Raw genomic sequence first — 124568 nt, 5'->3', positions numbered from 1 at the left:
TCCAGATATCTCCAAATGAGGATATCTCCTCACTGTTGTTATGACTCAGCCAAAGCTCTGACTACATGGCTGCATAAACAATCTCAGTTAAACTGATCTTGTGTCTTAAACTCATCTCATGATGCCAGAAACAGATTTCCTTGCCTTTGTGAAAATAATTTCCTGTTTCCTCAAAGAAAACAAATTTTGTAGGCAAAATAAACTCAGTTTTTTTAAAAAAAAAAGACTTTAATTTGGATTTTGGTTTCAGTTTGGTTTGGTTGGTTTTTATTTTCTTTTTTAAAGCAGTTACAGCTTTTGTACTTAAAAAAAAAATCACAGCTTGGAAATTTACTGTGGATAATGCCTTGAACATGGTGAGTGCTTAAAAATATGGATGGAATTGAATTGAACTGAATACTAGCCAATAATAGATTCCAAAAATAGCCATCTCAGAGGCTGTTTTCAAATAAAACTAATGATGACTAATCCTGATTACCTGGTTTCAGAAGAGGTAATTAGTTTGTTATATGATTTACTTCTTTGCAGATCTGATTTTACTTCAGGATATCGTATCATCCCACAGTTCTTACATTTTAAAGAGAAAGAATCAATTTCCTTTGGGAGGAGAGCAGGGATGTTGTCTATGGAATGTCCTAAACAGGGTTTATGAGGCAAAACTAGATACAAAGTGAACAAAATTCTAAACTGAAATCATGCTTGTCTGGTTGGAACTGTTGATTTTGACAAAACAAACTGGAAATACAATCAAAAGTGGGGACGTTGGGTTTATGTGTCTGGTGTTAAAGAAGCAGGAAATATTTAGTTGAATTTATGACCCAAGTTTTCAGATCACATTAATCACGAGTGGTTTCTAGGTTCCGTTTTTCAATCTTATTTCCTCCTATTATTACTTTACAATGGCTACTTATAAACTTACTATACTAATTAGGGGAGGGGGGAAAGGGTTGATCAGGGAGACCAGAACAGGACAGAATTTTAAGACACTTGGACACATACTACCTCTATGACCACAGGCAAGATATTTACCCTCTTAGTGTCCCAGGCAACTCTATGACTATAAAGGAATTGTAATTTAAGTTGGTTAACCATCTATTGAAGGGAATTTCCATACTGGACCTTAAAATCATGGGTGTACTAGTGCCCTGAGCCTTCTATCTCTGGTTCAGCATAGCCTGTCCACTGAGAAAAGGCTCCTGAGGTCCAGGCTTACCATCTTACATATGTCCAGGGAGTTTACTACTTTCTGATGCTGCCTCAGTTAACCCACCTCCTCAGGTAAGAAGGCTGCAGACTGTGGGTGTGCTCGTACCTTGAGACTTTCATCTCCTGTTGAGTATAGCATGTTCCCTAGAAAAAATATGACTTGGGGCCAGGCTAACTATTTTCCCTCAGCCCCAAAGCAGCTACTTCTGTCTGTACCAGCCATCCCAAGGCATCTTTCACCTCCTACTGCCAGCCCCATCTCTCAACTGGAATGTAGAGAATCTCCAATGCAATGAGCAGCAGCCATCCTTTTGACTTCAGGCCTCTCATCTCAGAAAAATGCCATCCTCCACTCAATGAAAATTCCCACATGTGATGATATTCTTCACATCCCAGTGACTCTGAACACCTATAGATCATTATATAAACCCCATTTCACACCCCTTTTTACCCAGTTCCTCATTTCCATCCCTTTCAATCCTCCCAGGCCAAACTTTCATCCTAACTCCACCTAGTCCTTCCATTCTGTCCTCTGGTATGCCTATTCCATAGGCAACATATTTCCCTTAATCTTAAGTCTATTCCTCTTCTGATCCTTCTATCTACTAACTCTTACTGAAACCTGGATTCCCCAAAACAACCTCGCTGACCATCCTTCCCACTAGTGGCAGCATCTTCACTCATTCTCTTCTGTGGCTGAGGAGAGGAAGTGGGAATAAATCCTTGCTCCTTATCACCACTTAAAGGTTCTCTCTTTTCCTTCTTCATTCAGTAGCCTCTCTTCCTCTGAGATTCATGCTATTCATATCTTTTATCCCATCAAAATCCTAGTAGCAGTTGTCTACCTACACCCCCCTTCCATCACTCCCCTTCCTTCCTCGAGTTAACATTTTTTTTCTCTCCTCCCCAGCTCCTGCCCTTACACTAGGAGACCCAAGTCTCCTACATACATATTGATTCTCTCAAATACCCTAACCACTCACTTCCTCAAACTTCTCCTCACTTGAGGTACTCTTCCACCCCACACCAAGAAGGTCATACCCTCAAACTTGTCCATAAATGTTCCTCTTCCATGTTCAAGAATTCCAAAATCATGTTATCCAACCAGAAACGACTGATTTTTTTTTTTACCTCTCCTTCTCTCTTCCACCATATAACCCATTCTTTTTCTTTATCATGAACTCTAAACCTTTGATCCCTCAATTCTCTCTTAGGCCATCTGCCTAGGACTAGCCACTCTCCTCCTCTCCCCATCTTGACTCCTTGGTGAGCCAATTCAACTCTATTGTCCTCTTTCTGTCATCCCCACTTAATTCACTCTCTTCAACTGGTTCACTTCCTACTACCTAAAAACATGTCCATGTCTCTTCTTTTCTGAAAAATTCCTCACTTGACCCTTCCATCCATGCTAGCCATCATCCTATATCTTTTCTGTCCTCTGTAACTGAACTTCTCAAAAAGAACATCTACAACAGATGCCTCCAGCTCTCTCTCCTGTTATTCTCTTCTTAATTCTCTAAATTCTGTATTCTGACTGTATCTTTCCACCAGAACTGCTCTGCTCAAAGTTACTTGTCAAGTTCAATGGCCTTTTCTCAATCCCCATTCTTCTTGTGCCTTCTGCAACCTTTGACACTATTGATCACTCTCTCTGCCTTGATATTCTCTTCTTTCTGGGGTTTTTAGGATATCACTCTCACTTGGCTTTCCTCCTCCATCTCTGAATACTTCTTCTCTGTCTTATTTGCTGGCCCTTGCTCCAAAATGTACCCTCTAACCATAGGAGTCCCTCACAGTTCTATCCTGGGCCCTCTTCTCTTCTCCCTCTAAAACTACTTCCCTTGATAATCTCATTGGTTTCTATGAATTTGATTACCATCTTTATGCTGATGACTCTCAAGTCTATCTTTCCTGTCCCAAACTCTCTGCCAAACTCCAATCTCACATCTCCAGTGGCCTAGCAGATGTCTTGAAATGGATTCCAGTAGATATCTTTAATTCAATATGTTCAAGAAAGAAGTCATTATATTTTCCCCAAACCCTCCCCCCTACCTTCCCTATTACTGTAGTGGTTCTAGCAGCCTCTACATTAAGGGAATCAGAGGGCCTGGAATATTATATTCCCGAAGTTAAAGGAGCTAGGAATAAAACCAAGAGTCACCTACCCAGAAAAATAGTATAATACTTGAGTAGAAAAATTGGTCATTCAATAAAATAGGGGACTTTCAAGCATTTTTGATGAAAAAACAAGAGCTGAATAGAAAATATGAGTTTCAAACACAAGAAGCAAGAGAAGCATGAAAAGGTTAACAAGAAAGAGACATCATAAGGCACTTCCCTAGTGTTGAACAGTTTACATTCCTATATGAAAAGATAGTATTTGCAACTCTTGAGACTTTTTCAATGGAGGGAAAGAGGGGGAAAGTGAGAGGGAAAGAGAGAATTTTGACTTAAGGAGGAAATAACATGCACACTCAATTTGGTATGAAAATCCATCTTACAGGATTTTAAGGAAAGTAAGGTGGAAGGGAATAAGAGGGGTTGGGGTGAATCATACTAGGAAAGGAAAATGGGAGGACTGGGTAATTAGAAGTAAACACTTCTGAGAAGGGATAGGGTCAAAAGAAAATAGGATAAATGGGAGACAGGATAGGATGAAGGGAAATATAATCTTTCACAGCATGACTGTTATGGAAGTCCATGACTACACATGTATAACCTATATCTAACTGTTTGCCTTCTCAGTGAAGGTGGGTGGGGAGAGAGGAAGGGAAAGAAATTGGAACTCAAAGTTTTAAAAACAAATGTTAAAAATTGTTTTTATGTGAAACTTGGAAATTGGGGAAGGGGTAATCAGAATGTACACTGTATTGGGGTGGGGGGAGAGGAGAGATGGGGAGAAAATTTGGAGCTCAAAATCTTGTGGAAGTGTTTGTTGAAAACTAAAAATAAATTAATAAATATTTGAAAAAAGAAAACCAAAGAGAATAGGGGCCAAAACTCTGGCCTCTGAAGTAAAGAAAAGGTTGAAACTAGAAAAAAAATAAATCTTTTCAAAAAGAGTTCTTCCCTATAAACTGTCTTTAATGATTGCTGCCTGAATGGTAAAATAGCCGGCCTTTTATAAGGGCAGGCATCTTGGAGGTTGTCCAGGGTTATGCTAGAACCAGGTCAAACCACCTAGCAAAAGCTGATTGTAAAATTGTCAGTGTGAGCATTTACTCCTCAGAAATCAGCAAATACTGCAAATCAGGGCTTGATTTGATGATTTATTTCCAGGGTGAGGAACCTGTTGGGTGCAGCCTTTTGACTGAGGCCAAATTTTTACAGAACAAATTCTTTTATTAAGGGAGATTTGTTCTGTGAAATTTGGATTCAGTCAAAGGGCTGCCCTTGAAGATCTAAAGAGCCACAGGTGGCCTCAAGGCCACAGCTACCCCACCCCTGGTTAGAATTCAAAAAATAATGGAGAAAATATTAAAGATGTAGATTCAATTTGCCCATTTTTATCTTCTGTGATCTTGTCCATCCTTTGGGCGTAAGCTCTTCTCTTATCCGTTGGTTCTGACAAGTAATTTCTTCCTTGTTTCTCTCATTTGTTTATGATGTTATCTTTATCCTGCCCATACTTTAAGGCCATAAGATTCATCCTGGGTCATCTCCAGTCATCCTGATGAATATGTGGTCACTGGATCCAGATGGCTCTGGAGGAGAAGTGAGGCTGGTGACCTGCACAGCCCTCCCTCACTCAAAACAAAGTCGAGTGCAAGTCATGTCATTATTTCTCTGATGGCGTGGTCTTCTTCTGCAATGAAAGATGAACACACACACACACGCACTTTAAGGCCCAATTCAAATATCACTTTCTCTAAAAAGCCTTCCCTATTCCCTCTAGTTGGTAAGAACTTCTTCCCTTAGCCTTTGTGATTCATTAATGCCCTTAAGATCATAGGGTCATGGAGCTAGAGCTAGAAAGGGCCTCAGAAGTCATCCAGTCAAACTCCCACATTTTACAGATGAGAAAACTGAGGCATAGGAAGGTTGTGATTTACCCAAGGTCACATAAGTAGTAAACATCACAGCTAAGACTTATATCTAGGTCCTCTGAGTCCAGAGTCAGTATTTTTTCCCCTGTGCCATGTAATATTATGCCTTCTAACTATCTGTCTTGGTATGTTACCTTCATAACAGTATTCTAGGTGGTGCAGGGGATTGATTACTTAACCTTTGTAATTTTCTCAGTGCTTTACTCAGTGTATATCAAAGATGTCAAGGATTTTAAGCACAAGTAAAACTTCTGAGTGCTCAGCTGAACCAGATTAAAGCATAATTGGGGAATGTTTAACAAAATAAATAAAAATACAGTACAACCTTAATAATGTTAGTTTGTGGTTTTCTAGGTTAATATGTGGCCCATAGGAATCATTTTGTATTTGAGTTTTACAGAATTGCTGTTCATCATAGGTATTTAACAAACTGTTTTTGTTGCTATTTTCCTGAAATTTATGAAGTCCCCCTCTCTTCCCCTGTCCTTCCATCTTGGGCACAGGAATTTGCTCACTTTTCTCAATTTGATCATTAGAAAGAGTTTTCGTTTTGATTTTGGCAACAAATATTAAAGTTTCAACAACAACAAAAAGTTGGAATGCGCTGGAATTTGTGATGGGTTCTAAGCTATACACACCAACATCTGTCAGGATTGCGTGTGCTGGAAGATTCTTAGCCCTCCTCTACAGCAGATCCTGCCAAATGTGTCTCCCTCTGCACCCTTGGCCGGGCAGCTATGCTTGCATATGCCTGAAGCTCTCATTTTACCTGGGATAGGGAATGTAAAAGCTTGAACTTTGAGGCTTTTTCTGCCCTTTTTTAAAAAAAAGTTATTTTAAGTTTATGGAATAAAACAATCATTTCCATAACACAGTACAATAAAAAGAAGATTGCACATGAGACTGCAAATCTGCTATGCACAACTTGGTATTCCTTTCAAATATACAACAAAATGATCATGTATTTTTTCCCTTTTTTCACCCCTGTACTCCCCTTACCCTAGAGTTGGCTACCATCAGACATGATTAAGTACACACATGTAAGATTATTATAGCTTCCTTCTATCATTTCTTTCTCTGATGCAGATAGTGTCTTTCTTCATACATCTTTTATAGTTAATTTAGGTATTTACAATATCCAAAACAAGTTATTCACTCAAAGTCATTCTTAAAACAATATTGTTGTCATAAAATACAGTGTTCTCTTGATTCTGCTCATTTCACTCTTCATTATTTTGGGCAAATTTTTCTAATATTGAACTTATCATTTCTCATAGCACAGCAGTATTCAATCACAATCATATACCACAACTTGTTCAGCCATTCCCCAGTTGATGGGCATCCCTACAATGTCCAGTACTTTGCCACCTCAAAGAGGGCTTCTACAAACATTTTTAGAACATATCGATTCTTTTCCTTTTTCCCTAATCATGTTTGGGAACATACCTAGTAGTGGTATCGCTAGGTTAAAGGGTACAGGTAGTTTAATAACTCTTTGGGCATAATTTCATATTGCTCTCCAAAAAGTCTGGATGAGTTCATAATTCCACCAACAATGAATTAGTTTCTCAATTTTTCCACATCCTCTCCAACATTTGTCTTTTCCTTTCACTTATTTTAGCCAATCTAGTTTGTGTAAAATAATTTCTCAATGTTGTTTTAATTTGCATTTCTCTAATCAAAAATGATTTAGATTGTTTTTTTATATGACTATAAATGGTTTGATTTCTTCTTCAGAAAACTGCTTGTTCATATCCTTTGACCATTTATCAATTCTGTCCTTTGTTACAGCATCATAAAACAAAATAGAGTGCCTCCTAAGGCATTCTCTAGCCTATGTGACTTAGAAGCAAAAGAAGAACCTGGGACCACAGAGAACATAAAAGGAGAAAAGAAATGGATCAACAATCTGGAGAACCCCTAGAGGTTCCTGTTATCATTTTTTTAATCTTTTCATTTTTTAAATAATTATTTATCATAAACTTAAATAGAGAATGAGAAAAGGAAAAAAAGCATTACCTTCTACACAACAGAACATGAGGGGATTCATATAAAACAATACATTCCCATTACAAAAAAACTTATATAGTAAATACTTTACATTGTTTTCACAGCTGCCCAGCTTTTCTTTGTAAGTTTTCTTTTGTTTTCTGCTGTGCACTTTTTATCTTATTTTTCCCTTTCCCTCCCCCCACTCTACCCTAGAGAAGGCTATAATTAAGTGTGTGTGTGTGTGTGTGTGTGTGTGTACATATATATTACATAGTATATACACATAGATATGGATAAACATACATACAGACATACACACACACACATATATACTCATACATATATATGTAAGACTGTACCATGCTTATTTGCACTTGTCATCTGTTTCTCTGAAGGTGATCGCACCTTCCTTCATAAGTCCAAGTCTATTCATGTTTTTCTAAGTCAACCAGCTCATCATTTTCTGCACCACAGCAATCTTCCAACCCTATCACATCCTGTCTGAGAGTTGGTCTATGAAAGTGTTTTCTCAGTTTTTGGCATTCTTTCTATTCTTGACTGCTTAGCCTATATTTATACTAGGAAATTCTGATTTTATATAAATCAAAATTATCTTTTTTGTGTTCAACATGTGAGAGACAACAAAAGTCAAGTTTCCACAGAAGTTATTATTAGTTGAGGAAGTCATTGAGAATAAGGCTGAATATAAGAAGGCCAGCAAACTGCAGGTGGACTCAGCCAATTGGGAGACAGACAGTGACCTTCAGAAAATTACAAAGTTTTGATAAAGGGACCAGATCGACAGCTAGCTGGAACTAGCCAAGAAAATGACCTAGAGTTACCTGGATAAGGCTTTTCTTCACTGTGCTTGCTTAATGAACCTCATGCATATAAGCAGACACACTCCACATAAAATTATCCCTCCATCTTCTGGTCTTGGGTCCTATATTCAAGTGTGTTTTGGAGGGGAGATCATACCAAAGGTAGTTACCTAATGGGCATATGGAGAAGATGGTGACCTACTGGAGAATGGACCAATCCATCTTCTGGTGGGATGATCTGTCTTGAACTAATGGTATATACTCATATTTGTTCTGTATTTAGTGCTCTTCCTTCCTAAGTGGGGGGAATGGAAGGGAGGGATAGAGCCTGTTTTTGACCAAAGATGTTTAATTCCTCTGAACTCTCCTGTAATAAATTATCCTTGATACCTTCTCAGTGTAAAGAGTGTCTCTAACAGCTAGTACTCTCATCTTACTCTCACCTAGTTGGTCTATACCACTTTAAATGCTTCATTTACATCTTTTGTCCTTGTTTCTTTGAAGTTCCTGAACTTCTGTTCTTCCAAATAAACTTTGTTATAATTTTTCTAGCTCAGCCAGATGTTTATTAGTTATTTAATTAGGATGCCATTAAATAAATAGATGAAATTCTCTTTTTTATTATATTGACTTTATCTACTCATGAACAATAAATATTACTTCACCTATTTAGATCTGACTTCATTTGTATGGAAAATATTTTGTGTTTATGTTCATATAGTTCCTGGGTCTATTTTAGCAGGTGTACTCTCAGGTATTTTACACTGTCCAGTTATTTTAAAGAATCTAAAACAATATTGGATAATTATTTGGGGCTATGCTTGGTCATTATAATTTCACATTCAATTCAGATTATTTTGTGATTGCACATGTGTTCTTCACAGGACCATTCTTTTTTCTCCAAGTAGTCAAACTCCCCCAGCAGAGTGGCAGACAGGAAAAAAAAGGTTTGCTAAGGTCTTTGTGATAAGAGTGCTCGACTTGGATTCAGGTGCACCTCTTATCTTTACTAGCTATATGACCTTGGGCAAATAACAATCTCTTGCAGTGTATGAAATTACAAGAGACAGAGTTCTGAGTATGAAATTATATGTAATATACATATATATATTTATAAACACACACTATATACATATTTTTTTAATTAGACCAGCAAAAAATCAATAAGTGAGGTCAATGATCTGTCTTGGTAGTCAAAGATGAAAAGGGAGTCTCTGAGTTACTTTAAATCTGGTGTCTTCCTTCTGACAGAGACCTTCCCCAATTAGCAAAAGACAACCCTGATTGTTTTTCAGTCACATTCAATCCCCTTTTTGAGGTTTTCTTGGCAAAGATACTGGAGTGGTTTACTATTTCCTGCTCTAGCTCATTTTGTAGATGAAGAAGCTGAGGCAAATAGGATTAAGTGATTTATTCAGGGCCTTATAGCTAAGTAAGTGTCGGAGACTGGATTTGAACTCAGGTCTTCTGACTCCAGTCTAAGCACTCTCTCTACTACACTACCTAGCTGCCATTCTGATTAGGTAACATTTAATGAGGAGGTGGGCTAAGAGTTCTTAACTCCTCCTGTTGTGCAGAAGGAGTGAAAGCTGAGAATGTGGATTAATCATGAGATTTGGCATCCTATAGCGGTAGTCTGAGCAAGGGGATCCATCGGGATCAGGATCTACCTGGTTAAGTTTACCCTTTGGTGAGCCAGGTTGCCCTAAAATTTTGGTGGTTGGTTGTTGTTCTTCATTTTTGAGGAGGACCAAAATGATATCACCATGATAAAGTGAAGTTCCAGTGTGTCCAACTGTGACTGATCAGACCAATACAAGCTCAGAATGTTCTACCACAGGCTAGGCACAGATAGTCCATATGAATTTTGGGGGTGGATACTCCAAATTTGCACATTCTACATTTATTTTGTGCTGTCTCAATTCTGCTTTGCTCATAGAGCACAGCACCCTTTCTGATGTGAGCATATCATGCTGAGTGGTCCTATGCCAGTGTCTCCCATGTTGCACAATCAAATCCAAAATTCTTGAGAGAGACCATGAGAGTGTCCTTGTATCGCTTCTTTTGGCCACCATGTGATCACCTACCCTATGTGAGTTCTCCATAAAATAGTCTTTTTGGCAAGTGTACATTTTGCATTCAAACAACTTGGTCAGCCCATCAGTGTTGTGCTCTCTGAAGCATAGCTTGAATGCTTGGTAGTTCAGCTTGAGCAAGGACTTCAGGGTCTGGTACCTTATCCTACCAGGTGATCCCCAGAATCTCCCTAAGGTAGTTCAAATGGAAGCAATTCAGTTTGCTGGCATCGTGCTGGTAGACTGTCCATGTTTCACAGGCATACAACAGTGAGGTTAACACTGCAGCTCTGTAGACCTTCAGTTTAGTAGTCAATCTAATAGCTCTTCTCTACCAAACTTTTCTTCAGAGCCTCCCCAAAACTGAACTAGCTTGGGCGATGTGTGCATCAACCTCATTGTCAATGTGAACATCCCTGGAAAGTATACTACCAAGGTAAATGAAGTTATCCACAGCATTCAAAATTTCTCCATTTGTTGTAATCAATGGTTGCACATATGGATGGTGTGGTAGTGGCTGATAGAGCACCTGTGTTTTCTTGATGTTAATTATCAGGCCAAAATTAGCACAGGCAGCAGAGAATTGATCCATACTTTGTTGCATCTCAGCTTCAGAGACTGCATTGAGTGCACAATCATCTGCAAACAGAAAATCATGCACCAACACTCCCTCCGCTTTGGTCTTGGCTTGTAGCCTTTTCAAATTGAAGAACTTGACCTTGATGCCGTGTTCATCCTCATGGAAAGCATTTGTCAACATGACTGAAAACATCATGCTAAAAATCATGGGAGCAAGCACACAGCCCTGTTTCACTCCATTGGTGACTGGGAAGGCACAAGAGCATTGTCCATTATCTAGAACCCGAGCAAACATGCCATCATGAAACTGATGCACAGTACTGATGAACTTCTCTGGGCAAGCAAATTTTGTCATAATTTTCCATAAGCCTTCATGTCTAACAGTGTCAAAGGCCTTGTTCAGATCTACAAACGTTGTATAAAGACCTCTGTTCTGCCCCTGGCATTTCTCGTGGAGTTTGCTGGGCAGCAAACAGCATACTGACTGTTCCTCAGCGTGAAGCCACACTGGCTCTTAGGCATATGACTTTTAATGAAAGGAACAAGGACACAAGAACCACTTTTGGTGAAGGAGACTAGCTCTGGTTGATTTCTGCTTACACAGTAAACTTTTCTTTTTACAGAGTAAACAAAAAGGACCAGCCCAAGCCTTAGACAAGAATGTGATCATATTCCTTTTCTAGAAAGAGAGGTCTCTCTAAATCTAGACTGAAAGGCATGGGTGGGTGCATGTGGTGGGCAGAGGAGAAAGAAAGGAATATGATATTTTAATGTTAATAAAATTATACAGTTATTAAGATTAATCTTTCTCACTGTTAAGCCTCAAATAGTTCTCTAATGCTAGAAGCCATAGATGGGCTGTATTAAGGAAATTATTTATCATAATAATGCTATATGCTATCTAAAACAAAATAATTTTGCTTCTTGGAATGTGTAGATTTTTTTAGACATATATCCAGTTCTCTACCACAGTTGGTGCCAGATGCTTGTCCTGTCAAGCCCCATTTCTTATTAGTCAAAATGCTTCTTGGGGGAATGGGGATGGGGAAGAAAATAAACTCAATAGATATGATGTTGCGCTATCCTTTTTCCAGTTGGACACTCCTTCAGAAGTCGGAACCAAATGTAGAGGAGAAGATGGATCTAACAGAGGCAGAGTAGGAGGCAGCTAGATTTGGCAGGTGTGGGAAAACTTTATTGTATTTTAATCTGACTCTGCATGGTTGAGAAACTAGATCTGTTGTTTAGAGACCAGATGACCTAGGGTATGATGACTAAAAGCCCAGTTAGATTCAAAGACTGAAACATGAGGGGTTTCCTCCCATTATACACCTTAAGCCACTCATACTTGTATCTCATCTGGAGACTGCCTCTGTGATGGCTAGTTACCTGTTTATTTGTTCCTTTTTGTGAATTTTATGTTATGTGTAACTTACAGACACTCAGGGCAGGGAGGAGCTGGTTCCTCCCTTTTTACCCCCTACCCTTCTTTCAGAAGACATAATAAACTTCTTTCCAAATTTTTTCAGTTCTGGGTTTTGTTATTTGCTACATAGTGGGCAATTCTGAAAAAATAAAAAGCCTCTGACTTCTTGTTTTAATTAGAAGGATACTTTATTCTCCACACGTCTGTCACAGAGCCCCAGATCTCCACCATTAAGCTCATCTCTTCAAGTCAAAACCTGTTCCCAGGATTTGCTTTTTCAAATGCAGCTGCTTTCATGAGAAGAAGAATCATACATTGATGGAGTAAGAAAGAAGCATGGAAATCATCTGTTCCACCCTCTTCATTTCACAGGCAGTTGTTTATCCCACTGTGCTGATCTAATCATCACTAGACTAATTAAATCCTTATCTAGCTCTCTCTGGAACTCCCAACCAGAATTTCTTTTGGAACTTCATCTTTGGCTCTGTGATCCAGGGCTGTAGTTCAGTAGTTTCAATCATGTCCCAACTCTTTGTGAACTCATCTGGGTTTTTGTTTTTTTTTGGCAGAGATCCTAGAGTGGTTTGCCATTTACTTCTCCAGTTCGTTTTATAGATGAAGAAATTGAAGCCAACAGGATTGTGGCTTCCCTGGGATTGCGCAGCTAGTAAGTGTCTGAAGTCCATATTTGAATTCAGGTCTTCCTAACTCCAATCCAGGCACTCTAGCCACTGCACCACCTAGCTGCCCACTATTATTCAATACAAATGATTATTTTGGTCATATCATATCTTCCAAATATTTGTGCTGGAATTACTTCATTTAATTCTTACAACAGCCCTGTGAGACACATAGAGTGATTTCTATCCCCATTTTACAGATGAACAAATTAATGCAAAAACAAGTTAAATGGCATGTCCAAAGTCCCATAATAAACTAGTGGTGGAGCCAGAACAAGAAAATAATTCTCTTAACTGAGTCTGTTTCTCTTTTCACGAAGTCTGGATGTATACACATCTGGCACATGTTTCTGCTGCTCCATTTCCGAAGAGAAAAGTTGTGTCATCTGCCTTTTCCTGCTTTTATCTGAATGATCTTGAACTTTTGAAGCCATTTTCTTTTGGGGCCTGTTTCCTGGTCTGTAAAGTAACCATAGCCTCATAGATAAAAGTCTAGAGCTAGACAGGATCTCAGAGACCATTTTATACATTGAGGATGCTGGGGGTGTACGACTAAGCCTTCATACACAGTAGCTTTGTTACCCCAAACACACAGAGCCTCAATTGTATGCAGAAACAATTTGCATTTATGTTCTCTGCCATGATTATGGATGCTGCAGTGGAATAAAAGGACATAGTCATCTTCCACTGAAAGTACTTTACAAAGGATACTCCTCTTCCCAGAGCTGGGAGATTCCAAGAGAAAGAGTGTATTCATTCCAACAGGGCACCCACAAACAGGGCACCCACAAACACTAACACAACTACACATTCCCTGTCTCTGTCTCTGTATCTCTCTCTCTCTCTCTCTCTCTCTCGCTCTCTCTCGCTCTCTTACAGGCTCTCATTCATTTTCTCTGTCTTGCTCTCTCTTTTTCTCTGTCTCTGTCTCTATCTGTCTCTGTGTCTTTTCTCTCTGTCTCTCTGTCTCTGTCTCTCTGTCTCTTTCTGTCTCTGTCTCCTCTCTCTGTCTCTCTCTCTCTGTCTCTCTCTGTCTCTATGTCTCCTCTCTCTGTCTCTCTGTCTTTCTCTCCCTCTTGCTGTCTTACAGGTTCTCATTCATTTTCTCTATATTGTTCTCTCTCTTTTTCTCTGCCTCTTTCTGTCTCTATTTATCTGTCTTCCTCCCTCATTCTCACTCTTGGTCTTCCACTCTCCACCTTCTCTTGGGATGCTGACACAACTCATAGAATCCCAGGATCATTGTCAATCTGTTCTTGGGTAGGCTGTGGGCTCTCCTATCCTTCCTAACTCTCCCTTCCTTCTCATCACACAGTTCCTCCCTTGACGTTTGTTTAGTGCTAAGTGAGGTTTTCTTTTAGAGAAATAATCCTTTATTTTCAACTCAAGATTACCAGGCAACTTTGAGTGTCCTTATTTCTTCCACACCGAATGCACTCCTAGAATCATACATACATAAAGTCCTCTGTCTGAAAGAGAGTTATTTAGTCCACCCATGAAGCATAAATTACCATTACAACATACTTGGCAAGTGGTTATCCAGCATCAGACTAAGCAATCCCATTACTGAGAAATTCCACTTCTCCCACGTCATCTCATTACATTTTTAGAAGATTCCAATTGTTATAAAGTTCTTTCACACCAAGTTGAAATATGCAGTCCTATAACTTCTAACTGTGCACAATTAGATTAAATTTAATACTTCTTTTATATACCTCTCTTTGAAGATCCAGATTCTGGTGCTTCCCTCTCTGGTAATTATGGTCAGACAGTTGGACACGTCTGTTGATTTGTGATATGTGCATTGATTATGGTCAGATAGAGGAAGCTTTGTCTATTGATCTTTGTTTTCTCTACATTTTCTCTGAAGTTCAGGGTGCTGACTTTTTCCCCTAAACTAACTGAATGATACCTGTGCTTGATTAAAGTGATTGTTAACCCTTCAAAGGTTGCCTTTCCTTTTAGAGAAACAGATCAAAGAACCTGTGACAGCAGGCCTCCCTGTGTATGTTGGGGTGCTTGCTGATGCAGTTGTTCTGCCTATATCTAAGGTGACCAACTTTGTGAATCTCTAAGATTATCCCTTTACATGGGCGCTTTTGTGTTGCTCTGTAAATGACTCCTTGTTAAATAATTGTAACTCAGAGTGCTAAGAGACCTTGGAATCACTTTGGAGATCACCTGTTCTAAATCCTCTCATTTTACAGATGATGAAACTGAGTAACCTTGAGGTTACTCAAGGTTCAAAACTAGTGTGTGGTTGGGCCAGTTAAAAGTTCTCTTGAGCACAAGTCTAGTGCTCTTTCTGTAAACATCTGAGTGGCACCATGGTTACAGTGTTGGATCTGGAGTCAGGAATACCTGAGCCATATCTAGCCTCAAACACTGGGCAAATCACTTAATCTCTATTTGCCTCAGTTTCCTCAACTGTGAAACAGAGATAATGACAAGAACCTACCTTGTACGGTTTTTGTGAGGATCAAATAAGATAATGACAAAAGCTCCTAGCAGAGTGCCTAACACATAGTAGGCACCATATTAATCCCTTTCATTTTCCTTTCTCCTCTTCCCACTTACCTGCAGTACCTGACATGTATGGACAGGATAGTTTTTCCTCCAGCGGTCAAGACAGCTAACTGGGCTGCACAATTTTTCATGTTTCCTTGCTAATGATATCAGGGTCACCCCAGTGAGAAATGTGTGCCTGTATGTGTGTTTGGAGATGGATTTAGGGGTGTGCCAAAAGTAATGTGAGAATTATTACACAGTAAAGACTCTGCAGCTGAGTTGTTGCTTCAGTAAAGGCACCTTAGGGGCAAGAGATGAGATGAGAAGCACCAGGTTGTGGGAGAATTCAGGTCTTTCCTCAACTGGAGGAATAATCAAAAGGAACAAAAACTAAGGAATTATTTTTAAAAAATCTATGAAAGTTCTCAAAATTTTCCTTCACCAAAGAGATAAAATAAAACAAATAAGGGGCGGAAATCCCCTTTTGGGACAAACAGAAAAGACCCTAAGACAAAAATCCCAGACTGAGTTTTGATGCCTGTGATGATAAATATTTCCTGGCTAGGTTCTGCTTAAACAGCAAGTAGCAAGCCCATGGGCTGTCTGGTTTGGGAGGCTGCCTCCTCCCCAGCCGCAGGAACTTTAACTTCCTCCCCTTCCCCAGGCCCCCCCATAGTGAGGGGAGTTGGGTGTCTGACCTGGGAAAGTCCAACAGAAGCTCTGCTGGCAAAGAACTCAAGACCCTGCTGCAAAGAGCAGCAGGGGTGAGAAGGAACACAGGCCTGGTGAGACAAAAGCCGTGGGGCAGGAACTCCAATGACTTCGGGCACTCACAGGAAGTTGGAGATCTTGTTTTGAGGTCAAGGTCACAGGGGAGAACTGAAGAGGATCAGAGGCCAGAGGCACCATTCCCCATACCCCAGGACTAGAAATAATTATAAAAACTGAATTATCACAACTAAATTAGCAACAACAACAACCACAAAATGCACTGGCAAGAGAGGAAGAATCCAATCACAGAGAGCTACTATGGGAATAGAGAAGACCAAGGTTCATGCCATTCTCATGAAAAGAACTCAAAAACAGAGTGGGCAGAGGAAATTGATTTATTTGGTTGGTTGTTTTGTCCTTCGTCTTCAAAGAGGGCCAAAATGACATCACCATCATGAAGTGAAGCTTCAGTGTGTCCGACTACGGCTGATCAGACCAATATGAGCTTGGAATGCTCTACCACAGGTTGGGCACAGATAGTCCATGTGAATATTTGGGGTGAACGTACCAAATTTGGACATCCTGTGTTTACTTTGTGCTCCTCTCAATTCTGCTTTGCTCAAAGAGCGCAACACCCTTTCTGATGTGGGCACACCATGCTGAGTGTGTGCCAGTGTCTCCCATGTTGCACAATCAAATCCAAAGCTCTTGAGAGACACCTTGAGAGTGTTCTTGTATCGCTTCTTCTGGCCAGCACGTGATCACCTGCCCCATGTGAGTTCTCCATAAAATAGTCTTTTTGGCAAGCATACATTTTGCATTTGAACACCATGACCAACCCATCGGAGTTGTGCTCTCTGAAGCATAGTTTGAATACTTGGCAGTTCAGCTCAAGCAAGGACTTCAGTGTCTGGTACCTTATCCTGCCAGGTGATCCTCAGAATCTTACTGAGACAGTTCAAATGGAAGCGATTCAGTTTCCTGGCATGACACTGGTAGATTGTCCATGTTTCACAAGCACAGAGCAATGAGGTCAGCACAATGACTCTGTAGACCTTCAGTTTGGTAGTCAGTCCAATACCTCTTCTCTCCCAAACTTTTCTTCAGAGCCACCCAAACACTGAGCTAGCTCTGGCAATGTGTGCATCAATCTCATTGTCAATGTGTACATTCCTGGAAAGTACACTACCAAGGTAAGTGAACTTATCCACAGCATTCAAAACTTCTCCATTTGTTGTAATTGATGGTTCCACATATGGATGGTGTGGTGGTGGCTGAGGGAGCACCTGTGTTTTCTTGGTATTAATTATTAGGCCAAAATTAGCACAGGCAGCAGAGAATTGATCCATACTTTGTTGCATCTCAGCTTCAGAGATTGCATTGAGTGCACAATCATCTGCAAACACGTCCCAGGATGACAGTGGTGCTGTTTTCAAAGAAAATTCACACAGTACGGAAGCAAGAACGGGCCCAAATATTCTCAGGGTGGTGAGACCTCCCCTCAGAGTCATGATTGGTCCAGACTCCTCAGGGTTACAGCCTTTCTGATACTCTCATTACATGTATGTTTCCTCTCCCAGATCATGGAGCCCATGTTCAGAAAATGGAGGGATAAGTTTATGTGGAGTGTGTCAGTTAGCATTAACATGGCTCATTAAGCAAGCACACTTTGATCCTGGTGACTCTTGCTTTAAATGTCCTTTTGTTAACCCCTCAGTTCTTAAGCTTCCTTCCTTCAGGTCAGAGTCCATAACTAAAGTACATAGTCCAAACTCCCTCATTGGATGGTTGGTCGTTAAGCAGATATTGGTGGGTCAGCTCCCACATGGGAGTTTCTTTAAAATTTGCTATGGAAGCAGAACAATGAAATTCCTTTCTCACATTCATCTTCAGAAAAGGATACTTCTATCCCCAAGAATAATGTCAAATAGTCACCTGCCCAAAAAGTATTCATTGAAGAACTTAAAAAAAATTTAAAAATAAAATAAGAGAGATTGAGGAAAAATTAAAAAAAAAAAAACCAAGAATAATACAAGAAAAATAAGACGATTGTGACAAGAAAGTCAATCAATTAGAAAAGGAAATCCAGAATCTTAAGGAAGAATATGACTCCTTGAAAATCAGAATTGGGCAAGGGGAAGCCAGTGAAGTTATAAGAAAGAAAATACAAGAAAGCAAAATATAAAGACTGGAAAAATAGAAGTGTGAAACATCTCATAAGAAAAGCAATGGATCTAGAGAAAAGATCAAGAAGAGAAAACATAAGAATATTTAGACTACCTAAAGGTTCTGATCAGAAAAAGAATCTTGATACAATAATAGAAGAGATAATTAAAGTAAATTGCCCTGAAACATTAGAACAAGAGGGGAAAAGTAGAAACTAAAAAAAAAAAAAAATCTACCCATCACCATCTGAATTAACCTGAAAGAGATTCTACAAAGAAAACTAACAGAAATATTATAGTTAAATTCTGAAACCCCCAGATCAAGGACAAAATTTTATAAGCAACAAGAAAAAAACAATTTATGTATGATGGTACCACAATTAGAATCACACACAAGACCTAGTGTTGGCAACACTAAAAGACTGTAAGTCTTGGAACACTATATATTGGAGTAAAAAAACTCAGCCTCCAGTTAAAAATATCATGCCCAGAAAAGCTAAACAATTTTGAATGGGGAAAAAAATGGACATTTGATCAATTGTCAGACTTTCAGGACTCTGTTAAAAAAAAAAAACAACCCTGAACTCAATAGAGGATCTGACACATAAGAGCCAAGAGAAATATAAGGCACATTTCAATGACCAATTACAAGGGACTAAATAAGGATAGAATGCTTACCTTTTACGTACAGAAAATGTAAAACCTACGTCTGGGTTCTAAGATAGCTTCTAAGAATGGTTGGCACAGACTTGAGTATGACAGGACTTTAAAAAGTAAAACTATGCAAGAACAGCTAAAAGAGTAACTATCAATAGGAAAGTATATGTAGATCCTATATAGAATTGTATGCTGTCTTGGGAAGGGAGGGGGGTGGTGGGGCCTAGGCATGGGGGGGGGGGCGTAAAAAATCTAAGTTTTAGGGTAGTGGTTGTAGAACATTAAAACAAAATAAATAAAAAAATAATAAAAAAATAAAAATAGAAAACGTTAAACACTGAAAAATAAATAAATAAATTGTTAATTACTTTATAAGAAGGACTTTAAGTGCCAAACAGAGAAATCAGTCAAGGAAACCTTTTAAAATCTTTAGATCCCTTTTTTAAGCATTTATTTGTATTTATATACTTACATTTTTTTAAACTTTAGTTCCAAATTATCTCTCCCGTCAGTCCTTCCCCCACCCATTGAAAAGTTAAGTGATATGATACCAATATATACGTGAAGTCAGGTAAAAATATTTCCTTATTATCCATGTTGGGAAAAAAGCACAAGAAAAATAAAGGAAGTAAATAAAGAATGTTTCAATATTCACTGTGAATTCATCAGTTTTCTCTCTGCAAGTGTATAGTATTTTGCATCATGAGTCCTTTAGAATTGTCATAGATTATTTTATAGATCAGAGCAGCTACTCTTTCATGGCTGATAATTGTTACAGTATTGCTGTTACTGTGAATGATGTTCTGGTTCTGTTGAGTATAGTTTGTATTAGTTCATGTGCATTTTCATCCTGCTCATCATTTCTTATAGCACAATAGTATTCCAATAAAATCTTGGAAACCAAAAAAAAAGAGTAACTATCATACAGATAAGCTGCAAAATAAAGAACCAATACAGAGAATTTAGATGGGGTAAGAGGGCTGTTAGTTCTGGAAACCTACTTTCATTGGAAATGGGTTTCCAATATTTAATTTTATGATCTGTTTTTGTTTCTTTTCTCTATTCCATATTTGTGTTCTGGTGTTTGAGTCTAAAATAAAGTTTTTAAAAACTCTGTATCACTTAGTTGAATTTCCAAGGAAATAACATGAATAGTATGACTGCTATTTATAGTTTTGTTGTTAGAGCTATTTTTTTTTTTAAATGACCCCAGAGACTAGAGACAACTCTGCAGGGAAGCACAATCTGAAAAGATTAGAGGACTAATGATTTCATCAAAACAGACTTCTGGAGTCTGTTCTTCTTCACTCATCACTTAAAGCTATGCTGCTCTTTCACAGGAGGCAACAGGTCACAAGGGAGATGTTTGCATAGAACTTGTAGCTTCCAGAAAGTCAGCAAATGTCTTGGCAAGAAAAGCTTGAATCACATTAGGTCAAAAAGAAAGAAATAACTGAGGAAGTAGTACAGCATAAGAAGAATGGTGGAGGGACCAGTCTTCATGACCAATATAAGGGGTACCAATCATAGTATCAGGCAGGCACCATGACCCAATGGGACAGGTGACAGACTGAGTTCAGCCTAGTCTCAGACTAATTTGCTTAAAGTACCAGATCAAACCCATTGTTTTTGTCATCATTTGGATTTCCCATTCTATAAAGTCACCAGATATAGAGTCAGAGTACCTAGGTTTAAATGTACTCTCTGCTATCAATTAATCTATGTAATGATGGACAAATCATTTTATCTCTCTGGGCCTTGGTTTTTTCATCTGTAAAATGAAAGGATTGGGCTATATGATCTCTAAAGTTCCTTCCAATTCTAAATCATATTAGTCCATGAAATGAATGTAATGATATTATGAAAGATAATATCTTTTTAAAAAATCCTAATTTTATCAACGTGAGCACTCCTTTTACTGATAGAGACTACAACTACTCCATACCTTAATCGATGGTTACATGAGTTATTGTGACCACAATAATTCACCGTCAGGATATATCTTTTGGTGATGAGTTACTAAGTTGATCCTCAGATAATAGGTACACAATCCATTCCTGCTGGGCCCATATCTAGCTTGGTAGGACCTGCCAGGCTTGCACTGTCATACTGTTGATATGATAAGATTGCCTCCATACCATGTAAAACAACAATGTATACTTCAAAAGAATGGTCAAATGAATCTTTGATTTCATCCATATGGGCATTCCCATCAACAACACAAATTATAATATATCTATGCCTGACTATCCTCTGCAACTCATTCATGGCTTCCCATAGATTCACCACATCGAATCTGTTAAACATATTAGGGACTATCCTCATGTTCTCCTGAGATCACATGGTAAACAGTGTATGGAGTGCATGAAAGTCTATCAGTTATTCTTCACTTTAGCAACTTGATAGGGTCAACTTCTGTCATGGTCAAGTATTTCTTTAATTACAATCTTTGTGTTTCTCCTGTATAATCTTTAAAATTCCTTTTGGGTGATTCTCAACTTCAGTTCTTTGGAAGCTGTAGTTTTCTATGGCTTGAAACTATTTATAACTTGAAACATATTAGTGTTAAAAAAAAATGGGGCTTTGTTTTGGGGAGAATCTTGGGATCGTTAAAAGAATGTTGAAGCTTCCAAAAATCAATCTGGTCCACTCTCCTCCTTCTGTTAAGTTCTAAGTCCAACTTGTTTCCATTTGCAATGTCTGCCTAAGTGATGGACAAACTTTGTAATTTGTCCATAAGACTGTATATCGTGGTCAGGATATTAGAGATCCTTCATTCATTTCATTCTTCCTGTGTGGATAGTGAAACTAAATTCCCTCTAGTTTAGGCCCTTATCTAGAGAAGAGTAAATTGCTTCCTAATTGGCCTTTGTGTCTCTGGTGTCTTCCTTTGACACAGCTACCAAATTAATATTCTTAAAGCTATGTAGTGCCTAGGTCTGACCACATCACTCTACATCTGAAGAAGTTGTAATGGTTCCCTGTTGCTTTCAAAACTCTTCATAATCTGATTCCAGTTGATCTATTCAGACATTTCACATTACTCCTCATCATGCACTCTATATTCCAGTCATACTGTCCTATTTGCTATTGTTTGCACATAACAATCCATCTTCTGCCTCAGTGACATTCTATGAGCAATTCTCCAGGTGTAGAATGTTCTCCCTATCCATCTCTGCCTCTTATCATCTCTACTTCCATTAAAGATTTAGCTCAGATATTATCTCCTAGTGCCCCCAGTTATTAGCAATCCCTTTCCTTAAAGTGATTTGTTTTCGTTTGTATATATTTTGAATGTATATGTCTGTGTGCATGTTGTTTTTATTCATTTTCTAAAATTTTTGTTTACTTTATTCTCGACTTAAGAAATAAAACAACCATTTCCATGACATAGTAGAATAGGGAAAAAAAGATGATTTTACATGAAACTGCAAATATATTATGTATTGCTTGCTATTCCTTTTAAATACATAATAAAATTATCATGTAACTTTCTTCTTTTCATTAATTAAGTCTTCATCTAAAAAATTGATTAGGACTTTGATTTAGTCAATATGGCTGGTAAAACATGAAATTACTGAGGAAACAAGGGTTTGATCTTTTGGGTATATCAGTTTGTTAAGAAATGCTTAGCAACAGATCAACAAACCAGCACCAGACCAGGCCAGGACTCTAAACATAGGGGGAGGTGACAGATTTTTATGCTTTAAAAACAATTAATTAAAAACAACTAATTAATTAAAAAGAAATAAGACAATACTAGGTAGTCTGATTTCTAGGTCCAAGAGACCACATGTGACCTCAAGACTTCAGGTTACCCACCCCTCACTTAGTGAGAACCACATTATCCATATTAAATGTCACTGGCCAGTTAAGATGGCAATCCCCCTGACACATTTTCAGGTTTGGATATTTTTGCCACCTGTCCTCAGAGGTCAGTGGGGTAGGTCCATATTATTTTTTTCTGGGACAAGCAGGATTCAATAAGGCTTGAAGCTCCCTCTAGGATACAGTTTCCCATTCTAAACCTGGTTCAGAGGGTTTTGAGAACAATAGGTCATTTCAGAGGACTGCTTCCATGTGGTTAGGTTCTCAGAGTGGCAATAAGTTCCAGCTGACCTTAGCTGAGGAATTGAGTGTAATCCCAGGAATCCTTTAGACCAGGGATGATTCTCTTGGGGGACTTTTAGACCTGACCAAATCACCCTGGGCATGATTATGGCTAGAATTTTACCTCTAGGATACCACTATAACTCATCATCCTCTACAAATGAGAATCTTAGACACCTTGTGGTCTGGTGTATCTTCACACCAGAGCATGTAATCACTCCAAAGTTGTCTGGTGTATACCACCATTCATTTCCAGTAGTGCACTCCCCAACACAGAAGATGAGAACAAGGTGATGGAACCTATGGACCCCAGTGTAGGTGAGGAATGAAAGGAAACATCTAGAAGAAGTGAGGGCTTCCCAGAGCACTTGATAGTGTTTTCTCAAGCCCTCCTCTTGGTGCTGTGCTTACCTTTGAGTCTTTGGATTATTACTATTTATTGTTACTTTTATGTTGATGGTAACAATCCAAAGTGCTTTTATGATTCCCTGAAAGCTATTTATGGACCAAAAACCTATGGTGCATCACAACTACTCATTGCTGATGGAGCCATATTGATTAGTGATAAAGACATGATCCTAGAGAGATGGACTGAACACTTCCATAGTGTTCTCAACAGATAATCATCAGTCAATGTTGAGGCTATTGACCATTTACCTCAAGTTGAAGTCAATCCCTACTTAGCTGAACTTCCAACTAAAGGAGAGGTTTTGAGGGCCATTAGGCTCCTTTCATGTGGCAAAGCACCTGGTGCTGATTCTATTCCAGCTGAGATTTTCAAGATAGGGTGACCATTGCTCATACAAAAACTGACTGAAATTTTCCAGGGTATATGGCAACAGGAGGTTATCCCCCAGGAGTTCAAAGTTGCCTCCATTGTCTATTTCTATAAGGGTAAAGGGAATAGATTGTCCTGTTACAATCATAGGGGAATCTCTCTCCTAGTCATCACTGGCAAAATTCTTGCTGAAGTCCTCCTTAATAGGCTGATCCTTTACCTGGAAGATGGTTACATAACTGAGAGCCAGTGTGGCTTCAGAAAGGGCCGAGGAACAGTTGATATGGTGTTTTCTGCCCAACAACTCCAGGAGAAATGCCAGGAGCAGAACAGAGGTCTGTATACAATGTTTATAGATCTAACCAAGACACTGTTAGTCGTGAGGGCTTATGGAAAATTATGACAAAATTTGGTTGTCCAGAGAAGTTCATCAGTATTGTACGTCAATTTCATCATGGCATATTTGCCTGGGTTTTGGATAGTGGACAATGCTCTCGTGCCTTTCCAGTCACCAGTGGAGTAAAACAGGGCTGTGTGCTTGCTCCCATGCTTTTTAGCATGATGTTTTCAGCCATGTTGACAAATGCTTTCAATGAGGATGAACACAGCATCAAGATCGACTACCATACTGATGGCAAGTTCTTCAATTTGGAAAGGCTACAAGCCAAGACCAAAGTAGAGGGAGTGTTGATGCATGATTTTCTGTTTGGAGATGAGTGTATGCTCAATGCAGCCTCTGACGTTGAGATGCAACAAAGTATGGATCAATTCTCCACTACCTGTGCTAATTTTGGCCTAATAATTAACACCAAGAAAACACAGGCGCTCCATCAGCCACCATCACACCATTCATATGTGGAATAAGCTTACACCCAAATATTTTTCATACCAGGGAGGACTCTTGACTTACAAAAAGTATGAATAATCTCTACTTGAAACAGTCTGAGAATCCAGCTATTTTAAAAGATGCCTTTTATTGTCCTTTATACTTAACATAGTGTTTTTCACAGTGGTTGGGGAACAGAAATTAGTGGATCAGCATCAAAATCATACAGTAGCTAGTGCAGTAGATAGAGCTCCAGGCCTGGAGTCAGGAAGACTCATCATCCTCAGTTCAAATCTGGCCTCAGATACTTACTAGCTGTGTGACCCTGGGCAAGTCACTTAACCCTGTTTGCCTCAGTTTCCTCATCTGTAAAATAAGCTGGAGAAAGAAATGGCAAATAATTCCAGTATCTTTGCCACGAAAACCCCAAATGGGGTCATGAAACATCAAACACAACTGAACCAACTGAACAATAGCAAAATCATTGAATCATAGTTAAGTTTCCTGGAGTTACTCCCTAACTCATAGGTAGGTCCCCAGGTGATAACGACCTCAAATTCAAGGTAGATTTCTGTAAATTCACCCTCTTCAAAGTGTAGTTCACAAGTCCCCACTTTACTAGTCAGCCAAGAGATACAATTAGATGAAAACAAAAGCATTTCCTGAAATTGCATAGGAAGGAAAGCAGCAATAAAATATAGCACCCATTGACCTAGGGCTTATTCATCGATAAGTACTCCTACCATAAACAGTAAGAGAAGAGTAGACACACATAGAAGTCAGTGTGGCTAAGGCCTATGCAAGGAGAGACTAATCCTGTGTCCAGTGCTGTGGGGTGGTCACTCTTTGTGACACTTAGAGTGTCAGTTTTTGGATTCCCTGGAATCCTTAGTGCATTTGTAGTCTCAATAAAGCACTAATCACAAACAGCATGTATGGCCTTCGTACTTCTCCATTTAGCAAGAAGAATCAGGAAATTTTTTCTCTTTAGAAAATCCTGACCTGAAACACTCTAAATCGGGAACTCAATCTTGTAATTCTGCCAAATTTTTTTCCACAAAAAGGCTAGATTTTGGGAAGACATGAGTTGGCATTTGGCGTCAAACACTTAAGAGCTGTGATCCTGGGCAAGACATTTAGCATTTTGCCTCAGTTTCTTCAACTGTAAAATGAGGATAATAATAGCAATTATTTTCCAGAGATTTTGTGAAGGTCAAATGAAATAGTAATTGTAAAATACTGTGCACATTACCTGTGTGGGAGACAGATGATCAACCCAAATAATGCTGGAGTCAGGGTTCGAGTACAGAAAAGGTTTTTTATTCTTTTTTGCAGAAAAAGGGTACAGTCCCCAGGTACTCAAGTAGCACTAGTCTGGGGAAGTATGCTTGCTGGTCATGAGAAGCAGATTTTTATAGCCCCAAGCAAGTCCCCTACCTCCCCTCCTTATCCACATCCTCACTGGCTGAGTACTCAGACTTACAATCTCAACAACTCACCAGGACAGCTACTTTCCAATAGCACCACCCAGGCTGATGTGGATTTTGAGAAATGGAAACTTACCAGGGGTTACTGAGATTTAACATGGCCTATAGAAACTTAACAAAAAGGGGGAAAGACTTTCTAGTCTTCAACTGAGGAAACTATACCATAGGCCATCTCCCATACCTGGCACATAGTAAGCACTATATAAATATTATCTATTATTATTATGACTATTTTGGAATGATGATCTTTAAGGAATTCAGACTTCCCTCCCCCCATTCCTCTGTGCAGAAAGTTGGGGTTCGAGAAGTCATATTCTTGAATTTCCCTTCAAGGTTACATGCAAGCACATTTCTCCGATAGCCATGTATTTATCCTGCAAGTCATCACCTCTTAGGTGGAGGTGGGAGGGAGAAGGTGGGAAGGAGAGAGAAATTACTTTTCCCCAACCTTGTTCTACTGTGAATAAAATGAAAAGAAAGTCTAGGATATAGTGCCCTGGAGACACCCCTAAACTGGACAATACATTCCCCCACCAGAGAGGGATCCCAGGTTCAAAGTATTCCAAGGATCAAGACTCCTAAAACTATACCTTACAAGCTCATACTGATTGCATCAATTATGTCAGCTAAAAGACACAATTTGCTCAAATCAAAGACAGTCACTAAAAAGGTATGGTAAATGAAGTAGCAACACTGGGATTAGCTACTGCAAGTTCAAGGTAGATCTCTGCAGGTTCACCCTCCTAGAAGTGTAGTTCATAGGTCCCCACCAATGTATTCATCTTTACTAGTTAACCAAGAGATACATTAGACAAGAACAAAAGCATTTACTAAAATTCCATAGTAAAGAAAATGTCAATAAAACATATCCCCCATTAATCTGAGGCTTATTCTTCTATAACTACTCTTACCATGTGCAACAAGAGCAGATCTAATAAAATAAAATTCAATCGATAAAATTGGGACACGCTCTTCCACAAATACTCTGATATTGCTAAGTGGAATAGACACATAAAGGTCATAAAAAGAGAGGTACACTCATAGGACATACATGTGGTCAAAATGCACATGTGAAGGTGTAGCCAACATATATCTGAAGAGAAACAACTCAAACCTAGGCCTGCAGGGCTAGAGATATCTTTGCTATTGATTTTCATCTTCCAGTCTGCCAGACACTGTCCCACTTCACATTACTGGATACTGAATGCTCCTCAGCTGTAATGTCCACTGCCTCACCTAAAATCCTTGACTAGAATATTGCTAAGATATTTCAGCTATCACCTTTAGAATGAGCAACTCCCTTTAGCAGTATAACAAAAGTCCCATGTGTAGAGAGGCCCATGTAAAGCATGAAACCTAGGCATGGCAAGAGCTGTCCCCCTACTTGTAGCATCAGGGGTATCATTGTGTGATTTGAAGGGAGGCAGAATAAGCATCTCTAGAGTTTTCTCCCCACACTTTTCTTCAAGATAGACTTTAATTCCTACCTGGAGGGGAAGCAGGAAGTTGGGGCTGGAGGCTGCCATTCTGTTGTCCTCAGAGAAAAGGGGTATTAGACTAGAATTATATCTACCTGGTCCCTTAAATATTATCAGTCTAGGAGATACGATTAGGTTCAATCTAATTTCTGACCTCTGTGCCACTATTAGTGGAAAGCAGGACCCCATGTTCTATAACTAAGGCTTGATCCCTTTCCCACTTAATGCCGATTTTTACAGAGAACACCCATAGTAAATAACAAAGAAATCCATTTATGGGAATTAGAGTCAAAGAAAAGCCAGAGAAGTTATATAGAGGAGAATATGTGCTAGACAACACAGAAGGAAGGAGCTCTCCCATTGGGAGTGAGATAACTCAGCTCAACTGAGGATGTCTTAGATCTCACCCAATGGGAAATGGCAGAATCTGGGCATAAACCAATATCTTACATCCTTTGCCAAGATAAGTCAAAATGGATATATGCCAAAGAGAGATATTGCAGGAAAGTTTGAAGAATGTGGAACATATTACTTAGGAGACTTACGTACAGGTGAATAATTTGTGAATAAACAGAAAGCAGTATGAGGTATAAAATGGATAATTTTAACTATATTAAATTAAAATAATTTTGAACAAATAAAACAAAATTACCCAAATGCAAAAGGAAAGCAGAAAATGGGGGTGGGGTGGGGATGTTGCAGATATTCTCAGATAAAGACACCATCTCAAATAGAAAGTACTTTGCTAAATCTATAAGAATATGAATTCTTGATAAATGATCAAAGGATACAAATAGGCAAGTTTTTCAGAAGAAATTTCAATAATTTATAGCTATATGAAAAAAATGCCCTAAATCATTATTAGTTATTAGTTATTAGTTATTAGTTATTATTATTAGTTAGAGAACACACCTAATAGACTGGTTAAAATGATTGAAGTCACAAATGCTGGAGGGAATGTGGAAAAATTGAGACACTAATTCATTATTGGTAGACTTGTGAACTGATCCAACCTTTTTAGAGAGCAATCTGGTTATTAAACTGCCTGTACCTTTTGATCCAGAAAACCACTACTATGTCTATTTCCCAAAAGGATTGGGGAAAAAAGAAAAGAACCTATGCAATCTAAAATATTTATAGTACCTCTCTTTATGGTGACAAAGAACTAGAAATTGCAGGGATTCCTATCAATTGGGAAATGGCTGAACAAGTTGTGGTATATGATTGTGATGGCATACTACTGTGCTGTAAGAAATGTTGAGGTTGAGGTTGGTGATCTTAGAAAAACATGGATAGACATTGCATAAAATAATGAATGAAATGAGCAGAACCGAGAGAATATTGTACATTATGCCAGCAATATTGTTTTAAGAACAACTTTCAGTGACTAAGTCCTTTTGAATATTATAAGTACCCAAATAAATTATAGAGGACATATGAAGGAAGACGTTATCTGCATTCACAGAAAGAACTCAGAAGTGTGTATACTATGATTTTACATATCTGTGTAAACAGCAGTCATCTGGGAAGGCAAGAAGAAAAGAATTTTACATGAGTATTATAAATTTAAAAGGAATAGTAAGTTGTACATACTAGATTTGCAGTTTTGTGTGTGATCATCTTTATTTTTGTTATAGTATGCTATGGAAATGCTTGCTTTATTTCATAAATTAATTTTTTAAAAATGCATCAGTTTACCTGCCCTCCCACAACCCCTTCAGCAATTTCCATCTTTCTTTTCTTTTGACTGATTCATTATTCAGAAGCAGCCCTGCTAATGCAGGTGTGAAAGACAGCAGTAAAATGCCAGTCTACAAGAATAGATGGTATATCCTGCAACGATGCTAAAGCTGCTAAATGTTTTGACTGGTGTTTTAGTTAATTCTCCAAAGTTCCGTAAGTAAGCCATCATATCATCTGCAAAAAGTAATAGCTTTGTTTCCTCACTGCCTTGACTTATTCCCTCAATTTCTTTGTCTTGGCTTATTGTTGTAGCTAGCATTTCTAGTACCATGTCTTATAATAATGTGATAACGGACAGCTTTGCTTCATCTCTGATTTTATTTGTAAGGCTTCTAGCCAGGACCATTACAGGTTTGTTGCGTTCTAGCTCAATCCAGTCATCAGCCTCTCTCTGGAAGTCACAAGGTTTGATTGTGTTTTTGTTTTTGTTTTTTTAATTTTCTCGCTCCCTGTAAGCCGGAGATTGCTCCCCCGAGCTCCTTAGTCTGGAAGTCCCCGGAGCCACCGAGACTGGAGGGTAGGGGTCTTCCCTCCTCTGGCTGATGGAGCAGCGGGTAAGACCATTCTTACCCTAGGGCTGGGTTGGGGACCTTGGAGAGGGGAGTGGAGGCAGAGATGGTTGTAAAGCAGAGCTCAGACAAATTGGCTTCTGTTTTTGCTGTGTGTGGTGGAGAAGGGGGGACGACTAATTAGCTCCGGGGAGAGAGGATTGAAGATGGCCCCGCCGAGCAGCATAAACCCAGTGTTAGAGCTGGGGGAGAAAACCGAATTCATATAATTTACATATCAGAAAGGGTGAGTGGCTTTCCCAGATTCCCATAGCTGTCTCTGTTATTGAGCCGAGAGGGCCAATTCTATGGAAAGTAATCTCTTGATTTGAAATATTTTTTTTGATGAAATCAATATTTAGTAAAAATTTTAGTAAAAAATGGAAACTTGTAAATGAGGAACAAATTTACATTGACTTCATGAACACCAACCTAAACCATTATGGTCCTTTAAAATAATTGATTTGCAAGAGAATTCAATAACTTAATCCAGGAAAATAAAGAAAACATGATCAGTAGTTACTGAATATATCTCTCTATATTTTCTCTTTTTAAAAAATTTCATTCATTTTATTCTGAAATAAAACAAGCATTTCTATAACACAGAAGAGAAAAAAAGATGATACATGAAACTTCAAAACTATTATGTATAATTTGCTTTTCCTTTTAAATATATAATATTATCATGTAAAAGCCTTATTAGTGAAAATAACTATGTATAAGTATTTTTGTATACTGATCGATCTACAATCTGGAGAGTAGGGAAGGATACTATGTCTAGTAACAAAATCCTAAAAGGAAAATCATAATCTTACACATTAAAGGAGGGATCATAGACCCCAAAAATCAGGCATTATGAACAAATCAGGGCAGTTACAGTATAATCGACCCTGAAACTGTATCTTAGAGGCTATCTAATTCATTACTCTCAGTTTTACATGAGGGAATTGCAGTCTCCGGAGGTTAAATGATGGATAGTAAGTAGCAGGGATCTGAATCCATGTCTTCTAAGTCCAAATCTGGTGCTCTTTGCATTACACCATGAACACAGTGTGTGCCTAATAAATATTTGTTTAATTGAATCATTGAACTGAAGTGATAAAGTCTTGATCTTGATAGTGGTAATAGAGATATAAGGAATCACTAGGACTTTGTGATGGCGTTTAGTCATTTTAGTGATGTCCAACTCTTCATGAACCCCTTTAAGGTCTTCTTGGCAGAGGCCCATTTAGGGTCTTCTTGTCAGAGGTATTGGAGTGTTTTACTAGTTCCTTCTCCAGATCATTTTACACATGAGGAAACTGAGGCAAACAAGGTTAAGTAACTTGTCCAGGGTGACACAACTAGATTTGAAGTCAGGAAAATGAGTCTTTCCTAGACCTGGGGTTCTATCCACTGTACCACCTAGCTGCCCTGGACTTGGTTACTGACTAGGTATCAAATACAGGAAGAAAAGTCAAGGATGACACTAAGTTTTAGTGTCTAGGTGATTAGGAGAATGACACAAGTATGGAAATATAGAAAGAACTGATTTGGAATGAAAAGATATTCTTCAATTTAAATATGTTCAAGTTGAAATGATTTGGTTTTCTGTCCTCCTATTTTAAAATCATATTTGCTGAAGATTAATAAATTTTGTTAGTTTTTTTAAAAAATAGATTTTAGTTTTGTTTATTCTTTCTCTGTTCTTATGTTTCCAACTTACCTGTTTTCTCCATGTCTCCTTTTCTGTGCTTATATTGGGATATTTATTGTATTTTTAATTTTTAAATTGAATGTTCATATCATTAATTCTTTCCTTTTCAGTTTTGATAAAGTGTATTACTAGGGATCTAATTCACCACCCGCCTAGAAATTTAAGATTTTGTTTCATCATTATAATTTTCTTTCATATAACCCTTGTCCATACCCATGCTGTTTGTAAAACATAGTGTTTGGCTTGCATAGAGATCAGGTGCATTTTTTAAAGGATTATTGTTTTTCTGCTTCTCTGCTTCAAGATTGTTTTTCACTTCTGTATATTTGTATTCCTGATCCATCCTTTTCTTTGGAAAGCCTCATTTCTGTTCATTCAAGGTGGGTTTTTAATATCTTTTTTCCCTCTGTAATCCATTAAATCTGCTTCCACATTTCTTATTCCTCTCTTGAACCATTTGTTGTAATACTGCTATGCTACCATGCTTTTTGGGAAGCCGTAGGTTCCAGTTTCTCATCAGATATTGATTCCTCTCCATGTGTCTTTAAATATTTATTCAGAGATGTTTGCATTCATTTAGATATCCTGGAGGCTATCTTTGCTTCCATTTTAATATCTTCCCTGATGAATTATCTCCTTGTGCTCACAGTTTTGAACTGAGTTTCCTTCCTCCTGAGATCTTCATTGATTTGTCTTCTTCCCTTTTTGTATTTGTACATTTCTTATTTATTTTCTGACTTCTTCTTCAGTGCTTGGTACCCTGAAGACTGGACCTCAGAGTTGTCTGTCTTCTAAACTACAGGTTCATATCATCAAATGCCTTTTAGACATTTTAAACTCAGTGTCTTGTCGATCTTTCAAACTCAACATGTCTAAAACAGAACTCATTCAATTGGCCTTCCTCTCTTCTGTATACATATGTCTTGATTGTTCTCCATTCACCCATGTTCATTACCTCATTGGCATCCCTGACTTCTCACTTTCACTCATCCCACATATTCAGTCTTGCCTTTTCTCACTTCACAACTGCTCTCGTACCCTTCTCCTTCTCTCTGCTCCCAAGCTACTACCCTGGATCAGACCCTCCACACATCTTTCTGGATTAATGAAAATGTCTTCTAATTGGTCGCCCTTCCTTAAGTCTCTTTCCAATCCAATCCGTCTTCTGCTAAGCTGCCATAGTGATTTTCCTGAGTTCTACCCATGGCTCCTCTCAACCCCCTTCCCTACCCACCCCACTCAAGCACTCAGTAAACTACAATATCTCCCTATTCCCCAAGGATCAAATATATACCTCTTTGTTTGAGATTTAAAGGTCTTTACAATTCAGCCCTTTTCTATCTTTATAGTGTTTCCACTGTACAATTCAGCTACAATGATCTACTTGCTATTTTGCACTCCCAGCACTCCATCTCCCATCTCTGTGCCTCTTTACTTGGGTCTTTTAGTTTCCCTAACTTCCTTTAAGTCTCTAATCCCATTTCTTCAGGAATATTTTCCAAGTTCTTTCAGCTGCCAGAGTGTTTCCATCAAAGATTATGTTCCATATACAATCTGTATTTCGTATATTATCCAATTATTTACATATTGCCTCCTTCATTGGAATCTGAACTTCTTGATAATAGGGATTTTAGAAAAAAAATATCGAGTAAAACTTATTTTAAAAGGTACTTTGTTTCAATCCTTCATTTATTCATTTCTGGGACTTAGGGTAATTTATACACACACTGGAATTTTCCAGCTCTGTTTTATACCCAAAATGCCTATTAAGTCTAAGTCAGAAAAAAATTATCCCTTCAGTTCAGAGTTTAATCCTTACTTTAGGTCAACAGTAGTTGCTAAGCAGTGAGAAACCTAGGTTTAGCTGTTAGCTCTGACATAGCTCTGAGCGTTTCAGAAGAAGTAATAGATGGTCTGGTCTGTTGCTAAGCAGAGAAGATAGTCGCTAGGAAACTCTGGGGATTAGGAGGGAAGCAATCATTCCAGGTTTGAATAGCATTTATATCCTAGCTGTCCTTGTAGGTTAAAACTACAGAATGCCACTCAGTCATCAAATACCAAACCAGTCATTAATTAATTAGTCAACTGACCTAGTTCATCAGCTTAGTATGACCCCCTCCTCTTGACCTGATGTAGGAGGAAGGTACCCTTGAAGGGCTTTTCATTGCTTGAGTCCACTATTGTCTTTCTGTGCTGATGTTTTTCTTGTTCCCTTCCCTTCCCTTCCCTTCCCTTCCCTTCCCTTCCCTTCCCTTCCCTTCCCTTCCCTTCCCTTCCCTTCCCTTCCCTTCCCTTCCCTTCCCTTCCCTTCCCTTTCCTTTCCTTTCCTCCATCTCTCACTCATTGAGCTGCTTTGTCACAATGTGAGTTGCTTGAATTTGAACCTTCTATTCTATTTGCCCTGCCACCAACACTGCCCAGGAGGCTAGATGGCATGGTGCACATGGAGGCTGGACTTGGAGCCAGGAGGATGGCAGTTAAATCCTACCTCAGACACTTACTAGCTTTGTGACCCTGGGCAAGTCTCTTAATCCCTTTGATTCAATTTTACCACCCACAAAATGAAAATAATAATGACAGCATTTATGTAGTGCCTACTACATGCCACCTCTGCTAAGCAATTTGGGGTTATTATCCCATTTTATCCTCACCACACCCTGGAAGATAGGTGCTATTATTATCCTACCTTATAAATGAGGAAATTGACGAAGATTGAGATCAAGTGACTCAACCAGAGTCACCAGATTTGAGTTTAGGTCTCTGGGATTATAATGCCATCTCTCTCACAAGGCTGTGGTCAAACTCAAATGAGGTACACTATGTAAAGTGCTTTGAAAACTTTAAAGCACTCTATACATATTAACGTTATCGTTACAATCTTAAGCCATATCCTCATCACGTCAGACCTGGCCCACCATGATGGAATGTTCCCTCTCATCCCTGTTTCCAGGCTTTTGCTATGTTGGGGATTCATTCTTGATTTTCTAGTATTGTCTCGGTAAAGGACAGAATTATGGGTGTTTGACCTGGCAACAGTCAGTAACTTTGGGTCCAGGGTCACCAGTACTCAAAGCAAGACAAAATGAGGGCAAGCGCATCTTTACTCTAGGATGAGGAATAGCATGCTTTTCACTATTTATGTATATATAATATACACATACATGCATATGTATACATATATGTATGTAATATGTGCCTATATGTAACACATGTGTGTATGTGGGAGTATATGTGTATGGTGTGTGTGTGTGTATGTGTGTGTGTCTGCGGGCATACCATCTCCTGGGTGCTGCCTGCTTATCTGTCTAAAACATTCAGTGGCTTGTTCTTCTCTGCATTAGCTGACATTGCCAGACCTCACCCATTACTTATCTAAGCCTGTGATATTTGCCAGGCCCCTTTTGCTAAGCTGGATTCTCAGTCTGGGTCCCTGTTGACCAGCTCTCTCTTATTGCCTGGAAATCAATGCATCTAGCTTTTTGGTTTCTTGATAGATCTCAATAAAATACCACTTTCAACATCCATTACCCAGAATTGTGCAGTGGTTTCCTAATGTATCACACCTCAATTTTTAAATGATTTTTAAGTTATCCATAATCTAACCTTGTCCTATCCACTCAGCATTATTCCCCACTATTCTTCAACATATATACCTTCCATTCTAATTATTCCCAACTTCATCATTGTCCGACCCCCCAAACACAAATTCATCACACCACCATGTTCATTCCTGCCTTTTGAATCCCTTCTCTAGAATCCCTTATATTCCTATTTCTTAATTTCTACCTATCTAGATCCTCACCATATTTCAGGGCTGTTGTGATAACTCACACAAGATCAGTATAAAATCTTCATTTTGGCCTTTAGAACACTTTGCATCCTGGCCCCTTCCTACACTTCCCTATCCTCCATGACCTTCCTACACTTCTGTTCTTATTCCTCATACGTGACACTGCATGACCTTGTCTTCCATGCCTAGGATCTTTCCCTCTTTGCCTCAACTTCTTTCTTTTTCCTGGTTTCTTTCCACATTCCCCTTAAATCTTCCCTTTTGTAAGAGGCCTCCATTGGTCTCAGTATAGCCCCTTTTAGTCCCCCACACTTAGCATAGTGCCTGGCACGTGGCAAATACTTAATAAATGATTCTGGACTGAACGATACTTGGCAAATCTTACAAAAAGCAATATAAATGTTAGCCCTAGTTATATATAAGGAGCCCCACCTCCACCATGAGACATTCACCCACCTCCAGCCCACAATAATCTATCTTGTCTCTGAATCCCACCACTTTAAACCTGTCATTGTTCACTAAGTCTTATACACATGATAGTTTTGTTTCCCCAGTTAAGCTCAATTCCTTAATGTAGCAGTGTGGTATAGTGGCAGCATTGCTAAATTAGCAGACAGAGGATATGAGCTGAAGTACATTAGACACCGACAAACTGGGCGACAACTTCTGTAGGCCCTGATTTCCTCATTTGGAAAATTAAAAAATAAATAATGGAATTAATAAATAAAAATTATGGAAAATTAAAACCTAAGGTCCCTTCTAGCTATAAGGTAGTAATGGCTTCTCCCTTACAAGGTTGTGAATCAGGCAAGAGGTGCCGAGAAGCACTGAGAGCATCACTCATCCAAATGGTACCATATCGGTCACTAGCATCCTCCACATCAAAGACTCTGAGAACCATGTGGGGAGAAGGATATTCTGTAATGTGGAGCACTTGGACACTAGGATGGAATACAGTGTGGTCCCAACCAGAGATGGCTCCGGTAAAGATGCCCTTTCTGGTGTTTGTGAGGCCCTTAACCAGTCAGTGTCATTCTTTGTCTCTGTATCCCTCAGAAAAGTAGCAAATGGATCCCCCAGGAAAACCAAGAGGTAGGTAACAAGATGAGGGGGCATGGCAGGATACTTTGCAGACACTTTAATCATGTGTGAGCATTGTGCCAGACACTACCAACAACCTTTTGGTGTTGTTTTTCAGTCCTGTCCAAGTCTTCCTGATCCAATTTGGAGTTTTCATGGCAAAGATACTGGAGCAGTTTGCCATTTCCTTATCCAATTCATTTTACAGATGTAGAAACTGAGGCAAACAGGGAGAAGTAACTTGTCCGGGATCACAAACGTAGTAAATGTCTGAGGCTGGATTTGAACTCATATCTTTCTGACTCTAGACCCAGCACTCTGTCCACTGAACCATCTTTGGTTCCAAAAAGAAAAAAGGGGTTCATATTACTTATGTAATAGTTTCTTCAGGAGAGATATGATGGGCATTTACAAGTATATACAAATTATATGCAAATTAAATGCAAAGTCATTTGAGTGGGAAGGCTCTAGCAGCTCATGAAAGCAGATCACAAAAACTCACACAGACAATGAATGGTCACTGAGCTGGTCTTTGAAGGAAATTTGAGGTTCTAAGAGGGAAGGAAGAAGTTTCTGTGATGTGGCAGCCCAATGGCAGTTTCCCCACATATATCCCTGGTTCTCCTGAGCTGACACTAGGAGTGTTGAAGGGGAGGGCCTTTATTTTGACCTGTTTCACTCCATCTTGCACCCTAGTTGGCCAAATAGACCTTGTAGCTAGACCCCAGTACTAAAGATGTACCCTGGAAGGAGATGTAGGCCTCCCTCCACAGAAAATAGCACTAGCTCTTGACTCTGAATCCTCTTCCAAAATCAAACACTGCTGATTACTCCTCCAAGGGACAGAGGGGACTCAACCCAAAGCTAAGTGTTGGAGGAACCAATATTAGATGTTCAGACTGTCTCCCTTATAGAGTCTATAAGTGATTCTCCTCCCTCTTGGTCCCTGGGAAGTCCCTACAGCTAAAACACAGGACTTCTAGCATTTAGATCTAATCCCCAGAGATCCTCTGCTCATTCTGTATCTTTATGTTACTTCAGAGCTTTCTGTTTTGTTTCAAATTATAAAATTTGAAACAAGGTTCCCATGGAGCTTCTGTTCATTGGCATGCATAGTACTGGAATAGATTGTCCCTCCACCTCCATTTTACAGATAAGGAAACAGTCCTAGAGGAGATAAATGATTTGTCCAAGGTCACATAACTAGCAAGTGATGGAGGCATGATATGACCCTTTTCTAGTTTTCATGGAAAGAGCAGTTAGGTGGTGCAGTGGATAGAGAACCAGTGTAGGATTCAGGAAGACCTGAGTTCAAATCTCACCTCAGACACTTGACACTCACTAGCTGTGTAACCTTGGGCAAGTCACTTAAACCTAATTGCCGCATCCTGGGTCATCTCTAGTCATCCTGATGAATATCCGGTCATTGGATTCAGATAGTTCTGGAGGAGACGTGAGGCTGGTGATCTGCATGGCCCTCCCTCACCCAAAACAAAGTCAAGTGCAAGTCATGTCATTATTTCTCTGATGGCGTGGTCTTCTTCAGCATTGAAGGATGAAGACACACACAGTTTTCATGGTGAGTGACCTTGACATCCTGGAATATCACTCAGGAAATCCTTGAGCTTCACATAGTTGAAAATGGTTAAGTAAAAAAAAATTGCCACAATTCAGTCAGGTTCAAAACAGAGCATTAAAGCTGGGCAGCATAGAGTGACTACTTAAGTCTCCCCAGTCAAATAGCTTTGGAGTAAGGCCATGGATATTTATTGTTACATACCAGAGTCCTAGAATTGTATCTTATTCTCAAGAAATTTAAAATTTGAAATAGAAATGGACCTCCAATATATGTAGGTATATATTTATGCATCTATCTCTATATATACATATACATGCATATGTATGGGTGTATGTGTATATATACACATACATACATACATGTATGTATACACATGTATATATGTGCATACATGCAACTAACATATATCCATATACACCCATATATTCAGTTAGAGAACAGAGCATATGGTGAGGAAGGAAATGTTTCCAATAAAGTTAAAACCATTCATGCATTCATGTGTACCTTTCTCCAAGTATTTTTGAACATCTGTCTCTTATTTATTTTCTTCTCCCTCCATCCCTCCCTGCTTCCCCACAGGCCATAGCTTTTCAGTAGCTTTATTTGTGGGTATTCTTGTGCCCATAATGATCTTGCTCGTCCTGATTCTTATCTTACTCTACTGGAAATATCACCACCAGAAGAGAGGTGAGTTGTGGAGGGAGGGGCTGTAGGAAAGAAAACAGTTGAGTCCTGAGATCCCTTCTCCATCTAAAAATCAATGATTCTACCAAGAAATGGCTTCAACAAGAATGAATGAATGAAAAAAATATGATTAGAAAATAGATAGGAGTTGATGACTGTATCTAAGTTCAGATTCTGACTTTACTCCTTGCTCCCTGTGTGACCATGGGCAATTCTAAGGGGAATTCAAGACTAACTCTCTGAGATCCATTCCAACTCTAACAATCAATGATTCTGCAAAGAAGTGGCTTCAAGAAACAATCGAAAGCAAATAATAGACCTTGAAGAAAAGTGAAAAGTGATGTATTTTTTCTTGCGTTTCCTTATTGAAAAGATTTCCAGCTTGTTGAATTTTAGTTACTCAACCTCACTGAGTCCACATACCACTGAAAAAATGTTCATTTTCTGCAGATTTCACATAGGAAAGTCAGATAATGTGGTATTTTTCCCAGTGTTTGTTTGGTTTTGGTTATTATATGTATTGCTCTTGGAGTCATAAAACCTGAGTCCAAATCTTGGCTCTGCTCTTACCCCCACAGGTCCCTTTAGCCCCTTTGGATCTCAGTTTCTTCACATAAAACAAGTTGGGTAGAGTCCTTTCTCAATTTTTGAGAATAATTTGTATAATGTAGAACACATACTCTTTTTTTTCAAAATTCAATAGAATTATCCTGTACATTTATCTAGACAAGACCTCTATTTTTTATAGTTCCTTTACAGCTAGTTCAAATTTCTCTTCTGAGATTAAATTAAGAACCCTATTCATACTTTATTAATTTGTCCATTTTGTGTTTGTGAATGTATGTTTTAGGGATATAACCTTTCCCCCGGCACTGCTTTAGATGTTCCCCAGAAATTAAGGTCATCATGATTATCATTGTATTTCATATAGCCTTTAATTTTTATTTTTTTTTTCGACTCATTGTTTAGGCCAGAGATAGGGAATCTGGGGCCTCAAAATTTTGAGGCCCCAGATTCCCCACCCACCCCTTGTTTAGGTTTTCATTATTAAATTTCAATGGCAATGTCTTTGCTTGTGTATTCTGTATTAATTGCTATTTTCATTTCACTTTGCTCTGTAAAAAAAATTATATTTATTGTTTAACCATTCTGACGTTTATTTTCAACTTTTCTATGCTTTCAGTATATGGTATATATTTGTAATGGTGCCATGTGATACTGAAGAATATATTTGTATATATATACATATATATGTATCTTTCTATATATAGATAGCTATATGTATCTGGGAAAGTTAGGGAGTGAAGTTACACAATAGAAAGCACTCTGTTTATAACTCACCAAAGTCACTTCATTTAATTCACTATGTATATGTATATGTGTATGTGCATGTGTGTGTATGTGTATGTGTGTGTGCATGTATATGTATATGTATGTGTTTGTATGTGTATATATGCATATGTGTATGTGTGTATGTATATGTGTATGTATATATGTGTGTGTGTATATGTGTGTGTGTATGTGTATGTGTATATGTATGTGTATGTGTATATTTAATGGTCCTTGTCAAAAGATGCCATACATCTTTTAGCTCTAATTTCTCCAACAAGTCAGTCAGTTCTCTATTTTTCTTTCTGTTTATTTTTCTGCTACATTTGTCTTCCTTTGAGGGAATAAAAGTAGGGTCTACTATTATTCTTGTGTTGCTACATATGTCTTTTTTTTGCACTTCAGTTGAACTGTTCTTTATTAATAGAGATATTATGCCATTTAGTGCTTCCATGATATTGATACTAACTCATTGCTCATGGTTTCTTTAAGCATGCTGTGAACTACTTGTGAATTTTTATTTTTGCCTTGTCTGACGGCATGATTGGAATTCTTGTTTTCTGGATTTATCTGTTGAACAGTAAATTATGTTCCTGTGACATCCCTCCTTTCTTTTCTTCCTTCCTTCCTTCCCTCCTTCTTTCCTTCCTTCCTTTGTTCTTTTCTTCCTTTCCCTCTTTTCCCCCTTTATTGTCTCTTTCAGTTAAGTGATATTTCAAAATCTCCTTGTGTTTCTTCACTTCAATTTCTTATGTTGATTAATATTTTTCTGCACCTTTTCCTAACTTTTTTTGCTTTGTTCTCTTCATGCTTTCTCCATCTGTTAAAAAGAAAAAAAAAAGAAATTAAACAATAATGGGATAACTGAAGCACTTAAAAATACACAGGATAAGATAGAAAGGAAGGCCTGAAAAAATCCCAGACAAAGAAGTTTTGACAGTTGCATGTTGAATTTATTACATATTTAAAAAAACAAGGTCTATGTAATGGAGCTTCCCAAATTCATGCATAGTCCTCTTTTTAGTTCTTTTATAGGTATGGGAATGAAATTTTCATTTTTTTCCCTTTATTTATATGTTACGCAAATTTAACAAAGCAACAAGTAACTTAAGCATGAAATGGTATGATCATTTCCATACAAGTGCAGAAGATGAATGGATTGCTTATGAAACTGCAAACCTTTATGTTCATCTTGTTTATGAGGAGTTTTTAATGTCAAAGAGAAATTTCTACTTGATTCTGTAAGTAATAGGCTGCCAGTGGAGTTGACTGAGCAGTGAAGTGACATGTTGAGCCAAACCTGTGCTTTAAGAAGATCCCTTTGGCTCTTTTGTGGAGAGTGCTGTGGCCTGCAATGAGGTTTGAAAAGTTGTCTTCATTTCCTCTATTTTTATTCACAGTAACAATACAGGGAGCATTGTGGATAGAGCAATGGAGTTTTCCTAGAGTCAGGAAGACGTATTCAAATTTGGCTTCAGACATTCACTGGTTATTTGACCCTGGGCAAGTGAATTAATTTCCGTTTGCCTCAGTTCCCTCATCTGTAAATATGGTGGGTGATTAATAGTACCTTCCTCCCAGGTTTGCTCTGAGGATCCAATGAAGTAGTGTATATAAAGCGCTTTGTAAACCTGAAAGCATTACAGAAACGCTAGCTGTTATCATCATTATTATCATTAACCACAGTTTACTTTCTGGCAAAAAGTCCCTTCCGCAAAAAGAAGAAATCATTCTTTTGAGTTGGCTTCAGTTCTCCAATGGTTAAGGGAAGAGCTGGCTTTTATCTACTTCACAGTTCAGGAATGTGAGGGAGGGACCTGGGAAGTCTGCTCTGTTGTTTCTCGAAAATCACATAGCAAGTCAGGGATCTGTAGACCTTTGCCTTACATACTTACATTTTCTGTGTATTGATCAAATTAAATGACAAAACCTGATAGTTGCATTTAAGAAGTGTAGAAAAACTGAATAATTTACATAAGGTGCAGAAAAGAGTTCTGACACACAGTATGTTCATTAGGACATATTGTCTGGATAGGACTCCTTATTCAACTACATATTTCTTAGATATTCTCATAAACTCTTTAAAAAAATTCCCACTTTCAGAGACCCAAATTAAACCAAATAGACTTTGTTTTTTGGTTCTGTGTGTGTGTGTGTGCTTGTACACACACTTTAATGCTTCAAAACCTCAATGATCTGTGAGGTTCTACCATCAACATAAATCAAACCCCTTTGATTTACACAAAGGACAAAGGCTCTGGGTTCCAATCTTACATCTGGTGCTTGAACTTAAATAAGTCACTTAACTTCCTTGGGTCTCAGTTTCCTTACCTGTAAAATGAGAGAGTTGAACTAGATGACCTCTGAGATTCTTTCCTGCTTTAGATCTGGGATTTTAATACTTCATAGATGGTCTTTGAGACGATCTAATAATGAATCTCTCTGAATTAAGCTTGTCTGGAGACAACAGGCATGGAGTCTTTTACAGGTCCTGTAATTGAAATCTTTCGATCTTCTTAAGATCTTGAATGGATCATAGGATCATAAACTTAAAGTGAGATGGGACCAGGGATCTTTTCTGATCCCTGTTGAGTGTAGGGTCTGCTATCAGGTGAACAATTCCTCTGCAATGTGCTGTGTCAGATGGGAGTGGTGGTAAGGAGAGAAATCCTTTCCCTCCTCCCCCCGCCCCCACCCTAACACACACACACACACACACACACACACACACACACACACACACACATACACACACCACACCACACCACATCACACCACACCAGAGCACACCACTCTACCCTTTAGTTGAATATGAAAGAAAACACAAGGATAGATCCCCCTTTCAAGTTGAGTTCATCCTCCATCATAGCTACCTTGTCTGAGGGCAGACAACCTATGCCTCAGCTTTCCTCCCTTAATAGATTCCAGAGCTAGCAAGCTTTTTAAAAGTCTTTTAAGGGAGGCAGAAACAGAATTTGGAAGTTAAAACTTTAAAAAAAATGTTTTAACATGTTATTAAGGGGAAATTATATCTATAGATATACCTATATATCTATATATCTATCCATCTAGATGGGGGGAGAGAGAGAGTCATTTGGGTATGACCTCTAATTCAATCAGATAGAAGTTCACGTCTTTTAAAGGCATAGCAGTAAAAAGATTCATGGCCATATGTGGGAATGTTGCAGTCTTGGATTCCAGAAGTTACTAAGGAACACACAAAAACGTAAGTGGAGAGAGGGGAAGGGCAGAGGAGAAGGCTCTTACCTGGGATCCTCCATATCTCCAAAAGAATATGCCTTATTGTGGTTATAACCCAACTAAAGCTCTGACTAAAATGTCTGCATAAACAGTCTGTGTGTTGTTTTCCTTGTGTGCTGAACTGATCATTTACTTGCACATGAAAAATAAGACTTTAGTGCCAGATATTCAGAGAGTTGGAAAAGCCATTTGGCTGAAATTTAAAAAATGGGGAAGCCAAATTTTTGGACATTTCAACAAAGGTGAATTAGCAAGTGAAAGTCACTTGTTTTCCTGAAATCTGAGAAGTTGATAATGGATGGAAGAAGACTTCTTTTTATCCCAATACTCAGGGAAAGAGTGATTTTTTATGAATATACTAGAATCCCATGATTATTGAATTGCAGAAGGGATCAGGCCCATCTGCAAACATTCTCCATACATTAGAGACAATTCTTAATGCTCTTCAATCACATCCCTTTTCTGCCATGTCTTGTAGAGAGTCTCCAAGAAGTCTTGCATCCAGCAGCCAATTTCAGAACATCAGCTCTGCCCCTAGAATGTATTTAACCTCTTTTTCCCTTTGCCTAATACTAATAATTATAACTTCCATTTATAGAGAGTTTTGAGATTTGCAAAGCACTTAACGACTTTATCTCACTGGAATCTCACAAAGAATCTTGCCTTTGAGGTAACTGCTATTATCACCCCACTTTACAAATGAAGAAACTGAGCAAAAGAGGAGCTAAGTGAGACTAGTGAGTGTGTGAGGCAGGATCTGAGCTCAACTCTTCATGACTCCAAATCCAGTAGTAAATTCCCTACTCTGTCAAACTACCAGTCTGTCTCATAGAGAGGCAACAAGAAACTGGTGATGCATCCACATTAATATCTCTCCACCTCCCAAAGTACTGTTTAAAATCTTGTCTTTGTTTCAAAAAAGTAGGGTCAAATGAATAGTCACGGGCCCTCCCCTGCTCTCTTGAAATCTGTAACTTGAGCAACCGAGGGAAAATCAAAAAAGGAAAAGCAATTGAATTAATACAGACCAAGAACATGTCCTAAATGAGCTCAGTCAGAAAAAGGAGAAGTAGGTAAGTAGAGGGGGAACTATTAGAACACATCAACTTAGAAAACATCAGGCTTCCAGGAGCTCCTGAAATGATCATAGGCTCATAGTTTTAGAGGTGAAAAGGACCAGAGGCTATAGGATCTGATCCCCTCATTCCACAGATGAAAAAACCGAGTGACTTACCCCAAGTCGCTGAGCTAGGAAGTGTGCCAGAAACAGATTTCCTGACCTTTGTGAAAGTAACTTCATGTTTCCTCAAAGAAAACAAATTTTGTAGGCAAAATAAACACAGTTTTTTAAAAAGAGACATAAATATGGATTTTGGTTTTGGTTTGGTTTGGTTGGTTTTTATTTTCTTTTTTACGGCAGAGTTATAGCTTCCTTGCTTAAAAAAAAATGACAGCTTGGAAATTTACTTTGAATAATGCCTTGTACATGGTGGGTACTTGAAAATGTGGATAGAATTGAATTGAAGTGAATACTAGCCAATAATAGACTCCAAAAATTAGCCATCTCAGAGGGTGCTGTCAAATAAAACTAAAAATGACTGTAAACTCCTGATTAACTAGTTTCAGAAGAGGTGATTAGTTTGTTATATGATTTGCTTCTTTGCTGCTCTGGTTTTACATCAGAATAACATACCATTCTACAGTCCTTACATTTTAATGGGAAAGATTCAATTCCCTTTGGGAGGAAAGCAGGGATTTTGTTTATGGAATATCCTAAACAGGACTTATGAGGCAAAACTAGACACAAAGCGAACAAAATATTAAACTGAAGTCATGTTTGTCTGGTTGGAACTGTTGATTTTGACAAAATAAACTGGAAATACAATCAAATCAAAAGTGGGTACATTGGGTTTATGTGTCTGATGTTAAAGAAGCAGGAAATATTTAGTTGAATTTTTGACCCGTTTTCAGTATTCATAATCATTTTTTAAAATTTATTTATTTAACTTTTAACAGTCATTTTCACAAAATTTTGGGTTCCAAATTTTCTCCCCCCTTGTCCCCTCCCGTCACCCCAAAACACTGAGCATTCTAACTGCCCCTATCACCAATCTGCCCTCTCTTCTATCATTCCTCCCTTCCCTTGTCCCCATCTTTTCTTTTGTCCTGTAGGGCCAGATAAATTTCTATACCTGTATTTCTTATTTCCTAGTAGCAAGAACAGTACTTGACAGTTGTTCCTAAAACTTTGAATTCCAACTTCTCTTTATGCCTTCCTCCCTACCCATTCCCTTTGGGAAGGCAAACAATTCAATGTAGGCCATATCTGTGTAATTTTGCAAATGACTTCCATAATAGTCATGTTGTGTAAGACTAACTATATTTCCCTCCATCCTATCCTGCCCTCCATTGCTTCTATTCTTTCTTTTGATTCTGTCCCTCCGCAAGAGTGCTGACTTCCAATTGCTTCCTCTTCCCATTGCCCTCCTTTCCATCATCCCTCTCACCCTGTTTATCCCCTTCTCCCTCACTTTCCTGTATTGTAAGACAGGTTTTCATACCAAAATGAGTGTGCATTTTATTCCTTCCATTAGTGGAATGTGATGAGAGTAAACTTTATGTTTTTCTCTCACCTCCCCTCTTTTTCCTCCACTAAAATGTCTTTTGCTTGCCTCTTTTATGAGAGATCATTTGTCCCATTCCATTTCTCCCTTTCTCCTCCCAATATATTTCTCTCTCACTGCTTAATTTCATTTTTTTTAAGATATGATTCCATCCTATTCAATTCACTCTGTGCTCTGTGTGTGTGTGTGTGTGTATGTGTGTGTGTGTGTAATCCCACCAACTACCCAGATACTGAAAAGTTTCAAGAGTTACAAATATTGTCTTTCCATGTAGGAATATAAACAGTTCAACTTTAGTAAGTCCCTTATGACTTCTCTTTGCTGTTAACCTTTTCATGCTTCTCTTCATTCTTGTGTTTGAAAGTCAAATTTTCTTTTCACCTCTGGTTTTTTCATCAAGAATGCTTGGAAGTCCTAGATTTCATTGAAAGACCATTTTTTTCCCCTGAAGTATTATATTCAGTTTTGCTGGGTAGGTCATTCTTGGTTTTAGTCCTAGTTCCTTTGACTTCTGAAATATCATATTCCACTCCCTTTGATCCCTTAATGTAGAAGCTGCTAGATTTTGTGTTATCCTGATTATATTTCCACAATACTTGAATTGTTTCTTTCTAGCTGCTTGCAACATTTTTTCCTTGACCAGGGAACTCTGGAATTTGGCCACAGTGTTCCTAGGAGTTTCTCTTTTTGTATCTCTTTCAAGGGATGATCAGTGGATTCCTTGAACACTTATTTTGCCCTCTGGTTCTAGAATGTCAGGGCAGTTTTCCTTGATAATTTCATGAAAGATGATGTCTAGGCTCTTTTTTTAATCATGTCTTTCAGATAGTCCTATAATTTTTAAATTGTCTCTCCTGGATCTGTTTTCCAGGTCAGTTGTTTTTCCAATGAGATATTTCACATTATCTTCCATTTTTTCATTCTTTGGGTTTTGTTTTGTGATTTCTTGGTTTCTCATAAAGTCATTAGCCTCCATCTGTTCCATTCTAATTTTGAAAGATCTATTTTCTTCAGTGAGCTTTTGAACCTCTTTTCCATTTGGCTAATTTTGCTTTTGAAAGCATTCTTCTCATTGGCTCTTTGACCCTCTTTTGCCAATTGAGTTAGCCTATTTTTCAGGGTGTTATTTTCTTCAGCATTTTTTTTGGGTCTCCTTTACCTGCTTTTCATGCTTCTCTTTCATCCCTCTCATTTCTCTTCCCAGTTTTTCCTCCACCTCTCTAACTTCATTTTCAAAACCTTTTTTGAGCTCTTCCGTGGCCTGAGCCCACTGAATATTTATTTTGAATGTTTGGGATACAGAAGCCTTGACTTTTGTGTCTTTCCCTGATGGTAAGCATTGTTCTTCCTCATCTGAAAGGATGGGAGGAGGTATCTGTTCACCAAGAAAGTAACCTGCTATGGTCTTATTTTTTTTTCCCCCTTTTCTGGGCATTTTCCCAGCCAGTTACTTGACTTCTGAGGTTCCTCTCCACACCCACCTTGCCTCCAGATCTGCCCAGCCACAGCTTGGGGTTTGAGATTCAAATGCTGCTCCCTAGCCTCAAGGGCTTTCAGTGGGGGCAGGGCTGCTATTCAGTGTGAGATTAAGTTCAGGTGCTCGGGTTGGGGGCAGGGCCACCACATGGGGCTTAGTTCCCTCAGGGGGTTTATGTGGAGACCTTCAACCATGGATCTGAGCTCCTGCCTGCTTTGGGAGCCCCTGTCTACTGCTGCCTCTGCTGCTACTTTCCCAGGGGGCCTGGGTTATAGAGACACCCAGCTCACCTCTTGGCGAGCCAAAAAGACTCTCTCACTGACCTTTGGCTCCTGTGGGTGGGGGTACCTGTGTGGCTGCTGCAGATTCCATCCCTGAAGCCCTCTCAGATCTGCTCCTCTCAGGTGCTGCGTGGCTGAGGCAGGGCTGGGCTCTATTCTGGGTCCGGAGCATGACGGACCTTTCGTGTCAGTTTTTCAGGTCTCTCTAGAAGAGAAATCTCCTCTACTCCATTGTTCTGTAGCTTCTGCTGCTCCAGAATTTGTTGGGAGTTCTTCTTTACAGATATTTTATGGGTTGTGGGTTAGGAACTAGCATATGTGTATCTTTCTACTCTGCCATCTTGGCTCCTTCCCCCAGTATTCATAATCATAATACCTAGCATTTGTATAATATTTGTAGGTTTGCTTCTGGCAACTGGTTGTAAAACACAAATTCTATTCCTAGAGTAAGGTGCTTAAACTCCTTGTTCTGCCTAATAATGAAAATGCAATAATAGGTGATATTTATAGAGTTGTTTATTTTTAAAAATAAAGATCGTATTGTTATCTTTTGTTTTTACATTGTCTAAATCTTTCCCAGTATAACACTACCTCCTACCACCCAAGAGATTTCCTATATCATAAAAAATATTTGTTGAAAAAAATCAACCAATATATTGAAAAAATCTGAAAACAAACAACATTCTACATATGTGAACCTTCCATCTCTGCAAAGGAGTGGGGTAGAGAATTTCTTCTCATGTCTCATCTTTGGAGCCAGCCTTATTCTTTACAATTATGTAAGATAACTTTCTTGTATAGCCCAGGCTAGAAAATGGCCAAAGTAATGCTATCTATACCCCTTCTAATTGTTTGCATTTGTACTCGTGGGGAATTTCCATGATGGCAGTGGAGAGTAATGCTTCAGTCACACTTTAATAAGGCATAAAAAGTACAGAGACAAATGGTACAGGGTGGATGCAGGATATAGAGGCAGATAGCATGGGGATGGGGTGGTGCTGAAGGCAGGAAGTGATGGGGAAAAGGATGGGGAGGAGGAGAGTCAATTAATTCTAGATCAGAGTTGGAAACACTTGGTAGAAGTACCTTAAAAGATGTAAGATTCCTCAGGGGCAGGAATTGGGAGTGTCATTTTTATAGAGTTTTGGTGGTTAACAGACTAACTTTTCTCCATGACATCTTGGGATTAGTTCATTAATATATCTTCCTCATCTGAAAATTACCAGCAACATTTGGTGTCCTACTGGTCTGAAGTATATCTCAGGCTTACAGACCATGGCAGTTTGAAGGACCACAAGGCCCTGACAGAAAGGCCTAGCTGGCTTCCCCTGATTTAGTTCATAGTCACATGATGCAATGTTTAGTAAATTTATGATACAATCTGCAAGTAACTATTGTGTTCTTTTGATCTAAGTATTAATTACATTAATTATGAAAATGGTTTCTAGGTTCCAATTTTAATCTTATTTCCTCCTATTATTACTTTATACTGGCTACTTATAAACTTACTATACTAATTATTGGAGGGGGAGAAGGGTTGATCAAGAAGACCAGAACAAAATAGGATTTTAAGACACTTGGATGCATACTACTTCTATGACCACAGGCAAGATACTTACCCTGTTAGTGTCCCAGGCAACTCTATGACTGTAAAGGAATTGTAATTTAAGTTAGTTGACCATTTATTGAAAGGACTTTCCATACTGGATCCTAAAATCATGGGTGTACTAGTGCCCTGAGCCTTCTATCTCTGGTTTAGCATGGCCTGTGCCCTGAGAAAAGACTCCTAAGATCCAGACATAGCATTTTACATCTACCCAGGGAGTTTACCACTTCCTGATGCTGCCTCATAACCCACCTCCTCAAGTAAGAAAGCCTCAGACTGTGGGTGTGCTCATACCCTGAGACTTTCATCTCCTGTTGAGTGTAGTATGTTCCCTAGAAAAAAATATGACTTGGGGCCAAGCTTACTATTTTCCCTCAGCCCCAAAGCAACTACTTCTGTCTGTACCAGCCATCCCAAGGCATTTTCCACCTCCTGCTGCCAGCCCCATCTCTCAGCTGGGATGTAGAGAATTTTCAGTGCAATGAATAGCAGCCATCCTTTTGACTTCAGGCCTCTCACCTCAGAAAAATGCCATCCTGCACTCAATGAACACTCCCACACATGATGATATTCTTCACATCTCAGTGACTCTAAACACCTATAGATCATCATCTAAACCCCACTTCACACCCCTTACTACCCAATTTACTACCCATTTCCATCCCTTTCAAAGTTTCATCCTCACTCCACCTAGCCTTTCCATTCTGTCCTCTGGTATGCCTATTCCATAGACAACAAACTTTCCTTAATCTTAAGTCTATTCCTCTTCTAATCCTTCTGTCTACTAACTCTTACTAAAACCTGGATTCCCCAAAACAACCTTGCTGACCATCCTTCCTACTAGTGGCTGCATCTTCATCCATTCTCTTCTTTGGTTGAGGAGAGGAAGTGGGAATAAATCCTTGCTCTTTATCACCACTTAAAGGTTCTCTCCTTTCCTTCTTCATTCAGTAGCCTCTCTTCCTCTGAGATTCATGCTATTCATATCTTCTATCCAATCAAAATCCTGGTAGCAGTTGTCTACCTACAACCCCCCTCCATCACTCCCCTTCTTTCTTCAATGAGTTAACATTTTTTTCTCTCCTCCCCAGCTCCTGCCCTTACACTAGGAGACCCAACTCTCCTATATACATACATATCGATTCTTTCTCAAATACCCTAACCACTCACTTTCTTAAACTGCTCTTCTCACATGAGACACTCTTCCACTCCTCATGAAGAGGGTTATACATTCAAACTTGTCTGCAAATGTACCACTTCTATGTTCGAGAATTCCAAAATTATGTTATCCAAACAGAATCTATTGATTTTTTACCTTTCCTTCTCTCTTCTACTACATAATCCATTCTTTTTCTTCATCATGAAATCTAAACCTTTGATCCCTCAATTCTCTCTCAGGCCTTTTCCCTGGGACTGGCCACTCTCCTCCTCTCCCCATCTTGACTCCTTGGTGAGCCAATCCAACTCTATTGTCCTCTTTCTGTCATCCCCACTTAATTCACTCTCTTCAAGTGGCTCATTTCCTACTACTTAAAAAAACATGTCCATGTCTCTTTTGTCCTGAAAAAACTCTCACTTGACCCTTCCATCCATGCTAACCATCATCCTATATCTTTTCTTTCCTCTGTAGCTGAAGTTCTCAAAAAGGACATCTACAACAGATGCCTCCAGCTCTCTCTCCTCTTATTCTCTTCTTAATTCTCTAAATTCTGTATTCTGACTGTATCATTCCACCAGAACTGCTCTTTTCAAAGTTACTTGCCAAGTTCAATGGCCTTTTCTCAATCCCCATTCTTCTTGTGCCCTCTGCAACCTTTGACACTATTGATCACTCCACCTTGATACTCTCTTCTTTCTGGGATTTTTAGGACACCACTCTTACTTGGCTTTCTTCCTCCATCTCTGACTACTTCTTCTCTGTCTTATTTGCTGCCCCTTTCTCCAAAATGTACCCTCTAACCATAGGTGTCCCTCACAATTCTGTCCTGGGCCCTCTTCTCTTCTACCTGTATTACTACATCACTTGATAATCTCATTGGTTCCTGTAGATTTGATTACCATCTTTATGCTGATGATTCTCAAGTCTACCTTTCCTGCCCCAAACTCTCTGCCAGACTCCAATCTCGCATCTACAACTGCTTTGCAAATGTCTTGAAATGGATTCCAGTAGATATCTTTAACTCAATATATTCAAGAAAGAAGTCATTATATTTTCCCCAAACCCTCTCCCCTACCTTCCCTACTACTGTAGTGGTTCTAGCAGCCTGTACATTAAGAGAATCAAAGGGCCTGGAATATGATATTCCAGAAGTCAAAGAAGCTAGGATTAAAATCAAGAATCACCTACCCAGCAAAAATGAGTATAATACTTCAGGGGAAAAATTGGTCATTCAATAAAATAGAGGACTTTTAAGCATTTTTGATGAAAAAACAAGAGTTGAATAGAAAATTTGATTTTCAAATACAAGAATCAAGAGAAGCATAAAAAGGTAAACAGGAAAGAGAAATCTTAAGGCACTTAACTAACATTGAACAGTTTACATTCCTACATGGAAAGATAATATTTACAACTCTTGAGACTTTTTCAGTGGAGGGAAAGAGGGGGAAGGTGAGAGGGAAAGAGTAAACCTTACTCTTTTCAGATTTGACTTAAGGAGGAAATAACATGCGAACTCAGTTTGGTATGAAAATCCATCTTATACTACAGGAAAGTAAGGTGGAAGGAAATAAGCTGGGGCACGGGATGATACCAGGTTGGTCAAATGGGAAGAGGGGGTAATTAGATGTAAACACTTCTGAGGAGGGATAAAGAGACTAGAACAAATAAGAGGCAGGATGGACTGGAGGGAAATATAGTTAATCTTTCACAGCATGACTGTTATGGAAGTGTTTTCCATGACTACACATATATAACCTATATGGAATTGCTTGCCTTCTCAATGGGTGTGGGTAGGGAGAGAGGATTGGAGAGAAACTGGAACTCGGTGTTTTCAAAACAAATGTTAAAAATTGTTTTAACATTCAATTGGGAAATAAGACACATAGGCAATGGGGTATAGAAATCTATCTTGCCTTACAAGGAAATAGAGTGTATGGGGATAAGAGAAGGGAGGGTGTGATAGAAGGGAGGGCAGACTGGGGGAAGGGATAATCAGAATGCACACTGTGTTGGAGTGGGGTGAGAGGAGAGATGGGGAGAAAATTTGGAGCTCAAAGTCTTATGGAAGTATCTGTCAAAAACTAAAAATAAATAAATATTTGAAGAAAGAAAGGAAAAAGAGAACAGAGGCCAGAAGTCTGGCCTCTGAAGTAAATAAAAGGTTGAAACTAGAAAAAAGATTAATTTTTTTAAAAAAAGAGTTCTTCCCTATAAACTGTCTTTAATTACTGCTGCCTGGATGGTAAAATAACTGGCCTTTTATTAGGGCAGGCATTTTGGAGGTGGTCCAGGGATGTGCTGGAGCCAGGTCAAACCACCTAGCAAAAACTGATTGTAAAATTATCAGTGTGAGCAGAAATCAGCAAATGCTACAAATCAGGGCTTGATTTGTTATTTCTTTCCAGAGTGAGGAACTTGCTGGGTGCAGTCTTTTGACTGAGCCCAAGTTTTTATAGAACAAATTCTTTTACTAAGTGGGATTTCTTCTGTGAAATTTGGATTCAGTCAAAGGTCTTGAGGACGTAAAGAGCCAAAGGTGGAGGTTCCCTACCCCTGGTTAGACTTTAAAAAATAATGGAGAAAATATTAATGATGCAAATTAAATTTGCCCGTTTAATCTTCTGTGATCCTGGCCATGCTTTGGGCATAAGCTCTTCTCTTATTCGTGATTCTGACAAGTAATTTCTTCCTTGCTTCTCTCATTTGTTTATGTTATCTTTATTCTGCCCATATTTTAAGGACCAATTCAAATATCATTTTCTCCAAAAAGCCTTCCCTATTCCCTCTAGTTGGCAATAACTTCTCCCCTTAACCTTTATGATTCATTAATGCCCTTAAGATCATAGGGTCATGGAGCTAGAGCTAGAAGGGATCTCAGAAGTCATCCAGTCAAACTCCCACATTTTGCAGATGAGAAAACTGAGGCATAGGAAGGTTGTGAGTTAGCCAAGGTCACATAAGTAGTAAAAATCACAGCTAAGACTTATATCTAGGTCCTCTGAGCCCAGAGTCAATATTTTTTTCCCTTGTATCATGTAATAAAATGCCTTCTAACTATCTGTCTTGGTGGGTTACCCTCATAACAATATTCTAGGTAGTGCGGGGGATTGATTACTTAACCTTTGAAATTTTCTCAGTGCTTTACCCAGTGTATATCAAAGATGTCAAGGTTTTTAAGCACAAGCAAAACTCCTGAGTGTTCACCTGAACCATATTAAAATATAATTGGGGAATGTTTAACAAAATAAATAAAAATACAGTACAACCTTAATAATGTTAGTTTGTGGTTTTCTAGGTTAATATGTGGCCCATAGGAATCCTTTTCTATTTGAGTTTTACAGAATTGCTGTTCATCATAGGTATTTAACAAACTGTTTTTGTTGCTATTTTCCTGAAATTTATGAAGTCCCCTTCTCTTCCCCTGTCCTTCCATCTTGGGCACAGGAATTTGCTCACTTTTCTCAACTTGATCATTAGAAAGAGTTTTCGTTTTGATTTTGGCAACAAATATTAAAGTTTCAACAACAACAAAAAGTTGGAATGCGCTGGAATTTGTGATGGGTTCTAAGCTATACACACCAACATCTGTCAGGATTGCGTGTGCTGGAAGATTCTTAGCCCTCCTCTACAGCAGATCCTGCCAAATGTGTCTCCCTCTGCACCCTTGGCCGGGCAGCTATGCTTGCATATGCCTGAAGCTCTCATTTTACCTGGGATAGGGAATGTAAAAGCTTGAACTTTGAGGCTTTTTCTGCCCTTTTTTAAAAAAAGTTATTTTATGTTTATGGAATAAAATAATCATTTCCATAACACAGTACAATAAAAAGAAGATTGCACGAGACTGCAAATCTGCTATGCACGACTTGGTATTCCTTTCAAATATACAACAAAATGATCATGTATTTTTTTCCCTTTTTTCACCCCTGTACTCCCCCTACCCTAGAGTTGGCTACCATCAGACATGATTAAGTACACACATGTAAGATTATTATAGCTTCCTTCTATCATTTCTTTCTCTGATGCAGATAGTGTCTTTCTTCATACATCTTTTATAGTTCATTTAGGTATTTACAATAGCCAAAACAAGTTATTCACTCAAAGTCATTCTTAAAACAGTATTGTTTCATAAAATACAGTGTTCTCTTGGTTCTGCCCATTTCACCTTTGTTATGTTGGGCAAGTTTTTCAACTCATCATTTCTTATAACGCAGCAGTATTCCATCACAATCATACACCACAACTTGTTTGGTCATTCTAGAGTTGATGGGCATCCCTATAATTTCCAGTTCTTTGCCACAACAAAGAGAGCTTCTATAAACATTTTTAGAACATATTGGTTCTTTTCCTTTTTCCCTAATCATGTTTGGAAACATACCTAGTAGTGATATTGCTAGGTCAAAGGAAATAGGTAGTTTAATAACTCTTCAGGCATAATTCCATGTTGTTCTCCAGAAAGGCTGGATCAGTTCACAATTCCACCAACAATGAATTAATTTCTCAATTTTTCCACATCTCCTCCAACATCTGTCTTTTCCTTTCAATTATTTTAGCCAATCTGATTTATGTAAAATAATTTCTCAAGGTTGTTTTAATTTGCTTTTCTCTAATCAAAAATGATTTAGATCATTTTTTATGACTATAAATGGTTTTGATTTCTTCATCAGAAAACTGCTTGTTCATATCCTTTGATCACTGATCAATTCTGTTCTTTGTTACAGCGTTATAAAACATATCACAAAACAATCATAAAACAGCATCATAGTGTACCTCCCAAGTCATTCTCTGGCCTATGTGACTTAGAAGCAAAAGAAGAACCTGGGATCACAGAGAACTTAAAAGAAGAATAGAAATGGAGAACCCCCAGAAGTTCCTGTTATCAATTTTCTTAATCTTTCCATTTTAAAATAATTATTTATTATAAACTTAAATGGAAAATGAGAAAAGGAAAAGAAGCATTGCCTTGTACACAGCAGAACATGAGGGGATTAATATAAAACAATACATTTCCACTTCAAAAAGGATTGTATAGTAAATACTATACATTGTTTTCAAAGCTGCCCTGCTTTGCTTTGCTTCTTTGCAGGTTTTTCTTTTGTTCTCTGCTGTGCATTTTTTACTTTATTTCTCCCTTTCCCTACCCCCACTCACCCTAAAGAAAGCTACAGGTAAGTGTGTGTGTGTGTATATATGTGTGTATATGTAGATATATATATATATATATATATATATATATTACACAGTACATACACATAGATACCTATAAGCAAACACTCATAGATATGGATAAACATGCACACACACATATATATACACATATATACTCATACACACATATGTAAGACTGTACCATGCTTATTTGCACTTGTCATCTGTTTCTCTGAAGGTGATCGCATCTTCCTTCATAAGCACAAGTCTATTCATGTTTTTCTAAGTCAACCAGCTCATCATTTTCTGCACCACCGCAATCTTCCAACCCTATCACACCCTGTCTGAGAGTTGGTCTATGAAAGTGTTTTCCCAATTTTCAGTGTTCCTTCTATTCTTGACTGCCTACTTTTATTTATACAAGTAAATTTTAATTTCATATAAATCACAATCATTCATTTTGTGCTTCAACATGTGAGAGACAACAAAAGTTAAGTTTCCACAGAAGTTATTATTAGTTGATGAAGTCATTGAGAATAAGGCCGAATATAAGAAGGCCAGCAAACTGCAAATGGACTCAGCCAATTGGGAGACAGACAGTGGCCTTCGGAAAATTACAAAGTTTTTGATAAAGGGACCAAATCTACAGCTAGCTGGAACTAGCAAAGGAAAATGACCTAGAATAACCTGAAGAAAACTTTTCTTCACTGTGCTTGCTTAATGAACCTCATGCATATAAGCAGACACACTCCACATAAAATTATCCCTCCATTTTCTGATCATGGGGCCTATATTAAAGTGTGTTTTGGAGGGGAGATCACACCACGCTTTTCAACAAATACTCTGATATTGCTAAGTGGAATAGACACATAAAGGTTATAAGAAGAGAGGCACATACATAGGACATACATGTGGTCAAAATGCACATGTGAAAGTGCAGCCAACATATATCTGAGGAGAAGCAACTCAAACCTAGGCCTGCAGGGCTAGAGATATCTTTGCTATTGATTTTCATCTTCCAGTCTGCCAGACACTGTCCCACTTCACATTACTGGATACTGAATGTTCCTCAGCTGTAATGTCCACTGCCTCACCTAAAATCCTTGACTAGAATATTGCTAAGATATTTCAGCTAGCACCTTTAGAATGAGCAACTCCCTTTAGCAGTACAACAAAAGTCCCATGTGTAGAGAGGCCCATGTATAGCATGGGACCTAGGCATGGCAAGAGCTGTCCCTCTACCTGTAGCATCAGGGGTGTCACTGTGTGACTTGAAGGGAGGCAGAATAAGCATCTCTAGAGTTTTCTTCCCACACCTTTCTTCAAGATAGACTTTAATTCCTACCTGGAGGGGAAGCAGGAAGTTGGGGCGATTCTGCTGTCCTCAGAGAAAAGGAGTATTAGACTAGAATTATATCTGCTTGGTCCCTTAAATATTATTAGTCTAGGAGATATGATCTAATTTCTGAACTCTGTACCATTATTAGTGGAAACCAGGATCCCACGTTCTATAACTAAGGCTTGATCCCTTTCCCACTTATTGTCAATTTTCACAGAGAATACCACAGTAAATAATAAAGAAATCCATTTGTGGGAATCAGAGTTAAATAAAAGCCAGAGAAGGTATATAGAGGGGAATATGTGCCAGACAACACAGAAGGAAGGAGCTCTCCCATTGGGAGTGAGATAACTCAGCTCAACTGAGAATGACTTAGATCTCACCCAATGGGAAACTCGCCAATGTCTCTATTATAGCTAGCTAGAGAGACAGACATATGGAGACTGCTGGGTCCCCTTATGTCTTCCCAGTGTTTTCCTTCAGCAACATGAAGCGGGATTGTTTTTTTTTCATCAGTAGGCTTTGGGAAAGGGGTTAAGCCAGTAGAACATTTCCTCAGTTGGGCTGCTTGGAAGTCTTAGCTTTGAGATCTCCCATCAGGAAAGTAGGAAACTCAATTCCAATTACCAGGCTTTCTCTAAAATGTCACTACTTTATTCAATCAACTCCAGTGGCTCCTTATTACCTTTTGGATCGAATATAAAATTATTTTTCTTGTTTTTTAAAGCCTTTCATTGATTGATCTTTCACCATAACTCCCTCCATGTTCTTATTCTCTGCTCGACCCACCATTTGTCTCTTCTCTTACGTTACTAGCAACTTGAGAGCATGTCTTTGTAGGGTTTAGCGCAGTGCTTCACAGACACACACACACATACACACACGCACACACATACACATTAACCAGGGGTGGGGAACCTGTGGCCTTAAGGCCACATGTGGCCTTCAAGACCTTTAAGTATGACCTTTTGTCCGAATCCAAATTTTACAGAACAGATTTGTTCTGGACTTGACTTTATTAGACTTGAATAAAAGGGTAGAATTGTAACTATAAACTAAGCTTTTAGAGGGATCTTATCTTCCAGTCATTCTTCCAAATTTGGACTGAGTTCCCTCTGCATGAAAAAGTTACAGAATCTTTGGCCTTTCCTTATTTTTTCTACTAATTGATCAGTCAAATTCCTAGTCTTTTCCATGCAAACAAGGTCCCTCGAAGTTCAAAAAGACTTTTTGTCCCACAACCTAACAAACTGGAAATTTAGCCACTGAAAGTCTGAAAAAGGCACACCTACACATCTTATTTCAATTCAGTATTCATTTATTGGGTAGGGAGCAGAAGGCCAGTCTCAGAACCAGAAAGTTTCAAGTCCTGCCCCGGACCTATTGTGTTACCCTAGGCAAGTAGCTGGGGGAGGGGGGTGCAGTGGATAGAGCATGGGGATCAAGAGTCAGGAAGATTCTAGAGCAGAGGTTCCTAAACATATTTGTTCTGAATTCAAATCTGTCATCAGACACTTACTACATGATCCTGCACAAGTTACTTAACTCCTATTTGACTCAGTTTTGACTCAGTTTTGACAAGTGTTAAATGGGGATGATAAAAGCACATAGCCCTGTTGGTTGGTTGGTAAAGTGCTGTGTAAATGTTAGCTGTTATTATTATTAACCACTTAGCCTGAGAAAGCTTTCTCAAGTTAAAATTGCAAAGCAAAGGTTAATCTGAATAGGTAGAGAGTATTGGCTCATCACCAGTGAAATAACAAGTCTGATCCTCCTCCCCACCCTTTCCCCACCCTATACTTCTCCCTGGCCCCCAGCAAAAAGCATGGCTGACATGTTTAAAGACCTAATGCGTACAAGGCAAATTTTATTTAAATGTAAACTTAAGGACTTAGACCCAGGAACATAGAAAGTAAAGTCAACTCTCCTTCCTGGTGGACCTCAACTCTCCCAGGGACCTATGTAGTCCTTACAGGCTTCTAAGGTCACCTAGGAAAAAACTGGTGTTTGCTATATTGAAAAAATCCTACTTTATTGTGAGCTCCATTTTCCCAAGGAATCTTTTACCTCCAAACTAAGATTTTTTTCTGGACAAGATTTATTGTTTCACTGGCATAGGGAACTCTCAGGGAAATTTCCCTCTATCAATAAATATTAGTATCCATATTGCAATTTAATTTTAGAGAGTTGCCTGGACTACTGAAAGGCTATAACTTGCTGACAATCATACTACTAGTGTGTATCAAAGGCATGTCTTAAACCTAGTGTGGGAAACAAGGAAGAAGATCCGTTTCCACAGCTTTGGGTGAAAGTTAATCAGAATTGTGACCTAGCAGTTAGGTAAAGTAGGTCAGGAACTTGTGCAAAGGTTTGACCAGCTGTTTGAGGGAAAGCCTATCAGAAAGGAGAACATGAAGTCATTGTAAGGAGTCACCTAAAAATCCAACTGCACTTGTTAATGACGTACAGTGGGCAAAAGATTGTGGCCTTGGCCAAGGTGTTCAATTCCTCTGAACTCTATTTTAATAAATTTCCTTGATACCTTTTAGAGTGTCAAGTACATTTTTAACCCTACATCATCTTCATTCCAAGGCCAACTCTCTATCCACTAGGCCACACTGCTTTCATCTAAGAATTATTTAATGAAAATCGAGGTCAGCCTTTTTCCTCAGAAGGAAATTCCTCAGACTAGTTCAGCTGCCTCCTGATCCTGAGTTCTTTCCTCTGAGGGGTCCTTGGATATCTATACAGGATAAGAGACAAAGAAGATTCAGTACTATGTTCTTTTTATTCAGCTAAGCTGAAGACTGAGATATGCTCTCTAGCACAATGCTCTCTTGTCCTCTTTTTGCCAATATGCCACTGATGAAGGGCGGGGGAAGGGAGTTTACAGGCAGTTTAGGCTGTTATCCATTATTTCTTCTTCTGCCTTCCAGGAGAAATTCTTTAAGAGCTCCAAAGAGGTAAATGGCTATTGGGTTAAGACATATAAGGACCAAGTTGATTTGTATGAACTGGCTTAAAATGTATTTGCATTCAATTTATTAAGTCCCATTATGTTCTCCTTGCAAAAAACAGGGAAGCAATATGTTGTAGTGACTGCAGAAAGTGGATTTGGCATCAGAAGATATGGATTCACTCACTGGCTATTTCATTTGCTCGCTGTGACCTTGGCAAAGTGACTTCATCTCTGTAAGTTTCTGGTTTGGACTTTTTTTTTTTTTAGTTTAGTAAAAAAATTATTTAATATTTTATTTTCTCCCAATAGCATGTAAAAACAATTTTTTACATTCATTTTTAAAACTTTGAGTTCCAAATCTCCTTTCCTCCCTCTCCACCCTTACTTCCCATTGACAAGGCAAGCAATTTGATATAGATTATACATATGCATAATGCAAAATATTTCCATATTGGTAATGTTGTGAAAGAAAACATAGACCTCCCCATAAGTAAAATAAAGTTTAAAAAAGGTATATTTCAATCTGTATTCATTAGTTCTTTCTCTAGGGATGCTGAGTTTTAGGGGTACTGGTATCCTGAAATAATGACATACTGGATCCTGCCCAAATGAATTTGACCCAAGCCTTCTTTCAGGCAAGGTAAAACACAGTTTATTAAAGATTCATCATATTGGATAGACTCTTAAGAAATCTCACCATTGACTAGACTCTTAAGGAATCTGAGCATTGGTAATGCTTGTTTTGACAAGTGAGTCAGACTGAATCTGAGACAGAATGAATCTGAGCTAGGTTGAATCTGAGCACCTTCATGGAGGCAAGATGGATCTGATACACAGAAAGGCTGTGGGAGGGATCTAGGGATGGCCATGGAGTCTGGGGTGACTAGAGGAGGAGGGGTTTAGGATGTTCTTGAGGAGGATTCTAAGGAGGATCTCGATGGGAATTGGGTGACTAGAGGTCAGACTCTAAGACAATGGAATTTTGATAGGATCAAGTGTGGGAGATAGCTGGAAGCAATTCAGAGGTAACAGATAATGGAGGCTAGGCTAGTTTAATGGCAACAGATTTGGGCATGAAAAACCAGATCTAGTGGGAAGATTGAAGGAGAGTTCAAGGGGGTTCCCAGAGTCTATAACCCATCAGGGATGAATAGCATCCTTCATCCCAAGTCCTTCAGAGTTGTCTTGGATCATTGTATTGCTGAGAATATCTAAGTCATTTACAGCTGATTATCATACTTTGTACATTGAATATTTCACTTTGCATCAACCCATGTAGGTCTTGGTAGGTCATTAGGAGGAGGCTATTAGATCTGTGTGAGAGAGGAGTGCAGTCCAGTTCCAGTCCCAGCCCCAGGGCAGTACAGGGGGCAGCAGAGCCAGTGACTGCTATAACAGCAGCAGCAGCTTCTTGAGCTCTAGGCCCACAGATTGTGGGGTGGGGGGAATTGAGTAGCTGATCAGAGGGGGATTGTTGGAATTTCTTTGTCAGTGCTAAGGTGGGATTCTCTTGCTTTGCCCTGCTTGGATCTGGGTCACAGTCCTGGGGCAAGGAGGACTACTGGTATGCTGGAGCTTGTGGCAGTGCTGGAGAGGAAATCCTCCTCACAGTTCCAAGGTAGAAAAGAGTGCCTGAGGTCATTCACAGATCACACAGACCAGGAGATGAGTAAACACCTCATCTTTGATTACACAACCTTGGAACAGCTGAAAACTTGCAGATTCCTAGAAGTAGCCTCTGAAAATCATTTGACAAAAACCCTGAAGCTTGAAATAGTACACAAACCCCACACAGGCCCACCCCCACACTGGAAGCAGTGACCTACCTTTACAAAGAGCTCAAAAGTCAAGTAATTGACTGGGAAAATGAGCAAATGGGGGGGGGGGGAATGGAAGGGGGAAAGGGGGGAATCAGGCTATAGAATCTTACTCTGGTTTTTAATTAATAATTTAAAAATTATGGAACTACCTGAAAGTCATGATCAAAAAAAGAGCTTAGACATCATCTTTCAAGAAATTATCAAGAAAAACTGCCTTGATATTCTAGAACCAGAGGGTAAAATAAATATTGAAAGAATCCACCAATCACCTCCTGAAAGAGATACCAAAAGGAAAACTCCTAGGAATATTATAGCCAAATTCCAGAGCTCCCAGTCAAAGAGAAAATATTGTAAGCAGCCAGAAAGAAACAATTTGAGTATTGTGGAAATACCATCAAGATAAAACAAGATTTAGCATCTTCTACATTAAGGGATCAGAGGGCTGGGAATATGATATTCCAGAAGTCAAAGAAACTAGGATTAAAACCAAGAATCACCTACCCAGCAAAACTGAGTATAATACTTCAGAAAAATGGTCATTCAATGAAATAAAGGACTTTCAAGCATTCTTGATGAAAAGACCAGAGCCCAATAGAAAATTTGATTTTCAAACACAAGAATCAAGAGAAGCATGAAAAGGTTAACAGGAAAGAGAAATCATAAGGAACTTACTAAAGTTGAACTGTTTCCAATTCCTATAAGGAAAGATATTTATAATTCTTGAGACTTTTCTCAGTACTACGGTAGTTGGAGGGATTATATACATATAGGCAGAATGTACAGGGTGAGTTGAGTAGGAAGGGATGATATCTAAGAAAATAAAATTAAGGGATGAGAGGAATATATTGAGAAGTGAAAGGGAAAAATAGAATGGGGCAAATTATATTTCAGATAAAAGAGGCAAGAAAAAGCTTTTTCAATGGAAGGTAAGAGAAGGGAGATGAGAGGGAAACATCTAGTGAGAATGATGGACATTTACTTTGGGTGGAGGGAGTGGTTCCCTAGTCAGATTGCCAAGAAACATCACTTATACACCCACACAGAGAAAATCAAGTTTCAGAATGTTTATTAAATAACTTTTTTTTGTATTATAAACAAACTGATATATTCACAAATGAAAAGAGCAGGATGCTGGATACTAATCAGTTTAAGGTAGTGGCTCATGCAAGCATCTAAGCCCAGTAGAGCATTGATATTGTGAGCCTTGTACATCCTCAGTCTGAGCCCTTTAGCTAGCAATGGTGGGTACCTTGAGGATCAGTTGTGCGAATGAACTAACTACTTTGATGGCTTGATTTTTATAATACTGGGTAGCACCACCTGCAAGTCCAGCAAGATGTTTGTAATAAAAGACCCTCAATATGATTGGCAGATTAGAGAAATCTGGACAACAAGTGCTGCTCCCCCCAGGATTCTTGGATTTCTCTGCCCATTAGTGGTAGTTGATGTTGGTGCTGGTAAAGAAGGCAGGCCCCATCTCCCCACTGAGTGCTTACTTCATTGACAGCTCCAGGGTCCAGGGTGAGGACAAAGCCAGTGGTCTAGGGGACATTATTATTCACAAGATTCTTGGGTTCAGGTCCTTGGCTATCTCCATTGGGGGTCTGGTGGGATGTCTATTTAACTTGCCTGGCACATATCACATCCTGTCTCTTGGATGTTTTGAAGTTTCATCTAGATCAGCTTTCCTGTCTTGCAGGTGACAATTATTTGGCAGTTGGATAAAGCAATCTGTTAACTTTTGGTTCAACATCCTTCAGGAAAGTAGCAGCTGCTTTCATTCATATTTTTGATGGAAGGAGTCATTTAGTACTAGTGGGCCAAACATGACTACAAAAACACCATTTGAATACATTAGTTAGCTTTTCTAACACTTTTCCTTGGGCAGCTAGGTGGTGCAGGAGTCAGGAAGGCTCATCTTCCTGAGTTCAAATCTGCCTTCAGACACTTATTAGCTGTGTGACCTTAGGCAAATCACTTAACCCTATTTGCTCCAATCCTTCATCTGTAAAATGAGCTGGAGAAGGAAATGGCAAACCATTCAGTATCTTTGTAAGGAAGCCCCAAATGTGGTCACAAAGAATCAGAAGTGACTGAACAACAATTGTAAGATTGGACATTTTCCTGTACTCTTTAATGTAATTTTTCATTCCTTTTTATTCTTATACAAAGTCTTATGATTTGAGTGTGCACAGTCTATAAGAGACAAAAGCACAAGAGAGAAAGTCTGAAGAAAGTGAATTGATTTATTCATATGAATAAGTACTGCTTCAGGGAAACAAAGACAACCATCTCCTATTCTCAAGGAGCTTACTTTTTTCTGATTTATAATATTAATCAGTGGAAGATATAAATCATATAGAGTTCTTAAATAATACATCTATATATGCAATGAAAAGAAAATTGAGTTGTTTGAAATTTGTTGTGATAACTAATTAATGTTGTACTATAGTAAATTCATTTGGAGGCTTTGAACTGTGGGTAGGTAATAACCCTTTGCAGTTGGTTCCAAAATCAAACTCTAATTTTATTTAAACATTGCAATGCTAAACAGAATCTGTAATAGGTCTTTAATATTTGTTAGTTTGCATACTACTTAGGGCATCCCTTGGATGCTCTTTAACTTTTTCAGTATCTCTTTCAGTATCTTCTTCAGTATCTCAGAGATTCCTTTGAAAGCAAGTCCTTCCTCAAAACTTTAGAAGTCCAAAATTTTAAAGTACTATCATAATGTATGTATTTTTATCTCTTTAGTTACTAATACTCTCTCTCTCTCTTCCCCAAATCATTATACATCTTTATATGTTTATGTCTTATATCTCCTAGGTAGAATGTAAGAATCTTGAGGTTGGGGTCTCTTCTTCAATTGTGTCATTGAACCCTCAGTCCTCAGCCTAGTGCCTTGCACATAGTAGGTGTTTAAGAAATACTTGCTGGATTGTCTTGGAATGCAGATGAAAAATCTAAGTCATTTAGACTTACTCAGCCTGTAAATAGAAGTGGTTAGTTCAAGGCCCCTCTTTGTTTTTCTTCAGCATATTAATACTGTATTTATTTGTCTTCCCTCTGCCAAACCCTGAGCCTGTGGCTTTCCCTAGGACCACCTGGTAAGATGGAGGGGGAGGTATTCACAGGCTGCAAGAGACATGGAAGGACCAGGATGAGGAGGAACATTCAGAAACATTGGGGGATAGAAATGGCTCCATCACATGGCGAAGAGGATGAGAAAGGCCACCATCAGGCAAAAGAGCCCCATGGCCTCAGACAGGGCAAAGCCCAGGATGGTGTAGGAAAAGAGCTACTGCTTCAAGGAGGGATTCCTGGCAAAACCAATGATGAGACTTCCAAATACTGTCCCAATAGCAGCTCCAGAGCCAGCCACCCCCACAGTGGCAGCCCCAGCTCCAATAAATTTGGCTGCTGTGTCAATGTCCCTTGAGAATGCGCTAGTTTGGAATCCACATTTGGGGACGAGTGAGGTCAAGGGACCTGATGCTGCCAAAATGCTGAGGTTCTCATCCATCCGAACCTCTGGCCGTTTTAGCACCACTGCAGATAAAGGTCTACTCCAGTAGCTGAGAGCTGCTCCTCACAAGGGAAGGGGCAGAGATGAACTTGGTGCAGGCATACATTCTCAAGGGGTGAGGGGCAAAGCTGAAGAGCTGCCAGCAGAGCAGAGGAGACAGAGAGAGGGATGGCCTCTCTTTGAAGAAGATTATAGCTCTAATTTTCCTGTCTATGGACTATGGCACCTATAATAGTGTGTTTGAAATTGGTTTAAAATCTTGGCTGAAAGACCTTGGCTGAGTGTTACAGTGATTCTAGACTAATCATGTCAGAGCTAGAAGATCACAAGATCAAAGACTCAAAGTTGTAAAGCACCCTAGAGGTCATCCAGCCCAATCCTTTTTGGGTTTTTTGGTATAAGGAAATGGAGGCTCAAATTGGTTTAAGGGCCTCGCCCATGGGCAAACATCTAGTAAATGTCAGAATATAATTTAGGCTGAGGTCTGATGCCTGCTATAGTAATGCTCTTTTTACTACTGATCCTTATGTTTTCTGTAGTACTGTTGAATAGCTTATTTATCTTATCTAAAACCATGGAAATTAAAATGAGTAATTAAATGAAGAGAAAATGAGTAATAATACTATTGACATCAGTAGAGGGTAACTCTTTCTTGGGAGATTCAGTGAGGACCCCAGAGTCTTGAATAGCAAAAAATACTGAACCTATTATTTGTTGTCAGTAAATACTTACCACTATATGACTTTTTTCTTTGTTTAAAAATACCAACATTAGCAAAGTTGTAGGGTATAAAATAAACCTATCTAAAATCATTGGCATTTCTATATATAACTAACAAAGCCCAGCAGAAAGACATAGCAAAAGAAATTCTATATAAAATAATTGTAGACAATAAAAATATTTGAGTCTACCTGTGAAGACAAATCCAGGGACTATATGAATACAATTACAAAACACTTTTCACACAAATAAAGTCAGATCTAAATCACTGGAAAAATATCAGTTGTTTCTGGGTAGGCCAAGCTTATATAATGAAAATGACAATTCTGCCTAAATTCATTTACTTATTCAGTGCCATAGCAATCAAACTATCAAAAAAAATTAGTTTGTAGAGTTAGAAAAAATAACAACAAAATTCATCTGTAAGCAAAAAAGGTCAAGAATATTAAGGGAATTAATGAAAAATGCAAGAGAAAGTGATCTAGCCATACTAGATCTACAACTGTATTATAAATCTGCCGTCATTGATACTATTTGGTACTAGCTAAGAAACAGAGTGGTGGATCAGTGGAATAGAATAGGCACACAAGGCACAGTAGTCAATGACTATAGTAATTTACTCTCATAAACCAAAGGATTCCAACTTCTAGGATGAAAACTACTTAACAAAAACTTCTGAGAAAATTGGAAAATAGTATGGCAGAAACTTAGCATAGACCAACAGCTTACACTGTATACCAAGATAAGGTCAAAATGGGTACATGATTGAGATGTAAAGGGTGATAACATTAGCAAATTAAGAAAGTAAGGAATAGTTTACTTGTCAGATCTACAGAGAAGGGAAGAACTTATGACGAAACAAGACATAGAGAACATTATGAAATGCAAAATGGATAATTTTGATTACATTAAGTTAAAAAGATTATGCAAAAAGTTAACAAAAAGTTAAAAAGCCAATGCAACCAAGATTAGAAAGAAATCAGAAAGCTTGGAAACAATTTTTACAGCCAGTATCTCTGATAAAACCCTCATTTCTAGAATATATAGAGAACTGAGTAAAATATGTAAGAATATAAGTCACTCCCCAATTGATACATGGTTATAGGATATGAACAGGCAGTTTTCAGATGAAGAAATTAAAGGTATCTGTAGTGGTATGAAAAATACTCTAAATCACTATTGACTAGAGAAATACAAATTAAAACAGCTCTGAGGTACCATCTCACACCTATCCAATTGGTTAATATCACACAAAAAAATGATAATTGTTGGAGAAGATGTGGGAAAATTGGAACATTAATACATTGATTGTTAGTGGAGTTGTGAACTGATCCAACCATTCTGGTGAGCAATTTGAAACTATGCCCAAAGGGCTATAAAACTGTGCATACCCTTTGATCCAACAATATCACTACTAGGTCTGTATCCCAAAGAGATCATAAAAAAGGGAAAAAAAGATACACCTGTACAAAAATATTTACAGCAACCCTTTTTGTGGTGGCAAAGACTTAGAAATTAAAGAGATACCCATTGAAGGAATGGCTGAACAAGTTGTGGTATATGAATGTAATGGAACTCTGGTTTATCCTTCATTCTTGAAAAGAACCATGACCTCAGGAAAGTGATGTCATTACTTGCAAGTGAATTGGATTAAAGTGAAGGAGGGTTTTGTAATGTCGCCAGTCTCACTTTCTCCTCCAGAGCCATCTGTGTCCAGTGGCCAGGTATTAATCAGGGCAACTGGAGATGGCCCTGAATGCAGTGGGAGAACTTGGTCTTTTTAAGCTAATGTCTTTCCAAGTTCTCACTGTGACTGAGGCAATGCCTGTGCAGTAATTAAGGATATTCAAGAAGTGAGTCAAGGGCTGGCCTCTTTAATTAAAAAAGAATCAAACTGGGAGGGGCGGGGGAGATACTCAGGTTTGTTTTTGGCTAAAAGAGGGACAATTACTATTTACATTCACTCAGAGTCATCAGGGCCCAAAAAATAACCATTAAGTGGATGGGAAGGGACCTATTGTTGGCCAATCAATGAGAGCGAGGGTAAATTGAATTCCGGCCTGGTGTTTAAGAAAGAAATCTAGTCAGTAAACCCTATATATCAAGGAAGGATTCAGCCATCAAACTTTGCCTTCCTTTGGGCAGAGTACCTCCAATTATTAAGAAGGAGAGGAGAGGAGAAGACTATTGCATTGGTCCAAGTGTGAGGTAGAGAAAGCCTGCATCAAGGTGTGAGTGGAGAGAAGGAGACATGTATGAGAGAGACTGTGAAAACAGAAGGAAAACTTAGCCACAGATTGGATGTATCTTCATTGTTGTCATTCAACAAAAATTCCTCCCTTCCAAATATGTGTATTTAAGAAATTCTTCCTTCTGTCTTTTTACTTCAGATCATTTCAATACTAATCTTAACATGAAAATTTAAGATCTGCTGCTTGATATACCTTTTATTCATTCTCCTCTCCCATGCCCCATTGTTCCTTCTTCATATGACCTATACCCCATCTATTTGTTCCTCAAATTATAAAATAGAAAATAATTTCCACATGCATTAAAGAAACTTCAAATATCACAGGTTACTTGGGGCTTTATAAATCAAGTTGTTGTCATTTGAGAAGAATAGAATAAAATAACTAACCCTTATCATGTCTCCACTACTGTCCTTCTGGCTGCCCAGGTCAAGAGTAAACTTGCTAGAGGCCGGAGCCCAAGAATTCTGGTCTTACCATTACCATGAGTGACCCATGAGGAGAATTGGGAAGCTAAGGACCTCATGTAGAGATTAGGAATGGATTGAACAGTGACTGGGGCAGAGTTAAGTGTGCCATGCTATGAAATAGCTATTGTGAAATGAAGCAAAATTGACCACGGTGTTCCTCTGCCTAACTTTCATCATAATTCTTGCTAAAGAAATCTGTGGAAATTCTAAAAACTTGCCAAAGCCTTTCTTCTTTGCCCTTCTTATTTGCTCAGAAAGGGATTTGGAGCAATGAGCAAATCCAAGCTGTGGTGAATCCTCCAGCTTGCTATTTGAAAGGCTTTTATAGTATTTTTTGGGGGGGGAGGGGTGGCAGAAGTTTCATGTTTGCTAATTATTTCAATAAATCATAGGCATTAAGAATGAATTGGGGTCAACTAGGTGGTACAATGGATAGAGCACCATCCTAGGAGTTAGGAGAACCTGAGCTCAAATTCAGCTTCAGACCCTTAACCCTAACTGCCTCCAAAAACACCAAAAACCAAAAAAGAATAAATCAATGGATCCTATGAATTGTGGGAGATGGAGAGTGTAAGAAATTAAGAGGGAGTAGTCCAATCATGGAAGGAGTGGCGCTTGATTTAGGAGATATTTTTAGTAGTTTGGGAGATATATTCCAGGTCATACTGGATAAAAAACAAACCTGAAAGCCATGAAGATGTGGGTTTAAGTCCTATCTTTGACACATACTGACTTTGGACCTTAACCTCTCAGTGACTGAAACAACTCTCTAAGACTTTAAGAACCAGAGAAGGTGATGACCTGCATTGATAGAGTTTCCTTAACTAGTAATTCCCAGAAATCCAGGGCCAGATCCTATCCTTCTCCTTATTCCAGACCATAATTCTATAGTCCTTTTGAATCTGGGTCCCAGAGATTGCCATTTGCTTCTAAGAAAAGGAAGCAAGTAGTAGGAGGGTGAAATTTCAGCTCAGAAATTCCTATCCCCTCAGCACCCTTTCCCCTGAACCCCTTCCTCCTGCAACATAAAGGTAGAGGAGTGGACATCTGATTTCTTCTTCTAGATCCTCCACAATTAGAGAGGCTCTTCCACTATCTTCAGGGAGTTCTCCTCATCATTTATCACCCAGATGCTTTCCTGGACTTCATCATCTCCAGAAACTCATTCTGCAAGATGAAATCAACTCAGAAACTATAACCTTCTTAGATTACTTCCTACCTTGGCTGCATGGTGAAATCATGCTCCTCTCCCCCACTTTCAACTTCTTCTTATGTGTCCTCTTGCAAGTGTTTGAATATAGGGACTGTCTTATGCCTTTCTTTGTATCCTTAGTACTTACAGGTGTGCTTGGCACATTGTAGGTGCTTAATAAATATTTATTGACTCTAATTCTAACTCTAATTCTGAAGGAGGCCACTGATGGGTGGTCAGAACACTATCTGATGGCCAAATAACATACTATGTCCCTCACAAGTTTAATTAATTATTCATATGAGAATACACCATTCTCTGTAATAATAGAAAGCAAAGAAACAATTCAAGAATGGGTGATTAGCTCTGACCCCTCACATCTAACAACCATGCCCTCTGTTACACTGTAAAATAGTAGACTACCATTGATATCAGAAATAGTACACATAATTCTGGGAGCCTAGATGAGAAAACAAAAACTATCTCTTTGCAAATGATATTATGGCATACTAAGAGAACCCTAGAAAATCAAATAAAAAGCTACTAGAAATAATTAACAACTTTAGCAAAATTGCAGGATATAAGAGAAATGAACATAAATCACCAGCTTTTCTTTATATGACCAACAAAGCTCAGCAGCAAGAGAGAGAAAGAGAAATTCTATTTAAAATAACTGTAAACAATATGAAATACATGGGAGTCCATCTGTCAAGACAAATTCAGGAACTGTGTGAATATTATTACAAAATGCTTTTTACACAAATAGAGTTAGATATAAACAATTTGAAAAATATCAATTGCTCATGGGTAGGCTGAGCCAATATAATAATAATGACAATATTGCCTAAACTAATTTACTGATTCAGTGCCATATTAATCAAAGTACCAAAAAATTAGTTTATAGAGCCAGAAAAAAATAACAAAATTCATCAGAAGAACACAAGCTCCAGAATAATATAAAGAAATGCAAGAAAAGATGGGCTAGCAATATCAGATCTGAAACTATATGATAAAGCAGTAATCTTCAAAACTATCTAGTATTGTCTAAAAAATAGAATGGTGGATCAGTGGAATAGATTAGGTGCACAAGACACAGTAGTCAATGACCATAGTAATCTAGTGTTTGATAAAGCCAAAGACCCCAGCCTTTGGTATAAGAACTCACTATTTGAATTCTGGAAAAACTGGAAAACAATATGACACAAACTAGTCATAGAACAACATCTCATCACATATACCAAGATAAGGTCCATGATTTAAACATAAAGGGTAACACTATAAACAAATTAGAAAAGCAAGGAATAGTCTACCTGTTAGATCTATGGGGAAGGAAAGAATCCATAACCAAACAAGAGATAGAGAACATTACAAAATGTAAAATATATAATTTTCATTATATTAAAAAACTTTTGTTCAAATGAAACCAATGCAACCAAGATTAGAAGGAAAACAGAAACCTGGGAAATGATCTTTAAAGCAAGTATCTCTGATAAAGGCCTCATTATTAAATCAAAGTCAACTACAAGTTATGTCATCATTTCCCTGATGTCATGGTTGATCCTCTTAGAAAATGAAGGACAAACACAACCTGTGAGTAGTCCGAGCTGACTGCATGGGGACCCAGCCAGTTGGGTAACTTTGCTCATCCTTTCCCTCTCCATCTCCCTCCTTCTCTGTCTCTCCAAAAGAAGTTAAATTTTAATGGCTGGAAGCTGTCCAGTTAACTTGGGGTTTATTGGCTAGATTCCTTCCTTCCCTCCTTCCTCCCTTTCTTCCTCCTCTCCCTTCTCTCCTCCTTCCTCCCCTCTTTCTTTCCTTCTTCCCTCCTTCCCTCCTTCCCTCTTTCCCTCTTTCCCTCTTTCCCCTCCTTCCCTCCTTCCCTCGTTCCTTCCTTCTTTCATTCCTTCCCTCCTCCCTTTCTCTTTCTTTGTTTCTTTCTTTTGCTTTCTCATTTCACTTTGGAGCGCCTAGATTAGATCACAATAGGTCCCTGCCCAAGCTCCACTTAATGGCTATATTTTGGGCCCTCAAGACTCAGAATGAATGTCAATAGTAACTGTTTCTCTTTTGATCAGCAACACTGAGGGTCTTCCCCTCCCAGTTTGATTTTTTTTTTTTGATTAAAGGAGCAATCTCTTGATTCACTTCTTAAAGAGGTCTATTCACTGAATGGGCATTATCTCACTGAAAGTGAGAATCTGAAAAGACAGCCTAAAAGGGCCAGGGTCTCCCATTGTATCTTGGGTCATCTCTAGTCATCTTGATGAATATCAGGCCACTGGACCCAGATGGCTCAGGAGGAGAAGGTGAGGCTGGTGACCTTGCACAGCCCTCCCTCACTCAGATCCAAGTCAACCACAAATCATGTCCTCACTTCCCTGATGTCATGGTCCTTTTTGAGAACAAAGGACAAATACAACAACAACAAAGAGTAGAGGTACTCTAATAGCTATTTGTGAGCCTAAGCCTATAGGTTTTCTGATTTTTTTCTTCATTTTTTTGCTTTTGTGTTTATTCTTTGCTGAATTTAAGTAATGACTATCTATCCCAAAATGGATATGACCAACACTGGGCAATCTATTCAAAACACCAAAACTTGTGTAGAGCACAAAGGCTTCCCTGCCTTAGATTAATTCCTTGAAGTTAGGTGGATCTGATCACAATTGAGGAGAAAGTTGAAGGTTGAAATCTTCAGAGACTGAGTTTTAAAATGAGGACTTTAGAAAAAGGGGGTAGGGACTCTGACTCTCTGCAAATCATTGGTTGATAATAATCATTTCTCTCAGTACCAATCAAAGATTTCAACCAGAAACTGGAGGTGGTGGTAGAGATGGAGAGTGAAAGGGGAGGGGGCGCAATAGACAGAAGGAAATGGATATGTAGATAGAGATAAACAGAAAGACACATGACAGATAGATAGATGGATGATAGACAAATAGACATAGACTTTTTATTTGTTGTTGTTCAGTTGGGCCCAATTGTTCATGACCCCCATGGGCTTTATCCATGGGGTTTTCTTGGTAAAGATATTGGAATGATTTGTTATTTCCTTGTGTGGATTAAAGCAAACAAAGCTTAAGTGACTTGCCAAGGTTTGCAGAGCTATTAAGTGTCTGAGGCCAGATTTGAATTCAGGTCTTCCTGATTCCAACATTAGTGCTTTATCTGCTGCAGTTTTAGGGGTTCAGGGATCCCCCAAATTACTGAGGTCCTAGGTGGAGTTGTCAAGAAAGAATTCAAGACCTCAAGCAGTCTTCCAGTCAAGTGGCAAAAAGTTTATCATATCACTAATAAAGGTGGACCAATCTCCTTTAGGAAACTCACAGCTTAATAGGAAGGATGCTAAAGATTATATAGAAAAAGTTGAGTGAATTGTGTGGCAAGTATACTAATTAGGTGGTGAACATACACTTTCTGCACTTTGGGCACAGGTGTCACTCACTAGTGCCATGGCCTGGGGAGAGGGCAGGAAGGGAAATTCTAAGACACTGCATGTCTGTATATCTATGTCTGTAACAAGATAGCTTTGGCAGTTGACACTATAGCTTGAACTCTGGGTTATTTTATATATATATATGTGTGTGTGTATATATATATATGTGTATATATATATGTACATATATATATATACATATATGTATAAACTGTGGGAATCAGGACATGATAGTTCTAATATTCATACAAGAGAAGTTCTACAGAGGTCAGCTTGTTCTTGTAACAAGGAAAGATAGTTTGCTTCACTGGGGCCCACTCATGAGTTATTGTCAGAGATAAGGTCTTTGGTCTGGGGAGGCATAGGATCCTAGGGCTGGGGTCTGAGCACTCCTGATTCACTGAGCCACCTAGCTGTCCCCCAAGTAATTTTTGAGAGAGTATTTTTAAGCTCTTACCATGTTCCAAGCACCATGCTAAGTCTGAAGACAGAAATAAAAACAAGAAAGATATCCTAATGCTCTCAGGGAGCTCCTGTTCTAATTGGGGAAAACAACACACCTAAAGGCAAACTGGAATGTAGGGAGAAGAGAGTGTAGACAAGCAGTGGCATGGCTGGAGATGTCTAAGAAGTGCACTAGAGACTTGGTACCAAGCAAGATAAAGCCAAAGCTAGCCAAACAAAAACCAAGATATTTTGAGGGATGAAATTCAATTTTCTAGTGAGGAGAGAGTGAAAATGATGACCCAAGTGGAGTAAAGATGGTGTCACATAAAATGTCTGGAGAGTACAGATAATAAGTCTCCAGCAGCAACCAATGGAGCAGATCTAGCAGAGACTGAAACATCAAGGTCAGGAGGATCAGGAAGAGCAGCCATGAAGCACAGCAGCATTGGAGGAATGAATTTTCTCATACTGAATATGCCTTGGTCATATGTGTTTCTCTTTTTTGTGCTTCTCAGCTTATGATCTCTACAAATATCCCCTCTCCTTACTCTTACAAGGGATATTTATAGCAGAATGTGTTCTAAGTTTTGGGGAATAATGCTCTAATATAAATTCTTTACTATTGCACCCTAGTGCCCCCTTTTCGACTTTGGCATTTTTGCTAACCAAAAACATCAAAAACAAAAATGGTGAATTAGAGGCAGCAGCCCAGCCAAAATCTCCCAGCATTCTCTTTCAAATAAAAATTTTGGAGCAGCAGAACTAAAAAAAGGTCAAGGTGAGATATTTTTCAATCATTATTTCAGACAAAGCAAAAGTGAAAATAGCCCTAATTAATTAAAAGAGATAGTCAAGGAAACTGCATTTTGATAAAAGGTACCATAGACAATGAATATCAAAAGCTTTAAAGCAAGCTTCTTTGGTGAAGAGCTTCTTTTCAAATATATATATATGTATATATATATATGTATATATATATATATACACACACACACACACACACATACACACACACACACCTACATACACATAATATTGTGTAATTACTGTTATTGCTTTGTTTTTTAGAGGTTTACATAAGCCAGTTTTTAAGAGAGAGCCTGGACATTGTGATTTCAGGAAAATTGGCAAAGTTAATGGAAAGTTGGATGAAAAAAATGGCCATTTCTCTAGGAATAATTTAATGAGAGAGGAAAATAACCGCTCAGATTCATTTATCAACATAGCCTTGTAATGTTAAATAGAAATTCCTAGACTAAATCATGGAGTTTTTTACTTTTTTATCTTCAACTAAAGCACAGTGTTGCTAGTATTTCACAGTGGCTAAATATTCTGTTTTGAAATGTAGAAAGAGAAGGACTAATGACCAATATTTCATCGCTTAACTCCACTCTTGGCATAAATATCCAAAGTTGTATTGAAAAGTTAAAACTTATTTTGACCCTCAATATGGCTTACTCAGGATCTTCCCACACCTGCACTTACAATGGTGGCATTTGGAGGGACTAGGCAGTTCATAAAATGTGAACATTTGTCTAATTACTTGATGAACTTCTTGCATTTCCAAGAAATAAATCAAATAGCTAGGTGGGAGACACACTCATCTGATCCTTTTTCCTTTGTCTGGGACTGACAAGTGAAAGGGATTGGGGAATGCTCTTAGAGCCTGGGAAGACTATTGGCCTGGAGGAGGGGACTTTGCTGAGAAAGAATTTGTTTGGGAAGGAAGGAGAGAAGGGCATCCTTTCCTGAGAGGCAGAGACGGGTCTAAGGAACAAAGCAGTGAGGTAAATTTCAGCTTTAGAAAGTTGAGATAGTTACTCCATTTCCTTGTCTCAGAAAAATCACCATTCTTACTCCTTGAGGGAACTGAATTTGGATATAGAAATTCTTCCTGTGACATCAGAGAGAAGAAGAACATTTATGAGATACTTTTTGAGTAGTTAAGGAGTCTCATAGTTTGAAGAGGTCATCTAAGCCAGCTCATTTCTGGACAAGAATTCCTTCTCCAACATTTCCAACAAGTTAGCATCTAGGATCAGCTGTCTGGATTTTGATGCTCATGGCAGACCACCTGTCTTCTGCATATCTACTCCAGCAGTCCACAAAGTCTTCTGTGAGCTGAGAAACAAAAAGTCAGTGATTTCTTCTACCTGTGAACTGCAAAAAAGAAATAATTAAATAAATAAAAGAAAATACAGGTATTGGAAAACAAGGGCCTGGGAACAAAACTAGTCTCTACATCTCCCAGTCTAACCAAGGGGTTTATGTAGACTGTACCCTGCAAAAGCACTTTTTCCTTTGCAAAATCCCTGGAGTGGAGAGCTTGGAAGTACTAGAGTGCTGAAGTTTTGGCTCTACACCTCAAAAATCCTAGGATGTGGAAGTTAGTACAAGAACCCAGGGAACTGAGGGTAAGACCTGGCCTGGTTAGTAAAGCCACCCCAAAACTTAGCATAGTTGGCTTATTGAGTGTGGCCCGACCACAAAAGTCAGTTCAGAAACTAAACCTAGAGAGATAAATACATTAAACATGAAAGCATTAACAAGTATCAAGTCTAGAGATACTCCAAAAGAAGAAAGCAATTACATAACTGTAAACATAGATTCAAAAGAGAAAATGGATTTTCCATGAGGACTACATGAATTCCTAGTAGAAATGAAGAGATAAAAAATGAAATAAAAGACCTAGAAGGAAAAGTTGGAAGTAGAATAGATAACTTAGAAGAGAAAATGGTAGACATTATACAAGGAGAGGAGTCCTTGAAAACAAGAATATATCAAACAGAAATCAATGACTCCATAAGTCAGAAAGAAATATTAGAACAAAATGAAAAGATTGAAAAACCTGAAGAAGAAATGTAAGATATCTGGTAACAAAAACAACTGACTTGGAAAACTGATCAAGAAGAAATAATATAAAAATTATTGGACTCCCTGACAACATTGACATAGTAAAAATTTTGGATACTATATTTCAAGAAATCATAAAAGCTAATTGCCCAGATTTATTAGAACCAGGATGCAGAATAAATATAGAAAGAATCCATAGGTCACCTCCTCTAATAAATCCCCAAATAAAAACTCCCAGGAATGTCATAGTCAGAACTCAAAACTCCCATGTCAAAGAGAAAATATTACAAGAATCCAGAATGAAGCAGTTCAAATACCAAAGAATTACAGTGAGGATCACACAATGCCTGGCAGCTTCAACAATACATGAGAGGAAATCTTGGAATTCAGTATTGAGACAGGCAAAAGAGATGGGCTTACAATCAAGAATAAGTTACCTTACAAAACTTGGCATAATCCTATATGGGAAAAAATTGATATTTAACACAGTAGAAGATTTTGAAGAATTTTTGATGCAAAGACCTGAGCTGAGTAGGAAGTTTGGAGTACAAAAACATGAGTTCAGAGAAATCTAGAAAGGAAAAGAGAGGTGATTTCACAGAATTCTGGGTAGTATGACCTGATGCCACATGAAATAAAGCAGAATCAGAAAAATTTAAAATAGTACAACAACAATGCAAAGAGAAACAACTTTTGAAACTCTGAACAATCAAGTCTCCAGAAAGACCTGAAAATACTCTAGAGTTGTTACCCTCCTTCAGACAAGAGATGGACACAATATGGAAAAAAGAAGCACACATTTTTAGACTTGGCCATTTTGCAGACTTAATTGTTTCAGCTCTCCACCTTATTTCACCCCACCCCTCTTTTTGTGTTCTTAATTGGGAGAAAGAAAGGGAGGTTAATGAAAGGTGATGGGATTTATGATAATAGAAAAATTTAGTCTTAAAGATCTGTTGTAATTGTTTGTGTAAATTCACCAAAGAAAATTCAACAACTAATATGACAAGTGACCTGTTTTGAAATGAAAGTATAGAATTACATATTTAAAGCTAGTGGTATGAGGTAGAATTCATAGTTTCATATATAATTCTATAATTTATGCATGCTTTTATGTGTGGAAATTTCTTTATGGTGTTGAAACTTATTAATAAATAAAAATTCAGCTTATAATAAAAAAAGAAATAAATCAAATAAAATTAACCTTAAGCATCTCCCTAACCTCTTCTCATTTTCAGGACACAACACTCTAAAAGAGAACCAGCAATGAAATCCAAATGCAAAATGGGCAACTAGGTGTCTCAGTGGATAGAGCATTGGACCTGGAGTCAGGAAGGCCTGAGTTCAAGTCTGACCTCAGAAACTTACTAATTGTGTGACCCTGGGCAAGACATTTAACCCTATTTGCTGCAGTTTCCTAATCTATTAAATGAATGGGAGAAGGTAAAGGTAAACCACTCTAGTATATTTGCCAAGAAAACCCCAAATACAGTCACAAAGAGTCAGACACAACTGAACAACAAATACATGTGAAATCATGCAAACATATTTTCCTATTAGACATATCACCAAAAAGCAAGAAAAATAAAGTAAGAGAATTATGCTTCAATTTGAATTCAGAGTTTATCAGTTCTCTTTCTGGAGTTAGACAGCATTTTTCATCAGGAGTCCCCTGGAATTGTCTTGGGTCAGAGTAGCTAAGTCTTTCATAGTTGATCATCATCATAATATTGCTGTTACTGTGTAAAATGATATTTTACTTTGCATCAGTTTAAAAAGGTCGTCTCATGTTTTTCTGAAACCATTCCCTTTGTCATTTCTTATAGCACAATAATACTCCATTACAATCATATGCCACAATTTGTCACTTTGTTTAGCAGTTCACCAATTGATGGGCATCTCCTCAGTTTCCAATTCTTTACCTCCACCAAAGGAGCTGCTTTAAGCATTTCTGTACATTATATATATAATTTTCCTTATTCTTTGATCTTTTTGCAGCATAAACCTAGTAGTGGTATTGCTGGGTCAAAGGGTGTGCACAGTTTTGTAACCCTTTGGGCATAGTTCCAAATTGTTCTCTAGAATGGTCAGACCAATTCTGTAATCTACCAATAGTTCATTTGTGTACCTGTTTTTCCTAATTCCTCCAGCATTTCTCCTTTAAGTGAGGTGGTACTTCAGAGTTATTTTAATTGACATCTCTCATCAATAGTGGTTTTAGAGCATTTTATAGGACTAGATAACTTTGATCTTTACTTCTGGATACTGCTTGTTCATGTCCTTTAGCCATTTATCAATTGAGGAATGGCTCTTATTTTTGTAAATCTAACTCAGCTCTTTATGTATTTGAGAAAAAAATCTTTTCCCAAAGAAATTTGCTGTAACTGTTTTTATATTGCTTCTCTATCTATGGTATCTTTTATCAAAATGTAGTTTTCCTGATTATCTCTCTTAATTGGGTCTATTTTTGCTTTTGCTTTGTCTGAAATCATGACTGCTACCTCTACTTTTTTAAAATTTTAGCTAAAGCATAATAAATTCTGTTCCACCTCCTTATTTTAACTTTATGCTTGGGTTTTTATGTTTTTTAAGTGTGTCTCTTATAAACAAATATTGTTATATTCTAGTTTCAAATCTATTCTTCTATCTGCTTCCGTTTTATGGGTGAGTTCATAACATTCACATTCACAGTTATGATTACTATGTATTTCCCTCCATCTTATTTGTTCTGTTTATCCTTCTCTCTCTCTCTCTATTTGTCCTGTTCCTCCTTAAAAGGTTATTTTAATTTTGACCATTGCCTCTTTTAATCTGCTTTCCCATTCATCATTGCCCCACCCTTTCCTCTTATTTTTCTCCCTTCCTATTAACCTGTTGGGTAAGAAGATTTTTATACTCAACTGAATGTGTGTGTGTGTGTGTGCTATGTCTCTTTGTCTCTATTTCTCAACCAATTCTAATGAGACTGAGCATTTCCCACCATCCTGTCCTGCCATTTTCTTCTCTATTATAAAAACTCTTCCTTACGTGCATCTTTTATGTATGATAATCATCTGCTTTCTCCCTCTTCCTCCCTTCTTCTCTATGTGCATCTCTTTTTTACAACCCTTCATTTTTTATAACATCCCAACATAACCAATTCACATCCATGTTCTCTCTCTATGCTGACTTCTTCTAATTGTCCTAATAATGACAGAATTCTTAGGATTACATGCATTATCTTCCTATCGAGGAATATAAACTGTTGAAGTCTCTTATGTTTATCTTTTTATACTTCTCTTAAGTCTTGTATTCAAATGTCAAATTTTGTATCTAATTCTAGCCTTTTCATCAGGAATGCTTGAAAGTCTTCCATTTCACTAAATATTCATTTTTCTCTTTGGAGGATTACACTCAGTTTTGCTGGGTAGGATATTCTTGCTTGTAATCCTAGCTCCTTTGTCTTCCAGAATATTCTAAGCCTTCCACTATTTTAATGTGAAAGTTGCAAAATCTTTTGCAATTCTGACTGTGGATCCATGGTAATTGAATTGTTTCTTTCTCACTGCTTGCCTTATTGTCTCCTTGACCAGAAAGCTCTGGAACTTGGCTATAGTATTCCTGGGAGTTTTTATTTTGGGATATCTTTCAGGAGGTGATCAGTGGAGTCTTTCAATTTTTATTTTATCCTCTAGATCTAAGTCATAAGGGCAGTTTTCCTCAATAATTTCTTGAAATATGATGACATAGCTTTGAGAAAAATGATTATTTTTCTATTATATTAATAACAAATTATTAAATTAGGATTGAGGCTTTTCCTTTCTATATTCCCATTCATGGACCAATCCCTGTATGTCAGTCAGTCAGCCTCTGAAGGACATTGCTGATAGATGAGTTTGCTCAATTCTTCTGGGTATGTGCTCTGCCACCTTGGGTGGTGCCTCACCCAGCCTAAGACTTTACAAATAGAATTTAATCTAGGTGAATTATTGTCATTAGGAAATAAGCCCATGCCATTGTATTCCTCCCCCCCCCCTTCTCCATTTAGAGTTTAGAAGAATCCAGCTTATGAAGGAGAAAACTAATCAGAGTAGTCTGAGTAGAGATAGATTCCTTGGTCCAGATTGATAGAGACAGTTCAGTCACATGATCAAGTCATGTTCTCAACAGAAGAAGCTAAAGACTTTTAGCCCATGTCCTCATTAATATGTCCACCCCTTCATTAATTGTTCACGAATCAGAAGTGATTTTCACCTGTCCTTTTCCAAAGGTATGTAAGGATTCAGGGATCTCCATGGTTTTGTCTTTGGTTATTTAGAGAGACCGCTGAACATCAATTTATTGATTATCAGTTCTCCTAATTAATAAATTGATCAATTACCCGGAAACTCTATCTCTTGGGCTTTTCATTTATCTCAACTTTCAGGTAGCCCAATAATGTTTAAATTATCTCTCCTCAAAGTATTTTCAAGATCATGTGTTTTTTTCTAATAAGATATTTCACATTTTCTTCTATTTTTTCATTCCTTTAACTTTCTTATATTGTTTCTTGATGTCTCATGCAGCCATTAGCTTCCATGTGTGAATTCTAATTTTTGAGGAATTATTTTCCTTGGTGACCTTTTGTATCTCTTTTTCCATCTTTTTTTAAGGAGTTCTTTTCTTCAGTGAATTGTTGAGTCCCCTTTATTGTTAGGCCAATTTGTGTGTGTGTGTGTGTATGTGTGATATTATTCTTTAGCATTTTTTGTGCATCTTTTACCACACTATAATTTTTTTCATAATTTTCTTTCACCTTTCTCATTTTTTCTCAATTTTTCTTCTACCACCCATCTCTTTGTCTCTTCTAGGTATTCTTATTGGTTTGGGTTCTTTACATTTTTCTTTGAGACTTTGGTTGTAACAGTTTTCATATTCTTGTCTTCTCCTGAGTTTTTGGCTTGGTCTTCTTTGCCACTCTAGTAGTTTTTTATGGTCACGTTTTTTTGTTTTTTGGGTTTTTTGTGGTTTGTTCTTTTTTTTAGCCTATTTCTTGACTTTGTAATTTATGTTAAAGCTGGACTCTGGTCACCTAGGGCTGGAGAAGTACTCTCCCAAGTTTTAGGCTTTATTACATTTCTGTTTTTAAAATAATATTTTTCCCAATTACATATAGAGGCAATTTTTGACATTTTTTTAAATTTTGAGTTCCAAATTCTTTTCCTCCGTCACCTCTCTAAGATGTTAAGTAATCAGATACAGGTTATACATGTGCAATCATGTAAAATATATTTCCATATTAGTTTGTGAGGAAAAACCCTCAAATCAATAAAGGAATAAAATTATTGAAAAAAAGTGAAAAATAGTGTGCTTCTCTTTACCTTTACTTCACTCTGCATCAGTTCATGTAAGACTTTCCATATTTTCTCTGAAATCATTTCTTATAGCACAAATAATATTCCATTACAATCATATACCCCAACTTGTTCAGTCATTCCCCAACTGGTGGATACCCCTCAGTTTCTAATTCTTTGCCTCAACAAAAAGTCACAAATATTTTTATACATATACATTATTTTCCTTAGTATGCAAACCTAGCAATGATATTGTTGGGTCAAAAGGTATGCACAGTTTTAAAAGACTTTTGAACATAGTTCCAAATTACCCTCTAGAATGGTTGGATCAGTTCACAACTCCACCAACAACACATCAGTGCCCCCAATTTTCCCATATCTCCTTCAACAGTTATCTTTTTTCCTTTTCTGCCATATTGGTCAATTTGATAGGTGAAGGGTGGTACTCAAAGTGTTTTAATTAGCATTTCTCTAATCAATAATGATTTAGAGCATTTTTCATATAACTATTGATATATACCACAGTGTTCTGAGCTAGTTCTAGGAATCTGCAAGTTTTCAGTGCTTCTAAAGTAGTGTGATCCAAGGAGAGGCATGGCCACTGCTCTCCTGGCCTGGGTTCTGGTGTTTGCCCAGGAAGGTCTCATGCCTCCCTGCAGCTGCAAGCTTTGGAGTTCTTCTTGGCCTTGGAACCTTTGATCCCCAAATCCAGTGCTCTTTCCATTATGTAGTACTTCCCCAGATATTATGTAATAGTAGAAAGAATGATAATTATAATTAAAGAAATTCAGAACTAGTTGGCTAACTAGACAAAAAGGTAAGTTATTTAGGAGTGAATAGCTTGGATGAAAGCATACTTATTATATTTTCAGATGTTACAAAAATGGGATGAGGATAACACTGGATAATATTTAGGTTAAAAAGTTCCAAGTTGAAACAATGGACTGAATCTGAGATTTTAAAGGAATCTAATAAGCATAAATATAAATTTTTATACTAAGAATCTAACAAGCAAATTTATAAGTATTCTATGGACCTGGGAAAAACAGTAATTATAATAGTTAATAGCTAACATTTATATAGCATCTACTATATGCCAAACACTTTACAAACAAGCCTAGGAGATAGGTGCTGCTATTATGCCCATTTTACAGATGAGGTAACTGAGGTTAAGTGAATTGCTGAGGGTTACATAGCTAATAAATATCTGAGGATGGATTTCAGGTCTTCCTGGCTCCCAGCCTAGTTCTCTGTCAGCAGATAACTGCCAAGATGGACTCTTATGTGTGCAGAACTGAAGAAAGACCTGTGTAGCTAGATCAGAGAGCACATGGGAGGGAGTAAAGCATAACAGGATGAGAATGGCAGGAAGGTGTTGGATTGTGAAGCAGTAGGTGACTTATCAGTAGAAACATTGCATTCTGGAAAGAATTGGCCCAGTTAAGCAAGGATATTGCTCCCTGAAGCTAAATAGATGGGGATTCTTCTAAAAGAGAAGAGGACTCCCAAGGTCAGGAGCTACTTCAGAAGCCCACAAACTGAGTCCATAAACCAAGATAGGTTTTCAATAATCTTAGAACTTCTTTATTTTTGCACTCAAGGTCTGCTCCTAATATCAGGAAACAATTATATATCCCCATACTCTTTACTGAAGAATATGTTTCAAACATATTAGCTTCTATTTTTTCAAGTTGCCATAATTTGAAAATTGTATTTCTCAAACTAATGACCTTAAACTAAGCATCAAAATGCAGTACCATAAGTAATGCAAAAAAAAGAAGCAATAATTCCTTGTAATTAACATGTAGCAAATATAACAGACAGACATGAAAATTAATGGCATTAAAATGAAATGCAGAGAATAATGTGGAAGCAACTACCATGACTGCATCCATACACAACAAGTAATATACAAATAGGAAAAACATCCAATAAGTCAATATCATATATTCACAAAAATCTTATTAAGCACATAGTTTAAAACATTAATCCGGAGCAACATTATTTGGCACTTTGCACTTATAATTCTATGGAATACAGTATGTTAATAATGATAGAGAAAATCCTCATCAAATAAAAAAAAATACTCAAAAATTCTGGATGGAAACCCTACCATGTAGAATGACTAAATTAGTGAACAAGCATTTCTTATGCACTTACAATGTGTGCAAAGTACTGTGCAAAGAACTCACGTAGAGATCCATTGAGAGAAGAGTTCATGGAAGGTTTGGCTACTTCCTTGTGTCACTATTGCTTAGGCCTATAGGCCTAGGACCAGTTTCACTCAAAAAGGCTATATATATATATATATACACACATACACACACACACACATATATATATACACACACACATATTTTTCAATAGTATGTGAAAATTGCTCTAAATAACTAATGATTAGAGAAATGCTAATTAAAACAACTCTGAGTTACCACCTCACCCTTATCAGATATGCTAATATGACAAAAAAGTGAAATTTTGGGTGTTGGAGGGGATGTGAGAAAACTGGGACATTAATACACTATTGGTGGAGTTGTAAACTGATCAAAACACTGTGGAGAACAATTTGGAACTATGCCCAAAAGGCTATAAGACTGTGCATAACTTTTGATCTAGCAATACCATTCGTAGGTCTATATCCTAAAGGTATTTTTTAAAAGGGAAAAGGACCTATTTGTACAAAAATTTTTGTAGCAGCTCTTTTTGTGGTGACTAAGAATTGGAAGAATTGGGAGGGATGCCCATCAGTTGAGGAATGATTAAAGAAGCTGTGGTATATGATTGTAATGGAATATTATGGTGCAATAAGAAATGTCAAGCAGGATGACTCAGAAAACCTAGAAAGACTTACATGCAAAAGCGTAGTGAATGCTACATAGTAACAGTAATATTGCTCAATGGAGAATTGTGAATGACATAGCTATTCTCAGCAATATAATGATCAAAGGTGATCCCAAAGGATGAATTGTGAAGCATATTGTTTGAAGACAGTCTGAAGCATGCTATTTTTCACTTTCCTTTTTTCTTTTATTCAAGTCTTCTTATAAAAATGACTAATATGGGAATGTTATATGTAATTACACGTGTATAACCTATTTGCTTACCCTCTCAGGGAAGGAATAGAAAAAGGAGGGAGGGATAGAATTTGGAATTTAAAACTTTAAATAAAAATGCAAAAAAAAAAAGGCTACATATAACAGGGTTAGAAACAAATGGTCCCTGCATGGACATCAGAGCTTAATAATTCAGGAGATTCACTTAGTATCTATTGTATGCTGAGCATTGTGCTATGTACTTAGAGAGACACACAGTTTTTAAAAAACACAGGTCCTGCCCTCAGTGGAGTATGCAGTCTCTTGGGTCAACATTGCTGGTTCATGATTCCTTCACATTCTGGACTCCAGAGCCTCCCCATCTAAATTTCCATGGTCTGGTTACTTCACTTAACTTTCTTAGATTTGGCTTCTTTTCTGGTTAAATTGGTAGCATCTTCCTGCTTGACTGGAATCCTAGTTATATTTCCTCTAAACCAACCATGTCATCATGAACTGGACTGAAAAACACGTGGGCAAGGAGAGTTCAGAAAGGGGCCAGGAGACAGCAATAGATTTGGATTGACAGGAACAAGTGGGAATTCAGTACTGAAACAATCTTTTTCTTCCTGTCAGGAGTGTGTTTGAGCAACAGCAGTAAGTCCACATGTTTCCTGAGTGGTACAAGTGAGAATTAGCGGAAAGTATGTGTAAGGAAAAAGAACAAAGGCAGGAATTACCATTCATTAGTGAGTCAAGAGAATCCAGAAATGAGACAGAGATGTTGAATTGTGGATCAGATGATATGGTCAGGCTGTCACATTGAATTATGAAGAAAACCCATCATTTGTGGGCAAAAGCAATTTAAGACACAAAGGCTAAAGCAGATGAAGCCATGCCCTTTATTTTCCTGTGGTCACTGCATTGCTACAGGACGCTGAGGGAAGGACTTTTGAATTCGAACTGTCTTGTTCAAAAGAATATCCAATAGCAGCTTGTAAAGTGTGTTTTTCAAGAGCAAGAAATAACCCACTAATATAGAAAAAGTAGGAAGAATATGTTTAGATATTTTGAAAAATAAATGGTTTCCAAAGTTTCAAATATATGCAGGTCTGCTACTGGGCTTTGTTAATTTCTCCCAATGCAGACAATTCATTAGTCTGTGCAGCGCACAATGTAAATGCAGTGCAGATATGCAAAATCATTGAGACTAAAGTCATAGAAACATAGCATGAACTATGCTATATGCCTTGAATAATGCATAAACTCATTCCACATATCAAGTAATCACCACTTCTCCCATTACACTTTAAAAAAAACTTTGTCTTTTTTATTTGATTAATTTTATTGCTGTTCAGTCAGTTTCAGTCATGTCTAACTCTTTGTCACCTTATTTGAGATTTTCTTGGCAAAAATACTGGCATGGTTTGCCATTTTGTTCTCCAGCTCATTTTATAGATGAGGAAACTGAGGGAAACAGGGTTAAGGGACTTGCCCAGCTAGTAAGTGTCTGAGGCCAGATTTGAAATCAGGAAGATGAGTTAACCACCTACATGCCCATTTGGTTAATAGATATAGTCTTATAAATATTACAGAATAAGAACTCAAACAATATTTGATTTTTGGTAATTAAATACACATTAAAAGAAACTATGTAAGAGACTGGCAAAAATGACTGAGAAAGAGGAAGCTGTATAGCCCACTTTTCTCCTTTGAGTACCCCAAGAAACACTGAGCACCCAAGTGAGCTGGAACTGGGAATCCAAGGAGAACTCATAGTGGGTCATTTTCTGAGCCCAGATCGGCATAGGGAGGTAGTCCGATATTTGCAGGGAGAGAGGATCAAGCCAGAAAGGTCTACATAGAGCGTTCTAACACTGGAACTGGACTGACATCTGTGACAGTGAACAAAGCAGAAAGCAGAAATAACAACCAACTAAAAATTAATTAAAACAGTGAATAACTTCAGTAAAGTTGTAAGACATACAGTAAACCTATGTAAATCATCAACATTTTTATTATCAACTAGACCCTACCACCTAGCAGGAAGAGATAGAAAGAGAAATTTCACTGAAAATAATTTCAGAATGGATAAAGTACTTGGGATTGTACCTTTAAGATATATAAAGGAATTATATGAATGTGCCTTCAAAATATTCTTTACAGAAATGCAGACAAAGCAACTGAAAAAAAATATTAATTACTCCTGGATAGACCAAACCAATATAACAAAAAATGTAAATTCTACCAAAATGAATTTAGTTATTCAGGGTCATACTAGTTGGCTGTTGTCCTTTATTCTTAGAGAGGGTCAAAATAACATCACTGTGTGGGAGTCAAAGTGTGATATGTTTGACTGTAGCTGAACAGACCAATATGAGCTCAGAAGACTCTACCACAGGTCAGGTACAAATAGTCCATATGAACATTTGGAGTAGAGATGTCTCTAAATGTGTGCATTTTGTGTTTCTTTTGAGCTACTACAATTCTGCTTTGCTCATAAGACACAGCACCTTCTTTGATGCAAGCATGCTATGCTGGAAGGTCCTCTACCAGCATGTCCCACATCACACAATCAATTCCAGAAATTCTCCAGGGATACCTTGACCGGGTTCTTGTATCACTTCTTCTCACCACCACTTGAGCACCTGCTTTGCATGAGTTCTCCATAAAATAGTCTTTTAGGCTAACATACATTTGGCATTTGAACAAGATGACCAAACCATCAGAACTGCACTTTCTGCAGTAGAGTCTTAATGCTTGGCAGTTCGGTTCAAGAAAAGACCTCAGTGTCCAGTACCTTATCTTGTCAGATGATCTTCAAAATCTTCCTAAGATAATTCAGTCTGCACCTACTCTTGCATTAAGGTCACACAGAATTCTAAGCTTGTCTTTTCTCAACACATTGATAATCAGTGTCTCCAAGGCTTCATCAGATTTTTCTTTGACATTATCAGGGTTCGTCATGGTGGGAGCATGATGGTTCTCCAATGATGGTGACATGGCATTTTCCTGCAAGTGGTAATCACGTTGTCATTAGTCTGTTATACAAGGCTATACAAGCTTGTTAACTAGATTCATTTTGAGTGTAAAACCTGCACCAGCTTTACAATGTACTTCTTCATTGTGGCCACTTGAGAAAAACATGTACCCAGCTCTCACTTTGGTAAGCTGGCCTTCATTCGCCAGCCTGGTTTCCCTTAAGGTTGCTGTTTGGATGGAATTATGGCTGAGTTCTCTCACAAGAGCTGTTTGTCTTTTGTGGATTTCATGTTGTCCATGAGCATGTGCACATTCCATGTACCAATGATGAGTGGAATCATCTTCAGAGAAATTTTTTGTACATTTTTTTGTGTGTGTTTTAACTGCAGGGTGGGATTTCCTCAAGCTACAGTAATCAGACTAGGGTTGAGTAAGCAGACAATTTTTAGGGCACCTTTTCTAGCCCCTTCCTCACACCAGGAGGTGAGTAGTGCATTCCTTAAATGCACATCAAAGCATCCTGTTTTCACTCTTTTTTTTGGTGGCTTTTAACATGACTAATATGGAAATATTTTTACATGATTGCATGTGTGCATCAGATTACTTGCCATCTTGGAGAAGGGGGAAGGAGAGGAACAGAGGGAGAAAAAAATTTAAAACTCAAAATCTTATTAAAAAATGAATGTTGAAAACTATGTTTACATGTAATTAGGAAAAATACTATTTTATAAACAATTTAAAAAGGCTTCTCATCTAAAAAAAAGTAACCCCAAAGGGGCTGCCAAATCCTAGTGCCGCTTCTCTTGAGAAGACAACTGTGTGCAATGACTACAACTCCCAGTGTTTCTTAACCTGAAGCTTCTTCACTTGCCTGTCACCATAGGACTTTGAGATAGGTAAAATGGTAAAATGGTGTGGGTGATGTCTTTTGATTCATGCATAAATTGGATTTAAGTGAGGCAGAGTTGCATAAAGTCATCCACCTCACTCTCTCCTCCAGAGTCATCAAAGTCCAGTGGCAGGATAGATTCAAGATGAATGGAGATGCAGTGGATGACCTTGGTGTCTGATGTCTAACCAAGCTCTGTGTTCCACAGCACCTGCTTCAGCCACCAGAACAAATTGTTCTCATTGTCCTTATTCTAAGGTTTAAGAACAGTATAACGACCAAAACAAATTCCAGAGTACCAATAATGAAACATGTTACCTACCTTTTGACAGTAATTAACTTAAAATAGAAGATGAAACATTTTATATGTACTCATTTATATGAGTACAATTTTAGATATGGTCAATGTATTCATTTGTTTTACTTGACTGCATATATCTTACATGGATTTTCTTTTTACTGTTTTTTTTTCTCATTTTGGAAAGAAGAAAGAGAAAAAGAAAGGACGGCCAGGGATAGAGTTTTCCTCCCACAGCCCCAAAAAAATAAGAAGAGAAGGAAGGACAGATTCATCAACCAGAAAGACAGCTTTGAGAATTACACGTTGAATGTATTCTCTACTTAAAAACAAAGACAAACTCAATACCATAGAAATCCAGAATTTCATATGCAATTCTCTCATATTCTACACTGTGTATAGAAAAGGTTTCTTTTCTCTGGTGTTTGTTAAATTTGGAAGGGAGGGAAAGAGACAAACAAATCTATACTTTGTCCTGATTTACTGTTGTAATGCATCATCAGAAGCTACAAGTTTCACTAAGATTGTTGTTTAAAAACTGTTTAAAGACTGGAGATCTATTTTTATGTGTACTACTCAAGTATAATTGCTTTGAATGAAAACATATGTCAGGATTAACTGCAAGGGTGTGTCCTTTTTATTTGTTATTTTTTGTCTCTTCCTCCCTGCAACTCCACTTTTATGCTTTAACACTAGATAAAGCAACCCTCTGGAATATGCCTTCTAACAAAGCTTAACTCCTTAAGTGTTGTGTATGTTTGAACAAAAATAGGCACATTAAGCATCATCGCTCCCACTCAGAAAGGCTTGATTCAGCTTTCAATTGTAAAAACCTCTCTTCATGAAAATCTTGTGAACATTTTATATGGTTTATCTGGAAATTCTTCTGTAAATCTTGTCTTAGTAAAATATTTTTGTTCTACTTTGCTTTTATGAAGTTTAATTTGATATATTTATTTTGTTTCCATGGTATAATACTAGTATTTAATAATTAATACTAGCATGAATCAATTTATGTCTTTACCATCTGGATGATTATGTAAAAATATGAACTCAGGTTTTTTTTCTTGTCAAAACAAGTATATGATAAGATGCTGTTAAATGAGTATGGTAACTTTGAGAGTATAAAAAAAACCCTTCTGTAGTTGATATGGCATTTTTCTTAATAAACCTGAAATGTACAAAATTGTCACTGTGTGATCAGTTAAGCGAGGAATACTATCTAGACACAGAATATTAGAAAGTTAATGTCCAAAGGAGAAACAAACAGGGAACAGAAGCAGTTGCAACAACATGTTTGGCATTAATATTTAGGTTATAACTTTTTTTTCCTTTCTAACTCATTCCTAAACTTTATACAAACTTTTTACATTTTATATTAAAACCATAGTAGTATATTTGCTAAATTATTATTGCAATCTTATCGACAAGGTGGATGAACTAAACCATGACCAACCAGGTGGATTAAATAATTTTAGATATGTTTTTTTCACTTAAAAGTATAAAATGTTAGGAGAGAGGCAGTGTGGTATAATGGTTAGAGAATTGGCCTTGAAGCTAGAAGGAGCTGGAGTCAAATACTCCTGGCTCTCAAATGATGAATGTACAACTCTGGGCAAATCACTTGACCCCAGGGCTCTAGGAAACTAAGTGTATAAATTTCAGTGAAGGTACAGGCTGGTACTGGTAGGCATTTCTTCAACTAATTTAATGAAATCACAGATATAGTTAGTATCCTTAAATTTTTAGCTAACAGTTCTTAGATTCCTACTTAATTCCTGATGATTCTCTCTTTGTATTTCTTTTGGGAGTATTGTGTTTTGTTTTTTTTTCTTAAATTGATTTTCCATTCTTCCCCACCCCCACAATCCTAATCTTTTCTCTTTCAGTTTTGTTAATGTGATTGTTTTTACATTACATACATTTGCAGATTATTACCACTTTTTGAGAGGGCTCTCACAACAAAACAAAACATTTAAGTAAAACCAGTTCTGCAGTGACTTAATCTGAAGTGGGTGCAATTTCACATCTGTAATGCCCCTTACCTCTTTATTTAGTTTAAGTGAAAGGAAATGCATTTTCTCTCCCTCCCACTCTCACAGCAATAAAAAAGTAAAGAGCAGAGAAAATTTTGGGGGAAAAAAAGCCTGTGTAGTCAAGCAAAACAAATTCCCTCAATGATTATGTACAAAAACATATATGACTTATTCATTATTCAAAGCCCACCACCTCTCTGTCAGGGATAGCCTGTTTCATCATCAGTACTTTGTAATCATGAATGGGCACTCTACAGCATAGTTCTTACAGCTTCCAAATTGGTTTGTTTCTACAGAATTGTTATCACATAAATTGTTCTCCTATTCTACTCATTTCGTTCTTCATTAATTTATCAAGCATCTCAAAATTGTTCATTTTTACAATATTGACATCATAGTATAAATTGTTTTTTCTGGTTGTGCTCACCTCACTCTGCCTTAGTAGTTTATGTCTTTTCCTGTCTTCATGGAATCATTTATTTCCTTGTTTCTTACAGCCCAAAAGTACTCCATCACATGCATATATACATACATATATATATATATACATACATATATATATATGTATATATATATACATATATAATATATATATATTCACAAGTTCTTCACCTATCCTTCAACTGATGGACATACCATAGTTTCTAGTTCCATCACTACAAATAGAGCTGCTACAAATATACTTGTACAGAAAGAACATTTTCCTCTTTCTTTAATCTCTTTAAGGTAAAAACCTAAGAGGTATAGCTGGGTCAAAGGGCACATACTGTTAAGATTTTGTATACAATTCTAAATTACTTTCCAAAAAATCATATCAATTCACAAACAGAGAAAATTTCCAGAGTCAAGAGATGGAGTGTTCATAATAAGAGATGACTTTGGGAGATGGACTAGGAAGAGGGATATGTTGGGAAAGGTAGGCGGTATAGAAAACCAAAGGAATCAATCAAAATGTATTTTTTTCATACATTTTGTAGTCCCTGCTACTGGGTAGACTAAGGTTAGTGAATCCCTTGAGATCAGAAATTTGCAGTTGCAGTGGATTAAAGCAAGTGAGCACACACATTAAATCAAGCACCAGTATAGTGACCTCCACCTCCACAGGAGAGAAGAGAAAATCAGGCTGCCAAAGGAAGGGAGACCAACTCAAGTTGGAAAAAAGTAGCAGGTTAAAGTTTCCTTGTTGATCCTTATGAGGATAAGGCTCACAAGTTGCTATTGTACATATAGTCTGAAAAGGTCTATCTTTAAAAAAGATTTTCATTTGGCAATGGAATCCCGTGAGTCACCATCGGGAATTCAGCCTCTAGTGGGTAGAAACCATCACCCCAAAGATGCAACAACAAAAATATTTAACACAAAATTGAGCTCGGACATGTTGATGTATTTTCCCCCATTTTTAGAGCTAAAATATAAATAATTAACTGAAACTCTGAAGGAAACCATAATTCTGGATGTTCAGAAGTCCCAGGAATTCTCTGGTACTTGTTCTGCATATTTGAACTCCCATGATATTTAACTTGGTTTTTAATTTTTTTTCTGTGAAAAGGCAGTTCTTTGACCTCCCTTTCTGTGTTACTAATTTTTGATTCAGAACTAAGTCTATTATTAGAAGTACTACCAGAGGAGGAGGAAGGGAAGCCCAATTTACCCTTGTATAAGCCAGATGAGCCAGAATTTCAAGGCTTTTCCTGACTTTCCATAGGAAATGGACTCTCCATTCACTTTTGTTAAAGTAAGAGATTTTAAAATCTCTGCTAGAGAATTTGTTTGTAAAAGGAGTCTACCTATCCAATTGAGATGACATAGTTAGAGACTTGCTGGCAGAAAAATGTATGTCTTAGAAAATGACCTCTGACCTGTTGGTCTGAGCTGTAGTAGTAGTTGAAGGCAAACAGCAACAAGTTCCCCAGCTTTTTTCTGCTCTCACTGGCTTTTTTCTCCAACTCCATCACTTTCCACTCTGTAACCATGATGGAACAGGCCATCTCCTTCACAAAGGACTTCCTGGCTGGTGGCAATACTGCTGCTATCTCCAAGACTTAGGTGGCCCCAGGAGAGAGATTTAAGCTACTATTTACAGGTGCAGCATGTGAGTAAACAAATTATTGCAGATAAGCAGTACAAAGGCATAATGGATTGTATAGTCTGCATTTCAAAGGAAAAAAGGATACTTTCCTTCTGGTGCAGTGACTTAGGCCCTTAACTTTGCCTTTAAGGATAAGCATAAGCAGGTATTTTGGGGTGGAGCAGAACAGCACACACATTTTTAGATGTATTTTGCTGGCAATTTTGCTTTTGACAGTGCAGCTCATGGCACTTCTCTCTTCTTTGTCTAATCCTCGAATTTTGAGAAAACCCACTTGGCAGCTGATGTTGGAAAATCTGGTGCTGAGAGAGAATTCAAAGGCCTGCGAGACTGCTTTGTGAAAATCACCAAGTCTGATGGAGTTTGTGGCTTGTATCAAGGTTTCAGTATCTTAGTGCAGGGTATCATTATCTATAGAGCAGCTTACTTTGGAATCTACCGTACAGCAAAAGGTATGCTCCTAGATCTGAAGAACATTCATATTGTGACAAGCTGGAGGACTGTGCAAACAGTGACTGCTGTAGTAGGTGTGGTCTCCTAGGTGGTGAATGATGATGCAGTCTGGGTGCAAAGGAGGTGCTATTCTGTACACTGGGACAACTGGCAGCTGGAAGAAGATAGCTAGAGATGAGGGTGCTAAAGCTTTCTTCAAGGGTACCTGGTCCAATATTCTTAGAGGCATGGGTGGAGTTTTTGTGCCTGTCTTGTATAATGGACTGAAGAAAGTAATCTAAGTACATTTTAACTGAAAAAGGAACCAGGGAATATAGATTATGTAGAATATTTAACCATACTTAGCATTTTGGGCCATTGACCTTCAAGAAATTCCTGTTGTCTTTTTATCCAGGCCAGATGATGTTTGTAGGGGAGCCAGGAAAACTCTTAGAAAAAGGGACTCATTTATTGTGATCCATTATTCACACAATGGAGCTGATGATGATTCAGTATGTTGATTCTATTGGTTTTGGGGGAAATAATAGCTACTGTGCATGGTGGACTGCCAGTGTCCCCACGTGGGTAGATGAAGCGGTGAAGAAGAAAGACACAGGCAAGCAAGAGAAGATAGGACAACTCCATCTTATTGAGCTGAGGGCCTGAGTTTAAAAAGACAAAAACTGCAAGCCTACATGACAATTGATAGTAATTTGGCCAGTCTTATTGTCTTAAAGAATGTTAGCCTAGAGGGCATCCGTCTATTTTACATATCCCTTGTGCTCTATAGTTCTCTTTTTTATCTCATGGAGACAGCAACATCAGAGGAGTATGGAGAGCAATACTGGATGATAATGAACCCAGTCTCAGAGAACAGGCTTTTTCGAAGTTCTGGCCTGGACTTGCCACCACACTCCATCCTAGCCTTCAACAACTGTAGGTCCAAGGAAGCAGATCAACTTAGACCATCTAGTTTAAATGCTCTTTTGTAGGATCATAAATTTGTGTTTAAGTATTTATTTTTTAAAAATCATGTCTTGGGGGCTGGGCCAAGATGGTGGAGTAGAAACAGAAATCTGCTATAGCTCTCCCCATCAACCCCTCAATAAACCTGTAAAAAATGACTCTAAACAAATTCTAGAGCAACAAAAGCCACAAAATGAAAGACTGAAGCAAATTTCCAGCCCAAGACAATCTGGAGGGTCAATGGGATGGGTTTGTCACACCAGACTGGGAGCAGAGAGTTGTTTGGCCACTTGCAGACTGAACAGGAGCAGGCTTGGGAGACTGAATTGCTGGTGGCTGCTATGGATTTCAGAATTCTCAACCCACAAATGCTAAAGACAGCTTCAAAGGTCATTGGGAAGGGTCTTTCACCTGGCTGAGAGGACAGTGTGGTCCAGTCCCAGCCCTAAGCCCTTGTCTGACCCCAGCCCCAGTCTCAAGGCAGCTGTAGCCACTGCTAAAGCAGAGGCTGCTTCTGGAGCCCTCCACTTAACAAAGCTCAAAAGTCAAGTAATTGACTGGAAAAATGAGCAAAAGGGGAAAAAGAAATATCATAGAGTCTTACTTTCTCAATGATGAGGTATTTTCTTACATCATTGGTGATGAGGAAGATCAAAACATATAGCCAGAAGAAGACAAAGCCAAAGCTCCTGCATCCAAAGCATCTAAGAAAAATGTGAATTGGTCTCAGGCCATGGAAGTGCTCAAAAAGGATTTTGAAAATCAAGTCAAAGTAATAGAGGAAAAATTGGGAAGAGAAATGAGAGTGATGCAAGAAAATCATGAAAAAACAAGTCAACAACTTGCTAAAGGAAACCCCCCAAAATACTGAAGAAAACAACACCTTTAAAATTAGACTAATGCAAATGGCAAAAGAGGCCCACAAAGAAGAAGAATTCCTTAAAAAGCAGAATGAGCCAAATGGAAAAAGAGATCCAAAAGCATACTGAAGAAAATAATTTTTTAAAAAATTAGAATGGAGCAAATATAAGAGAAATCAAGGAATGATAAAACAAAACCAAAAGAATGAAAAAATAGCAGACAATGTGAAGTATCTCAATGGAAAAGCAGTTGACCTGGAAAATGGATCCAGGAGAAATAATTTAAAAAATATTTAACTACCTGAAAGCCATAATAAAAAAAGCCTAGACATCATCTTTCAAGAAATTATCAAGGAAAACTGCCCTGATATTCTAGAACCAGAGAGTAAAAAACAAATGGAAAGAATCCACTGATTACCTCTGGAAAGAAATCTCAAGGAAAACTTCTAGGAATACTGTTGCCCAATTCCAGAGTTCCTAGGTCAAGGAGAAAATATTATAAGTAGCCAGAAAGAAACAATTCAAGTGTTGTGGAAACACAATCAAGATAATACAGGATTTAGCAGCTGTAAGTAAGCAGTAAAGTAACAGAGGGCTTCGAATATTATACTCCAGAGGTCAGTGGAGATGAGATTAAAACCAAGAAACATCCATCCAGGAAAACTGAGTGTAATATTTCAGGGGGAAAAATGGAACTTCAATGAAATAGAAGATATCTAAGTATTCTTGCTGGAAAGACCGGAGTCGAATAGAAATTTGACTTTCAAATATAAGAATCAAGAGAAGCATGAAAAGGTAAACAGGAAAGAGAAACCATAAAGAACTTATTATAGTTGAACTGTCTACATTCTTAAATGGAAAGATGATATTTGTAACTCATGAGACTTTTCTCAGTATTAGGATAGTTGAAGGAAATATGTATATATTATGCATGTTACATACATATGTATTTATGTATATATGTATGAAGTGGAGTATTGTTGTGCAATATATGGGCTTCAGAGTGCAATAGATTTAAGGTTTTGAAAAAGAAAGAAAGACAGAAAAAAAGAAAGCAAGAGAGAAAAAAAAGGAAGGAAGGAAGAAAGAAAGAAAAGAAAGGAATCTGACCCATAAACCCAAAGTTAACTGGGCATCCTCATCACTGGATCCAGATGACTCAGGAGGGGAAAGTGAGTCTGGTAACTTTGCACAGCCCTCCCTCACTCAAAACAAAGTCAAGTGCAAGTCATATCATCATTTCTCTGATGTCATGGTCTTCTTCAAAAAGGAAGGACAAACACAGAGAGACAGATATATATATATATATATATATATATATATATATATATATATATATATATATATATATGTATATTTGTATGTGTATGTATGTATATATATACATTTATATGTATATATACCATATATATATATATAGAGAGAGAGAGAGAGAGAGAGAGAGAAAGAGAGAGGGATGGGGCACAGGGTGAACTGAATATGAAGGGATTATATGTAAAAAAGAAAATTAAGGATTTACAGGAATGTACTAGGAGAAAGAAAAAGGGAGTGGTAGAATGTAGTAAATCATCTCACATAAAAGAGGTAAGAAAAAGCTTTTGCAATGGAGAGGAAGAAGGGGAAGGTGAGAGGGAATAAGTGAACCTTCCTTTCATGGAATTTGACTTTAGGAGGGAATAAAATACGGACTCAATTTGGTATCTTACCCTACAAGAAAGCAGGAGGAAGGGGTAAGACAGGGGGGAAAATGAAAGGAATAGTAGATTGAGGGAAGGGGAATTGGAAGCAAACACTTTGGTAGAGAGACAGATCAAAGGGGAGAATTGAATAAATGGAGGGCAGTTCAGGATCAAGGGAAATATAGATAGTCTTTCACAACATCAGTGTTATGGAGGTGTTTTGCATGACCACACATATATAACCTTTATCAAATTGCTTGCCTTCTCAATGAAGGTGGGTGGGGAGGGAGGAAGGGAGAGAATGTGGAACTCAAAGCTTTAAAAATGAATGTTACAGCTTGTTTTTACATGCAACTAGGAAACAAGATATATAAGCAATGGGATATAGAAATCTATCTTACATTATTGGAAAATAGAACAGAAAGGGATGGGGGGGGGGTGATAGAAGGGAGGGCATATTGGAGGAAAGGGCAAAAGGGCAATCAGAATACATGCTGTCCAGTAGAGGGGGGAGGGCAGAGATGGGGAAAAAATTTGAAATTCAAAATTTTGTGCAAGTGAATGTTGAAAACTGAAAATAAATTTATATGAAAAAAATCATGCCTCCCATTTGTGCTTAAGCATTATAGACACTATTTTACAAGGCTGACTTTTTGGCATTCCTGATGATCTGTGCTGAGCGTTTAGCCATAAAACAATAAATATACAGAAAACTTAAAAAAAAAAGAAAGAAAATTACCTCTGAAGGTACTTTCTAGGCCCATGATTCTGGGATCCAGACATAGATTTCTCTAGCACATCAGGCTTCGAGACAGCAGGGCAAAAAAATAAAGCCTTTGCTCAGGATTTCAGATAAATAAAACCTTTTTTTTTTCCAGTTTGAGATGAAATAACTCAAGAGTGAGCAGCCTAAGAAAGTAAAAAGTAAAATTAAGTGGGCCCAGATATGATACAAATAGGGCCACGAATCTTTAGACGATTGTATGATTTTCACAAAGGGCATATCCTTTCTACTCTGAGAAGAATTTAAGAAACCTTACTTCTACTGTCTTTTCTGTTCAGTGGTTGAACATAGAACAGCCCACCCCCAGGTATTTCCCTCCTCCACAAAAACAAAACAAAAACCTAACTCTATTGTCTAGGTATGTCTTCCCTATCTTGTACCTGTGTAACTGATTAACTTTTTGCTGATTGATACAGCTGTTGATTGATGTTCACTTGTTTCAGTCATTTCTGATTCTTTGTGACCCCATTTGAGATTTTCTTGGCAAAGATAATGGAGTGGCTTGCCATTTCCTTCTTCAGCTCACTTTACAGATGAGGAAACTGAGGCAAACAGGATTAAGTGACTTGACCAGGACCCCGGAGCTGGTAAGCGTCTGAGGCCAGATCTGAGGCTGAGTCTTCCTAATTCTAGGCCTGTTATTGTGTTTACTGTATCATCTAGCTGCCCCAAACTGACACAGTACTTTTCATTTAATTGTAGTTAATTTCATTTTATTATATTGAATCTGTTACTTTAGCTCTTTAAGATATTTTTTGTGGTCCCAGTCTGTCGTTTTGCCTTCTATTTATTCCTCGAAGTTTTGTGTCCTCTGAAAATTTGTTAAGCATACCACCTAGACTCTCGTCTGAATCACTGATAAAAATATGGAACAGAGCAAGGCAAAGGACAGATCCGTGTAACCTTCCGCTGGATCCCTCCATTGAGGTCAACATCAATCCATTCATCTTTTGGAGTTGGCCATCCAAAAGGTTATAAATTCACAGAAATATATTGTCATGAACCCTATATCTTTTTATCTTGTCTGCAGAAATAATTGAAGTTTGTTAGCAGACATTTACCTTTACTGTGAATTAACGATTCTTGAGCAAGTTTTAATAGGGAACAAGTAGGGGTGGAGGGTGTGAAGTTTGTCTAACATATTAAGATATTTTCTTAGATTCTGTTGATATTGTGATGATACTAATACACCTCCTGTGTGGCTGTTTATACTGGTCTTTCTTTTTTTTCAGTTTATGTCCCTTTGATGGCTTTTCATACCACTTTTCCCTTGCTTCTGTTATTTCTCATGCATTCACTGAGGCCTGCTCAAGCCCACTGTGCAACTTCCTGTCACTCTTTTTGTGATTCCTGGCTTCCATTCTTCAGAGACTGGAGTGTTCCATGACTCATATTACCAGAAATATATTGACAAGAAAAATGGACTCTTGCTTCTGGGATAACTTTTGGATCATTAAAAGAACTGTTCAGTTTATCAAAGGTGAAACACCCATTCACTTCTGCAATGTCTGTCAGATAGATAGATAGATAGATAATCATTTATCTCAACAATTTTGCATCTCGTAGTCTCAGCTACAGGCATTCTTCATGTTTTCATGTTTTCCTATGTGACTAGTTAATCTTGACTCTTTTGAGTGATTATGACCTGTATGAGGAGGTCCTAATGAGGAACAGAACTTGATGCCATCAAGCAACTGCAAACAGGAACAGTTGGAGGACATCACTACTTCTAGGAAATGACTCTTCTATTTTATTCCATGCTGGACTTCCTCCATGACATTCAACACATTGAATGAATAGACATCTTCCTGTTTCATTCTTTGCTTGTTATTAATAATCAAAAGGTCATTGAACCAAGTTATCTCTGTGGTTACATTTTTTGAGGTGTCTTGCATCATTTTGAAGTATGCATGGGAGAAATACATGTCCTTCAGAGAGTATTTCACTGTATTGAATTAAATGCTTTTTAAAATCAATCAATGAGTACAATGGAATCTTTCACTCTTTGCTTTTCACTCAATTTTCTTATTGCAAAGTGTGGCCTCCTGTGGAATATGATTTTCAGAAGCCTGCCTAGTACAATCTGCAATCTTTAACAAGGATGTCCTCCATGCATGTGTAGATTATGCTAACGAAAATTCTGTAGTAGTTAGCAAGTAATCATATGAGCTGGAAGTTATTGATGTAATCTTGGTTTGGTGCAAAGGGGGAAGGAGTTGGTGTAATAATAATATCTATAATAACAGTTTCCGTGCCTTTGTTATCTTGCCCTCTTTCATCTATCTTTTGATCTTAAATATAGCTGCAAACACTTCTCTGGGTACTTGCTCTACTCTAGAATTTTTCCCATCTTTGTTTTCTCAGTGACATTTTCATTTCCTCAGACAGTACAGTGGATTCTGTGATGTTGGAGTACAAATGTGGTTATAAAACCTATTACTGATCTTTTCATTTTTCATTTGTTTATTGTCATCCTTTCAATGCCTTTCGGGTGTTTTTTGCTTAAGTGGATCTTCCTCTAAGCTTTCTTTTAGCATGTTTTTTTTCTCCTCATTGTTCCTTGTTTCTTTATGAAATGATTCTAATCTTTGTTTTGTCATTCTTACCTGTTAAAATTTAAAGTTTGCATTGTAAACTGAAATTGGTACTCACTTGGATATTACTCATTTTATCAAGAGAGCAAACATTTGCTCTCTGGGGTGGTTTTTAAGGTAATTTAATCTTCTTACTATGGGAACTGACACACAGAGAATTTATTTAAAATTGTTATGTAATTTTTTCTAAGCATTTTCCTTTTTTGCATGAATAATTTGTTTAACTAGGTGGTTAGAGTTCTTTTAATTGCACATTATGTTTTTAAGTTAGTATTTTTTCTAGTTTTGCCTTAATTTTAGTGTTTGAGCTAACAAATTAATGATTTTACCACACGCAGAGAACTGATTCAAAAATGACTCTCAAATTAGTAACTCATTGCTTCTATCAACTGACATTATACAAATGGAATTGATTATACTTCTTTCTGGTATTCCCCAAAGCCTTCTGACTCAAAGAAAGTATTCATGATGTGTAAGTATTCAGTTTGGTTGTAGTCTCTCAGTTTGGGAGCTCTTTCATATTCCTAATCTAATTTTTACTGTTTTCTTCTATGTCCATTTTACTCAGTAAATTTGAATTAAGTTGTGTGTAATTATATAGCAAATTTAAATTAAAGTATACATTATTTGTAAATAACATAATAACTCTGTTATTTAATATATTATCATTGGAACGTTCTATCAAGTTCTTTACAGAATTTGTCTACTTCCTTATTCTGTACAATTGAGGCTGGCATAGCTTTATTCTTCAGTCATTTTCAATTGTGTATGTGTCTCCATGACTCCACTTGGGGTTTTCTTTTTTTGTTTGTTTGTTTTCATTTTTAACACAGTTCATATCACATAAAACAATCCCAACTTTTGGTCGGGTGATTCTTCTTTTAAAGCATTTACAATATAGACCACAAATGAATTTTTTTTTAATGTTAACCAACTGAGACACAAATAATAACTGTATATGCTAACTTCACAAGCCCTTGACCTAATCGTCTCTACACTGTTACTAAGAATTAAAGGATCCTAACTAAAGTCCTAAGCCTAAGAGCTGAATTTTAGACTTAACCTTGGATGTTCCCCTACCAACAGTCCATAATTTAACAGATCTAGTGTTAAGCTTGTCAATGAGCATTCAGTCAGGCTTAAAGTCTGCTAGGTGTCAGTGGGGAAAATTAGTCAAGAGCACTTGGGATTTTCTTGACAAAGATTCCAGACTGGTTTGCCATTTCCTTCTTCAGCTCATTTTACAGATAAGGAAACTGAAGTAAACAAGGTTAAGTGACTTGCTTAGGGTCACACATCTAGTAAACGTCTGAGGCCAGATTTTCCTGACCCCAGACCCAGCACTATGTGCACTATGGCATTACCTAGCCTCCTTCAAGTATGCTGGCATAGCTACAGTTGATCAAAACCATTTCTTTGAACTCCTTTTTTTTAGGCCTTGATGCAGAACTTGTCATCCATCTTACTGTTTGGCCACAGCTTCCTTATTGTCATTTTCTTTATGTCAAGAGGGTGTCAAGTTTATATCATTCAGTTCCCCCAGTGACTGATCTACTGGGTCAAGAAACAAGGATTTAGTATTCAGAGAACTAACAGCTAAAATAAAATTTACAATTTAAAAACTCTGTGTTTTATATAGGGGTTATTACATGTCACTTTCACAGTGGGTGGGGGAAGAGATGGAAGAAGGGAGAGAATTTAAAACTGAAATTTTTTTTTTAATTGAATTAACAACAACAACAACAAAACCAAACTAGACAGGTAGACAGCACAATGACCTGGGGAGTCAGGAAGACCTGAGTTAAAATCTGACCTCAAACACCATCTTTGTGCCCTTGGATAAGTCACTTAATTCTGCTTGCTTGTTTCCTCATGTATAGGGAGAAGGAAATGGCAAACCACTCTGGTATCTTTGCCAAGAAAACCCCAAAAGGGGTCACAGAGAGCTGGACATAACTGAAACAACCAAACAACAAAAACAATGTTTTATTGCTTCAAATCCAGGGAATTCTTAACAACCTCTGTTCTCTTTCCTTACACTTTGACCCTGTCTCAGTGTAGAAACAGAAGGGGAGAACAGCAGCATGAGGGCCATTTTGTGGTCTTGGTTTTATAGACTACCGTAACTCAAAAATTCATCACCCAGTGACCAGCATACTGGTGGTGATGAGACTTTCTTTTCTTAGCTAAGCTGGGTCTGCAGAGCTGAACCAGTCCCCTGGTAATTTGTATTCATCTCTCACTTGGCTGCTTTACTCTGGGATATCTGACTATTCCATCCCACGTTGGGTATCTCCCCCAGATGTCCCAGACTCCCCCTTATCTTATTCCCCATTCTTTTCAGCTTTTTTTTTTTTTTGCATTTTGTATGTTGCCTTCCCTCATTAGATTATAAGCTGCTTGAAGATAGGAATTTTTTTCTTATTTGTATCGCTAGTGCTTAGCACAGTGCCTGGTTCACAGTAACTATTTAATAAATGTTTGTTGCCTGCTTAACTCAAATTAGAATGAAATGACACACTCAAAGGTCATTAACATTAAAAAAAAAAAAAAGATTTTCTTAGCCATAGCAGAAGAATCTTCAATAAGGATATATCTTGAGGACACCTCTAGTTAATTCAACCTAAAATTGTATGGGTTGCCCATCATTTTTCACCAGTCAAGCACACTATTATATTTGGAGTTCTTCGTGGCTATGTTGAACTCAGGTAATATAGAAGTGGAGTCAACTGCCAGAGTCTTTAGGCACCTCAGCTAATCAAGTCTCAAAACGGTCTCAACATGTTTTAAAGAAAAAGTAGCCTAACTTTCATGTAGACAGGGGTTAGGATACAGCTCCTTTCCACCCTTACCCCTCAATCCACAGTAGTCCTTAGAAAGTGAACCCTTGCCCAGGATGATCCTCAAAGTACCTCCAAGGCAGGATCTGCCAGAACTTGAACTTGCAGACTCCTTCATACCACGATGAGGCATCAAAGTAGGACTTGGTGGCAAAAAAAAAAAAGATTTTATCAGAACAATTTATAAACATATCCTTGATGGAAGTGCAAGATGAAAAGAGCTGGGCTTTTGCAAGGACGTTCCACAGCAGACTACATCTTTTTCCTTCACATAACTGACTGGAAGGTACATAGGACAGAAGATTCCACCGGACTTATTATTTGCTGATGGCAAGAAAGCATTTGGTTCATTACAGTCCAGTTCATTACACATCTATAGTGCCTGTGTAGGATACTGTTTTCACTGTCATCTTTTTTTTTCTTTTTAGACTAGATCTCTCTAGTTTGCCTAGCCTGAGGAACACGGGACCTTTGACTTGCTCCATTTCTTCTCTGAACAGTTTGCCCCTTATTATGTAACCTTTCCCCCCAAACCCACTCATAAGGGGCCTGTTGTGGATCTATTGTGTATACTCAATTAGCTTAGCCCACTGCAGTGTAGAACTGCCAGATTCAAGAACGCCTTGAACTTCAACTTCCCAAGTATCTGGGAATATTGAATGCACCACTACTATGACATCTTAATAAATGGCTTTGTTAAGATCTAATTGGGAAGTTAGGTGGTGCAGTGGATAGCATGCCAGTCTGAGAGTCAAGTGGACCCAAGTTCAATTCCAGCCTCAGACACTTACTAGCTGTGTGAGCCTAAGCAGGTCACTTTACCTTATTTGGCTCAGTTTCCTCTTCTGTAAAATAATCTGGAGAAGCAAATGGCAAACCACTCCAGTTTCTTTGCCAAGAAAATCCCAAATGGGGTCATGGAGCATCAGACATTACTGAAAATGATTCAACCACAAGATCTAATTATCTATTGACTTATTGTCCATCTGGGCCCAAATGGCACTGTAACACACAGAGAAGATCCTTCATAAGCCCCTTCTTAACTAATCTTAAATACCGAGATGGATTCCCAATAAGGGGCAGTTTGGGTGGTTCAGTAGATACATTATGAGGCCTGAAATCAGGAAGATCTAAAATCAAATCCTGCCTCAGACACTTCCTGGCTGGTTGACCTTGAACAAATTGCTTAGCCTCTGTTTACAACTCTAAAATGAGAGCAATGATGACACTGACCTCCCAGAGTTGTTGTGAGCATCAAAAGAGGTGATATTTTTGAAGTATTTAGCACCGTACCTGGCACATAGTAGGCACCTAATAAATATCTGCTTCCTTTTTTCCTTCCCATACCCTCATTATTCTCAACTAAAATTACTGTTGTTATTTTTTGTTATTGTTGCTTTTTGTTCAGTTGTTACAGTCGTGTCCAACTCTTTGTGACCCTATTTGTGATTTTCTTGGCAGGGCTACTGGAATGGTTTGCCATTTCCTTTTCCAGTTCTCTTTACAGTTGAGGAAACTGAGGCAACAAGATTAAGTGACTTGCCCAGGGTCACACAGATAGTAAGTGTCTGAGGTCACATTTGAAGTATTAAGCTGACTCCAGGCTCAGCACTCTATCAACTGTGACACCTACTTGCCCCTAAAATTACTGCATTTAAAAATGCCAAGGAATAGATTTGGAAGTAAAGAAAACAGATTACACTTTACATCCTACTAATCACCATCCTAGAACCTATGAAAATGAGGGGACATCGCTAACACATGTTAGCGATAGGAGTTTTCTGTAACAAGAAGAAAAAAGGTTAGGAAACTCTCTTTGAGGGAACTGTCACATTATTGTCATAATCTGAATGCAGATGTAGGGGATTACAACATCACTATTACCCACCTTCCTATCTCCAATCGGTTAGCTGTAAAGAATATCTTCTAATAAGTCTCTTTGAGGCAAATCCTGGATTCATCCCTCAAAACATTTTGCGGTGAGATTTTGTTCTTGTTTCTAATTCAAACATTTAGTTCCCACATTTATTACGCATTTATCACCAAATGTAGAGCTGAAATAAATAGAAGTAACTGGCCCTTTTCATTTTAAAGCCCCACAACTTTACAGAAAATCATCATTCTGATTTCTACAGTGAACAGTCTGAATACAGATTATCATTAAGAAAGCAAATCTCTTAATCATTTTAGGACATATTCTTTGCATTTGCTACATTTCAGTGTAACCCAAATCCCAAAGCTCATCAGTATGGGACTGTCTCTTCATTGCTAGAGATCAATGCCACATGCCTGCATGAGGGGTAGGGTGGAGTTGGCAAGACCAAGAGAGAGCGGATAGGTTCCATCTCTTGACTTTTGTTAAGTCTCCGGGGCTTCCACAGGTTCTGTAATAATTTTAAGCACATCTCTCTTCTAGCTTTGAGAGAGATGAATGATACCAACCCCACTTCAAGTTTCTTAAGGGAGAATAAGACCCTGAAAAGAAGCTGACGTAAGAGAAGCTGGCAATCTTGTCCTTATCCCCAGTTTGCTACACTAGAGACTTTGGAGATCTTCCTCTTGAATGAGAATTCTCTCTCTCTCTCTCTCTCTCTCTCTCTCTCTCTCTCTCTCTCTCTGTCTCTCTCTCTCCTTTCCTCCCTTCATCTCCCCTTGGGACAGCTCTTTCACTCTGTATCATCTGAGATTCTCCTATGTATATCTCTGATTCTCTGATTTCTGTTTTGCTATTGACTTGGATGGACAAATGGATTTTTTGGCTACTTACTATGGGTATTCATTGGTTGTGGAACTGCTACTTGGTGGGAAGGGCATCTAGCCTTGGATACAAAGCTTGGCCCCTCCTTTGTCCATTAATTAACAGTGATCAGAATTTAACTTGAACTTGAAAACTGCTATTTAAGGAAGCAGATTGGTATAATTCTAGCCCTGCACTACATCTCTCTGAGCAGAGCAGAATGGCCACACTTCTGGTACCTACCTCATACTCCCCACCCCTCACACCCTGCCAGGAATTAAAGTCTCCTTTGGAGAAGGGTGGGGAAAGAAGAGTCTAGAGATGGTTTTTTCTGCCTCTCTTTGAGCCACACAGTGACACTGCCATGCTCGAACAGCCTAGTGCATAAAGTTAATGGAACTACTTTTAAGCTTATGGTCTAATCTTGTTCCTTCAAATTACTCTAACATATGTTACAAATGAGGATTTTGTAAACTTATGATTTTGACATATAACTTGTTTGAATATAGAAATTATGGAAAAAGAAAAATTCACCACTAATCTCAGCTAAACAAACTTCTTAAAACTAAAAACCTGCCCATATAAAATTATTTGTAATAAATTGGTATTATAATCTCTGAGTATATTATACATGTAAAGATGAGGGAATTGATTCCTCAAATCCTCTTAAAAGTAATTATTTTTGTTAGGCTGTTGATTGAACCAACCAATCAGAACTAGGTGTGAATTAGACCTGTCTACCAACAATGAATCAAAGACATGAAGTCTTTTTCAAGTGGTCATGTCCAGAGGACCTTATATAAAATCAGGAACTTTTTAGAAAGAGATTGGAAGGTCTGGCACTGGAGAGAAAGAAATGGGGGCATCAAGGGCTGAACAAGAAAGAATTGATAGAATGGAAGTAACTGGTAAAATGAGAAAAAGAAAATATTGTTGTCAATAAAACTCCAAATAGGGTCACAAGCAATCCGACATGATTGAATACAACAACAAATTGGAACTGGAATTGTAAAGAGCCATAAATACTGTTGATTTGATAATTCTCAAGCAGAGAAGGGAGAATAAGACAGGCATCAGGTTACAGACATCTCAGAAGAGAAGACTTGGGCTTGTGGCACTGTTTGTACTCAACTCCTCAAGGACTAAGAGAACTTCCTAGAAAATGTAAGCTCTTTCCTCCCCTCCTGGGACCTGTCTATCAATTAAGACAGAGAGCCAAACCTAACTAAATGTTAGGGATTTTCCTACTTGGGGGCTCAGAACAATTGTAGTTCTACTTCTAACTTCTCATTTCATATGAACTCTCAAACCAGCAGAGAAAGGAACCACCTAGACTAGGGGAGCTAATTTGAGAAATGTAAAACACTAGAGACATTTGCAAATACATACACACACAAAATGAAAATCAACACCTGTCTCCAAGGAACTTATATTTTACTAGGGAAGAGTGTGTGTAATGTGCAAATAGATAAGCACTTACTAGGTATTTGCTATGTTTCAGGCGATGTGCTGGGCGTTGGAAGTACTCAAATACAAGCAAGTCAGAGCCTCCCTTCTTTAATTTTAATGTAAGAAGGTTGTGGGAAATAGTACAAGCTGTGGCATGGCTTAGAAATGGTAGGGTAAGTGATGAGGAGGCCTGGTTCTGGAGCAGATATATCAAAAGCTCACCTATCAGAGCCATGGATCCAGCCAAGTAAGTCCCCAATAATATGCAGAATAAGAGTACTATGATGGCTGAGCAGATCATTGGGATAATAAATATGAAAATACCTTTCAAATGACAAAGCCCTATTCACATGAGCCTGAATATACAAAGGGTCTGAAGCCAAAGATCCACAAAAGTACAAAGGTTCTTTGATTCCATTCCCATTGGGAATTTTTGGAGTAGGAAGTCCTTCCACCCATAAAGATCATTATCTCTTCCCCCTGACATTTTAGATAAGTCCCAAGAAGTTGCCCGAGGTTCAGAGACAATAAATAATTTGCCTGGGTTCAATCAGCTAATATGTGTTAAAAGTGGCATTAGACCTCAATCCTTCCTGATTCCAAGTCCAACTTTTTTTTTTAATTTTACACCAACTTTACTTAGGCATAGTGTGCCAACAATAGCAGTAGAAGAAGCAGAACAGCAGCAGCAGCCTTGGCCCAGAGTCCCAGCCCCAGGTGTATACAGCCTAAGTTCAGTCTTGGGCTCCTGTTCCTATCCTATATTTTCCTATGGGAAAATGTCATTTCCTATGGCTTATGCCTGCATCTAGTACTAATTAAGACCCAGGTTTGTTCCATCTCATCTTGGCACTTTCTCTGTCTCCATCTCTCCATCTCTGTCTCTTCTGTCTCTGTCCCTCTGTGTGTGTGTCTCTGTGTGTGTGTCTCTGTCTCTCTCTCTCTCTGTCTCTCTTTCTCTGTCTCTGTCCCTCTCCCTTTCTCTCCTCGATTTCACCTCCTGCTTGGCCTAGCAAATCAATGTGGGTTCGAGAATTGCTCCCCTTCTCTCTAGGAGAGTTGTTTCAGGAATTCTTCTGGTTGGTTCCTCCCCTTTGTTGGGGAAATGGGAAGAAATGGAAACTGAAGACTAAGCTGTTATCAGTGTTAACACAGCTAATGTCCTCGGACAGACTACTGTTAATTCTTCTTTACTTTGTTTGTATTGTCATTCATATCCTTCCCTTCAGTGAATGGAAAGGTTAAACTTTTTGGAAAGTACTTGACCTCTCTTCATCTTATAGACATATTTTTAAAATGAGGATATTGGAGTGAAGAATCTTAGTCAGAATTTTAATTAATGATAATTCCAGTCATGAATAAGTCCTTGGCCTTGGACAAGCATATTCATGGGGACATTATAAACACCAAACACATTTCTCGGAAAATATGGAACTCAGGATCTTAGCCTGGTGAGTTGCAATGAGATTTTTAACTCTGGAAATTTTGTGATTAAAAAAACAAACAGATTATTAATATGTACCTTAAAATCTGTCAGTAGGTGAATTTTGTGTCTTTATATATTTTTCAAATCAAAATGAACCAGGAAAAATAAATTTTGAAAAAAAGAAACATGATACTTTATCAACTAATAGACATAAACAAATCAAAAATACTTCAGATAATGATTTTAAGAGCACCATACCATTTCAAAGAATGCTAAGAAATAGCTCCCCCTATGCCACAAATAACTTAGATCTTTGGGGTAATATTTTCCCTCTCCAATTTAGTACATAGTTGTAGCGTAGGGAGAACACTAAGTGTTAGGGGGAGATGCACAATTTAGCTAAGTCCCAGATTCTGTCCTCTTAGATTTTCAAAATATTAAAACCTGATTAATTCCCACTTTGAAAAGCACTGAGTAGCTTTCTGTTGAAATTGTAGAATATTGTCTCTAAATCCTTTTAAAAGACTAGTAGTGAATGCAATGTGGTTACATGAACCTGTAATTCCTACTACTGGGAGGCCAACAGTGATGGATATCTTGAGCTCAGGAGTTCTGAGTTTAAGTGTTAAAGCTTACATTTTAAGTGTTAAAGATTGGGTATATGAACTAAATTTGGTATTAATGTTGGAAACCCTCAGGATAAGGGGACCACCAGGTTACCTAATTTGGGGCAACCTGGCTGAGATTAAAAAAAAAAGAAAAAGCAGGTCAAAGCTCCCTGATCTGAGCAGTGCTAGACAGAAAGTAACCCCTGTAATTCCCCAGGTTGGGAGAAAAAGGGGTGGGCAGGGAGGGAAAGAGAAAGAAAGAGGAGGAAGAAGAGGAGAGGGAGTAAAGGAGACTACCAAGCAATTTTTCAACTATTATGTCCAGTATTTCTCTGTGTGATAGTGAATTCTAAGTCACTTTTCCCTTTGGCCAGCTGTATTGGTTTCCGAAAAAGCCAAAAACATGACTAAGTAAATAGAGGAGAAATTATCTTGTTCAATGGTAAGCTTACTCTTTCCTCCAGCCTACTGAGAATGGAAAAGGTTTGGAGTTACAAAAGTAGTCAACCCTGGTGTGCAGATGGGTTTAGCATTCCTTGAGCAAATAGTCCTTCTATCATGGATCCTTAATCTCTTCTGTGTCATGAACCCTTTTGCCAGGGCAGTGAAGCCTATTCAGACATTCTCAGCAGTTCATTTTTCCCTCTTTTGGACAAACCCGAGAGAAGCAGAGCTAAAACTAAGCCTAGGGTTTAGGGTAAGGTTGGGATGTAAAGAGAGACTTTGTGCATGGGCACAGCCTCTCCCTAGAAGGCATCAATAGTTTCCTTGGAGTAGAGTCATATTATGGTTACATGTACCCTCCCATATTCAGCCCAAGAGGAAAGTTTCTGGAGCACAAGTCCCTAAACTCTAAATTCCTGGCTTCATCCAAGGACAGGCAATAGCATCACTTCTCAGTCTGAAAGGTGGCAACAGTAGAAAGGATAACAATATGTCCAAGTGGTAGAAAGTCGAAAATTTAGTCTTCTGGGTATAGGAAGGGGAAATTTCCTGAATAATCCTGAGTTCCTAGGGAATTCAAGGATCCAGTCTTCTAAAGAAGAAAAATGGAGTGCTTGGACAGTACTAGCCTCTCAAATAGAAGAATATGCCAGAATCTAGAGTTCTAGAAAGATAATGGAGCATTCCTCTATATTATTATATTATATTATATTATATTATATTATATTATATTATATTATATTATATTATATTATATTATATTATATTATATTATATTATATTATATTATATTATATTATATTATATTATATTATATTCCTCTATAGAGGAATTCCTCTCTTGGAGAGAGGAAGATTGCAAACATGGCCTTAGCTTTGCAACAGCAAAACGACACTAAACCACATGTGAGCAAGTTTTTTGTGTTTTGTTTTTTTTTCAAAACAGAGTCCAACCACTGGGTGGTGCTATGATTCTGAAGGGCAACGTAAGGCCCTCGCTGGAAGACAGGACTCACTGGAGGGGAAGTAAAATTATATTCATAATTTATGAACTACTGTGAGTCATATATGGTTTTCTGATTTTTTAATGGGATGAAAAAATGAGTATGTTATTCCTGTTATAGAGTGTTGCTTTGAGCACTTGTAGAGGTGTCATCAGCTCTTTTATTTATATCTCTGAAGACCTAGATGAAAGTTGTATCTGAAATATAATGTGAGATTACCCAGAGATAAGCCTGAATGGGAAAAAAAGCCAAAAAGCTATGATTTGGGGTTAATCAATCCAATCAAGATCAGAACCAAGGGTACAGACAATATAGGTGAGAGTACATAGGACGGCAACATATCTCTTTCCAAATGTAGCCATTTCCCCTAGCTCTACTGCATTGTGGCATATTTAAAAAAAAAAAAAGGAAGGGGAAGAGAAAAGTCTGCTACAAGTTATTTGGTTCTCTTTTAGATGCCCAGTAAAAAGGCTCATAGCACTCCCAAAGGATCGATTCATCCCCAATGTTGAGACTCAATCATTTTTCTTTAAATGAGCAGACAAATCTTTCAGATCCAAAAGGGTATCCATAAACCTCTTCATGAGAGGCCGGTAGCCTGTCTACTCCATTCATGGGAAGATACATAGTCCTGAGCAAAGATTCACCTATCAGTAAATTCATCCATTTGAGGAATTTCTCCTTATCAACCTCCTATCTATGCAAAGAACATTCTCATTAAAATTCTATAGAGATAAAAGAAGTTACGTAGATTGATACCGACATCTTCTTAATAATCTGTTGTAGTTATTCAAGTATTCTTTGGAGCCATTTCCATTGTTTTGGAATCTTCTCTGCCTTATATTTCATGGATTTTTGTCTGCACTGATGTTGGTATATCAGAAAGAATAGTAATCTATCCATACCTTCTTATCTTGTGCAAATCTTGTCCCTGTGCTTCTCTAAGTATTGAAGATATACCCAGTGTCTGGAAGTCATGCTCATGGGTAGATACATAATATTAGTATTTTGCGGATACCAGCATTAGGACAGCCTTTCTTGATATCCTTTGCTCTCACTATCTGTTCGATTCACCTATTTTTTCTACTCATATGTGTCCTGGATATTGTCTTTTAGGCCAATTTTTGCCCAACTCACCATTGTAATATGTGGCAGCATCATACCCATGATCCATCTTTCCACTGATATTTAAGACCCTTGCAATTTTCATTCTTTGATATTTTGCTGATATAGCATCATTAGGAGAATTTTGGTGTTTTAAAAAGTGACCTTTGGTGGCAGACTTTAGTAACATTATGCTGTTTGATTTTCCATATTCATTTCAACCTGTTGTTCTTCATCTATCTTATTCTGGACTCCACTCATTACCATTTGCAGTCCAACCCATATGTGATGATGGACTAATTCAATAGATTTTCCAGCCTACTGCCTGTCATAGCCTGAACTTATGCATTCTCCATTAATTGTTCTTGTTCTTTCCTGTATCTATTACTAGAAGAATATGATCTTAGCCCTGTGGATCTCATTAAAGAGATCATGTAGTGTTCTACATTTTGATACACTCATGACTATGATATACTCATATTTACCATAATCAGTATTTCTACTGCCTTGTTTAAATTCAGCAAATATCATTAAGTACTCACCATGTGCAAGGCATTGCGATTAAAAAAAGATAAAAACAGTTAGGACTCAGATCCTGATCTCAAGTGCTCTATACTTTAAAAGGAGAAAAGGCACATGCATAAAAATTAAGACTATTAAATTCTGATACCAGTGACAGTGTGATAAGTACAGACTGGGTGTCATGAAAAAATTGAGTCAGGAGAGAGAATATTTTTTTAGGGAAGAGAGGGCAGAAAGAGTGTAATAAATGGCATTGGAGTTAGGTATTGAAAGAAGAAGGAGATTGAGATGATGAGGTGGAGAGATAATCCACTCTAGCTATGAGTCATAGTATGGAAACTGGAGATGGCAAGACAAGAATAGAGAATCACAGGATTTAGAGCAAGAACAAACTTTGGAGATCATGTGATCAACCATTTAATTTTACAAGGGGGGAAACTGAGGCTCAGATGGGTAAAATGATTTGCTCCAAGGTCATACACATAGCAAGTAGCAGAACTGAGATGCAAACATAGATCCTCCTAAGAAAAAATCCTGCATTCTTTTTACTCTATCACTGTAGTAGAATTCAAGTTCAGGGAGAAAAAGAGATATAGTTGTGAGCTATCTTAAACTATACATGTGTTCTTTAACATATCTATCTGGTTTTTTCTTTGTTCAAAACCTCAGAATTTAAGAGATTGCTCTCCAGATGGGAGGCAACGTGAGGAGGGACACACACTGAATTCATAAATGAAAGTGATATAATAGTAAAAGGAATATATCAATATTTTAAATGTATAAATGCATACATAAATACATATATACACATATGTGTGAATTTTCTTTTTGGTAGGGAGAAATGTAATTTTTGAAAATGTACTTGAAGAGTTTCCTATGCAAAACTCCTTTGTCAAAAATAAATATAGGTTTGAGGTCACTGTTATAGAAGGCATATACTAGGTCCTTCTGTCATCCTTGCATGGTTGCCAGTGTTAGAGATAGAATGAATGCTTGGTTCTTTAATCCAAAAGATTAACCAAAAACAGTAGTAACAATGATAACAGTAAGAAAAATAAAGATAACTATTCACATTTCTAAACTATTCACATTTCAGTGCTTTCAGGGTGGCAAAATCCTTTCCTCATAGGAAGATTGTGATTCAAGTAAATCTAATATTATTATTCCCATTTTACAAATAAAAGAGTATTATGGATGATAATTGTTTGTTCCTCATTTTAAAGAGGACCAATGACATCACGGGGTGGTGTCTTGACTCACAGATGAATTGGATTTAAGTGAAGCAGAGTTGCACAAAGTCATCAGCCTCACTCTCTCTTCCAGAGTCATCAAAGTCCAGTGGCAAGACAAAGAGTTAGGACAATTGGCAAAGGCCCAAAGATTGGATACAGTCTTTGACATCTGATCACGCTCTGAACTCTCCACAGAATTTGCTTCAGCTATCTTAGTGGCCATTGGAACAAATTGCTTTCATCCACCCATTCCACTTGGGAAAAGTCTTCATATGCTTGGGATAGACAGTCCCTCAATTCACCAAGTGGTCTGAGTCCCATCAGTGACCCTCAACCTAGTTTAGCCTGTCTGCTGACATAGTTTCCTGGGGTATGGCTGCTGCACATGCTACAGGTGAGAATTGGGTGAAGATGGACACCAAAGGTAGAAGAAAAACCCTGAAAAGCATTCAGTAAGCCATCACACTGGAGGTGCTGGTCCACCCTAAACTCTACCCTCCCCCCCTCACACACACACACACACACACAGAATAGTAACTCAGGATCATGTAATGAGGAAAATTTGAAGTACTTTCTATTCTTCCCCTGTGAGCCCAACATAGTAGATAGAGTGTTGACCTGATGGGAGAACCTGGTTCAAATTCTGCTACTGACTGGTTAGCTGTGTGATCAGGAACAAGTCACTTAACCTTAGTGAGCCTCCTCTGCCAAAATGAGAGCATGTATTGGGTGGTCTTTAAGACTCTTTCCAGTTCTACATCAACGATTCAATGATGTATATTTATAAATTTGGATTTTCACATATCTCTTTATATTTTCTGTTTTATTTTTTAAAACACTACATATCTGTACTATGCAGCCATGCAGAAAGGAAAAGGAAATGACTAAGGGGAGGGGGGGAAGCATTTAGGCCAGTTCCATTAATAACAATTCCTGTTTCAATGGGTGGCTCTGCTTTCCTGAGGTTAGACACTGCTGATTAAGCTGAAATTTGCTGGGGTTTGCTGTAAATACAATGCAGATGGTGAAGGAGAGAGGAAGAGCTGGGCTGCGGCAAGTTTTCTCAATGCAGAGAGAGATGAGAACCATTATCTCTGGATATAGCTAGAGAAGGTCACTGACTGCTCTGCAGTAGGGGGTAGTAGTCAGGTAGCTTTCCTTGTAGGACCTTCCTCAAAACTTAGTCCCATTAAAAATGTTCTTTCCTTTTTATACAACAAACTTTATGCACTAGCCCACCCGCACTCCTTTCACCCACCCAGCTCCCCCTGCCTCATTTCTGGATGCCTCCCTCCCCACCCAACTCCCTGCATATGCACACTTTTATGCTTAGGACCTTTAAAGATTTTCTTTTTTATCTTCTGCAATCTGGTTTCCAGTTCCATCACTCAACTGAAACTGCTCTTCACACTTGCATGTGATCCTTTGTTGAACTCAGTGGCCTTTTTTCAACTTCCTCCTTCCTGATCTCTCTGCAGTACTTAAAACTATTAGCTAACCTGCTCTCCTGGATTCTCTTTCTTCCGTAGGGTTTCCTTTCTTTCTTAGTTTCCCTCCTGTCTGTCTCACCATTCCCTCTCAGTCTCCTTTGCTCATTCATCATCTGATCATATCCCATAACTATACGTTTACCTCAAGGGTCATGGACTCTCCCCATCTAACTTGGCCTGAAGACCATTACTCCCAAAGCCCCCTGGAAATATCTCTGACTGTACCCTTTCCCTGACATGTTGATGTCAGTACTGGCCCTCCTGGGGGAGGTTAGTAGGTTATTCTAGTTTGAAGGTGTTGACAACCCAGGAGCTTAGTAGACTACTGTCCCAGCTTGGAGGTGGATGTGATTCTAATGCCCTTCCATGCTGTTCTGACTTTCCCCTCTGCGCTCCCTTCACTATCTTCAGCAAAGTCAACTGATCTTCCCTTAAGTGTGTAAATACAAACATTGATTGTTTTCAACACTGACAGGTCTGTGGATACTATTGCAAAATCCCTTTAATTCCAGAATTGGATTCTAACAAAGATCATTTCCCCATATGAATTTATCAGAGAATTATGGAATTTAAGTTGGAAGAGACACTGGGGATTAACTAATTCTACCCTGTACTTTTTTACATTATGCCTAATAATGTTAACTGATTTTCATGAAGACCTCTAGTGGGAGGAAACCCACTCTTTCCTGAGGCGGCCCATTCAACTTTTGGTCTGCTATAATTGTTAGCATATATTATGGAACTGAATTTTATTCCTCCTGCTTCCATCCACTGTTCCTGGTTATATACTCTATGGCTAAGCAGATCATAACTTGTCAAATATTTTGATAACTGTCATAGTCCCTTTAAGTCTTCCCTAACATTCCCAGTTCTTTCAATACAACGTGCTTGTAAGGTCTTTCTCTATCCTAGTCTCCCTTTTTTGGACAATTTTCAGTTTGTTAATGTCCTTCCTAAAATGTGGCATTGGGTTTTAATACATTGTCCTTTGTCATTTAGGTACATGATGTTTATCAGAGGTTGGTTTAGTGTGGGTATTTTATTCAGTAATGTTAACACATTTTGTTCAATTGAACTTGAAGGATATGGTATCATTTGACTAACATCCAAAGGGAACGAGAAGCTTTGTCTTTCTATATTTCTGTAACGATGTTTTGTATTGTCCTTGTGTACAGAATAAATGTTCAATCCCATATATATACGTATATATATATATATATATATACACATATGTATACATATACCTATATGGATGTATGTATATGTACACACACATATATATGTATACATATACCTATATGGATGTATGTATATGTATATGTATATATATATATATATATATATATATATATATATATATATATATATATATACGTTCATAGCAGCTGCTCGTATTGCATTGGCAATACACTTACTCAGGATTACTCAGATTGTTAGTGATACATGTTATCACTAACATCATTCTGTAGCTGCTTCCCACTGTTAAGTAGTCTATGGCTTGGAGGAGTTTCTTGCACGCTGACTTGTTGTCTGTTCTATATCCAAGCCACCCTTGGGAGTGGGGTCCTGGTTTACACCAGCCAGTTCTCCTACTTTAGCATCAAGCTTTACTGTTCCTGCCACAGATGGTAGAAGTGTGTTCATCCTTTGGAACTCTAGCTAGAGGTAAGGTTCAGGCATCACTACCTCCATCTCTGAGACATAAGCATATATTTGTCCAGACCAACGATGTCACTGAAGCATACAGCTCTTAGTAAGGAAACTCCCTTCTACCAATGCAGATCAGCAATTTAAAATCTTGGAGACTATCCTAGGATATTGTTGGTCAGTCATTTTACTCAGGTCCAACTCTACATGACTCCATTTGAGGTTTTCTTGGCAAAGATACTGGAACAGTTTGCCATTTCCTTCTCCAGCTCATTTTACAGACAAGCAAACAGGGTTAAGTGATTTGTCCAGGATCACACAGTTAGTAATCTGAGGCCGGATTTGAACTCAAATCTTCCTGACTGGTGCTCTATCCACTGTGCCACCTGGCTGCCCCATTCTAGGATACTGAGAATCACCCAGTCAATGGGTCTGAGATAAGCTTCAAGTCCAAGACTTCTTGACAACGTTCAGTTCTACAAATTCTCTGCACCTCAAGTTACCTAAGGTAGAAGAGGGATTATGTAATTAAGCAAGCCTCGCCCCTACTAGCTAATGTCTACCAGAGATGAAAGAGCTGAGCTCACTTAAGAAGCCAAGAATCCAAAGATTGTTTCTTTTTCTTCTAATAGCTTACACAATTAGTCTTTTACAGAAATACTGGAGGTATTTGTCTTCTTGAATAACATCCAAAGAAAGGTGAGACTACTTGAGGTGAGTAAGTCTTTTTAGTGGTATCCGACTCTTGGTGACCACATTTTTATGGAGTTTTCTAGGTTAAAATACTGATATGGTTTTCCATCTCTTTCTCCAAGGCCCTCAAGGGGTGGAGAAACTGTGGCCTTCTAGGTCCTCAAGTGGGGTCCTGTGAATCCAAACTTCACAGAATAAATCCCTTTAATAAAAGGATTTGTTCTGTAAAACTTAGACAAAAGGCTGCACCTAATGACCAAGAAGGCCATATTGACCCCGCCCCTGTCCTAGAGCAACTTGGGCTGAGTGAGCTCTTTTGTCTTGTCTTGCTCTGAGAGTTCTAAAATATGCCAATCATAGAATCTTCCAGAAGATTGCATATAAATAAATAAAAGTGACTTTGATCAACCAGATCCTAAGCACAACAAAGTTGGCTTCTTTATTTTTTTCAACATTCTAATATTAAGACTTCTAAAATGCCAAACTACAGACAATCTCTAGAAAGCTATTGGAAGCTCAGAAGCCAAGTGTCACTCTGCAAAGGAGAAATATTTAGCCAGCAGTTGGTAGGGTTAAATGTTGAGAGTTCATTCAGGTTTCTCAGAGGACAAATACAACTGGTCCTTTCCTAGGCCTTGGAGTTTTGACAGGCAATGCTGCCTCCTCAGAGGATAAAGGTGGAAATCAAGCAATTATGTCTGCCATAGTTGGAGGAGTAAAAGAATAGAAAATCAAGCAGGTCTTTATAAATGGGCTGCCAGCCCATCTTGCAAAAACCTACTTAACTAGTTAACTCTATAGGGTACATAGCTGAAATGCTCTAAAATTATAATAAAACATGTTAGAAAAGAATACCACCAGCATTATGAAGTGAAATTTATTAAATGCAACAGGAAAACAATGAAATGGAGGTACAATGGAAGCAGTAACTGGACTTAGAAGGCTTCAGTCCAGATCTCAACCTTGATACTATCTTTGGCATTCAATCATCCCAAGCTATTCTCTGTCATCACCTTCCATCTTTTTTACATTAATATTCTCCTAGTAATTCTGTATTGCTGCATATTGCCATGACCTTTAATTATTCAAAGCTATAGACCACCCAAGAGTCAATGAAAAGACAAAAATTAGGCTTAAGCAGGAACCATATTTCTAGGGATAAATTGTATTTAACCAACATGGTTTAAGTTAGTTTCCCCATGTCTGTCACTGACAGATTCCTGATGACCTTTTGACTGGGCATCCTAGTCACCAAAGGGCACCAAAAGATGTGGAGTCAGGTCTCTTTGGACTTAGCAGATGTCCTAAGCCCCTGAGAGTCACCACATCCTGCCTTACTCACCAAACAATTTCCACATGGAGGTAGAGTGTAGTATAAGCTAAGTTTTAGAATATCCTTCTCATATGTCCTTTCTATTCTATAGTGACTCAACGATTTTTAACCTGGAGTGTGTGGACTTCTTTTCCAAATTGGGGTCATTATCTCCTCTTCTTGTGTGAACGTGGGATTATGTCTCTTCAGTCATTTTCATCTATTTAAGCCAACCTCATTTTCCCACCAGTTCTCTTCCCCTCACTATCAATTCCTGCCTTCCATTCCATGTTATCCCTTTCTCTAGTCTTAAGAGTTTTCCTTATTAGTTCCTTTTTCTTTCTTGCTTTTATCTGGTTATATAATTCTTTCCCTCATTTTCTCTTTCAGTTAAGTAGCCAAATAAAATTCCCTTTCTTCTCCTTTCAATTTCTTTTGTTCATTAGTTTTACAAATTTCATTTTCTGTGACTTTTTCTTTAAAAAAAAGAATACTTTCCCTAATTTCTTCATTATTTATCTTCTTTTTCTGTCTTTTATCACAATTGTACTTACTTCTTTTTTAGCCTCTAAATATATCCTGTTTACTACAGGTCAATCCTGGCAAGTTTCTTGAAGGATTTAATTGGGAGAAAATGTAAAGTAAAGAGTAGGGCGTTATATAATGGGATCATTCAGCAGACATGTTCTAGAGAAAAACCTTCTATGTCCCATAGATGCCTTCTCAGAATATTATTTTAAAATGTAACATAAATTAATATTATTACAAAGGAAAATGATCATATTGAAAGTAGTTATCAAAGCTCTTTAAAAAAATTCTTGGACCCCAGAATAAGACCCTTCTCCTAGAATAGCTCTGTATCTGCTCTCTCCAAAAATTATCTGCCAAATGGGCATAATAATACCTATGTAATTTAGTTGACCAAGTTATTCATGAAAAGTGCTTATAAATCCTTAAAGTAAATGTAACATTGTTACTGAGGGGTCACAACAAAATAATACCCTGCTCAGTGGACATCTAATATTAAAAAACTGGTTGGATAAATAATAGCTTATAATATTATTAGCTTGGTAACTGCTTAGGGTGCTTGCTAGGCAGACAGTCATCACTTACTCACATGGACCGTTTCCCTCACTCTTCTTTACCAACCCAGTTTTCTCCTTCTCCTCAGATTAGCACTGATTTATTTATCTTCTGGTTCAGATGTCCATTTCATGGGAAAGCAAAGATTTATGTGAAACAGGTGCTGGATGATCTCAATGGTGATATTTGGGGTTCTAATCTCAAGATGATTTAACCATATGGAGTGACTTACCTTCCAACTGTGCCACCACAGGAAATGACTACTGTTTCATCCAATGCCTGTGGTGTACCACTGACTTCCAAGGCTCACTTTATGACTCAGGAATGATGGTCATTGCTTATATGAACTGATGCTGAGTGAAGTAAGCAGAGCCAGAACAACTGTTCACAGAAACAGCCACAGTATGCAATAACTGACTAATGGACTTAGTCCTTCTCTGCAATGCAAAGACCTAAACCAGCTCCAAAAGACTCATGATGGAAAAGACCATCGACATCCAGAAAAAGAACTATGGAATCAGAACCTCAGACAGAATGAAGCAGACTATTTTCTTTTCTGTTTTGTTTTTTCTTTCTCATGGTCTCTCCCATTCATTATAATTCTTCTATGCAAGATGACTAATGTGTAAATGTGTTTAATAGGAACGTGTGTGTAGAGCCCATATCAGATTGCATACCTCCCTGAGAGAAGAGGAAGGGGGAGAAAATTTAAAACTTATGAAAGTTTATGTTGAAAACTAAAAATACATTAATTAATACTTTAAAAAAAGAATGATGGTCATTGGTTACAAGATAGGTTTCAAAGTTGCAGTCAAGATGGCCAAGCAAAGACAGGGACTTGCCTGAGCTCTCCCCTAAACTTCTCCAAATACCTTTTAAAAATGACTAAACAAATTCTAGAGCAGCAAAACTCACAGAAGATGGAGTAAAACTAATTTCCAACACAAGACAAGTTGGAAGGTTGACAGGAAAGATCTTCTGCACCAGGGCAAGAGAGGAGCACAGTTCAGCACAGGTGGGTCCCCAGCAAACTAGGAGCAGGTCTCAGGTGACTGCACTACTGACATTAGTGGTGATTTCCAGACTCTCAGCCCACAGATGTCAAAGATAGCTGAGAAGGTTGGCCGGAAGCATATGTCAAAACTGAGTGAGAGTCAAGCACACCAGTCTGCATTTGCACAGCCCCAGTCACAGCAAACCAGGAGCAGATCTGGGAAGTGACTGAATCAGCAGTAGTGGCAGCAGCTGCTTTCAGAGCTCTCAGCCCATAAATGGTATGGAGGTCAAACAACTTATCAGAAGGAGATTACAGGGATCTATTTGCTGGCAGTGTGGTCTGTTGCTTTGCCCATACTTGGATCTGGGTTGCAGCCCTGGGTGGTGGTCCTAGGGCAAGAAGGAGCATTAGCATAGCAGAGCTTGCAGCAGAAGTGGAAAAGGCACCCTCCTTATAGTTCCAGGGCAGAAAAGAGTGCTTGTGGTCATTCTTAGGCCAGGAGAGTAGTAAACATCTCTCCTTAGATCATATCACCTTGGAAGAACTGAAAACTTACAGGTCCCTAGAAGTATCTCTGAAAACAGTTGCACAAAACCACTGGGACAGTGTGCCCTCCACCCTGGAAGTAAATCTCTACCTTACCAAAGAGTTAAAAAGCCATGTAATAGGCTGGGGAGATGAGTAAACAATGGGAACAAAACCCCCCCAAACCTCCAATTATAGAAAGTTACTATAGTAACAAGGAAGATCAAGACACACACTCAAAAGCAGACAACAAAATCAAAGCTCCTATATCAAAAGCCTCCAAGAAGAATATGAATTAGTCTCAGGACATGGAAGATCTAAAAAAAAGATTTTGAAAATCAAGTAAGAGAAGAAGAGGAAAAATTAGGAAGAGATAAGAGTGATGCAAGAAAATCATGAAAAAATGAGTCAACAGCTTGGTAAAAGAGATACAAAAAATGCTGAAGAAAATAACACCTCAAGGAACAGACCAGGTCAAACGGTAAAAATAGGTCCAAAAAGCTGATGAAAAGAATTCATTAAAAAGCAGAATTGGTCAAATGGAAAAGGAGCTCACTGAAGAAAATAATTCCTTAAATATTAGAAAGGAACAAATGGAAGCTAATGATATGAGAAATCAAGAAACAATAAAACAAAATGAAAAGAATGAAAAAAAGAAGACAATGAATTATCTCACTGGAAAAACAACTGACCCAGAAAATAGATCCAGGAGAGATAATTTAAAAATTATCAGACTAGCTGAAAGCCATGATCAAAAAATGAGCTTAGACATAATCTTACAGGAAATTATCAAAGACAACTGCCCTAATATTCTAGAACCAGAAGCTGAAAGAATCCACTGATCTCCTCCTGAAAGAGATCCCCAAATGAAAACTGCCCAGAGTTTCCAGATCAAGGAGAAAATATTGCAAGCAGCCAGAAAGAAACAGTACAAGTATGGTGGAGCCACAGTAAGGATAACACAAGCTTTAGGGGCTTCTACATTAAGGGATTGAAGGGCTTGGAATATGATATTCTGGAGGGCAAAGGAGCTAGGGTTACAACCAAGAATCAACTACCAAGCAAAAGTGAGTATAATCCCTCAGGGAAAAGATGGATATTCAATGACAATGAGGGCTTTCAAGCATTCTTGATAAAAAAGACCAGAGCTGAAAAGAAAATTCAATTTTTTAAAAATTAATTTATTTGTTTTCAGTTTTTGACAATCATTTCTATAAGTTTTAAAATATCTGTCCCTCCCTTTCACCTCCCTCACTGTGACTGCAGGCAATCTTATATGGGTTCTACACATACATTGCTATAAACACATTTTCACACTATTCATGTTGCATAGAAGAATTAAAATGAAAGAGAAAAACCAAGAGAAAAACCAAACAAAACATAATACAAGAGAAAATAATCTGCTTCATTCTGCATTCCAGTCCCATAGTTCTTTCTCTGGATGTGGATGACATTTTGCATCAAGAGTCCTTTGGAAATGTTTTAGGTCTTTGCATTCCTGTGAAGGGCTAAGTCCATCAGAAACAGTCCTTACACCCTGTGGCTGTTACTGTGTATAATGTTCTCCTGGTTCTGCTCATTTCACTCAGCATCGGTTCTTATAAGTCATAAAATTTAACTTTTAAATACAAGACTCAAGAGAAGCATAAAAAGGTAAACAAGAAAGGGAAATCATAAGAGAAAATAATAAGTTTAACTGTTATATTCCTACATGGGAAGATGATATTTGTAACTCAGGTTTCTCATTATTAGGATAGTTAAAAGATGTATATATTGACAGAGAACACAGGTATGAGTTGAATATGAAGCAATTATATCTAAAAAAAACAAAATCAAGCAGTGAGAGAGTAATGTGTTTGGAGAGAGAGGGAGAGGTAGAATGGGGTAAATTATCTCACATGAAATAGACAAGAAAAAAGCTTTTACAATGGATGGGAAGAGTTGGGGAGGTGAGGCAGAATGAATGAATCTTACTCCCATCAAAATTGACTCAAAGAGGAAATAACATACACATTTAATTAGGTATAGAAATTTATCTTACCCTACAGGAAAGTAGAAGGGAAAGGGATAAGAGAAGAGGAGGAGGGTGACAGAGGGAAAGGCAGATTGGGGAAAGTGATAGAAGCAAAACACTTTTGAGGAGACAGGGTGAAAAGAGAGAGAAAAGAATAAATGGGGGGAGGGAGGGGTGGGATGGAGGGAAATAGCAATAGTAGCTAAATAGTAATAGTAAAAAAATTTCAAACCAAATTTCTCTGATGAAGTCCTCATTTCTCAAACATAAAGAGAGATCTGAGTCAAATTTATAAAAATGAAAGCCATTACCCAACTGAAAGATGATGAAAAGATATGACCAGTTTTCAGATGAATTAATCAAGGTTATCTACAGCCATATGAAAAAAAATGCTCTTAACTCACTATTGATGGAAGAAATGCAAATTAAAATAATTCTTAGGTACTACCTCATACCTATTAGATAGGCTAATAGGACAGAAAAGGTAAATGACAAATGTTTGAGTAGATGTTGAAAAAATGAGACATTAATGCAGTGTTGGTGGAGTTGTGAACTGATTTAACCTTTCCATGGAGCAATTTGGAACTATGCCCAAAGGGATATAAAACCATATATACCCTTTGAACTAGCAATACCATTACTAGGTCTATATCTCCAAAGAGATTTTTTTAAAAAGGAAAAGGACCTATATGTACAAAAGTATTTATAGCAGCTCTTTTCTGGGGGCAAAGAATTAAAAACTGAAGGAAAACCCATCAGTTTTGAGAATAGCTGAGGAGGGCGGAGCCAAGATGGCGGAGTGAAAGCAACGACTCACCTAAGCTCCTGGAAAAACTCCTCTGGATATCTCTGGGGGGAGAGTCTGACCAGACTTTGGAGGTGTAGAATCCAGTGGGTGATGGACTTTGACGGATTCGGAACCCAGGTTGGACTG

The 124568-nt window shown here is 38.0% G+C and overlaps 1 protein-coding gene, 2 long non-coding RNA genes and 1 pseudogene across 5 annotated transcripts in view; 3 read left to right on the top strand and 1 right to left on the bottom strand.

Annotated features, from left to right (window-relative positions):
• CD200 (CD200 molecule) overlaps positions 1-8744 on the top strand; it is a 41186-nt gene extending 32442 nt beyond the window's left edge. For both annotated transcript variants that reach the window (XM_072614012.1, XM_072614013.1), the window contains one exon: positions 7044-8744. The gene's annotated coding sequence lies outside the window, so the exon portion shown is untranslated. The remainder of the gene's footprint in view (positions 1-7043) is intronic.
• Positions 8745-10293: 1549 nt separating this feature from the next.
• Positions 10294-12247, top strand: LOC140506649 (uncharacterized). The gene is made up of 2 exons (XR_011968023.1): positions 10294-10576; positions 10750-12247. It is a non-coding gene; the product is annotated as an uncharacterized lncRNA (long non-coding RNA).
• A 16209-nt stretch (positions 12248-28456) lies between these two features.
• LOC140506647 (uncharacterized) lies at positions 28457-90257 on the top strand. Of its 2 annotated transcripts, XR_011968022.1 has the most exons (3): positions 28457-29842; positions 59965-60078; positions 89256-90257. It is a non-coding gene; the product is annotated as an uncharacterized lncRNA (long non-coding RNA). The 2 variants fall into 2 exon arrangements; XR_011968021.1 differs by lacking the exon at positions 28457-29842 and having other exon boundaries at positions 55649-60078.
• LOC140506646 (ATP synthase F(0) complex subunit C2, mitochondrial pseudogene) lies at positions 64709-65522 on the bottom strand (annotated as a pseudogene).
• Positions 90258-124568: the final 34311 nt, after the last annotated feature.

The sequence above is a fragment of the Notamacropus eugenii genome, chromosome 5, assembly GCF_028372415.1.
Source record: "Notamacropus eugenii isolate mMacEug1 chromosome 5, mMacEug1.pri_v2, whole genome shotgun sequence".
NCBI classification, from domain to species: Eukaryota; Metazoa; Chordata; class Mammalia; order Diprotodontia; family Macropodidae; genus Notamacropus; species Notamacropus eugenii.
Note: the sequence above shows the minus strand (reverse complement) of the source record. Positions and strands in the feature narration are given on the sequence as shown.